Source organism: Aulostomus chinensis, chromosome 2, assembly GCF_037954235.1.
Source record: "Aulostomus chinensis isolate RoL2024-O1b breed Wild chromosome 2, RoL_Achi_v1.0, whole genome shotgun sequence".
Classification (NCBI taxonomy): Eukaryota; Metazoa; Chordata; class Actinopteri; order Syngnathiformes; family Aulostomidae; genus Aulostomus; species Aulostomus chinensis.
This window is the reverse complement of record NC_141321.1, coordinates 5,945,051-6,082,550: the sequence shown is the minus strand read 5'-3', so window position 1 is coordinate 6,082,550 and position 137,500 is coordinate 5,945,051. Positions and strand designations below refer to the sequence as shown.

At 47.8% G+C, this 137,500-nt stretch overlaps 7 protein-coding genes and 1 long non-coding RNA gene across 17 annotated transcripts in view; 4 read left to right on the top strand and 4 right to left on the bottom strand.

The window, feature by feature from the left end:
- The window catches only part of iqgap1 (IQ motif containing GTPase activating protein 1), a 58,114-nt gene extending 51,477 nt beyond the window's left edge, over window positions 1–6,637 (bottom strand). For both annotated transcript variants that reach the window (XM_086224511.1, XM_086224519.1), the window contains exons 1-2: window positions 6,357–6,637; window positions 5,290–5,392 (exon numbers count right to left, since the gene is read on the bottom strand). In XM_086224511.1, the coding sequence (XP_086080637.1) occupies window positions 5,290–5,392; window positions 6,357–6,402 (149 nt within the window). In that variant the 5' untranslated portion in view covers window positions 6,403–6,637. The remainder of the gene's footprint in view (window positions 1–5,289; window positions 5,393–6,356) is intronic.
- Window positions 6,638–20,064: 13,427 nt separating this feature from the next.
- cartl (cocaine- and amphetamine-regulated transcript-like) lies at window positions 20,065–22,300 on the top strand. Its single transcript, XM_086193330.1, has 3 exons — window positions 20,065–20,479; window positions 21,425–21,499; window positions 21,951–22,300. Exons 1-3 carry the CDS (start codon window positions 20,339–20,341, stop codon window positions 22,056–22,058), a joined length of 324 nt encoding a protein of 107 aa, XP_086049456.1. The 5' UTR covers window positions 20,065–20,338; the 3' UTR covers window positions 22,059–22,300.
- A 16,581-nt stretch (window positions 22,301–38,881) lies between these two features.
- LOC147268900 (uncharacterized) lies at window positions 38,882–41,806 on the bottom strand. The gene is made up of 3 exons (XR_015111210.1): window positions 41,649–41,806; window positions 40,540–40,714; window positions 38,882–38,926 (listed from the first exon to the last, which is right to left on the bottom strand). It is a non-coding gene; the product is annotated as an uncharacterized LOC147268900 (long non-coding RNA).
- A 3,576-nt stretch (window positions 41,807–45,382) lies between these two features.
- cart3 (cocaine- and amphetamine-regulated transcript 3) lies at window positions 45,383–46,783 on the top strand. Its single transcript, XM_086193314.1, has 3 exons — window positions 45,383–45,626; window positions 45,932–46,015; window positions 46,103–46,783. Exons 1-3 carry the CDS (start codon window positions 45,459–45,461, stop codon window positions 46,208–46,210), a joined length of 360 nt encoding a protein of 119 aa, XP_086049440.1. The 5' UTR covers window positions 45,383–45,458; the 3' UTR covers window positions 46,211–46,783.
- A 29,672-nt stretch (window positions 46,784–76,455) lies between these two features.
- cdkn2aip (CDKN2A interacting protein) lies at window positions 76,456–81,689 on the bottom strand. 3 transcript variants are annotated; one of them, XM_086224497.1, is made up of 4 exons: window positions 81,649–81,689; window positions 80,234–80,483; window positions 80,028–80,146; window positions 76,456–79,296 (listed from the first exon to the last, which is right to left on the bottom strand). In XM_086224497.1, exons 2-4 carry the CDS (start codon window positions 80,479–80,481, stop codon window positions 78,728–78,730), a joined length of 936 nt encoding a protein of 311 aa, XP_086080623.1. In that variant the 5' UTR covers window positions 80,482–80,483; window positions 81,649–81,689; the 3' UTR covers window positions 76,456–78,727. The 3 variants fall into 3 exon arrangements, with proteins under 3 accessions (XP_086080623.1, XP_086080615.1, XP_086080606.1); XM_086224489.1 differs by lacking the exon at window positions 81,649–81,689 and adding an exon at window positions 80,877–81,184; XM_086224480.1 differs by lacking the exon at window positions 81,649–81,689 and having other exon boundaries at window positions 80,234–80,834.
- tubgcp4 (tubulin gamma complex component 4) lies at window positions 80,568–96,168 on the top strand. 4 transcript variants are annotated; one of them, XM_086224466.1, is made up of 18 exons: window positions 80,568–80,696; window positions 82,410–82,538; window positions 83,407–83,628; window positions 86,958–87,080; window positions 87,159–87,212; window positions 87,307–87,363; window positions 88,100–88,179; window positions 88,339–88,540; window positions 88,647–88,812; window positions 88,894–89,018; window positions 89,108–89,158; window positions 89,231–89,336; window positions 92,713–92,820; window positions 92,965–93,109; window positions 93,194–93,371; window positions 93,761–93,895; window positions 93,958–94,074; window positions 94,195–95,839. In XM_086224466.1, exons 3-18 carry the CDS (start codon window positions 83,620–83,622, stop codon window positions 94,345–94,347), a joined length of 1,809 nt encoding a protein of 602 aa, XP_086080592.1. In that variant the 5' UTR covers window positions 80,568–80,696; window positions 82,410–82,538; window positions 83,407–83,619; the 3' UTR covers window positions 94,348–95,839. The 4 variants fall into 4 exon arrangements, 3 of the variants coding, with proteins under 3 accessions (XP_086080592.1, XP_086080573.1, XP_086080587.1); XR_015119255.1 differs by lacking the exons at window positions 80,568–80,696; window positions 83,407–83,628 and adding exons at window positions 81,150–81,393; window positions 95,914–96,168 and having other exon boundaries at window positions 94,195–95,152; XM_086224461.1 differs by lacking the exons at window positions 80,568–80,696; window positions 83,407–83,628 and adding exons at window positions 81,156–81,393; window positions 95,914–96,168 and having other exon boundaries at window positions 94,195–94,334.
- On the bottom strand, window positions 96,166–134,179 carry tp53bp1 (tumor protein p53 binding protein, 1). Of its 4 annotated transcripts, XM_086224414.1 has the most exons (29): window positions 126,996–134,176; window positions 124,272–124,488; window positions 123,644–123,725; window positions 123,471–123,552; window positions 123,307–123,374; window positions 123,078–123,206; window positions 122,412–122,466; window positions 122,155–122,324; window positions 121,393–121,510; window positions 121,214–121,308; window positions 120,954–121,141; window positions 114,683–115,625; window positions 113,617–113,733; window positions 113,327–113,518; window positions 113,147–113,213; window positions 108,767–108,859; window positions 106,524–106,773; window positions 105,366–105,434; window positions 105,129–105,281; window positions 104,461–104,681; window positions 104,004–104,174; window positions 101,842–102,239; window positions 101,570–101,761; window positions 98,759–98,938; window positions 97,762–97,950; window positions 97,563–97,657; window positions 97,160–97,356; window positions 96,567–96,703; window positions 96,166–96,482 (listed from the first exon to the last, which is right to left on the bottom strand). In XM_086224414.1, exons 2-29 carry the CDS (start codon window positions 124,449–124,451, stop codon window positions 96,298–96,300), a joined length of 5,016 nt encoding a protein of 1,671 aa, XP_086080540.1. In that variant the 5' UTR covers window positions 124,452–124,488; window positions 126,996–134,176; the 3' UTR covers window positions 96,166–96,297. The 4 variants fall into 4 exon arrangements, 3 of the variants coding, with proteins under 3 accessions (XP_086080540.1, XP_086080551.1, XP_086080561.1); XM_086224425.1 differs by lacking the exon at window positions 104,004–104,174 and having other exon boundaries at window positions 126,996–134,175; XM_086224435.1 differs by lacking the exon at window positions 104,004–104,174 and having other exon boundaries at window positions 108,767–108,856; window positions 126,996–134,175.
- Window positions 134,180–137,036: 2,857 nt separating this feature from the next.
- Window positions 137,037–137,500, top strand: part of map1aa (microtubule-associated protein 1Aa) — a 45,810-nt gene continuing 45,346 nt past the window's right edge. The window contains exon 1 of the mRNA XM_086224161.1: window positions 137,037–137,265. Within this exon, the coding sequence (XP_086080287.1) occupies window positions 137,037–137,265 (229 nt within the window). The remainder of the gene's footprint in view (window positions 137,266–137,500) is intronic.

The following is a 137,500-nucleotide window of genomic DNA, read 5'->3' as shown; positions in this document are numbered from 1 at the left end:
ACACACACACACACACACCTTCTCCTCTCCTCCCCAAAGCCAGATCAGACCGTCGTCTCACACTTTCACTCTGCTGGGTGGAATCTAGTTAACCTGAGGAATCAAAAACTTCCAGCTACGCCCAACAAACACCTTTATGAGCTGCTGAAGGATGAGTGACCAGCTGTTCGTCACCTGGTTAGGACACACCCACCGACACGAGACCAGCAGTGGCACAACGGTTCTCTAAACAAGAAGCCCTGACCTCCGACCTTTTTTATGTGTTGTTTATCAGGTGATGCATCAATCAGGATTGAAATTGTGTGTTGTGGTTGGCGTGCGTGACCAGCTGGGAATGTGCCGTTAGCGGCAGCAGCGTGCATGGATCAATAGGCAGACGTAACGTACAGCGAACATGTCTGACCGCATTCCCAGGAAGGCTGAAGGAAGAAGGAACGCTGCAGGTAAAGAAAAACAAGAGAAATGAAATGCACAGAAATGAAAACTATAATAAAAAGCATATGCAAAGTTGGGTTTCTTCACTAAAGATTCTGATGTTATTTCATATTTATACATCTTAATTAAATACTTTTAAGTTTCCAAATGGTGACTGAACAGTTTGTCACCGTGGACTTGAGCTGATTTGGGGAGTTTTGGGCTGTTATTTGGACAATTTTACATTCCGTTCTTAGTTATTTAGTTGTAAAAGAAAACTCAGTTACTGCTGAAAAGCTTGAAACGAGCAGGGAAGCGGGCATCAAACATGGTGTGCTCCAGCTCGCCACACATGAGGGATGATGTAATGCGTCATTTGCATCTCAAGCTCACATTCAACCCGAGGCCACCAAGGCTTTCCAGGCTCCAACACACACCTGCCAGCGTTAGTTATAAGAGCTGCGCCGCATTCCTGCAGCCTTCCCCACACACACTCACACGCCCTGCCGTGCACCTGTGAGAGGCGTTCCCCTCATACCACACCGCCATCGGCCCTCACTGCAGGCTCAGGTGTTCCCTGTATGGAGCTGCATCTGCAGAGACGGTCAGCGCTTCACACGTAGGCGTCAGTGGATTTGGCATCACCTTTGATGAGTCTTTGAGTGTGCGTTCATGACAAATTCCTCTGTCACCAAGGCAACAAATCCTAAATAAATTGCAGGGGTTATCAGCAGCAAAAAATAATTAGGGGAGGAGAGAACAGTCAGCAGCCCTGTTCAAGCAGGAGTACACTGATGCTCCTCCGGTACCTCAGAATGAACAACTAATAACCCACATGGCTGGGGGGTCACTCGATCACTGGGAGCTCCCTGTCTGTGCAGGGGAAGAGCTACATGAGAGAGCAGTGACGCCATGCTACAGAAACTAAACTAAAGATCAAGAATGACATCAAGGGAGCTTTTTCTTTATTTCCAGTTGTTAAAAACACTGAATCCTGCACGTGTGCTGGTCCATGAGGCTGAGGTCCTGAGATACGGTCCAGCAATCAGACAGCTGGCGTGGTGCTTCACCCCAAAGAAGGGAGCACCGGTCGCCCAGCCAGGGACCAGAGTCGGCCGGTTAACAGCGTGACCGCCCTGACCGGTGATCGGCTGGTCGCTTGCTGGCGCGCCACTACGCCAGGAACAGCGGTGAGTCTGGTGTTGGTGGACAACGCATGTCAGGACTGCACGTGCAGGCGATGGAAACAAGGACCAGATCGGCAGAATCTGAGCAGGTCAGCAGAGGTGGCAGCTGAGTGGAGGACCGACTGATCGGCATCTCAGATCCAGAACGCGGTGCAGCGGAGCCCGGTTGAAGCTCAGGATCATGCTTACGATTTTTAAAACTTGTAAGGCCAAAATATTCGATGGGGGCCACAACGAACACCAAACCTACTCAGACGCTTCAAACTCCACCAGCCCAGTTAGAGGAAGCTAACAAAGGCAAAGCAGCTAAAGCTGGGAGGCAGAGTTCCTTTGTTCCTGTCTGACGTCCACGTAGGAGAACACTTGTTGAGTTGATGATTGTTCAAGTCAGAAAGGATCCACTAACCTGCTGCAATCTGGGGGAAATAGAACAGTCATATTTCCTGTATTTATGAATATCAACATTTTCTATTTGAGAAAAGTTGACTTATGTGTTTTAACATTCTGTAAAGTGTAATTCTTAGACAGAGAATGGAATGGACCAAGATCAGTATCAGCAGGACCCACTAACAAAACAATTGAGTTCAAAATCAGCCAAGAAGCAGCAGGGTTGCATGTGGACCAGAACTGTCCTGCGCAGCAGGGTCAGGGTTTGTGATCCACAGAGCTGCCCAGCCCTCGGCTGCACTCCCACACCAGCAACGTTCACACCCCGTCAAGAGACGCTGGCTGGACAAATGAAGGATTCCAGCCACTGTGTGGAATATGTAGTACTACTACAAGTATCAGCTGAAGCCACTGCTGCAGTAGCAAAAGTCACACTGTGTGGTTTTGGTACCTGGTGCCTGTGTCAGCTGGATGGCGGGAAGACGAGTGTGAATATGATACCATCCATTAGGAGTAGACATACAGCAACATGCTGCTACACGCCTGGGGAGAGGAGGCGGGGGAGGAGTCAAGGAGGGGAGGCGGGGAGAGGAGCTCGAGTGAGGAGCTCGAGAGAGGGGGAGGAGCTAGAGAGAGGAGCAGGAACTAGAGAGGAGCTAGAGAGAGGGGTGGGGGAGAAGCTAGAGAGAGGGGCTCGAGAGGGGCGGGAGGAGCTACAGAGAGGGGAGGGGCTAGAGAGAGGGGAGGAGCTAGAGTGGGGCGGGGGAGGAGCTAGAGAGGCGGGGAGGAGCTAGAGAGAGGGAGTGGAGGAGGAGCTAGAGAGAGGGGTGGGGGAGGAGCTAGAGAGAGCAGCTTGAGAGAGGGGCGGGGAGGAGCTAGAGAGGGGGCGGGGGAGGAGCTAGAGGGGGAGGAGCTAGAGAGAGGAGCAGGAGCTAGAGGGGCGGGGGAGGAGCTAGAGAGGGAGGGGAGGAGCTAGAGAGCGGGAGGGGAGGAGCTAGTGAGCGGGGTGGGGGAGGAGCTAGGGATGGGAGGAGCTAGATAGAGGCGGGGAGGAGCAAGAGAGAGTAGCTAAATAGAGGGGCGGAGGAGGAACGAGAGAGGCGGGGGAGGAGCTAGATAGAGGGGGTGGAGGAGGAGCTAGAGAGAGGAGTGGGGGAGGAGCTAGAGAGAGGCGGGGGAGGAGCTAGATAGAGGGGTGGAGGAGGAGCTAGAGAGAGGGGTGGGGAGGAGCTAGAGATTGCAGCTAGAGAGAGGGGCGGGGAGGAGTTAGAGAGAGGGGCGGGGAGGAGCTAGAGAAAGGGCGGGGAGGAGCTAGAGAAAGGGGAGGAGCTAGAGAGAGGAGCTAGAGAGAGGAGGCAGGTTGGAAGTATTTCAGCCCTCATGGTCGTAGGAAGCAGTGAAATATTTGTTTCATGTCACTTGTTTTTTTTCCAGGTGCAGAAAAGTGGGCATACTAAGTTTTTTCTCCTTCATCCTGTTGATGTGGAAACCTGAGTGTGGTTACACAACAGCACTTCAACCTCCTCCACCACAGACCTGCACCAAGAGGACGTCAGTGCTGGTGGGAACGCCGCAGAAGGAAACCTTCAGGGAACAGCGTTCCTGGCCATCCCGGCCCGTGATAGCTCAGCAGGAGGAGGCGTGGTGGCTTGAGCATGAACTGCACCACACACATACAACCACTCAGCTTTTTTATCAAAGCATACACTCTCACAACCCCAGCGCTCACACCGGAACACGTTACCATGACAACTGCTGGGTTTCTGCAGCAACAGTGGGAGACACTAAAATCAACAGGGACTGAGTCACTTCCTGTCTCTCACAATCCTTCCTCTTTTGACGTCTTTTGACGATGAGAGTCTGTGCAGAGGTGAATGTAGGCATGTAAAGAAACACACACAGCAGTTAACAAGCTAAGGCCAGCCCCCTCACACACACACACACACACACACACACACACACACACGCGCGCGCACGCGCGCGCACGCATGGAAGTGTGAAGCAGACCTCACATGCAGTTGAGTTCTTCAGTCTCTCTCTGAAGACCAGCTCCCCTCTGCTGCTGCGTCTCTAGAGACGCAGCAGCAGAGGGGAGCTCCAGCTGTCCCTCCTCAGACCACACGACAAACTGAGCAAATCCAAACGACACAGAACCAAGTTGCAAGTACCAAAGGTGAACAGTGTGAAACAGAGGTTGTCCAAGCCTGAGACAAAGGGAGGCATACTTGAGTCGCCCCTCTATTCAGAGTCTTGTTTCCAGGTCATCATTTAGCCGAGCGAGCCTCAGTGCTGTTCTCCAGAACTACAGAGTCATAGAACACGTGAAGACGGTCCTGACGGTCCTCATTTATTCATTTCACAGTGAAAATTAAAGTCACAAATGCCTACAAACACGAGTCGCAGCTCAATATCTGCTAAAACAGAAACCAGGAAGGAGCATCAACTCACTGATCACTGATCCAGAACACGATCCAGACCACCTCCAGGAGCTTAATACTGTGTCGCCAGGATCTCGCTTCTGACTCACAATTCGCCTCCTGACAGATCGAATCTGATCAAAACCATCGTTTCAGAAAAATACCACAAAGAGCTGAATCCTACGTTTGGACCCCAACAGCCTTCCGGATCCAGATCTACATTGGGATCCAGATCTACATTGGGATCCAGATCTACATTTGGATCCAGATCTACATTCGGATCCAGATCTACATTCGGATCCAGATCTACATTGGGATCCAGATCTACATTTGGATCCAGATCTACATTCGGATCCAGATCTACATTCGGATCCAGATCTACATTTGGAATACGACCCCCCTCTCTACCACACTGCACCAAAGTCGGTTAATAGATTTGCAGAAAATCCTGCTGAAACGGTGCTACACACATGCTAGTGATCACATGACCTTATTGGCTGCGAACACTGTGAATACCAGGAAGTCAAACATCATGTGACATCATGTCAACTGGGTCTGAAAGACGGATGTCAGAATGAGAGATTTCCCTTCACCCACTCCACCGCTCACTCTGAGTGAAGCTTGCGAGGCCCCCGCTGCACACAAGATGGCCGACCTCCTTCCAAAATTGACAGGAAGTCATGTGACCTCTGTGGCGGAAGTTCATCTTCTTCGTGCTGCTACTTCCATGAACAGAGTTTGTGTTTGGTATTGTGTAAATAACCGTAGTCCTGACCCTAACCTTCGGAGGTCACGTGACTTCCTTTCAGAGGTGGGGGACTCTGACCCGTGTCATCACACACTCCTAACCCTCAGCTCCACCTGAGGCCACTCCCAGCTCGTACCTCTTGGCCTCCTCCAGGTGACACAGATACTCGTAGGCCATGTTCTGCTGCCGCCTCTCGTCCATCTCCTCCGCCGTGAGCCGCTCCACGCCATCCAGAACAGCTGCAAACAGATCAAAACGTCACTTCTCAACACAAACGAGAGAAAGCGTCTGCTGTTGAGCATCACAGCTTCCCCCAAACAGCCGCGTATCAAATGTGACGGCTCTCTGGTTGCGTAACTTTGCCCAGTTGGCAGCGCCGGCGTTCCACTGAGGTGCTCCTCAGAAGGAAAGCAGACTCCAGCACAATGTGGCTGGGGGGCTCGGACTGTACCTCCCGCTGCCTTTGTCTCTGAATGATGCTTATTTATACACAGAAAACAAGCAACAATGTGTGTGTGTGTGTGTGTGTGTGGGGGGGGGGGGGTTAGTGGTAGCTCCTGAGAGACCAGAGCTGAGCTGCAGCTCCACTGCAACGACCCTCTCCTGAATCATGAGAGGGGGATGGGGCAGGAGGGCGCAGTACAAAGACGCCCATTTTGAGCCTCCTGTCAATCCGAGGTGTTCTCTCTCTGTCTCTCTCTCTCCCTCCCCTCTCTCTCCCCCTCTCTCTCTCTCCTCTCTCTCTCCCTCCCTCGCTCTCTCTACCCCTCTCTCTCTCTCCCCCCTCTCTCTCTTACTGAAGACAGGTCAAATCTGTCTCCCCTCCACAGGACAATCAGCTTCTTCTGATTCGTGTTCGCTCGTTTGACGTGAATGAAAAAGAAGAAACTCCACTAAACTATTTTAAGCTGTGCAGATGTTTAAGGAACTTCAGAACTTCACTCTAAGAAAAACGTGTGGACGCACGGAGGGACAGGCTGGGGAATGTCTCTATCACTCCACACACACACGCACTATAAAACGCGGAAGTCCTCATCAGGCCGGCAGCGTGCTGCTGTCTAAAATCAACGACTGAAAGGGCTGGTGCAGGTCTGCTGGGCAGGACCGGAGGAGCACCGCCTGATCCCGGCTGCTGCCCAGCAGAAACGTGCGGGGAAGCCGCCTGGTTGGCATCTCCAGAGGAAGCAGAGAAAGAGAACTTACAGCCATATCTGGGCCGGGGCCCGTCCGTCTCGTCTGAAGTTGACATCCTCCTCTTGAGAAACTCGACTCGGAGCTCCGCTTCACTCGTAACTTTACGCGCACACTCGACACTTCGCTTTCCGAACTCAGGAGATGAAACCCGCTCAAAACCCTCAGTAACCCGGGAAGGACCTTCCGGCCCTCTTGTTCCTCCTCTGGAGAGTTTGACTTGAAACTTTTCTTCTTCTTCAAACGTCACTGATGTCACTGGGTGTGTTCTTCCTAATCCTGAAGTATGCGTTTCAGGAAACGAGCGCAGCAGCCTCCAGGCGGCAGAGCGCAAGACTAGCGCCTCCTGCCGGCTTGCAGGGCTCAAAGGTTTACAAGCCGCAGTCCTGGGAATGTGGGCGGCGTGGCTCATTGGCAGAGAGACTGTCCAGGAACCAAAGTGTTGCCGGTTCGACCCCCCTTCCCCCGGTGACCCTGTCTTTGAGCAACATTCTGATCCCCTTATTGCTCCTGACGCACTGGTGACCCGTCCAGGGCTCAGGCTCCACACTCACACACTTATTTTACACTTTTAAAAAATGTATTATTTATTATATAAAATATGGATTCCAAAATGAAACCCATTCAATATTCAAGCATGTAATAATAACAAAGCTGAGCTGAAGTGCACTTTGCTTAACACGAAGCATCTCTGTTTTTCTCAACTTCAAGAATCCACAAGCAATCAGGACAAAGCAGACGAATAATGACATCTATAATGACATCTCTGCAGGACTGATGCCTCTGGCTCTGTTAGGGGCAGCAGCCTGATGACAGTGTGAAGGAGCACTTCAGACATTGGTGTGCTGGGCAGCATAGTGACTGCAGGCCTCCACCAGTCAGCAGGAGCAGCTCTGGTGCCATGGATTCATGGTGAGTTTGGATTTGGAGAGGCACCGTCTCTGTGGCCTGCATTTTCTTTCATATCTTTAAATGACGTATTTTTATCACATGTTGAAAAAGCCAGTGGAACAGAGTAGACATGTATGATGTCACTTGCCATCCCTGGCTGGGTTTTTTGCTGTTGTTGTTGTTATTTTCGGTCCACCGCACTTTATGGAAAATCCTACCTTTTGGGGGCACTTGAACGCCACAGGCCCGTGCAGACTGGGGGTGTGTAACCTGTTCTCGCTCACTCTACTGTCGGGGGGGCCATGCGTTTATGGTGAGATGAGCTGGGCTCGTGGGATGACCTCAAAAGATTCTCTCTGTTACCGGCTGCAATAAAAGCGCATCGGTCTGCCTACAAATATCCTGGTCGTCTGTCCATGCAAAATACACAACGCAGAAGTCACCACTGCTTCACCAGCCCGGTGGAGCAGTGGTCCTCACTGTGGCCCCCCAGCAAGAAGGTTGTGGGTGGAGCCCCGGCTGCAGCACGGGGTCTTTCTGGGTGAGTCTCCATGTTCTCCCTGTTCCTGCTGGGTTCTCTCTGGTACTCCAGCTTCCTCCACAGTCCAAAGACATCAAGAGGGGACCAGGTTAATCCAGACTCCGTAGGCGTGACCGTAGGCGTGGCTGGGAGAGCTGAACTTAAGTTGGAAGTAGATGTAATCAAGATGGAGTTTTTTGGACACAGGTCTTTGAGTTTCAGATCAGTTTCCCATCAGTGCTCCTGTCATGCTGACCTCCACATCCTGGAGTCTACAACTAGCCCCATTAGCCTTTGTGATGTCCTGCTGCAGCTGCTAGCACCACCCCTCGTATCACTGCTCCTGTGCTCCACTGGGACCAGCAGCTGAGGTCAGAGGGTGGCGATCGCCCCAGAGCTGCTCTCTGAGGTCCCTGGGCTCCAGGAGGAGTCTGTCGGAGCTCTCCATCACCGAGGGATTATCTTCTAGACGAATGGCGACATGACATCAAGTCACGCTGGTGGAGACCGAGCTCCCCTCTTGTTAGCACACTGATATTCATCAGGTGGCTGCTGCGACACACATTCATCCCTGATGAGGCACTGCAGGGGATACGACTCATGAGCTTTGCTTGTTTGTTGGTTTGTCTTCAGTAAAGAACCTCTGGCTTCACGCACGCCTGACGCCATCACGCGGACTGACTTTACTTCCTGATTTTTGTACTTTGATCACTGGCCAGTTTTACTCCAACATTCAAAGTGGAATTTAGATCCCTCAGAGAGGGAGGCAAGACACTGGTGAGACTCAATGCATGACTAAACAAGGAAGCACACACACACACACACACACTCACATTGAAGTGAGGTACAGAAGACCTGGAGATATTTGGATTTTGCACGAAGGGTCTGACTTATGCTGCTTCTGATCACCAGGTGGAGACACACAACCCATCATGATGCTGAGAATCGCGACGCAACCACAACAACATTGTGATGTAAATCAGATGACGTTTGCAACATCTGGGTTTCTACCTGTAACCACTAGGTGGCGCCATGACTATGACTTACATCCAGCTTGTGGACTCATCAAATGTGTGAAGTTCCCGATATCAAACATGGCTACTTTGCCATGGTAACGCCATTTAACCAAAGTGCCCAGTTTTCACTGTAACCCATCACCAAGTTCTTGAGTGGTTCTGACCTCTTTAGACTGGGTAAAGTGTTGGCTCACCACCAGGTGGCACTATGACTGATCTGCTGGGTTCTTCCCGTTCTACATCCCTCCTCTAGGTTGGCCTTCTCAGGGTCCCCACACACGACTGCAGGTGGGACGGGTCTCCACGTTTGAATATTCAAATAATGGCGAATGTGAACGTGCTTGGCTGAAGCCATGCGGCCTCGTGTGGTTGTGTTGGGGCTCCTGACGTGTGCGTGTGCCTCAAGGACTCTCAGACCACCAGCCATGAAACGATGACTGACAAGTGAAAACCCTGCGTTCAGACTCTGAGTGATGGAAGAGCAACAGTCAGATGTCAGCACGCTGGGCGGGTTTTCGTGAGGGATCTGAAAAATGTGAATGTCGCAAAAATGTCCTGTCAGCAGAAACCGGAAGTTTCAGAGCAACGGAGAAATGAAATTCCTTTCATGAAAATGAAGCTTCAAAAAAATCACGAGAGTTTATTTTGGAGTAATTTTTGTTGTTTTAAAGTTTTTATTGTTAGTGGCTTTTGTTGTTATTTTCTTATACATAGAATTATTGATCCATCCATCATCCATCCCTCCATCCATCGCTCCATCAGCCATCCCTCCATCCATCATCCATCCCTTCATCCATCCCTCCATCCATCGCTCCATCATCCATCGATCCATCCATCATCCATCCCTCCATCCATCGCTCCATCATCCATCGATCCATCCATCATCCATCCCTCCATCCATCGCTCCATCATCCATCGATCCATCCATCATCCATCCCTTCATCCATCCCTCCATCCATCGCTCCATCATCCATCATCCATCCATCATCCATCCCTCCATCCATTGCTCCATCATCCATCGATCCATCCATCATCCATCCCTCCATCCATCACTCCATCATCCATCGATCCATCCATCATCCATCGATCCATCCCTCCATCCATCGCTCCATCATCCATCGATCCATCCATCATCCATCGATCCACCCATCATCCATCCCTCCATCCATCCATCCCTCCATCCATCATCCATCCCTCCATCCATCATCCATCCCTTCATCCATCCCTCCATCCATCGCTCCATCATCCATCGATCCATCCATCATCCATCCCTCCATCCATCATCCATCCCTCCATCCATCGCTCCATCATCCATCGATCCATCCATCATCCATCCCTCCATCCATCGATCCATCCATCATCCATCGATCCATCCATCATCCATCGATCCATCCATCATCCATCCCTCCATCCATCGCTCCATCATCCATCGATCCATCCATCATCCATCGATCCACCCATCATCCATCCCTCCATCCATCATCCATCCCTCCATCCATCGATCCATCCATCATCCATCCCTCCATCCATCATCCATCCCTCCATCCATCGCTCCATCATCCATCGATCCATCCATCATCCATCCATCATCCATCCCTCCATCCATTGCTCCATCATCCATCGATCCATCCATCATCCATCCCTCCATCCATCACTCCATCATCCATCGATCCATCCATCATCCATCGATCCATCCCTCCATCCATCGCTCCATCATCCATCGATCCATCCATCATCCATCGATCCACCCATCATCCATCCCTCCATCCATCCATCCCTCCATCCATCATCCATCCCTCCATCCATCATCCATCCCTCCATCCATCCCTCCATCCATCGCTCCATCATCCATCGATCCATCCATCATCCATCCCTCCATCCATCATCCATCCCTCCATCCATCGCTCCATCATCCATCGATCCATCCATCATCCATCCCTCCATCCATCGATCCATCCATCATCCATCGATCCATCCATCATCCATCGATCCATCCATCATCCATCCCTCCATCCATCGCTCCATCATCCATCGATCCATCCATCATCCATCGATCCACCCATCATCCATCCCTCCATCCATCATCCATCCCTCCATCCATCGATCCATCCATCATCCATCCCTCCATCCATCATCCATCCCTCCATCCATCGCTCCATCATCCATCGATCCATCCATCATCCATCCATCCATCCCTCCATCCATCATCCATCCCTCCATCCATCGCTCCATCATCCATCGCTCCATCCATCATCCATCTATCCATCGATCCATCATCCATCCCTCCATCCATCGCTCCATCATCCATCGCTCCATCCATCATCCATCTATCCATCCAGCCATCATCCATCCCTCCATCCATCATCCTCCATCCATCCATCGCTCCATCATCCATCGCTCCATCCATCATCCATCTATCCATCCAGCCATCATCCATCCCTCCATCCATCATCCTCCATCCATCCATCTATCCATCCATCCATCATCCATCCCTCCATCCATTGCTCCATCATCCATCGATCCATCCATCATCCATCCCTCCATCCATCATCCATCCCTTCATCCATCCCTCCATCCATCGCTCCATCATCCATCGATCCATCCATCATCCATCGATCCACCCATCATCCATCCCTCCATCCATCATCCATCCCTCCATCCATCATCCATCCCTTCATCCATCGATCCATCCATCATCCATCCCTCCATCCATCACTCCATCATCCATCCATCCATCCATCATCCATCCCTCCATCCATCCATCCCTCCATCCATCATCCATCCCTCCATCCATCGCTCCATCATCCATTGCTCCATCCATCATCCATCTATCCATCCATCCATCATCCATCCCTCCATCCATCATCCATCTATCCATCCAGCCATCATCCATCCCTTCATCCATCCCTCCATCCATCGCTCCATCATCCATCATCCATCCATCATCCATCCCTCCATCCATCACTCCATCATCCATCGATCCATCCATCATCCATCGATTCCATCCCTCCATCCATCGCTCCATCATCCATCGATCCATCCATCATCCATCGATCCACCCATCATCCATCCCTCCATCCATCCATCCCTCCATCCATCATCCATCCCTCCATCCATCATCCATCCCTTCATCCATCCCTCCATCCATCGCTCCATCATCCATCGATCCATCCATCATCCATCCCTCCATCCATCGCTCCATCATCCATCGATCCATCCATCATCCATCCCTCCATCCATCATCCATCCCTCCATCCATCGCTCCATCATCCATCGATCCATCCATCATCCATCCCTCCATCCATCGATCCATCCATCATCCATCGATCCATCCATCATCCATCGATCCATCCATCATCCATCCCTCCATCCATCGCTCCATCATCCATCGATCCATCCATCATCCATCGATCCATCCATCATCCATCGATCCACCCATCATCCATCCCTCCATCCATCATCCATCCCTCCATCCATCGATCCATCCATCATCCATCCCTCCATCCATCATCCATCCCTCCATCCATCGCTCCATCATCCATCGATCCATCCATCATCCATCCATCCATCCCTCCATCCATCATCCATCCCTCCATCCATCGCTCCATCCATCGCTCCATCATCCATCGATCCATCCATCATCCATCCCTCCATCCATCGATCCATCCATCATCCATCGATCCATCCATCATCCATCGATCCATCCATCATCCATCCCTCCATCCATCGCTCCATCATCCATCGATCCATCCATCATCCATCGATCCACCCATCATCCATCCCTCCATCCATCATCCATCCCTCCATCCATCGATCCATCCATCATCCATCCCTCCATCCATCATCCATCCCTCCATCCATCGCTCCATCATCCATCGATCCATCCATCATCCATCCATCCATCCCTCCATCCATCATCCATCCCTCCATCCATCGCTCCATCATCCATCGCTCCATCCATCATCCATCTATCCATCGATCCATCATCCATCCCTCCATCCATCGCTCCATCATCCATCGCTCCATCCATCATCCATCTATCCATCCAGCCATCATCCATCCCTCCATCCATCATCCTCCATCCATCCATCGCTCCATCATCCATCGCTCCATCCATCATCCATCTATCCATCCAGCCATCATCCATCCCTCCATCCATCATCCTCCATCCATCCATCTATCCATCCATCCATCATCCATCCCTCCATCCATTGCTCCATCATCCATCGATCCATCCATCATCCATCCCTCCATCCATCATCCATCCCTTCATCCATCCCTCCATCCATCGCTCCATCATCCATCGATCCATCCATCATCCATCGATCCACCCATCATCCATCCCTCCATCCATCATCCATCCCTCCATCCATCATCCATCCCTTCATCCATCGATCCATCCATCATCCATCCCTCCATCCATCACTCCATCATCCATCGATCCATCCATCATCCATCCCTCCATCCATCCATCCCTCCATCCATCATCCATCCCTCCATCCATCGCTCCATCATCCATTGCTCCATCCATCATCCATCTATCCATCCATCCATCATCCATCCCTCCATCCATCATCCATCTATCCATCCAGCCATCATCCATCCCTTCATCCATCCCTCCATCCATCGCTCCATCATCCATCATCCATCCATCATCCATCCCTCCATCCATCACTCCATCATCCATCGATCCATCCATCATCCATCGATTCCATCCCTCCATCCATCGCTCCATCATCCATCGATCCATCCATCATCCATCGATCCACCCATCATCCATCCCTCCATCCATCCATCCCTCCATCCATCATCCATCCCTCCATCCATCATCCATCCCTTCATCCATCCCTCCATCCATCGCTCCATCATCCATCGATCCATCCATCATCCATCCCTCCATCCATCGCTCCATCATCCATCGATCCATCCATCATCCATCCCTCCATCCATCATCCATCTCTCCATCCATCGCTCCATCATCCATCGATCCATCCATCATCCATCCCTCCATCCATCGATCCATCCATCATCCATTGATCCATCCATCATCCATCGATCCATCCATCATCCATCCCTCCATCCATCGCTCCATCATCCATCGATCCATCCATCATCCATCGATCCATCCATCATCCATCGATCCACCCATCATCCATCCCTCCATCCATCATCCATCCCTCCATCCATCGATCCATCCATCATCCATCCCTCCATCCATCATCCATCCCTCCATCCATCGCTCCATCATCCATCGATCCATCCATCATCCATCCATCCATCCCTCCATCCATCATCCATCCCTCCATCCATCGCTCCATCATCCATCGCTCCATCCATCATCCATCTATCCATCGATCCATCATCCATCCCTCCATCCATCGCTCCATCATCCATCGCTCCATCCATCATCCATCTATCCATCCAGCCATCATCCATCCCTCCATCCATCATCCTCCATCCATCCATCGCTCCATCATCCATCGCTCCATCCATCATCCATCTATCCATCCAGCCATCATCCATCCCTCCATCCATCATCCTCCATCCATCCATCTATCCATCCATCCATCATCCATCCCTCCATCCATTGCTCCATCATCCATCGATCCATCCATCATCCATCCCTCCATCCATCATCCATCCCTTCATCCATCCCTCCATCCATCGCTCCATCATCCATCGATCCATCCATCATCCATCGATCCACCCATCATCCATCCCTCCATCCATCATCCATCCCTCCATCCATCATCCATCCCTTCATCCATCGATCCATCCATCATCCATCCCTCCATCCATCATCCATCCCTCCATCCATCACTCCATCATCCATCGATCCATCCATCATCCATCCCTCCATCCATCCATCCCTCCATCCATCATCCATCCCTCCATCCATCGCTCCATCATCCATTGCTCCATCCATCATCCATCTATCCATCATCCATCTATCCATCCACCCATCATCCATCCCTCCATCCATCATCCATCCCTCCATCCATCATCCATCCCTCCATCCATCATCCATCCCTTCATCCATCGATCCATCCATCATCCATCCCTCCATCCATCATCCATCCCTCCATCCATCACTCCATCATCCATCGATCCATCCATCATCCATCCCTCCATCCATCCATCCCTCCATCCATCATCCATCCCTCCATCCATCGCTCCATCATCCATTGCTCCATCCATCATCCATCCATCCATCATCCATCTATCCATCCATCCATCATCCATCCCTCCATCCATCATCCATCTATCCATCCAGCCATCATCCATTCCTCCATCCATCATCCTCCATCCTTCCATCCCTCCATGATCCATCCATTTTCTTCTGCTTATATCTGTTAAGGGTGGCGGGGGCCGGATCCCATGAATTATTGCTCAGCACATCAATGGTGTATAATCTTGTAGCATTTTTGAAGATAACAAATTCATGACAATGACAAAGTCTTTCTCACTGCTCAAAAGCACAGTGTCGTCAGTCACCAGAGTGTCTGATCTCATACCAATGTTGAGTCCGACACCTGAACCTGGGCAGCAACCACCTGCAGCCATGACATCACTGAAGTGAGGGAAACACCTGTTTCTCTCTAAATTCGACAGGCTCAGTTTGATTGTCTGTGTGTCACGCGGGTTCCACTCCTCGCTCCTGCTCACTTCTCTCCTCCTCTCTCCTCTCTTCTCCTCAGGCTCCTGGGACGGGACCAGCGAGGAGCGTTGATGGAGCTGCAGCTGAGGCTGGTGCAGGGTGGAGAGTGCAGCTACTCGGCTGAGGGCTCTTTCACCTCCCTGCAGCAGCTGAGGGCAGAGACAGTCCAGCAGAGTCCAAACGCCACTGTAGAGGAGCATTTACTGGTTTCTATGCAGGTTAATGCTGGACCTGCAGTCCACCACGAGAGACCTTGGATGACCTTCCCTGAGTTCCACCTCTCAGTGTGGTTCGTTCCTCTGACCAGAGGTCACGTGGTGCATCCCACCTGCTCAGTGTTCCTGTACTTCTCCATTTATTTCATCACCAACATGACATGCAACCTTTCACTCATTTGTCGTGATGTGATGTTGTTTGGGGTCATCTGGTAAAACTAATGAGTGATTGGTAATTAATGATGGTGCTTTTCTGCTTCGGTTTAAACTTTTACTGACCTGCAGGGGAATCAGGGCTGCATGTTTGTCTCACAAGTAGTTCCTTGTTGGTGCTGAATCTCAGTAGCCGTGATTTTTATGGAGGAGAACATGGAGAAGAAAGTAAGAGTGTCTGCTGCACCCCTCCATCCAGTCAAGTCAAGTCAGTTCTATTTGTGTGTCACCAAACCCCCAACCAAAGTTCTGTCCTGACTCTGTCCAAGAAGAGCAGGTCCAGCACCTCCCTCCTTCAATGAACCTCCACCCAACAATTCTCCATCAGCAGCACATCCTGCAACAGCAGCCACCAGAACCTTCCTTTACCAGCAGGAAGGTGGAGCAGATCCAGGATCAGTGGGGACGGAGAGAGAGCAGGAGAGCAGGACAGAGACAAAGACAGAGAATGGAGGAGGACAGAGAGACAGAAGGAAAGAGAGGGACAGAGATAAAGAGGGAGAGAAAGGAGGAGAGACTGATGGACAGAGACAAAGACAGAGAATGGAGGAGGACAGAGAGACAGAAGGAGAGAGAGGGACAGAGATAAAGAGAGAGAGAAAGTAGGAGAGACTGATGGACGGATGGAAAGACAGAGAATGGAGGAAGACAGAGAGACAGAAGGAAAGAGAGGGACAGAGATAAAGAGAGAGAGACAGGAGGAGAGACTGATGGACAGAAACAAATACAGAGAATGGAGGAGGACAGAGACAGAAGGAGAGAGAGGGACAGAGATAAAGAGAGAGAAAGGAGGAGAGACTGATGGACAGAGACAAAGACAGAGAATGGAGGAAGACAGGGAGACAGAAGGAAATAGAGGGACAGAGATAAAGAGAGAGAGAAAGGAGGAGAGACTGATGGACAGATGGAAAGACAGAGAATGGAGGAAGAGAGAGACAGAAGGAAAGAGAGGGACAGATAAAGAGAGAGAAAGGAGGAGAGACTGATGGACAGAGATAAAGACAGAGAATGGAGGAAGACAGAGAGACAGAAGGAAAGAGAGGGACAGAGATAGAGAGAAAGGAGGAGAGACTGATGGACAGAGACAAAGACAGAGAATGGAGGAAGACAGAGAGACAGAAGGAAAGAGAGGGACAGAGATAAAGAGAGAGAGAAAGGAGGAGAGATTGATGGACAGAGACAAAGACAGAGAATGGAGGAAGACAGAGAGACAGAAGGAAAGAGAGGGACAGAGATAAAGAGAGAGAAAGGAGGAGAGACTGATGGACAGAGGCAAAGACAGACAATGGAGGAAGACAGAGAGAAAGATGGAAAGAGAGGGACAGATATAAAGAGAGAGAAAGGAGGAGAGACTGATGGACAGAGACAAAGACAGAGAATGGAGGAAGAGAGAGACAGAAGGAAAGAGGGACAGATAAAGAGAGAGAAAGGAGGAGAGACTGATGGACAGAGACAAAGACAGAGAATGGAGGAAGACAGAGAGACAGAAGGAAAGAGAGGGACAGAGATAAAGAGAGAGAAAGGAGGAGAGACTGATGGACAGATGGAAAGACAGAGAATGGAGGAAGACAGAGAGACAGAAGGAAAGAGAGGGACAGAGATGAAGAGAGAGAGAAAGGAGGAGAGACTGATGGACAGAGACAAAGACAGAGAATGGAGGAAGACAGAGAGACAGAAGGAAAGAGAGGGACAGAGATAAAGTGGGAGAGAAAGGAGGAGAGACTGACGGACAGAAACAAAGACAGAGAATGGAGGAAGACAGAGGGACAGAAGGAAAGAGAGGGACAGAGATAAAGAGGGAGAGAAAGGAGAAGAGACGGATGGACAGAGACAAAGACAGAATGGAGGAAGACAGAAGGAAAGAGAGGGACAGAGATAAAGAGGGAGAGAAAGGAGGAGAGACTGATGGACAGAGACAAAGACAGAGAATGGAGGAAGACAGAGGGACAGAAGGAAAGAGAGGGACAGAGATAAAGAGAGAGAGAAAGGAGGAGAGACTGACAGACAGAGACAAAGACAGAGAATGGAGGAAGACAGAGGGACAGAAGGAAAGAGAGGGACAGAGATAAAGAGGGAGAGAAAGGAGGAGAGACTGACGGACAGAGACAAAGACAGAGAATGGAGGAAGACAGAGAGACAGAAGGAAAGAGAGGGACAGAGATAAAGAGAGAGAGAAAGGAGGAGAGACTGATGGACAGAGACAAAGACAGAGAATGGAGGAAGACAGAGGGACAGAAGGAAAGAGAGGGACAGAGATAAAGAGAGAGAGAAAGGAGGAGAGACTGATGGACAGAGACAAAGACAGAGAATGGAGGAAGACAGAGGGACAGAAGGAAAGAGAGGGACAGAGATAATCATTAACTAGTACCAACTGAGATGACCTAGTAAATATGACCTGAACCAGTTCAGTGTGGTTCCTTTCATACCAGTGACAGGTTCCAGTCTCTGTAGAAGGATATGGTGGTCAATGGTATCAAAGCTGCACTGAGACCTAATCAGACCAGAATTTAGCACCAATGGAACCACTTCCTTAAATCCAGGTGTGGCCTGATCAGACAAACATCTGGAAACTACAGTTTTCCTGAGTGGAGTGTAGCTGATCAGTCCAAATTCCAAAGTGATTGATTGGTGGTCTGATAAAAGCGTTCTGTGGAAACACAACCAGATGTTCAGCTTCAGTTCCACATGTTAGGAGGAGGTGGAGGTGTGGTTGTGACAGTGAGGGGTTCATGGACAGACTGATGGACACCAGTTGAGTCTAGAAGAGAGAGAAATGCAGTACCAGACTGTGGTTATCAACATCCTCATGAATACTGAAGTCTCCTCCAATCATGACTTGATCTGATTTAGAACTAAACTGATAGAAACTCTGAGAATTCAGATCAGAATCCAGAGTCAGGACCAGGAGGACGGTCCTCAATCATCAATCAGAGAGGCTGGAGAGTTTCCAGGCTGGAGGAGACAAACTGAGAATCAGGCTTTCAGATGAATGGAAACTTCTTCTGGTTTGGGATTTATTACTAAACTGGTGTCAACAATGGCAGCAGCGCCACCTCCTGGGCCAGAGCCTGGAGGAATGTGAGTGTTCCTGTGACTGGAGGAGTGGATTCATTCAGACTAGCATCCTCATCGTCACCAGCCAGGTTTCAGTGAGACTCAGCTGGTCAACACAACTGTCAGGTATCACTTCATTCACTGGTTCAGTTTTCAGCATCAGAGGTCTGATATTTAATCGTCCTCTAATTCTGATATTCTGTTGAGTTAATTTAGTGGTTGTGTTAACTTTGATCAGGTTTTTCTGATTGACTCCTCTACAGTAGAACTGGAGTGAATAAACTGACGTGGTCGGGGGACAGACACAGTCTCTATGGGGTGTGGGTGGGTAACTGCCCCCTAGTGGACGCGCAGAGAAGCGTGTAAAATGGCAGCTCTGCTTCCTGGTCTGAACTCTGGGTTCTCAGGGTTCTGGTTCTATTATAAACTGGGCCATATTTCTGGAAATGAGAGCAGCTCTGTCCAACATGGGATGGATGCCGTCCCTCCTAATCAGACCAGGTCAATGATCTATGAAGCCCACTTGGTTTGATGGACGCCACCTCGACAGCCAGTGGATGAACGATGACATGCAGCTAAACATGTGGTCGCTGGTCCGATTAGGCAGGGGTCCAGAGACACTACGGAGTCTGACATCGTCTTCTCAAATGTACACGACTCAATATTAACTTTGGTGACCTCCTAGTCGGAGGTCATTACCGCCATCGTGAATAACGATTTTATCGTATTTAAGTTTACTTTTAGCCAGCAGTTTTAAATTTGACTCGACGGCGCCCCCTCTGGCTGCCGGAATACACTTGGCTGTGGTCGCCGGAGTCACCAATTTCACGTTTCAGGTTTCACGTCATCACCCTGCTGCACCCTCCATCCCTGCTGCACCCTCCGTCACTCTGCTGCACCCCTCCGTCACCCTGCTGCACCCCTCCATCCCTGCTGCACCCCTCCATCCCTGCTGCACCCTCCATCCTTGCTGCACCCCTCCATTCCTGCTGCACCCTCCGACACCCTGCTGCACCCTCCGTCACCCTGCTGCACCCTCCATCCTTGCTGCACTCCTCCATTCCTGCTGCACCCTCCGACACCCTGCTGCACCCTCCGTCACCCTGCTGCACCCTCCATCCTTGCTGCACTCCTCCATTCCTGCTGCACCCTCCGTCACCCTGCTGCACCCTCCATCCCTGCTGCACCCTACCAGCCTCCTCCTGCCCGGTGATCCCGCAGTGGCCTCCCGGGCGGGGCCATGACTTCTATAAGAGGGAGGAGAGGATCCGCAGCTGGAGGGAGACTCTTATGTGGACCTGCTGCCAAGCTCTTCTCCTCCTCCTCCTCTCTTCTCCTCCTCCTCCTCGTCTCTCGCCTTCTCTCAGGACGCCGCTGTCCCACCTCTTGCACCGGGACCTCCGCCCTCGTCTACCGGGACCAGCACTATGGAGAGCTCCAGCGTGATCATCCGCGGGCTGCTGCTCGTCGGCCTGTTGACCGTCCTTTGTCACGGCCAGGCGTCCCAGGAGGTGTCCGCCGAGGACCTCGGAGACGAGCGACCGGAAGCCGCAGCAGACAGAGACCTGGTCGGTATCCCTCAGCTGGACCAGGACAGTCGCGGGTCACTGTCCTCAATTTAGAAAATATTAAATTTTGACTTACAAAAGTTGACCTAAAAACTTACTCTTCCAAAGTCATTTTTTCTTTTGCTAATATTTTTCGAATTCTGTTCGTCTCTGGACGTAAGTTGATGCTGTACGCGTGGAGGAAGGAGAAAAACTTGAATGAGACCGAGTTTAAGTTTCATGTTGTATTTCAACACAAATGCATTTAAAAAAAAGCTTCAAATAACACCGATATTAAGACATTCTGCAAACATAAACATGTCAGATAAATTTGTCAAAATTATTGTCGCTGTAGTGAAGATGAACCTGGTTTTAAAATCATCTGGTGTGTCATGATTGAGGAGATGTCTGAGACTGCATGAGAACATGTGTTGTTGTTGTTGTTATTATTATTATTATCATTATTATTGAACAGGAGATCACGTGACCGTGGTCAGGGCAGAGTTCCATCATGCTGCGTTGATGAGCGCTGCTTTGCTCAGCTTCTGCCCCTCAGTTTACTTTGTATCGTTTGAGAATAATTCCACTTTTTATTGGACTAAATTTCTTTTGTAAATTCTTGGACAATTTTAAAATCCTACTTTGTATTAAATACTTGAATTCTTAAGTTCTTATTTTCATTATTTCTTCTGCAATATCAGGAATAATAGTCACTTTTTGTGTAGACAATCCATGTTGAAGCGCTTCACGCGTGTAGTCAGAGGCGTTTCAGGAGAGCCTCCAGGCTGCAGGACGTCTGGCTGCTGCGGCTGTGGTTTGGTTACAGTGAAGGACAGGCAGTGATGGTGTTACCATCCAGACATTCTTCTATATTTTATATTTTTGTCCACTTGAAAATGTAACATGTTTAAGAGATTTGAGTTGATGAATGTTTCTGTTATTTTTATCATCTTCTCTGCCGAGCAGATGGAGGCACTGGAGGCTTTGCTGGGCCGCATGCAGAACCGGATTTCTACTGAGAAAAGAGGGAGTATCCCACTGGTAACTCCATCTTATAGACACATTTCTAAATTCAGCCTCACTTGCCGTGATGCTCCAGCATTGAGACATGGCTCAGACATCAGTGTGTGTTTGTCCTTCATTCCCTGCTCTTGAATGGAACCAATGACCTTCCACCAATTAAAAGATAACAAGGAAATGACAACAGCAGCTTCTCCCGTGTATAATTACAGGCTAATCAGCATCACAGCGCAACCACAATTAATTGAAAGAAGGAAGTCAAAATGCTAGAGAGAGAAAGTAAATGCCTCAGAAAGACACTGCAGGGCCCCATGAGAGCTCAGAACAGAGTTGAGTCACTCCACTGGCCGACGCAGAAAGAACCCCCCCCCCACACACACACACATGCATACCTCACCATGTGTCAAAAAATATCTGCTGTTGTTAACACAATTGTGACAGCTGGACTCTATCTGCCCCCCCCCCCCCCCAGTGTGGCATGGGTGACCGGTGCGCCATGAAGTTCGGCCCTCGCATTGGGAAGCTGTGTGACTGCGGCAGAGGAGCCAACTGCAACTCCTACCTGCTCAAGTGCATCTAACCACCGATGAGGGCTTTTCTACAGGACCAACCCTCCACCTCCTCCTCCTCCTCCACCTCCTCCTCCTCCACCTCTTCCCCCTCCTCCACCTCCCCCTCCTCCTCCTCCACCTCTTTCTCCTCCTCCTCTCTCTGTTTCTATCTGTCTTGCATTGTTGTTGTTTGGTGGTAGCCTAGAGGCTAGCATGGAGTTTTCTAGTGGACAGTCCTGGCTATGTACTGCAGCATGTACATGTTTCACGTTCAATAAACAGATTTATCAACATACATGTTGCTGTTTTTACTTGTGCTTATTTGAAGCATTTATTCCTGCTGCTGCTGTGCAGGGATTTGTCAGGTTTTAATGGTACCATAATTTATCCAAATGCTTCACTGTCTCACCTGGAAAGGAGCTGGACGTGGGGACCGTGACATCCCCTCCTCACCCAGAAGGTGACAGCCAGGGACCAAGGCATTTTTTCTGCTTCTGCAATGGTTAATACACCAGCATGTAGAAGTGTTAATACTGACTTATAATTCTGGTTGTTGTACATGAATATTCAAATGTATATGTTACAAAAAAAAGCTGAAAAAATATCAAAGTACCCTTGAACAAGATAGGTGGCCTGGTGGTGCAGTGGTCCTCCCTGTGGCCCCCCAGCAAGAAGGTTGTGGGTGGAGCAGTGGTCCTCACTGCGGCCCCCATCAAGAAGGTTGTGGGTGGAGCCCTGGCTGCAGCACGGGGTCTTTCTGGGTGAGTCTCCATGTTCTCCCTGTTCCTGCTGGGTTCTCTCTGGTACTCCAGCTTCCTCCACAGTCCAAAGACATCAAGAGGGACCAGGTTAATCCAGACTCTAAATTGACCGTAGGCGTGGCTGGGAGAGCCAATGGTTGTCTGTCTCTATGTGTTGGCCCTGCCATGGACTGGTGACCTGTCCAGGGGGAAGGCTGCTGGGATAGGCTCCAGCCCCACCACCAGCCCCCCCCCCCCCCCCTTGACCCAGACAGATAAACAGTATAGAAAATGGATGGACTGGTGGCCCTCGGATTGGGCAGCTGTGTGACTGTGGCAACTCCTTCCTGCTCAAGAGCATCTAAACCAGTGACAGGACCAAGTTGGAATGGCGTTGTTCTCAGGGTTGATGAGCCAGTGTCCACGACTGTCTTTATTGTCCCTCCAACCTTCCATCCTGGATCCACAAAGCCCCTCTGGATGAAACGGACCCTCCGCTGGTGAAAACATTGTTTTCACAAAAAACGAGTCTTGCACTTGTCCACTGTCATGCCTGACTTCATATGCGAAGGTTGTGTGCATAATTAGCCTGCGAGGGCTGACAGCAGCACACAGGAAGTGTACTCAGCTGGACGGACAGAGTCCCACACATCAACACTCTTTGTTTCCAGCAGCAGAGATGAATGTTTGCTGACTACTTGTCATTTCTACAGACGTGATCTCTGAGGCTGAGGTTCTGTGTTTGGACCAGATGGAGCTCAGGTAGACAGCTGTAGCTGACCAGCACGTCATCACTTCGATGATGGAAACATTTGCAGTCACATGAAATTTTTCATCATCTTGATGTGTCCACAAGCTTCTTATTTCAATTCAGAGTTCTCGTGACTCAGACCCTGGAGCAGCGCTCACTGCTCTGCTTTTTCTCCCAGTGATTAGCATCCCTGCTGTTTGGGGCAGGGACGCTAATGTTCGGTCTCTTCCGTGGAAACAGCTGCTCTTGCAGAGGGAGGCGGCTGTGAGAGCGCAGGAAGTGAAAAGTCTCACGGTGATCTGTGGATGTACGCCTTTTAGATCAGCTTTTAGGCACTTAGCCTTCTGGTGTCATGGTAGACTGAAGAAAACATGTTCTTCTTTTGAGGTGGAGGAGTTTTCACCAGATAACACAGGAACAGGAAATCCTCAGTCCACTGCGACCCCCCAAAGTCGACCTGAGTACCAGCAGCAGCCACCGAGAGGCGAGGCGTGAAACAAATCTCTCAGTGACCTTTGAGTTCTGTAATATCTGCATCTTTTAAATTTAAAGATCAGCACCCTAAAAAAGTATCTATATTGACACAATATTAATTTGCTTAAAAACAAAAAGTCGTCTTGCCAGTGTGAAACATTTCTGGACAAACAGCTGAGCCTTGAATCTTTTCTTGCGAACATTTGCTCTCCTGCCTCTGTCTGTCGTAAACCATCAACTGAATATGCTGTGCTATCCACCTCAGGGGAAACTGTTGTGAGTGAAAGCTTTGGGCAAAGGCTCGCTCTCTCCAGAGAGAAAGCCAGCAGAGACGAGCGCTTCACGTGTCCCCAGGGTCTGAATCCACAGAGCCATAAAAGAGTGAAGAGCTCATTTAAAGGTCTTTTGGCTCCTTTGGGCTTTGGAGACAAACAGCAGTATAATGGTTCCCTGGTTCAATGCCTGAAGCAATTTAGCCTCCAATAAAAACAAGTCAATAGCAAATGAAGTGGCTCCTGCTCGGCCTTCGATTTCCCCCTCACATTTGCCTGTTGCATCTGTGATTCTGCTACAGAGCACAATCGCAGTCGCCAGGACATCAGATTCAACTGATGATTGCCGCTCCTCTCAGGAGCTGTGGATGTTACTTCTTACATCATGGAAAACACATCTCTATGTCAAGAAACATGAAGTGAGACATTCTCTTCACTGAAAGTAAAAAAGAGAGAAAAAATATTTTCTCCGTGACGCATTTCTAAGAACCGAAGCGTGATGGGTCACCAGCAGCCGGGACGCACAGTAGAGCAGGCAGGAAGCGCAACAGTTAGCATCTCAACATGAGCTCGCTGCACGTGGTCCCAAGACGCCAGAGGAGTTTCATCTCTGGATTTTAGATCATTGCTGAAAATCAGCCGGTGAACAAAAGTTGACGAGACTCATCAACTTTCAGCGACACTTTTCTGGGTTCGGAGCGGCATGATGAAGTAGGAAGTTCCCCTGCTGTCCACCAGGGACCCAACCCTGCTACGTCACCACAGCTCAGTATTTGCTCTGTTTGATGTGATGACGTCTCATGTCTGCGTTAACTTCTGTGGTCAGTTTTAACGATTTATCATCACTGTTTTTAAAAAAGTTGAATGAGTGTGATGTCATTTTGTTGTTGTTGAGCAGAACAAACATCAAATGTCTGACTTCAGCGTAAACCACAGGTCTCCTGTCAGGCACTTAGCCGAGGACTCCTTCAAAAACCCATTTGAGTTCCACACCAGAGAACCAGACACTCAACAACAGAAGCTCATTTCAGAGTTTAGGACTCATTCCTGCCCCGCTGCTGGCAGCTGGTCGTAGCTCTCTGATGCTCGCGTTAGACGGCGTTCATGTATCTGCTGACGCTGCCATGCTGCAGGAACATCTATCGGCTCCTCTGTAGTCTCAAATATACCCAAGTATACAGTGAAACCAGTCATTTATCAGAGGGTGAGTGACTCTCAGAAGAATTACGCAGCGTTTTCCAGCCAAAACGGAAACGAAGGAGTAGCGATGAGGCCTGTGACGTAGCGGATGGCAGAGCCGTGACACTACATTAAAGTAGTCCTCATCCAGAAGATTTTGTCCTTTGCTCATTTGACCGTTTCAACCCTGCAACAACGCAGTTCTTGAGTACACTCAATATCAGCATGGCTGACCTCTGCTGCTGCAAACAGTAGAAATGCTCACCTGAGCCTGTCGGTGAACACATCCTACCTACCAGGGCGGCGTCCTACCTGTGCCAGATTATCGCTCAAATGGAAAAACCAGAGGAAAGTTAGTCATCAAAGATATCAAATGTCTGATACCAATGGAGTGTGAACTGTGACGCCGGTGGCTTGATGTTGTTATGAGCTGGTTTTTATGTTTCCCTGGAGAGAGAGAGATGAATGGAGCAATCACTGGCTCACATGACATGGCTTCATTTACCGTCTGTCTGCCGTTCAGCCAGCACCCAGAGGGAGGCTCTGAACGGTCTGCTGTTAACCTTTGACCCTTGCCTGAAACCAACACTGCCACTCCTGCTGTTGTCCTCCAGTGTGACGACATTCCTTCACGCTTTCGGCTGATTGGAGATTCAAAAAATCCCAAAATAAAATGGAGACTTGTGTGCACCGCATATTGAAGTCTCTGCGTGGTCAGGAGTCGCACTCGGAGCTGAGAGCCTCCACGTGTGATGAGTCACCAGACTTTTCAAAGACAAAGATTGAGAGGAGATCGTGGGAATGGTAAACAGTAAAAGGACTCCATTTTATAGAGCGTTTTCTACCTTAGCGGCACTCCAAGCTCTTTACAGCGTCGCCTCATTCACACTCACACACACTCACACACTGAGGGTGGAGCTGCCATGCAAGGCACCAACCTGCTCATCAGGAGCAATTATGGGTTCAGTGTCTTGCTCAAGGACACTTGGACATGGTCACCAGGGGATCGAACCAGAGACCCTTGGGTTGGTAGACGGCCGCTCTCCCCTGAGCCACGCCGCCCGAATGGCGTGGGATGAAACAAAAAGAAGGGAAATGTGGGCAAAAGCGTGTTTTTCTTTTTTAATTACCTAAGAAACCCAATAAACCAAACAAACAGAGGTGAAGCTGGTAAATTTGATTTGCATGGATTGATTCCACTCCAATGAACACGAGGCGGTAAGACTGCATGTTTTCTTGTCCTGACAGGATTCGTGACACGCCGCTGCACCGCTGGCTACTAATTGTTTTACGCACTGCAACAAAAATTTTGGAGGGAAAGGAAGTGTGAAGATCATCCAATATTCGGGTTTCACTTGGACATTGGATGTTTTTATTGATTTATTTATGGTATTTGATGTTTGAGTCCTGCAGGCAGAGGAAGACAGGATTTGTCACTTGTGGATCACACAAGTCTGTCCTCTGGGTAATGGATGACAAACCCGGTAGGAGCGATCTGTCAGTAAATAAAGCTGCAAGTATGAGTGAGTGGATCCTTGTGATGCAAGGATCACTTCCTGAATCCACTAGGTGGTGCTATGGTCACATTTACCTTCTGTTGTAAGTCAACTTATGTTGGTTCCAGCTGTCATGTCCTGCTCTGTAACCTGGGATTTTTCTTCTTTCTCCTGCTTGTCTTGGTCTCACCTGTTGTCTCACCTGCCCTCGTGTGTTGCACCTGTGTCTCATTGCCCCCCCCCCCCAGCAAACCCTAGACCTCGCTGACTGATATTCTGTGTACAAACCTTTGATGAAGGCTTATGTTTTTCATCTGGTGCCTGCACCCTGTCTCTGCAGTGCCCCTGTTCACACGTCACTCTGCTGTCACAACATCAGAATCACACCCTGTAACCACCAGGTGGCGCTATGACTAAAATTCAGCCTGTTAATGTCTTCAGGTCGGGACTCTCATCAAACCTGTTACGTTTGGAAAAGATCTAATGGAAGTCCTGACACAACAGTTTCCTGTTCTGTTGTGACATTTCAAACATGGCCGTCTGTGATAACACCATTTAACCAAAACTCACGTGACCCGTCGCCAAGTTCTTGAGGTGGCCCTGATCACATTTGAGATGATCTGGCTGATCATCTGACAGCTCTGCGGGAGCAGCTCTAAAATGTATTGGCTTCCTCCTTGGCTCATTCTGCACCGTTCCACCAAATTTGATGACAATCAGCCTTTGAATAAAGCTGCTGACGGACAGAATGGTGACCTCCTTTGTGGAGGTGAAGGACCAAAATCTGTGGAGCTCTGAATGCTGATTCTTGTGTATTCCTGCTCAGAAGTTGACATGCCGCAAAGGCTTCTTTAAACACGGAACCTCTAAAATGTAATATTTGGATTTGACATCACAATGGATCATGCTAACGCAGCAGCCCACTCCGACTGTGACGATGAAGTTTATGAGACGGATCCATCATGCATATCTCAGGGCAAAACATGTTAGTGGGCTCTGAATTTTTAATATGAAAGCTTCAAGTACTGAGCCGACGCTGGGACCAAAAAGAAAATCCATTAGACTGCCATGTAATTCAAATAAACCTCCAGGCACAAAGCCTTCATTTTCATTTTAGGACCTTTTCCAACAACGTGGTCTTCACACCGGAGCTGTGAACAAGAATGGAGACGGGATTCCAAACTTGTCTGTGTACGGTTCAGATTGCAAAACATTTCAGAGGGATGCCAATGACCTGTGGGGAAGAAATTCAATCTGTGGCAGCCGCCAACATCAGAGTACGAGCTGGACGCGACTGAGATTCCTGTGACCTGGACTACTTGAGTCAGTGCCAGACAGACCAGGGATGGCCGTACGGTCTCTGTTTTCTAGGTTTGGCCTTTTTCTGAATTAAGCGTTTCCTGAGCCAGACGCGGGACATGTCGATGTTAGTCTGGTTTCAGGATTCTCTGGACTCTCACCTGGAGTCAGGTTTTTCTATCAGTTCATGACCTTGTGATGCACACACAGCCTGCTTGAGACCAGATGCATGAATGTGCTACAAGCTTCACGTCATCGTGTAGAAATCCTCCGACAGGAACGAGACAAAGACAGCCTGGAGAACATTTGTCCAAATAAAGCACCAACATCTACTGGGACGCCATGATGACCTGAAAATGTTGGTGGTCAAAGGTCAAATTCAGTGTGGCAGGTGCACATGGTGGAGACATTCCGCATGGATGCAGTGACTCTAGTCTATGATGAATGGTGCAGGTGCGCTGCTCGCCGTGGTTGGTGCTGCGCTCTGTCACTCCTTCACAGCCGTTTTTACCTTTGCTCCCGACAGGCTCGGACCATAAGGAGGGGTGTCAAGAGCTGCCACTGGCGTGAGCAGACTGTCCCTGTCTGAGGAGGACTGTGCCCGTGACACAGAAATGTTGTGTTTCCAGATGCCACTCAAGTTGAAATGGTTTCTGGGAGATCAGCGTGTCTCCTGACTGGACAATGAAAGTGTAAGGTGTTCAACACATGACACACTGCCCTCTCCTGGGCGTGTCTCAGCTTCCACTCCTACTTCTTTGGGTGTTATGGTTCATGTCATTCTTAAACCTGGATGAACATGTGACTGATGGCTGAAGAACACTGCTTTGCTCCACACTGCGGAGCTCAAAAGCTCCCTACAATGCTTGTTCTTCAGTCAGCTGAGTGTAGCAGACTGGAGACACCCTGCTGGCTTACCAGAAGATGGCAATGTTTCTTCACTGTGGCGTCCTGCTGGTTGTCCCCCCCATCAGTGTTGGACTGTCCTCTGCGCTGCAGGGAGAAAGAAGTCCTGCTCAAACAAGCATCCGTCAGTAGCTTCACTCCTGACTGTTAGGGAACTCCGATGATGAACTGTGGAATCAAATGTTCTGGCTGCGGCTGAGTTTGGCTGAGATGGACGACTGAAATCTGTGCCTCTTGTTTTCTTACAGATCCGATGACATGGAAAATACAAGTTCCTCCCTTTATCTTAGGGTAGATACCAAGTATGCTTCTTCAACCAAAACTCCCTGCCTTTTCTCCTCCTGTAAAATCAATCCAGCGCTCGGTGACTCATCCTGTGCTCAGGCGCGTGCGCCAGTGTTGTGTCCAGTGAGGTCTTTCTCGTCGTTGGATGTCCCTTCCCCTTCCACCTCTTGCTCTGTGGGCTCAAAACACTTTTTTTTTACATTAAGAAAAAAGCAGCCGATAAATGGTTGTTCAGGTGTTCAAAGCATCGCACAGAATGACCAAATACAAGCAGCGTTACAATGTGACTGGAGTCCCTCAGTCCCTGGATTGGTGCTTCAGTTGGAAACAAAAACATGAGGAACCAAACTCTTCACATGGCTACAGATGTGGTACACGGAGAAGCTCCCCATCACGACTGCAAGGAGTCTGGACCAAAGGTCTGCATCCCCACCTGCAGCTGTTCCAACCTTCATTCAGCAGCTCATGAGTTGAAAAGCTAATCTCATCTTTGTTTTCAAGCATGGAGGAGTTTGAGCCCTCATCGCATTCAGAAAAAACAGAATTTGACCATCTCCATCTATGAAATCTTTACAGGTCATGCCAAGGGCCCAGAGGGCGTGCGAAGCACATCGTACGACAGTCGCAATGTGAACAAAAACAAAAAAGAATGTGGAAATAAAAAGCTAATTCCTATTTCCTGTATTTTCATGTCATTTGCCTTCTCCAATGACATTGGGGGCATTTCAGAGCTCAAACGTTACTTTGACTCACGTGAATTCTCTGGCAAGAACTTTCGCTGAAGTGACTAAACTTTACTTTGAACAACCACAGACATTCAGTACAAGCATAAAGTGGACAGTTTGCGAATTAGACAATCCAACAAAAGTTAAAGTGAAGCTTAATGTCATCTTATGTTGACAACGTGAAAACACGTGCTACAAATATGCATTCATGAAGGAATTTCATACCTTTTTCCTCTCCAGTCCCAGTAGGCAGCCTACATTTTGACATTTAACGACAGCATTTCTCATATAAAGAGCGATGCTGCTCATCACCTCCAGCAGTTTTAATAATAAAATGCTCTTTTCCCTGTAAATGTTACCTGTTTATTTTTAAGTGTGGCCTTTCTCTTCTCTGTCCCGTGTTTCTTCCCACGTTGCTCAGGAAGCAGCAGTCGCACGTCTTGGATGTTTCATCAGTAAATAAAGCTGACCACCAACGGCCTTGGCGTCTGAGCTAATTCCCTTAAACAGGACATTACTCCAGTTTGACTGTCAAACAGGAGGACAATACATTAACCCGCCATCTCCGTGACTAATGTGAGTAATTACAACAACTCTAATAACAGCGGCCCGCCTCCATTAATTATTTAGCATCCCTAATTAGTTTTGGATGCTTGTTGGACAGCTGCTTTTTTGTGCAGCACTGTTACCTGCAAGTCTGGAATCTTCTATCTGTCACAGTGAATTTAGGGTCATTGCTCGCTGTTAGAAGTTGCTTCACCACGAACGTCCTGCTGGATGGACCTCATCAACCAGCTGGGTGACAAACACACCTTCCATCCCTCCATCCATCCATCCATCATCTGTCCATCCATCATCCCTCCATCTATCCCTCCATCCCGCCATCATTCTATCCACCCATCCATCCATCATCCATCCCTCCCTCCCTCTTCTCCTGTTGAGGGTGGTGGGGGTGGAGCCTATCCCAGCAGCCTTCCCCCTGGACAGGTCACCAGTCCATGGCAGGGCCAACACATAGAGACAGACAACCATTGGCTCTCCCAGCCACGCCTACGGTCAATTTAGAGTCTGGATTAACCTGGTCCCTCTTGATGTCTTTGGACTGTGGAGGAAGCCGGACTTCTTTTAAGACTTTTTTAAATCGCTTTTTTTGTACTACGTCTTACTTGTATGAAAAAAGCATAAAAAAAAAGTCTGACTGACTGACTGACTGACTGACTGACTGATTGATTGATTTTCGTTGCTCAGTGCGTGGAGCTGAACAGTGACCTCACCATTTCTCTTTGGTTTTTCTCTCTTGACCCGCCAAGCTAACAGAGTTATCCAGGATTCTTTGACCTCCACGTTGACAGCAGCGTGAAGGTGATGTGCATTGTGCTGGATTTCTGACACCCAAGTTATCCTGAAGGCAGAGAGAGACGATGCTGAGCCTCACCTGTTTACCTGTGTTGAACAAGTACAGACGGGCAAGTCAGCTCACTTCTCTGAGTTGATTACACTCTGGTAATTCGGGTTAGGGTTTAACCTAACTTAAATAAATCAAACCGTCCCTTTCAAATCTAACGCTTTCACAACACTAACCATGCATCAGCTGTGCTGTCTCCCCCTGCATAATCATCACCCACTTTCAGGAGGCCTCAGGTTCAACCTGTCTGGACTGAAGCAGCAGGTGCAGGTGAAATGCACGACCCTCTCTCTAATGAAGGAGAACTGCACCTTCGGAGGAGTGCGGGATTTGGCCTGAACACAGCCTAACAGGTGACTTGACCCTGAAACAAATGGAGCCTGGGTGCTGGTTGGACAACTGGGCCTGTCCACAGTTCTTAGCCGTCATACTTAGACGACTGTGACATCGAAGTATCTTCTGGTGACAGTTGGTGCACTGCTCTGGAAAATGATTTTACTTTTATCAATAATGACAGAGTGTTTTCTATTTGCGAATAAATGCTTCTTGCCCAGAACTGTGCAGTAGAATAATTTCATTTTGATACAGTGAGCAGTCTCACCACCCCACCCCTATGGTTTGTAGATGCTGGCAAAAAACAACAGACCGGTGCCGTCATGAATCACTACAGTGACTATGGCGTTTTTTCTTTATGAGGGATGAAGCTTGGAGAAAGGACCTTTGCCTGCTGATGTCATTTGTTACCAAGGGAAACAAAGGGACTGGTCAGGTGGGTGGAACAAGGTAGCAATGCAGCTCTAACAAGGGGAGGAACCTGTCGCTGAAGAAAGCTAAAGACGGGCACAGGAGCCAGAAATGCTTGGGAGCCACTGATCTAAATGATTTACTTTTTAATGTCATTGAGAAAGATCCTTCAAAAGGTTGATTTTGATTCGTAAAGTGAGCAATCTTTAATTTCTGTCTTCGACAATCGGGGTGATGCATGAGAGTTGGGAAACAATGAGCCTCATCAGTCTTGTATTTTAGTTTAAAAGAGATACTTCATCCAAAAAGTGTATGTTGCCTTTAAGTACTCACTAATAGGAGTCTTGAGCTCATGAAGGCATTTTCCCACTGCATCACTTCCTTGTGACTCTTGGATGCAGAAAGAACCAGCCACATATTTAGCTTGAAGCTAATGGAGACTGGCAGCAAAAAACAACAGCTAAACTGTACCAAGTTGGAAGTGTTATGGTTTTTTAAACTAAAATCAAAATTGTGTGGATTACTGAGCAAGATGTGGATTATACTGGATGATTGACAGTTAGTGAACTGACAGTTTTGCTGTTGTTAGCTGTCAGTCTCCATTAGCTTTGAGCTAAATCTGCCCCAGGACTGTAAATACTGACACTGTGCCAACGCCCTTGTTCAGCCCTGAATTTCATTTTGCATCTTTTCTGTTACACCTAGATTTTTGGTCCAATTTATTGCTCAAAGTACATGTTGCTTTCATCCAAACTTAAACATCACAACTTCATCAAAAAAAGGAATCTCAGTCGAGGTCAAAGGACCTCGCGTGCCAAACCTGATTCACTGGGTGTTACAGCTGTGAGCAAGCATGCTGTTTCTGACACGGAAGGGTGAGAGTGCGCTGATACGACTCTACATGTTTGTGGTTCCCTGCGTTGGCTGGCACAGACAACAAATGAATGTAATTTCAGCAGGATGACATGCCTTTGCAATTCCTGGGGAGACATTTTGTTTCAAAAATAAAACAACAACCTGGGAAATGTTCACGCTGGAGTCTTGAACAGTTAGTCTGAGCAACATCGTTCAGACCTGTCCTTCCATGCGACCTCACTTGTCACTTCAAGTTGCAACATTGTGGCTGTGAAAAGCCCCAAATAGTTCAGACAGCATTGATTTTTTTCCTCTCCTCACCTGGAGTAACAAGCAGTGACTTTCCATCCACCTCAGACAGTGACAGAAACTTCAGACTGGAATTGATTTGAATCCAAGTTGAGCTCAAGACAATCCAGAAGTGAACACGAGCTGATTTATACACGTCTCTCGCCACCCAGCGACGCCTCTGACAAAGACAGAAGTTGACCGTTGAAACATCTCAGGTATGATTGACAAAATACGTGTCCAGTAACAGAAGAAACTTTAAAAGTAATGCAGAGGTTTAATGAATCACCTGTTCAAAACGTAACACAACACTTGTCGTGACTCTCGTGGTCCTGAGTCAGCTGCTGATGACGAGGTGGTGGTGGTGGTGGTGGGCACTTGGATCTGCTACGCTGTGGGCTTCTTGCTCAGTCAACACCCAAACACACTGTGCCCTCAACAACGCCTCAACCCTCTTTAGTTTACTGAGTAAGAGACGTCACAGTCGCTGTGGACCGAACCTGAGCCACCGCAGCTGCAGGCCGATGCTCTTCCTGTTTACTAGCCAGACGTTGAGTTCTGAGACCTGAACCTAACACCACACATGACGCTCGCTGCGTGTACAGGGACAGCAAGTATCTGACTTTTGACCTTATTTTAAATAAAGACAACGTGTGAATATTTGGTTCCTAACATGAGGTAGTCAGAGAATATTCACTGTCCTGTTTACATGCTACAGAGCACAGTCCCACGAATGATTGAAGATAACCACCGCCCCTGCACATCCCTATGTTCTACGTTCTAGTTTTCTATCTGAAGTGAACCCAAAACCATTTCAGTCACGTTAGTTTTCAGTGTTATTTTGCTAATAATGCAGTCAGTGAGCTTAGCGCTGAGTTGGTAACACTCCCTGGAAGCTCTGATGCAAAGTATTTCCACTGCTGTACATGTGGCAAGATGCTGCCAGACCACTGATGGATGCTTCCTTCTACGATGCCACCAAGATTTGATGACATGTACGTATAAACAACACTCTGAATAACGGGCAACTGTGAAAACAGAGTTTACGAATGACCTCCACCTGAATAAATCAGCAGCAATCAGATCAAGACAGGTGGAGTGTTGAGTGTCTCTCACACACACACACACACACACACACACACACACACACACACGCACACGCACACACACACACACACACATACACACATTTGGAGGCCCTAACCAGGATAAGGTATATTATTGTCCTAATATCATTATTTCTGTTCTTATATTGTATGTTTGATTCAAAAATGTGAACAGATTCTTACAGGAAATGTGTGAATTCTTTCATGAAACAATTTAATTTTTAGAATTGCACAATTGAAAATAGTATTTCAATTGTTTTTAGCATCTTTTAACACATTTTAAACATGTTCAAGTTACTTAAAAAACATCGTTTAAACACAGGTGGCCCGGTGGAGCAGTGGTCCTCACTGTGGCCCCCAGCAAGAAGGTTGTGGGTGGAGCCCCGGCTGCAGCACGGGGTCTTTCTGGGTGAGTCTCCATGTTCTCCCTGTTCCTGCTGGGTTCTCTCTGGTACTCCAGCTTCCTCCACAGTCCAAAGACATCAAGAGGGGACCAGGTTAATCCAGACTCTAAATTGACCGTAGGCGTGGCTGGGAGAGCCAATGGTTGTCTGTCTCTATGTGTTGGCCCTGCCATGGACTGGTGACCTGTCCAGGGGGAAGGCTGCTGGGATAGGCTCCACCCCCACCACCCTCAACAGGAGGAGAGGGGGAACATGGAGGGAGGGAGGGATGGATGATGGATGGATGGATAGATAGATGATAGATGATAGATAGATAGATAGATAGATAGATAGATAGATAGATAGATAGATAGACAGACACCCCCAGAACACAGGGATCCCACACTCAACCGAGAGGCCGCCGATGAGCCGAAGGCACCCGCGTCCGGGACCACCTCCCTAGGACAAAAAAACAATGGCTGCAATCCTTTGAGAACAACCTCATAGCCTTGGGGGTCGACGGAGTGAGTGATGCTCGGAGGAAAAGCTCTGTTTGGGAGCTGAGGGACAGCGCGTGCTGGAGACGTTGGTGGGCACGACCGATGTTTTTTCCTCTTATGCTGTGATTGTGGGACGTCTGAAGGACCCCTTTTCTGCTCTGCAAAGTGCACTCCTGCGGCAATTTATTTTTGCCAGGGACGCCAGCTGCTGGGTGAGTGTCAGCAGTTTGTGGCTAACCTACGAGGGCTGGCCAGCTCATGCAAGTTCGGCGCGCTGCAGGACGAGATGATATCACATGATATATGACGAGAGACCAGCTGATCGAACACACAAGCAACACCAAAGTGCGTGAGACTTGGCTCTACAAAGAAAGAGTGCAGCTGAATTTTCTGCTATAGTGACGCAGCAGGTGGTTACCCCCAGTCAAGCTGCCCCTCCAAGCCTCTCGTTCCCCTCACTGCCACCAGCGCCTGAGTCCTCAGTCTCAGATGTGATGCAGCTGCACTGGCAGCGTTCTCAGGCCTGCGCACAACAACCCCGTGCCAACTGTGGGGCTCGCTCATCATCCACAATGCCTATCACGTGACATCTGGTCCAGTGACTTTCAAATCGCGCACTGTTGAAATCAATGAGGTATGCATTCCCCTGCTCTTGGACACTGGTGCCAGTGTTTCCCCACAGAACTTTGACACCTATAAGCAAGACAACAGTTGGCTACAGGACGAAGCTCCTCCCAAATGTCATTTTTCATGTTGCTCGCCGCGGGGCCAACCTGATGGGGCTTGACTTGTTTCTTCCTCTTGGACACAGAGGGGGCAGCAATCCTGACTGTCACCATGCCGTGGCAGCAAGGGTGGCCTTCATTGTTCGAGGGTCTAGGCTGCCTCTCTGCTTTCGCCAACCAGCCACTCCTCGACCCAACAGTGAAACCGGTCATTCAGCCCCTGCACCGCAGCCCACTAGCCCTCTGTGATGGGGTCACCATAGAACTGAAGAAACTGCTGGAAGCTGGAATTATTGAGCCAGTGGACGCGCTGCCCTGGGCTTCTAACCAGGTGGTGACAATGAAGAAGTCAGGGGGCCTCCGTCCCTGCGTCGATCTACAGGCAGTGAAGGCAGTGATCCCCGACAAGAAGCTACTGCCCACTGCTGAGGAGTTAACGGCTCAATTCTACGGCTCTGGCGTGTTTTTCAAGCTCGACTTCAGACAGGGACACCTAGAAGTTCCCCTCCACCAGAGCAGCAGGAACCTCACAGCCTTTGTGATGCATGCCGGAGTGTTTCGATACACCCAAATGCCTTTTGGTCTAAGCTCCGCCCCTACTTGGTTCCAGAAAGTCATGGCCTCAGTGGTGGCTGGCATACCAGGTGTCGCCATTTATCTGGATGACACTGTGGTGCATGGGCCTACGACTGATGTCCATGACTGGCGACTCACCATGGTCTTAACGGCCCTTTCCAAGCACAATGTTAAGATCTGCACACCTTGCTGGTGTAGTATCTGCTCTTTCCCCTAGATGGCGCCAACCTCAGGGGATGCCAGCCTGTGCTTCCACACCTGCACCTCATCACCGCTGTCACACCTGCTCCACATCACCATCAACAACCTTTGTAAGGATGGCATCTTACCTCCCCTGGCTGTCAGATTGTTGACCTTCCTGCCTGGTTTTGGATCTTTACTTGCTCGTCTTTTCGCTAATAGTGGTATTTTGCCTGTTTGTTTTTTTGGACTTTGTCAGGACCGTTCATTATTGACTAACCTTCGTTTCTGTTTTTCCCCCCGAGGTTTCCCGTTCCGTCACTTGTTGATGCGCCTTCTGTTCGCCAGCCAGACGTGGAGTTTGCGGCCTTATCATCTTCTTTCTTGGTTCCTCCCAGTGGAGAGTTTTTTGTTGTTTTTTTATCCTCTTCGTGAGCTCTTTCTGTTATACCCGTTGTTCTAATAAATCCTGAGTGACACCTTCCGCTGTCTGTCCGCGTTTGGGTCCCCCAACACGTAACCTAACACACAAGCTGACTCTCAATGATGAGAAATGCGTCCTCTCTGCCACATCTGTCAAGTTTGTGGGTTTTCCGCTGTCAGCAAGTGGCGTGACCCCACTCCAGTCCAACATGGATGGACTGGAGTGGTGACCAGGAATAGACAAGGAGATCGAGGCCCTAGTCAGGGACTGTTCCGCTGGCCAATGGTGGCGTGGAGCGCTTTCATCAATCCCTGAATAATGGCTTGAGGGTTCATACGGCCCAAGGTTTCTCCTTTGTACTGGCCATCTGTCACACCTTGCTGCACTACAGGGGCACGCAGAATTCCACTATGGGCATCTTCCCTTCTTCCCTCATGGTAGGCTGGGAGATAAACAAGCCTCTGGACAGGCTCCACCCTCCTAAACCCAGGGCACCTCCCCCCAGTGTCTGGGCTACAGTTGCCCGCTGGCAGGGGAGAATGAGGGAACATTACTGACCAGTCAAAAAGGGCCAGGGCCCCAGGCATCAAAACATCTGACTGGTTCAGAGTCCGTGGGCCTCACCGGAAAAATAAAATGGCCACTTACTGGTCTGGTCCCCTCCAGGTCACCCGCCAGCTGGGCCTGGCGACGTACCGTCTGAACAATGGCTCTCGTGGCACTCCAGCCGGCTTCGACGGGTGGCAGCTCCACAACACACAGCTGGTGTTGCACCCCAGGGTTTTCCCCTCAGCAGGACAGGAAGCCCCAGGACCTCAGACTGCCCCTGCGCCAACCCCAGGCATTCCAGGGGCCTGGGGGGCGGGCCCACAAGCTCCTGACGTTTGTGAGCCACAACTGTCTGTCCCCTCTCTGTCTCCACCTCAACCTGCCCAGCTGTGTCCCTCCTCCCTACCTGTTCGCATGCGTCACAACCTGGTCAAGTTGAGGACTTTGTTTCAACTTTCATGTGTGAAATCCTATGGGGGGGGGGGGGTGTCACATCTGTACACGGGTCATACATAGCTGTGTGACATGTTATAGATGTTGTTGTGTTATAGGTTGCTGCTGCTGTTATTTTCCGTCTGGCTGAGAGCTCGGTGATTGATTGGTTGAACCTGTTGGGTGTGGTTGTCGCGCCACAGTAAAGCGTGTGAATGCTACAGTGTTGTGTGGCATCTTCTTTGGACCCTTTTGTGGACATAATACTCAGGTCCTCAGGAAGTGCGCGCACACACACACACACACACACACACATAAAACATACAAGCATGTGCGCATGCAGAGATGAGGGTCTTATCTCTGTTGCAAAAGCTGTCAGTGGACTGTTTCTCTACACTGCAATTAGAGGAGAGAGAACAGCAGCGTTATTTAGGCACACATGTAAGCCGTGTAGGCAGACAGAAGCAGAAAGGTCCCGAACTCACAACCCTTAATTACCTCACAGTGACGCACTAGAGCATTTCTGAAGGATGCTGGCCTGACAGACTGAACTGTCCAAGGGTAGGTTATTTCCAGATCCAGTGAGCTGGGTGCAGCTTGGTCCTGAGGGCTCAAACGGAAAAGGAACAGTAAGGTCGTTTTAATCATGAAGTTTTTGGGTTTTTTTTATTCCATTTGATAGTTATTTTTCCTGTTCTCTCCCAGTGACTGTGTTTGATATTCTGGCCTTTAATATTCTTTTCTTCAGTTTAGAAAAGTTATGTGTTAATCCCAGAGAAGGAAGATCAAAGCTGCTTCATCATCCCTTTAATATGCTTGAAATGCTGGGCAACGTGACTGACAGGGTTTGACAGCCCACGCTGCAAACATCCTGTGTCTCGACTGCACTGGGCAGCGTGTGAGGGGCTTAGCTTTATGATTTAATGGCAGGTCTTTGCATTAATCATCTCCTCCACCCACACAGGTTTGTAACAGATGCTTTCCCTCCCTAAGATGCAGATAGTGTCAAATAAACTTGGAGATTTCAAAGGGGTGCATGAATGTGACAGCTGAGGTGAAGCGATTCTCTCTGACAGGAGCCAATCAGCAGCTGCACCAGTGCGTTAATTTCACCGAGGGGCTTCTGCGAAGCTGGTTAAAAGCAACAGAAAAAAAGTAAGGAAAAGGAAGAGAGCAGAGAATTTGTTTGGACATGTTATGAAATCTGAAATTAATCTTTAATTTTAGGGTGACCTGTAGCAGTGGCGCCAGGATGTGTTCTTTCAGGAACCGTTGTTAGCGCTCAAAGTCACTGATGGATGAAATAGAGACACTGTCGGTCAGTGAATCCACCTGATAATTATGACCACAGTGTGAGGAGAGAAGTTGACCCCTGCTGCGGTAAACGCACCTCGTCACACCTGCATGACCTCCTGATTGACTCCTGGCACCGTCTCAGGGGGGTTGGATTTCTCTGCAATCACCATCAACTCTGAAATCAGTTCTAGAACACTGGTCAGACTGCAGGCCTCCTGATCTCCCTGTTTGAGTTCTTCTCTATGTGTTAAGGCGACATCACACAAGTTTGTCTTCCAACACCTTCAGCGTGGTTGTGTTGGTACACACACTTGAACCACTCGTTCTTTTGAAATGTAACTTGAGTACAGTCACCTGTGAGGTGTGGCGCCCCTGCACTGGTGACCCAAACCACGCGTTCTCTCTGACCTTAACCTCAGCTTTTGCCTTTGCCAAAATATCCCTGTCGCAGTTCAGTTTGATTGGTCTGAGCATTTGCAGCTCGGCCACGACACCAAACGGTACAAAGCGTATGTTGTCATCAGACACAGTTATGGATCGATTCCAAATGTAATCAATTGTCCCTCAATCAAAGTTCGGTCCTCCTGCCAGTTCATTAGACAGCTGTGCAAATGCAGCAGATGAATAACTCCTTGACCACACGGAGGCAGCAGACTCAGCTTTTCCTTTTGCGTTAACGTGCTCATATTCCGCCTGCTAATGGCATTTAGCAACAGGCCTGCAAGCTGTACATCCGCAGTTGGCAAAACTGCCCCCCCCATGACATCTGGCCCTTGAATGTTTATTTTGATCATCTGACTTTTAAAATGTATTGTTTTATTTCTGAGATGATTGAAAGCTTCTCAAAAGTGCTGAATGAAACCTCTGTGTGTGTCTGGTTAGGAGTCATCCACCAGCGCGTCTGTGTGGCGGGTAGCGACCTGTTTCACTGAGGCGATGACATCATCCTGTCAGTTGCTGGATCCTCCACAACTGTCTCCAGTAGGCCCTTCGACCCTCTGTGTCAGTCTCTGGTGTGTCCTGGGACCTGGATGCTGGGACGGGGGTGTGTGTGGCTGCAGGCTTGACTGTCGCCCGCTGGTTCTCTGTCTCCTGCTGTGAATAAACGCAGGAAAGTAGCGCTGCTGCACCACTCGCTCTCTTATTAGGAGCTAATGTCTCTCGCCCATCAGCTGATCTCGCTCTCTTTCAAGCAGGTCGGTAGTTCATTAAGACTTTCAGATGTCACTGATGGACGAGTGGATGAGCTGATCAGCATTTCCCTAGAAACCAGCCAGGATGGAAAGACCCGTCTCTCCTTTCTTTGTTCCACTGATAAGTTAAAATAAAGGAGTGTATATTTCTAATAGGGCTCTCTCTGTAAGACCCTTAATGATGAACCATGAAAAAGAAGCTTAAATTTGAGGGCTGGCAGGTTGTGACCACCTACTGGCTAAATCTAATGATCTAACTTGTCCTGTGAAATTCACAAATATGGACAAAAATGTTTCTCGCCAAGCGTTGAGATTGTTTCGTAAATGGATGTGTAGCTGCATGAGCTCGGAAACTAGGAATCTGTGAAACTGGAAACCAAGCACTGAAGCATTCTCGGACCGATTACTGCCATTCATAAGAAAGTTGCAGGGATAATTGACAGCCTGGAGCTGCTGGAGCCTCATGATTGTGGAACTGCTCGTGCTGCAGGTTGGACGCAGGATTTCTATGAGATGAGAAGCAAAGGATGAAGACTCCTCGCCTCATCAGTGACTCACGCAGCTGAGAACTTGGTGTTTTCACAACATGACTTCACATCACTTGACACCAGTGCAGTAATGATGCTCATTAATCTGAGGTCTAATTTCACACACACTCAATATGAAGCAATTACTGATGAGTCATTGCTAGCGCTAAGGCTGCAGGAAATGCTATGCCATCCGATGACCAATCAAAAACCAGCACGGGAAAGACACAGTGTGTGTGTGTGTGTGTGTGTTTGTGTGTGTGTGCAACAGAGCATGAGGTGTGACGTGCTCCTCTCATGTCACCTCACCTTCCTTCCTTCCTTCCTTCCTTCCTTCACTCGTTCCCTCATCAGGTCTCCATCAGAAGGCGATGCTGTTGCGTGCAATTACAGTTGAGCTGTGCCTGTCGATGCTTCACTGAGTGGAGGTCTCCCTCTGCCATCAGCTCTCCTTTCCTCTCTCCCTCTCTACCTTTCTCTTGACATAAAACTCCTAATTTACTCAGAGCGAGTTGCTGAACCTCAGGCTGATTTTAAGGGACAAAAAAATAGAGTGAGACCAGGATCAGAGTCATGCTTCTGGGGTGTTCTGATGCTCTGTAGCAGAGGCGGCCATATTATATAATCAGATTATTCGTAAAAGTAAAAAATAATCACTCAAACTGGACTATAATCCTTGAATAGCCCCTGTGGTCGTTCTCTCACCCCCACAAACCACAGCTGTCAGGGGCTCATCTAATCATGAGGTCATGACTGGCTACATGGCTGGGGTCAGAGAATCACCCGCCATCAGACAGGAAGCACAGCAGCCAGGCAGAAAGCAGCAGCCAGCTATTTTTAGCCTCTGAAAACATTTTGCAGGTACGAGGATACGATGGGCGGAAGTTTTGAACTTGGCTGGAGGAAAGGGAGGGGCGCCCCAAGTGACCGAGCAGCAGGAGGAGGAGGTTACGAGAGCCCGGCGCTGTCGACACAAACTGACTCACACATGCACTCACCTTGATGAGCTTCCCCTTCAACGGACAGCTGTCGGACATGTTGGAGAAAGAAAGCTCAGGAGAGTGAGTGTCTCTTTACAAACTATGATAAATTCCCAGCTCAGATACTCACAGGCACCGGTGGAGACCCACGTGTCCCCCAGCTGAGCTCAACGTAGGCTGACGACCGTTACTGGGAATTTTGGCCACTTTCAAACAGCGTTGTGTCAGTAAAACGTGGGTGGAAGTGAGGAGTGGGTCAGGTTCTGGAGAGCTGTTCTGAGAGGCCCTCAGCACACACAGCTCCAAGCTGCATGACATGGAACCCTTGAAAGCACTCGAATTAGAAATTGTACACTGGCATAGTTTGTACCCCCCCCCCCCACGACACACACACACACACACACACACTCACACACACACACATACACACACTCAAAGCTGGGGGGGTCCTCTAGGAGCAAGGAGTAAGAGCACAGGCTGGGAGTGGCTCTGGGAGGCTTCCTTCTCTGTTTTCTCTGGTGGGAACATGTAGCTAAACAGCATGAACAGCCTCCAGGTGTGGTGACCTGCCTCTTGAACGAGAAATCGATGAACGAATGACAGCGGCGTCATGGTGCTGATGCTGAGACTGAGGCTGGTTGGTACCGTTGTGGCCCAGGAGGCCTTGGTGGTCTACCAGGGGATTCTGAGAAAAGAGATAGATTTAAACCTCAACTTTCTTATGCTTGTGACCGAAGGCGTTAAATGCATTCAACTAAAAGAAAATCTGTTACATCATCATTGATCTGACATTTTAACAAATTTGAAAAATGTCCTTGTAATATAGTTTTCTTAGAAGGTTTTGTTCCAGACCCCCTGGTTCTTTTCCTTTCTTGTTCTGAGCCTCGTGTCTCTGCCTGTGTCTCGTACACGTTGATTAGACTGGTGATTTCAAGTTACTTCTCATTCACTGGATATAACTTGTGGTATGTTCAGGGTATTTTAGTTGATGTATTTGGGCTTTTTTGTGTGATTTTGGTGAGAAAAATGGGAAATGGGTGAGACTGTGGTTTAATCTGTTAGCTATTTTGCCTCACAGCACAGTTAGATTGACTCTTGATTGCAGGGTTCTGTTGTTGGTGATGTCTTTGCACCCGCAGGTCGAATGGTCTGGATGGGTGTCTTTCTTCAGTCCAACTCAGGAATATCAAAGAAAACAGAAAAGTGAGCAATAAAAGAGAGAAGAGTTAAAAAACAGCAAACTCTCTCGAAATCATTTTCTTTGCTCAGATGCGCTCGAACAAATAAGAAAAGCATAACAAACCAGTGTGCAGTAAAAGGCCCACACACTTCTGAAGACAGAAAGAAAAGGTTCTGCATCTTGATTTGGACAAAGGGGAGCTTGGACGTCTTCTGCCCCCCTGAGCAGAACACTGCCATGCGATTGTTGCCATCAAGTTCTCATTTGAATGAGAAAGTAGGCGACAATCTGTGGCTCTCAACGCAGCTGAGTCACTCTGACTGCAGGCAACATGGAGGGATGTTAGCCATTGTTCCTTTGCATGCAGGCAACATTCACTGACACTAAGCTGGTTTCTCTGGTTCCTTTTTAGACCAGCAGTCAACACCTTTGTCTCCCTTCCATAAATGACAGAAACCTGTGTTTGTCCGCCTGGGGTTCAGTTTCCCCAGCAGATGTTCATTTGATCAGTGTGGTACATCGCTGGGGCTCCGAGGAGGTGACGTCTGGTGTTTGGGGTCTGACACGACAGCCAGACCCAAAGACCGCAGGAGGCGTGCTGCTGGTGTCATCGGGGATTCTTGTGTTTGTCAGGTGACTGTTCATGATCCATTTGTCACGCAGCTTTAGAACATGTGTGTGTTCTACATCTGCACCCGTCTGAAGACACGCGTGCGCCGGGCTGCTAATGACAGACACCTGTCCAGGTCTGTATGGACGTCTGAGGTGTTCCCACTAATATTCCTCGTTATCCAGCCTCTGATGCACTGATGCACCATCGTTGCTGAGGCCGCCACCTCTGGTGAGGATTCTTGTTCATGCTAGTACACCATCGGAGTGCAGAACGGGCCATCTCAAGGTTACGCCGCTAGTCTGACGAGGGGAGAGGCTCAGAACCGTGAGCCTGCAGCGGATGACTGCCAGGGACAAAATGAACCTCTGCTTGTGAATGAAACAGCTTTCCATTCACAAGCAGAGGTTCATTAATTTGGTCGCTGTGAATTAAATGTTAAATTGGCGGCTCTGAAAGATGTGAGTCATGCAGCCTGGAGCACCAGGTTTCCTGCTCCTCCAGCTCCTGGGCTGCACCAGCAAACGGCTCCACTGGAGGACGAAGGTTGAGGGGCTGCAGGACTGAGACAGGACACGAGCTACAGCTGAGGTCCGTGTGAAGACCGGCCCCTCACGAGTGGAGGTCTGTTTGTTTCCTGTCTCTCTTTCCACGAGAATGAGACCTGACATTGAGTTTGTTGTAATGACATTTGTATTGCAGACACAAAAGACAAGACTTCAAAATGTGCTTGTGTTCACATTTAGAGTGAAAAGTGATGAAAAGAAAGGAAGGCTTCAGCAAAGAAGCATTTTCCCTATAAGCTCGATTCCATCTTCAGGCGTCACGGTGAAGCTCTGAGTTTGCTCATCCCTGACAGCTCAAAGAAGCGACTGAGTCACCGCGTCTTATCCCTCAGAAGGAAGAATGGAAGCGTCCTAACTGAGAATAACTGCTGATCCCCTGAAAACTGAATAAAACACTTGCTGAGACTGGAACAAGTGAGTGGTGCAATTTAAGGTTCAGCTGATTCATGTGAATCCAATAAAGATTCAGACCCTCTGACATGTGCGTCTAAGCTCACGGGAATAGTTCATACCTCCAAGTAATCCATTACTTTTCAACAACAAACCCTACATTGCTGCTCTTGTTGTTGTTGTTGACTTTTCCAGCCCTACTTTGCCTAGCAACTTTTACGGGATGACTCACCCAAGGCAGCTGTTACGCATGACAAGAAGGGAAAGAGAAAAAAATCAAAGGATGAGGTGGAGCATCCAGATGGCGGTGGTCGGATAAAAAGGTGTTTGGCGCGGAGGAGCGACTATTTGAGACGGGGAAGGGCCACGCACACTCTGCCGCGCACCGGGACCATGCAGAGCTCCAGGCTGCTCCGTGGTGCGCTCCTCTGCTCGCTTCTGCTGCTCTCCAGCGCCTCCGAAGCCGAACTGATGAACACCGAGTCCGAAGAGGAGCTGAGCCCAAGAGCCCTGCGGGACTTTTATCCGAAAGGTCCGAACCTGACCAGTGAGAAGCAGCTGGTAAGATTTCACCTGCATCTGAGAATGTCCAGCAGCTTTGTGTCGTGTTGTGGTCCTCACCAGCTCAGCAGCCCTGGATGCGTCCTGGAATGTGCCAAACTCAGAAACTTCTGCTGATTCACTTCATCTCATTGGTTTGTGTCATTGCATATCAAAATGTGTTTTGCCTTCATATTTCTGGGCGTTTATTTCATCATGAAGTGCTGTTTATCAGGATACGCCCCCCGTGATGTTCCGTTTGGGTGTCGTTCTTGTGTCCCGCCTTCATGAATGAGTGTCTAAGAAGCGGCTGTGTGTCCCTGCAGCTCGGAGCTCTCCAGGAAGTTCTTGAGAAGCTGCAGGCTAAACGACTGCCTCTGTGGGAGAAGAAATTCGGCCAAGTCCCTACGGTAAGCTCCGTCAGTTGAGTCGGTTGCTGTCGCGGTGGCGGGAGTTCTCCGAGGGTGATCTGTTCTGCTGTCTTGTGCGTCTCTCAGTGTGACGTCGGGGAGCAGTGCGCGGTGAGGAAAGGTGCCCGCATCGGGAAGCTGTGCGACTGCCCCCGGGGAGCCTTCTGCAACTTTTACCTCCTGAAGTGCTTATGAGCCTCGTGGGATCCGAATGTAGAGCCTTGAGATGGGAAACTGTAACTACTCTCATATTTTTATGACGAACGACATCAGGTGACTTGACCCCAGAGAATCTATTTTAAAAGCATCTCACCAACTCTCTCTGGTGATGGAACATCTCTGTAAAATTAAAAAAACTTATCATGTCTGTAGTGAAACCTCATCTTTGTGAACGTAGTTAACAAAATGACTGTGCACCCCCCCCCCCCCGCTCCTCTCCATGTACAGCAGGAGATTCGTTAGCCCCCCCACACACACACCGCCCCAGCGCGGAGGGCCCCTTCACAGACCCCCCCCCCCTCCCCACACACACACACACACACACACACACATCCCAAACGGTCTCAGCAATATCGAGGGAACACAACACATCTTCACCATCAAACTCTGTCTTTTGAACGGTTGTGTGTCAGAATGTGTATGTATGTGTATTATTATTGTTATGAATATTGATATTATTAATAATAATTACTGCAACAATAATAATAAAACGGATCATCTTGTTTTGTAAAGCTGTAGCGTGGCTTCATTTTCTTCTGAGGAAAACCCACCACGGGCTCCACACAGGCCAACACGCGGGGTCCGTGACGTGGCAGACATTTTAGTTTGTTGTTTTCATGATCTCAGTCGATATTTGAACAAAGGCACGTCTGTGACGTCATCCCCCCCGGGGGGGGGGCTCCTCCTTTGACTCGACGGGGGATTCATCGGACGAAAATAAAGTGGAAGTGAATGAAGCAGCTTCAGGCTGACGTCATGCAAGGGACAGAAGCTAAACTCAGACCCAGAGAGAAACTACAATGTGACAACAACAACGTCACTGATCTCAGCAGGTCACATGGGAGCCGAGGGGAGGACTGGGAGGGATCTGCTGGCAGAAATGGAGTAGGATTTTACAAAAATGTTAGAATGAATACGTAAGCAGCACTGACGTAGAAACTTGTTATAAACTATTAAAGAAATAAACCGGCCTCATAAGAAAGAACAAAAAGTAATTAAAAATAATTTCATTTTATTTTTTGTTGAGATAAAGAAAGTTTTCATGGCGGCCCGGTGGAGCAGTGGTCCTCACTGCGGCCCCCCATCAAGAAGGTTGTGGGTGGAGCAGTGGTCCTCACTGCGGCCCCCCAGCAAGAAGGTTGTGGGTGGAGCAGTGGTCCTCACTGCGGCCCCCCAGCAAGAAGGTTGTGGGTGGAGCCCCGGCTGCAGCACGGGGTCTTTCTGGGTGAGTCTCCATGTTCCCCCTGTTCCTGCTGGGTTCTCTCTGGTACTCCAGCTTCCTCCACAGTCCAAAGACATCAAGAGGGACCAGGTTAATCCAGACTCTAAATTGACCGTAGGTGTGGCTGGGAGAGCCAATGGTTGTCTGTCTCTATGTGTTGGCCCTGCCATGGACTGGTGACCTGTCCAGGGGGAAGGCTGCTGGGATAGGCTCCACCCCCACCACCCTCAACAGGAGAAGAGGGGGAACATGGAGGGATGGATGGATGATGGATGGATGATGGATGATGGAGGGAGGGAGGGATGGATGATGATGGAGGATGGCGAGAGGGATGGATGATGGAGGGAGGGAGGGATGGATGGCGAGCAAAGTTTTCTTGAATACGCAGGATCCCTGATTATTCATGATTTTCCACCATGTGATCAGGCCGTTTGTGATGTTTGTTGGCGTCGGTCACAGACTGAAGGCCTTTCATCATCGCCCACCTAGAACTTGAAGTTTTGTTCTCAAAGGGAAAAAAGTTTTGACGCCCCTGCTTTCTTGTATTCATCTAATGATTAAAGAGCAGCCCTGTAGTTTCCCAGGCAATGAGTCACTTTAATATTGCTTCAACAGGGGGGTGTGGGTGGGGGTGAGGGTTGAGTTTGCAGCTTCACCACTAGGTGTCTCCAATGCTGCACATCTGGCCTTTAAAGCTCCCCAGCAGTGCAGGTGCAGTTTCTCTGCTCATCCATTAAAAAAATAGAATCAGAGAGCCGTTCGTCTCAGCAGAAACAGGAAGTGAGGGAGGGGCTTGTCGCTGATACGGATCGGCATGCCTCCTCCTCAGTAGAGCACTGCTGGAGCCTGGTCTGCTCTCTGCCAAGGAATGTGGATCGGTCACTTAAATAAGAACCAAACAGGTGTTCACTTAATCTTGGCCCTTTCAGACTTTCCAAACGTTATCAGACCAAACCGATGGTGAAATGAATCACAACGAGCAGAGCGGACCAAACTGTGACGGTGACGCCACTTATTTCACCAGTTATCTTGGAATCCTACCGACTTTCCTCTCTGTTCAGTTTGTTTTCCCCAAAAATCCAACAAAACCAAAAATAAGTCACTCCAAAGCAGTGAGTCTCAACTGGTCAGTTGGAGCGCCAGAGGAACCGCAGGAGGAAGAAGCCCCTCTGGTGGACCAGTGCACGCCTTTCCATATCTCCACTACGTTTTGGGTTATATTTCCACTTCATCTTTATTCCTGTGCTAGGTTTGCTACATTTAGTGAAATGTCCCAAGGTGTTTTGGGGTCTTGACTAGTCCCGTTACCTCTGTCCAGGTTAAACTCTAGCTCATACTCAAGCCCAGACCAGCTCCTGCCCCCAGCCAGCCAGCCACTCCCCCTCCTGCACCCCCCAGGAAAAACTAACTTTGACCCACCTCAGTCTCTGCCCGTGGGCCCCACTGTGTGACCGGTAACACGTCCTAGAGATGCAAGGTGCATCTGGTTACAGGAGTAACAGCCTCCCAAACCTTGTGGGGCCCACTGGGGCCTGAGCAGGTCTGAGGTCAGATCTCGTTCCTGCCTGCTTGTACCAGCTTGTCAACAGTGTCTCAGTGTGCTCGTTACTAACGAGGTAGATGTGAGAGCGCCATCCTTCAGGCTGCCTGAATCAAACTCTGGTGCAGGCAGAAACAAGCACCCCGGGGCCTCCGCCGCCCAGATGGGGCCTCCGCCGCCCAGATGGGGCCTCCGCCGCCCAGATGAGGCCTGATGGCTTCTTGGAAAGGGTGCAGGAACTTGATCCAACCGACAGGCTACGGCTCCAGTGGCCGTCCTGCAGTCAACAGGCCAGTGACTTGCTACCCAACATCTAGTGACATGTGAGGTGTCGCCGTGTCTCAGCTGCACGGCCGTCCTCTGAAGGGCCTCACCTGTCAGATTCTCACGGTGAAGGTGAGATGGGTTGAAACACCGTTTCGCTCATTGAGAAGTCTTACATCTTTTCACTGAACTTGTGAACAATGGAGCAAAGACAAGAGCTGCGTGTAGACAGAGGAGTGTAATGTTTAGCTCCTTCCTCAAAATATCACTGCTTCTACCAGAGTTAAACATCTCAATTCTTCCTCCTCCTCTGGTTGTCGAAAATAATACTTGGTGGCCCCTGACCAACAAAGGAGCACTGGAGTGGATTTAATCAGGGATTCAGCTCCCAAACCCTTCAAGAGATATTCAGCAGCTGAAGTGGTTCTCTGATGCTGCTGCTCTGGACCGCGTCTGAGCCACCTCTCATCAATAATGCAGGGAAGACAAGTACAAAATGTTGACTTGTTCCACTTTTCCGCGCCCACCTGTGCGCGTTGCCACTTGGGAAGTCAGCATGAATTTAAAGACAGGGTGTTCTGTCAATCAAACTCTTGTTTCCTCTAAAAGCTGCTAGCATGAATATTTCACTGACAGGTGGCGGGAGGGCAGAAGCTTCCCTGAGGTCGCTGAGATCATTCAGGTCTGGAAATAAAGTCTTTAGGTGAGCGTGGCCTGATCTCAGGTGACTGTGTGAGTCTGTGTGACCTCTGCACAGTTCCACACACAATGTGACATGTTTGCTGCTATTCAGACTCCACTAAGATTTTGTTAGGAGAGGAATCAGCCCTCGCTGGTCAGCTACATCTTTCAGACTGCCAGCAGGATGCATGAAGGAAACTACATGCAAAAACAATAAAGGGACACACAACCACGGATTTCAACCAGGAATCAACAATGATTGTGAATCTCTTCTCCTGCTGTTGTGTCAACGTCACAGACAGCAGGTAGGAAGGAGGGACAGTCAGCCAGGCCAGCCTTGTACAGGAAGGTTCAGAAGGTGGGGCCACAGACCTGTTCCCTCCTCGTCCTCTCTGGCTGATTCTTGGCTAGTTTACATTCTCCAGTCCTGCTGTAGGAGCAGGAGGAGGATCTGATGCCCACAGACCTTGATCACGTAGTGCAGCTCCTCCAGGAGCCACATCCATACGCCGGGGCCAGAAGGCTCCCTGTGTCTCCCTGCACAGTGTCAAGACCCAGGAGGAGGTTCCAGGAGAGAGAATAGTACCCCAGCAGGGGGAGGAGTAGGGGGCCGTAGGAGGGCGGCACCCCAGCAGCAGGACCGCTATCTGCTCCTTCGTGCAAGGAGGAGCACCGCCAGAGTCCTGCAAGACGACCTCCAGCAGATGAGAGCAGGTTCACACGGAGCACATGAGCGAGTCTGACATGCCGTGGAGAACCTTCTGCTGCCTGCTACGTCCTCCAGCTCGACCGCTCTGGTGGAAGGTCAGTGATGGTCAGGGGAGGTGGTTTCTTGGAGGGCTGCCACAGACCTTCAGGTGCTCACCAGAGGAACCCTGACTGCGGTTAGGTAGCAGGATGAGATCCTCAGAACCAGTCAGATCTGATGGTGCTGTGAGCCCTGGGTTCCTTCTGGTCCAGGACAGCTGGATGCTCAGCCTCACGTGGCTGGAGCGTGTCAGCTATCGACTGGACCACCCCGTTCTCCAGACCAGAATCCAGCACCTCTGGGACATCACATATCTTTGCATCCACAGCTGACTGATGTCCTGATCCAGGTCTAGGAGGAGACATCCGTGGTCTCGTCAGGAGCGTGTCCAGGGCTTCATGCAGGCACATGGGGGCCGAACACACGACTGAGCCGCACCAGGAGTCGTCTCAAGGAAGCTGAATCAGTCTGGGATCTAAGTAATCCTCTTTGACTTGGAGCATGGTTCTGAATCTAGTCCTCAGTGGGCTCATTAATCTGGTTGGTAATTCATGATTGATTTTGGTGATCAAGAAAGATTTTCAACTGGAATATTTCATTCATTGAGGTCTGGGATGTGTGAATTAGGTCTTCCTTTTGCTCTGAACAGTGTGCATGATTCCTGCCTGGTGATCATGAGTGGAGACTCGTGAGGACAGAATAATGCTCACTGCAGCACCACAGAAGGGCCAGCTCACCACAGTGGACTAAGGAGGGAGCAGAGGCTGAGTTCCCTCATGCAGCCCAGGACACAGTAGTCAGAGGTGGATCGCTGGAGAAGGCAGAGTTGGGATTTCCACTTTCAGTTAAAATGCATCTGATGCTTCTGCTTAGGAAAACTAGTGGCCTGCAGCAACCTGATGAGTATCACGTCTCTGACGCCTCAAGCATCTCCGAATTACCAGAGTGTAATCAACTCAGAGAAGTGAGCTGACTTGCCCGTCTGTACTTGTTCAACACAGGTAAACAGGTGAGGCTCAGCATCGTCTCTCTCTGCCTTCAGGATAACTTGGGTGTCAGAAATCCAGCACAATGCACATCACCTTCACGCTGCTGTCAACGTGGAGGTCAAAGAATCCTGGATAACTCTGTTAGCTTGGCGGGTCAAGAGAGAAAAACCAAAGAGAAATGGTGAGGTCACTGTTCAGCTCCACGCACTGAGCAACGAAAATCAATCAATCAATCAGTCAATCAATCAGTCAGTCAGTCAGTCAGACTTTTTATAATTGCTTTTTTCATACAAGTAAGACGTAGTACAAAGTACGAAGTACTTCATGACAGAGCCCTAACGCCCCCCCACACACACACTCACACACACCCTCGTTCCTGTCCTCAAACAATGAGACCTGCTAACACAGTCCTAGCTTTGTTACGAATGTAGACTATTGATGGGATCAAACTGAGGAAACACTGTCATGGTCAGAAACACCAGAGGCAGAATGAAACCTGACATTAAAGGGTTAAAATCAGCCTCCTATAAAAACAGACAGGACTTAAATTAAGAGAGACTTTAAGAGCTTAAGGTAGGGCAGGCTGTGGCCCCCATCAAGAGGGTTGTGGGTGGAGCCCCAGCTGCAGCACGGGGTCTTTCTGGGTGAGTCTCCATGTTCTCCCTGTTCCTGCTGGGTTCTCTCTGGTACTCCAGCTTCCTCCACAGTCCAAAGACATCAAGAGGGACCAGGTTAATCCAGACTCTAAATTGACCGTAGGCGTGGCTGGGAGAGCCAATGGTTGTCTGTCTCTATGTGTTGGCCCTGCCATGGACTGGTGACCTGTCCAGGGGGAAGGCTGCTGGGATAGGCTCCACCCCCACCACCCTCAACAGGAGGAGAGGGAGAACATGGAGGGATGGATGGATGGATGGATGGATGGAGGGATGGAGGGATGGATGGATGGGTGGATGGAGGGATGGATGGGTGGAGGGATGGATGGAGGGATGGAGGGTAATAAGCAGATATAATTCATTCAAATCCAGACTAAAGATGGAGGTTGTCAGTTTCTTTTTAAAGTGTCTTGCTGTGGTCAGGTCTTCAGGCAGGCGGATCTGCAGACCTGGACCCTGGTAATAGAAGGGTTCTTCACCGGAGGTTCATGTTCTCACTGTTGGGATGATTACAAGACCACTGCTAGAGGACCTGAGGGTTCTAGAGGGTTCATAGGATAAAAACAAATCTGAAAAATAGTTCAGACTAAAACTGTTGAAGGCTTTAAAACCCACTAAAAGGATCCTAAATCAGCTCTGAAGTGGATGGGAAACCAATCAGAGACTTTGAATTTGGAGCAACGTGTCTTTCTGGCAGCCGATTTTTGACGTTGTAGTTTTCTTAGGACCGTTGTCAACCCTGAGGTCCTGAGGGCATGCGCTTGTGTCCCCGGGGGAGAGAAACGAATGAACTCCAGCAAAATTCTTCTGATGGTGAAATGCTGTTCTGGTCATGTTTCTGATGTGTGGGTCAAAACTAAGAACCGAATCAAAGGTGACACGAGGTCCTTCACCTGCTGCCAGGACTTCAGTTCCAGTGGTTGTCGTCTGTCCAGTTTCTCTCTCTGAGCTTCAGGACCAGTAGTTGAGAGCTTACTTTCATCCTGGTGCTGTCCACGTTCTCTGCCACCCGTGACTGGATGCCTACAATGTAATTAAAAAGGCCAAATTTCACACAAACGTATTTCACATATGACAAAGCAGACATCAAACTCTGTGCTAGAATAAAAAATAAAGAAGAGTTCCATTCTCCAGAGCACTGTTTTGATGTCGTACGTGATGTCAAGATTCAGAAATCAAGGCTCTGAAAAAGGCACACAAGTGTTTTACTAATAATGTCAAGATGCAGGTGAACTCTTTGTTCCCAGCTCATCCTGCAGATTGTCAGTGCAATGTGTTACGACACTGAAGGACAGACGAAGGCAGGAAAGGATTGAAAGGGTTAAGACAACAGGCTCTCTCCATGGCAGCCATGTTGTTATGCTGCTGCAGGCCGAACAAAGGTGGAACTGAAGAAATGACGTCTGGCCAAACACAGACCTGCCTCACCTGATGGAGCAGGACTGAATTAATGGTGCGTGATTTATATCCCACCTGTGTTTCCCTGCAAGAGCATGTCGACATTAACGGAACACAGCTGAGACACACAAATGCAATAAAAATATTCAAAATAAAACAGGAACTAACAAAAACAGGGCTGAACCAACTAAAGACAGAAGAATACACAGGAAGATGTGAACAGAGCTGAAGTCCAAGACAGAAACTAGTCAGAGTTCCGACTGGAACAGTTAAAGGGTCATGAGCAGGACGACTCCTGACGACCTGCCCACCTCACTCTGCCTCTGTCCGGCTTCAGCGTGAGGGCTGGGATCCGTCAGAGGAAGAGTAGGAGCAGGTCTTAGCAAGAACAAAGCTGGCTATTATTGATGGAGGATTTTGAGAGGACACTACAATTTTTGTTGATGGACCTCCTGAAGTGAGTACCGCTGGGGGTACACGTGTCCCAGTTCGGGGATCCTGGGCTCAGAGGAGGACGATACATCAGACCTTTACATCAGGCCTGCTATCCAGTCAGCGCTTGTCAATCATCATTGTGGGCTGGCGTAGTTCACTGGGTTTGTTGTCTTGCCACAGACTGAAACTTTAAAACACACTGCCATGCAACAGCTCTCAGTAAACAGCTTTATTTCTCAGTACAGTGTATTTAGTGTCTGTACGAAGTTAATTGTGGGCGGCGTGGCTCAGGGGTAGAGTGGCCGTCTAGCAACCCAAGGGTCTCTGGTTCGATCCCCTGGTGACCATGTCCAAGTGTCCTTGAGCAAGACACTGAGCCCAAAATTGCTCCTGATGAGTAGGTTGGTGCCTTGCATGGCAGCTCCACCCTCAGTGGTGTGTGTGTGTGTGTGTGTGTGAGACGACACTGTAAAGAGCTTGGAGTGCTGCTAAGGTAGAGAAGTGCTCTATAAAATGGAGTCCATTTACTGTTTACCATTGTTATCTGAACAAGTGTCTGGAACACAAGCAGTGACTCCTGGATGTGTTCTGCAGGGATATATATTTGCTGCCACGTTCAGTTGTTAGCATCGCCATGGTAACCACAAACCAATCAGATGGTTACACGTCTTTGGTATTATCATTGGAAATCAGCTCTGTGGCAAAGAAACGTTTGAGACGCTCAGATGTTGGTCAGCAAAATCGTAGGTAAGATTTTTGAAGTGTAAATACAGTAATTATCGGTACTAAGTGTAACAGAGTTAGAAATGACCAAATATGAGTTTCTTTAAAATTGTTTTAATTGTGTTTTTGTACCGGTGTATGTAGTCTAAGAGCTACCTGGTGGGCAAACATTGTAATTACATGTAGAGTTCCTCCGCGCGCACCGCGCATGCACCAGCAAAGAAAGAATTCTCCGTGCGGAAGCATTTCCAGCTGTTATTGAGGACTCTGTGTGTTTATTTGCCCATCTTTGGTCCAGGTCCAGTAAAACAGCCCCAGTGAGAGCAACCTTGTGTGGTGTCCATTTCTTCCTGCACTGAACATCCTTCGGCATCCCGCATGAGAAGCACAGCCGTTACACTGGTGCCGTGACCCGGATCCCAGATCAGCTTGATGCAGATCGCCTGACCGAGGGTGCAGCGTGGATTGCGTGGAGGAAGTTCACAAGGGAAGTCATCTCTCCTGGACTTTGGGTTTTGGTCAGGTACTTGGGACTGTGAACGCCTTGCTCACTGGATTGGACTCTGCTCGAACTGTGGTTTTGCTTTTGAATTTGGGCTTCATTTTGTTGTTGTTTTTTATTTATTTATTTTTTCTCTCACTCTCAAATTTATTTATTTTTTGGTAAAATGGCTAGTAGGTTTCAGCCAAACGAGGAGTGTGATGATAGTCACTTCTCTTTTGGGAGGGGCAGAGGTCTAATGGGAGTTCATTTACAGTCTGCTGGGTCTGTTGGGAGAAGTGTGGGTGCCTCCCCTGTGTTGCATGCGAGGAATAGGGATTCAGGGTCATGTCAGGATCCGGTTGGGTTACCTATGGGGCAGATGTCGCAGGATGGGCCACGTCATTCAACGCCCAGTAGTGGGAGTGACACATTACACCAGTTAAGTGACATGTTTCTCCAGTTAGGCTCACAGATAGGGGAGTCTATTGCAGCTGCGCTTGTGTCCAGTGGTGCTGTTGGTAATGTCAGCCAAGCTAGTACTCCATCACACAACCAGACCAGTCTGAGTGGCAGCAATGTGAATACACTCAGTGAGAATGCACACATTAATGTTATTGTGAAATCTGACAGGGAACCTGTTATTTTTAGGGGTGACAATACTGATAAATACACAGTGACTGAATGGGTTGAGCTGATGAAATCATACATCAGGAAGCAGAACTATGATGTCTCGCTGCAGACTGAGGAGGTAATGGGGAGGTTAATGGGGAAAGCCAGGGATGTGGTTAAGATAGGCATGAGGAGCAACCCCTCACTTAACACTTCATGCACCCCAGACATAATATATAACATGCTGATACAGTATTTCAGTAACACATCCTCATGCCTGCCTCTACAAGACTTTTACTCAACTTTACCAAGTCGGACAGAGAATCCCGTTGACTACTGGATACGTCTCAACAAGGCTGCAGACATGGCTGAGGAGGGATTGAAGCATCAGGGCAGACACATGGAGGATATGGGAGGAGAAATCGCTAAGATGTTTGTGAAGCACTGCCCAGATCCAGAGCTGACGTCTGTGTTTAAATTCAAACAGATACATGAATGGACATCGAAAGAGATACAGGAGAGGTTGGACGAATATCAGCGGGAGCGTGTGTCTTCTGTGAAGGCGCACACGCCTAAGGCTGCAGCACTGTTTTGCAATGAAGCACATACAGCGCCTCACAATTCATGTGACATGGGAGCAAACGATGCTAACTCTCTCTCTCCCCCAGCTCTCTCTCATGGGACTGTGCCATCTCTCTCTCACTCACCTGTCTTGTCCCAGAACCAGCAGCTGTCTTTTCCTCCAGTGTCTCAGAGCCAGCAGCCATATCACTCCCCTCCGCCACAGTACCAGAGGCCCTCTCTCTCTCCTGTGCCGCAGAACCAGTCGCCTTCGAGTCATCACCAAGGCAATGATCCTATGCTCGGTGAGATGATGTCAATGCTCAGGGAGCTTTTAACTAAAGTACAGGCTGGAGATGGAAGGCCGGCCTTTCGCCACGGTGGCAGACAAAACAGGGACCAGGCCTTTCCGAGCCATGGTAGAAGCTGTGAGGTGTGTAATGATGGAAGCCATACTACAGAGTCCCACTGTCGTTCTGCTCGCCTCTGCTTCACGTGCTTCAAGCCTGGTCATGGAAGGCGCTCATGTCCCGGTAAGTCGTCAGCCTGCGACAATGTGCAGGGAAACTAAATGACCTGTGCTTTGAGGGAGGCTGTATGGGTCATAGTGAAAACTCCCACACACATGCTGCAGAGCTGTATGAAGATGTCAAGAATTCAGATGAATCAGAGACTGTTATTGTTCAGAACACTCAAAAAGTCAAGTGCAGTGACAGTTTATTTCACACTCCTGTTGTAGTTGGGAACAAAGTGACTCTTGGCGCCATGCTAGATAGCGGCTCTATGGCCTGCTCAATGAGTGAAGATGCACTGAAAAAGCTTGTTGAAGCTGGTGTTGTCAATCTGAGCAGCCAGGAAGCGACCAACATCATTTTCATTGGATGTGGTGGTGCACGTGTGAAACCTAAATCAGTGTTGAATCTTGAGATGGAAATCTATGGATGCAGAGTGTCAGTCCCCACTTTTGTTGTGGAAAATCAGCAGGATGATATTATCATTGGCTCTAATGTCATCAGGCATTTAGTCCGACGGTTCAAAAAGGATGCAAGTTACTGGGAAGCTGTGTCAATGTCCGGCTCAGGTAACCAAGAACTCGAACAGTTTCTCTCTCTGCTCGCTGGCCTGGAACGTTGGTCTGATGACGAGGTGCCAGACAAACTTGGAACAGTCAGATGTAACAGAGCTATCACCCTGCCGGCAGGTAGTGAGTATCTGGTGTGGGGGAGACTTCCTAAAAGTGTGAGGATCTCTCCAGGTGGCACAGTCATGACCGAGCCGACCTCTTCTCGCTCTGCGCCCAGGGGCATCATGGTTGCCAGGGTGGTGACACCGCTGTGGGGTGACAGGTGGGTCCCACTCAAGATCCTTAACATCTCTGACAGCCCTGTTACTCTGCGGAGGAACGCCAAGCTCGCTGATGTCTACACCTGTCTTGCACTGGAAGACATGGAGGTTCCTGAGCTCAGGATCTCTCATCAGGCTACGTCAGCTGGGCCTGCTGGAACGTCAGTTCCAACAAAGGATGCTGAGGCTGTGCAGGAGAGACTGGAGCGCGTTGGCCTAGGAGACCTGGACATCGATTCTTGCGATGTGTCAGCGGATTGGCAAAGAAAGCTGGCTGATCTTGTGATTGAATATGAGGACATCTTCTCGCGCCATCATCTGGACTGTGGTGAGGCTAAGGGGTTCGTGCATAGAATTCGACTCACGGATGAGAGGCCATTCCGCCTGCCCTACCGATGTGTGCCACCTGCTGAATACCAGAAGCTCCGCCAAGTCCTCAATGAGATGGAGGAGAAAGAAATAATCAGAAAGTCTACCAGCGAGTTTGCCTCACCTCTTGTCCTTGTGTGGAAGAAGAATGGCAATTTGCGGGTGTGCACTGACTTCCGATGGCTCAACAAAAGAACACTGAAGGATGCTCACCCCCTTCCTCACCAAGCTGACTGCCTGGCTGCCCTGGGTGGGAATGCGTTTTTCAGTACGATGGATCTGACATCTGGGTTTTATAACATGCCACTGCACCAAGAGGATCGCAAGTACTCTGCGTTCACAACACCCATGGGTTTGTATGAGTACAACCGTCTTCCTCAGGGTCTGTGCAACAGTCCGGCCAGCTTCATGAGAATGATGACCTGCATTTTCGGTGACCAGAACTTTCTCAGCCTGTTGTGTTACCTCGATGATTTGCTCATCTTTGCACCAACCCAGGTCTTGGCTCTGGAGTGGCTGGAGCTGGTTTTCAGACACCTTCGCCTGCACAACCTGAAATTGGCCCCGAAGAAGTGTTGGCTGCTCAGGAGGTCCGTGAAATTCCTTGGGCACATTGTTGATGAGTCTGGTGTGTCCACAGACCCTGCCAAAGTTGAGGCTGTCAGCAAAATGTCCACTGGCGATCTAATGGAGCCTGATGGAGTCACCCCATCTCAGTCTCGTGTCAGATCATTCCTGGGGATGGTGAACTATTACCAGCACTTTGTGCCAAATTACTCCACCATTGCAAGACCTCTCTTTGATCTCCTGGCTGGTCAGAAACAGAAGCGCAATGGGAGGCCGCGCACAAAACACACTGCTCAGTTCCGCAAGCTGACACCTGCTGATTGGACGCACGATCATCAACAGGCATTTGAGGATCTGAAAGCAGCTTTGGTGAGCTCAGTGGTTTTGGCACACCCAGACTTCTCTCGCCCATTTGTGCTGTCCACCGACGCCTCCTTGGATGGGTTGGGGGCGGTCCTGTCACAGGTTTAGGAGGGTGACTGTGTGGCCCGACCAGTGGCTTTCGCCAGTAAATCCCTTTCAAAAGCTCAGAAGAAATACCCCGCCCATCGCCTCGAGTTCCTTGCATTAAAGTGGTCCGTCTGTGACAAGTTTAGTCACTGGCTCAAAGGTCATGTCTTCACCGTTTGGACAGATAACAACCCCCTCACGCACATCATGACGAAACCACGACTAGACGCCTGTGAGCAACGGTGGGTGGCGAAGTTGGCGTCCTATGTATTCGACATCAAGTACATCCCCGGTTCCAAGAACATTGTTGCAGATGCACTGAGCCGCCGGCCATTTATACAGTCAGCTGTTGAAAGGATTTGCTTCAACACCCTTACAGTGAGCTCCTAGTGAAAGCGATCCCTGTCTCTTCTGACTCTGTCCAGGATGCCTTCAGGCAATCAAACACTAGTCGGAATGACTGCAACAGCAAAGCTGGGGAGGAACATTATGCGTCTGAATGTGTCAAGAACCGGTCCTTCTCCAAAGAGGAGGTCTCTGCAATCCTCGAAACGCACAGCCTGTGGGAGTCGGGTGCCAGGACGCGAGCTGTTGATGTTCTTCAGCAACTCCCACAGTTAATTCCTCCTGATGAGAGTCCCCTACCTGTGTTCTCTGAGACTGAATTGCGGGGAGGGCAGTTGAGTGATCCTGTCCTTTCCAGAGTGTTGTATTTTTTGGAACATGGCCGACGTCCGTCCAGGAGAGAGAAGCCTAAAGAATCTGTCATGGTTATCAGGTACCTCAAACATTGGAAGAAGTTGACAACTTGCAATGGTATCCTCTACAGAGTGTCCAAGGACCAGGTTTCTAAGAAGAAGAGATACCAATTTGTGGTCCCTGAGTCCTTAAAGTCAGAGGTCCTCAGAGGAATCCACGATGGTGCTGGTCACCAGGGACAGTTTAGGAGTTTGAGTTTGGCCCGTCAGAGATTCTTCTGGCCTCACATTGACCGAGACGTCAAAGAATATGTCTGCCAATGTCCAAGGTGTGTCATAAGCAAGACTGCTGACCCGGAGGGAAGAGCGCCCCTGGAAAGTATAAAGACCTCTGCACCTTTGGAGATTGTGTGCATCGACTTCTGGTCTGCGGAGGATTCTAACAACAAGTCGGTTGACGTGCTGGTGGTGACAGACCATTTTACCAGGCTCGCTCAGGCCTTCCCTTGTCGAGATCAGTCCGCTAAGCAGGTAGCGAAGCAACTCTGGGACAAGTACTTTTGCATTTATGGTTTTCCTGAGAGGATTCACTCGGATCAGGGTGCCTCGTTCGAAAGTCAACTGATAAGTGAGCTGTTGAAGGTTGCTGGTGTGAGGAAGTCCCGAACGACGCCGTACCATCCGATGGGCAATGGCAGAGTGGAACGCTTCAACAGAACGCTGGGTAACATGATTCGAGCCCTCCCGCCTGATGCAAAGCTTAACTGGCCCCGATACCTGCAGACTCTGACCTTCATATATAACTGTACTGTGCATGAGACCACGGGCTACCCCCCTTTCTACCTTATGTATGGTAGGGTTCCGCGTCTTCCTGTTGACGTCCTTTTCAAGAACATCCTGAGGGATCCAGAGATTGGCTGTTATGACAACTACGTGGTTTCTCTGACGAGGGACCTTCAGGAAGCTATGGATATTGCTCAGGGGCATGTTGACAAGGGGCAGAGTCGTCAGGCTCAACTCTATGACCGCCGTGTGAAAGGGAAGACCATCACTGAAGGTGACCGGGTCCTTGTTGCGAACAAACGCGACAGGGGAAAACGAAAGACAGCAGACCGTTGGGAGTCCACAATATACACTGTTGTGAGTGTGAACACCTCTACCCACACATATTGGATCAGGAATCCCATGACTGGACAAGAGAGAGTTGTGCACCGTAACTTGCTGATGCTAGTTAACTTCTTGCCTGTGGATGTGGACAGCTTCTCAGATCGCACCTTTGTGTCCTCCTGTGGGAATGAGTCAGATGATGTCACTGACGTGGATGGATCGATGCCTGCTGTGGAAGAGGAAGCTGCTGAGAGCAGAACTCAAGAGTGGGTCGGCAGTCTGATGGATGCTTGTGTGGATGGCCATGCAGGTGATGGATCACATGGGGATGAGTCTGAGCATGCTGCCAGCTCACGCCAGACAGGAATATGCTCTGGACAGAGTGACACGCTCACCTCCTCGGCTGACTGTCAGAGTGGGCACACACAATCCATACAATCTGTCCATTCGGACAATGCACAAAATGAAGAGACTTCCTCCATCCATTCTGATTTAAGCACTATACACAGTGTCAGAACTCGTGTTGGGCGTATAGTGAAGCCAGTTAACCGTCTGCTGTATCAGATGTCAAAACAAGATGTTGTTAGTGATGCCAGTCAGCTAATTGACAAAGTTTCTAGATCAATGTTTCAGTTATTCCAGTGAATCAATGGGTTTAAAGAGTTGCGAGGTTTCTATGTAGTTTCATTATTTTTCAGTGTTCTATTTTTACATGTCGTACCTTCACCATAACTAAGTTCAGGTCCAGATTTCAGGGTCTGATTCTGTGTATAGAACATGGTTTGTGTGGGGTGTAGACTGCATCCTGCTTCCAGAAGTTGGTTTAGAGTTAGGCGCCACTCTCTTTCCGCTTCATCCTTTTAGGGGATACTTTTCAAGTTGGAGTGTTTATGTGACCATGTTGAGTTGAGTTTTCTTTTGAGATGTTATGGTGAATGTGATGCTTTACGCTTCTAACAATTTTAGGCGAAATTCAGTGGGGGTGGGTGTAACAGAGTTAGAAATGACCAAATATGAGTTTCTTTAAAATTGTTTTAATTGTGTTTTTGTACCGGTGTATGTAGTCTAAGAGCCACCTGGTGGGCAAACGTTGTAATTACATGTAGAGTTCCTCCGCGCGCACCGCGCATGCACCAGCAAAGAAAGAATATTCCGTGCGGAAGCATTTCTAGCTGTTATTGAGGACTCTATGTGTGTTTATTTGCCCATCTTTGGTCCAGGTCCAGTAAAACAGCCCCAGTGAGAGCAACCTTGTGTGGTGTCCATTTCTTCCTGCACTGAACATCCTTCGGCATCCCGCATGAGAAGCACAGCCGTTACATAAGCTAACCTTAGCCTATGAGGGAACTACATTGCGGTCACATGACTTCACCTTCATCACTATTAACCTTCAGGCATTTTCTGTTCCCCCCTTATGACCTTTAATGACCTCCACAACCTCTGAAGTCTCCTTTATACCCTTTTCACACTGAAAAACACGTGTCAACGCAGGTTTTTGGACCCTCGTTTGCTCAGCATCAGGGCTCATTCCAGCTTCCAGCAGACCCGGGTCTGAACTCCCGTTGTGAGGCTGCGTGCCTGTGGTTTTCTCTCTCCACGTCATCGCGCTGACACGTCATCACTACACATGAACCTGCACCGGAACACTGAGGTAAACAAACGACAACACGGACGTCATCGAGTCGCACGTTAGCGTTGTCGTTGCGTGCATTGCTATGTTGTCTCTTTTACAAAGCAGACAAACTCGGCGCAGATGGAAAATGTCTGAGCGCCACTGCAGCGAAGGAGGATGACGTTTTTGGCTCGACTGGAAGGGAGCAGCAGAAGCTACAGGTGAAGCCTGACAGGTGGCAGAGAGACAAAATCAGGATGTGACAGGAAGGTCGCGAGAAGCCTGAGACGACGCGGGTTACATTTTTCACACTGCAGGCGAGCTGCGTCGCTAAACACCCGGGTCGCTTGGCGAGTCGGTCGACGCGGGTCGAATTGCCGAGTTGACCCTTTCAGAGTGCCAAAAAAGCCGTGCAGTCTGAAAGGGGCTTTAGACTCTTGTTAGCAACCCAGGGTTTAAGACCCATAAAAAGCCTTGAATTTCACGAGTGTTTCATTGAAGTATTTCATACAACAGAGAAAACCCTCCAAACTTCAGCCACTTTGAACCCCTGGCATGATTTCAGGCATCAACCAAAACCCATCCAACATTCCACAAGCAGCAGGCAGAGGGACCGTGTGATCAGCCACACTGATTTGTTTCTGCATTTTAGGACTCTTTTGGTTCCCAGCTGATGAGTGATACTAAAACAACAGAAGATCTGTTTATGAGAAGTTGCTGTGGAGCTTTGGGGTTCTCCATCATCTCCTGGTGCTAAGAGAACAGCATCAGTATCAGAGTGTTCCTTTCATATTTGAGGCAGTAATGAACATTTCCCTCCCCGGAGAACGCATGCTGAGCTTCTAGTCTTTGCTTTTTTATGTTTGACAGTCAGTGGTGCATTTCTTTGAATATTTTGTTCAAACTTCACCAGACTTTGCGGTTTATGACGTCTGCAAAGTTTCACAGCACGTGTGACCTCAGAAATGCATCCAATCAACTCTCTGTGTCTTTGCTTCCTGTTAGCGAGTCGTCCCTCGACACTCAGAGAAATGATTCTTGGCAGAGTTCATTTTTGTGCATTTACATCTATTTGATTTTATTTAAACACTCATATTTTTTAAATGTATGCATAAAAATTAATTATAATCTGCACAATTTAATCAATTTTAAAATGTATTCATAGAAGTAGTTAATACATACTAACATGGTTTAAATAATAAAAATTGTACAACAAACAAGATTCTGTCATTTAAAATCCATGTGATTGGTTTTCATAGAAGTTATGAGAGGTGAATTCGGTCCTTAAACCCTGACGTTTGCGCCCGTGTCAACATCACTTTCGGGTCCAAACATTCTCATTGGGGTACGCCTCAGTGTTGTGTCCCTCGCTGAGACCTCGGGTTGGAGATAAATCTACCGTCCTTCAAACGAAAAAGAGAAGATGAATTGGCTTGAGCTGACACGGTCAGTTAAAAGGCAAAATACATTATTTGAAACTTTTTAAGGCGCAGTGGTTCGTTGCTAAAAAAAATGTTGTGAGTGTAAAAAGATTGACGACCTCTGAAATTGTTTTTAAAATATGCGCGGACCGCGCTTAGTGGCTGTTTGACCCTCTAACATTCACTTCCGTTGGACGTAAGCAGTCAAGCTCTTGTGGGTATCAGCAGTTGTCCATGTGACGGTAAGCACTCCCATACATCCTGTGTCCTATCACTCCCCTATGTATCGCTCCTAATTGTGTCGTTCATATTAACTTGGTCACATGGCGTGTATCATGCTATTGGCTATGATGCCTGCTAGCATCATAGCTAACGGGCTAGCTATTTCACCGCATCTTAGCTAGCTTGGTCGTATGGCTTGTTGGCTTTTGTCGAAATTATGCGTTTTTAATACAAAAGATGGTATTTCTGTGATTCATGCAAATTTGCTCTTAAAGTGGTGAGTCATAGCGTCGGGAGGGGGATGTATGTTAGCTACGATGGCTGCTAGCATCAGCCTAGCATTGCCACCCTTAGCATTGTGTGGAACGGGCAAATTGCGCACCGGAACGCAACCTCCGTGAAGCTGGCACCCCACCCCACTCAAAATTAAGTGAAAATATAGACAATATTTTGTGCTGCATTTTATACACACACACACACACACACACACACACACACACACACACACACATATATATATATATGCATATTTCAATGGTCATTCTAAGTTTACGCAGCCCCTGACTTTGTCCATCAAAAGGGTGTCGTTAGTTTGTGCAGTAAAGAAATTGTTGGTGCTGCTTCTCTTTCTCGTTGTGTTTTCCAAACTAGTTTAGTTGACGCGTCTTTTTCCGCCTTTTTTCGTGATTGGCACTTTCCTGCTTGTTAAACGTCGCAGGTCATGCTGCCTTTTCTAGTGCCCTTAATTTCTCCTCATTCATCGGCTGACTGTCCGTAATCAGGAGTGTGCTGCTCATCTGTTAGTGTGTGTGTTACCATGGAGGCATGGATTCACTCCAGTCCATTGATCAATGAGCGAGATATTTCCTCTAATGTTTGTCGTTTGCAGGAAAAATAAATGTGGGTCAATGATGAAAGGATTTTCACATCGTAAATTGGGCTTTTCAACTGCGATTAAAAAAAACTTGAACTGAACAAGAATAAAATTGTCTGATCGCCGACAAATTAGCATGCATGAGTTATTCAGGGATTGTTGTGTACTGTAGTTTGTACGCACTGTGAAGAGGAGCTGGCTCTTTGAGTGCTTTTTGTGTAACATCATGAAAGCTGTTAAACCCCAACAAGAAAGTCAAGCTGAAGAGCAGCTGATTTTACAAAGAACCTCACTGATTTGTTCTCTGTCTTCATTCACAGGTGCTGTCTAAATGTGGCCCTGCTAATTGTGTGACAGTTCGTTATCTACCAGGTAGGAGTGATTAAAACGTATTAGGCTGAGACATCTTTACCACAGCCACACAGGCCAGTGTCCATGTGTGCATCGAGACTGTCCTTGAAAAAACTTTTGAGTCACAGTTATCGAACACACAGCAAGTTGGAAATAACAGGTGCTCAGTCCACTACGTTCTCATGTCCACTCCTCCAGTCACAGGAACACTCACATTCCTCTAGGCTCTGGTCCAGGAGGTGGCGCTGCTGCCATTGTTGACACCAGTTTAGTAATAAATCCCAAACCAGAAGAAGTTTCCATTCATCTGAAAGCCTGATTCTCAGTTTGTCTCCTCCAGCCTGGAAACTCTCCAGCCTCTGATTGATGATTGAGGACCGTCCTCCTGGTCCTGACTCTGGATTCTGATCGGAATTCGACTTTTAAGAGACAAATGAAGAATCAATTGTTCAGAGAGCACCGAGGCACTGAACCTGACTCTGCTTCTCTTTGGGGTAGAATCAGTCAGACGGTCCAAGACCCAGCACTCAGTCACTATGTAGCACTAACTGGGTTGTGTCATGTTGTATGTTTGTCAAAAAAAAAAAAAAAAAAAGGGAGGGGGGGCGACACTTCTTCTGCCACTAGATGGCAGTACCTGTGACCAAATCACAACTGAAGCACTTTTGCGCTTCCTATGGACTTTTCCTTAATCCATCCATCGTCATCTTCCGCTTATTCCTACACATTAAGGGTCGTGGGGGGTGGAGCCTATCCCAGCGTCAACGGGCGAGAGGCGGGGTTCACCCTGGACAGGTCGCCAGTCCATCACAGGGCCAACATAGAGAGACGAACAACCATTCACACTCACATTCACACCTACGGTCAATTTAGAGTATTCAATCAGCCTCGTCCCCAAATTGATGTCTTTGGACTGTGGGAGGAAGCTGGAGTACCAGAGAGAACCCACGCAGGAACGGGGAGAACATGGAGACTCCACACAGAAAGATCCCGTGACCGAGCCGGGACTCGAACCCGGAACCGTCTTGCTCTGAGGCCACAGTGCTGACCACTGCACCACCGTGCAGCCCCTTTTCCTTAATTAAGTCTAAATTCTTGCTTGTGTTGTACGTCGCTTTGGACAAAAGCGTCTGCTAAATGAAATTGTAGACTTGTAGAATTGTAGAATTGTAGGATTGTAGAATTGTAGAATTGTAGAATTGTAGGATTGTAGAATTGTAGAATTGTAGAATTGCAGAATTGCAGAATTCTCAGAGTTTCTATCAGTTTAGTTCTAAATCAGATCAAGTCATGATTGGAGGAGACTTCAGTATTCATGAGGATGTTGATAACCACAGTCTGGTACTGCATTTCTCTCTCTTCTAGACTCAACTGGTGTCCATCAGTCTGTCCATGAACCCCTCACTGTCACAACCACACCTCCACCTCCTCCTAACATGTGGAACTGAAGCTGAACATCTGGTTGTGTTTCCACAGAACGCTTTTATCAGACCACCAATCAATCACTTTGGAATTTGGACTGATCAGCTACACTCCACTCAGGAAACCTGTAGTTTCCAGATGTTTGTCTGATCAGGCCACACCTGGATTTAAGGAAGTGGTTCCATTGGTGCTAAATTCAGTGTCATGTCCCACTGTAACAGAGGGCACTGTTGTCCACCTTAGTCCCTCCCAAACTGATCATTTTATCCATAGAGCAGCAGGCACCTTAGCAACAACTCTGGACTCTACTGGCCCACTAAAACAGAAAACTATGAATCCAAGGAAACAAGCACCTTGGTACGGTTCTGGAACCTGACAGCTTCAACAAGAAACCAGAAACTGGAGAGAAGATGGTGCTGCTCCAAACTGGAGGAGTCACATGTAGTCTGGCAAGATGGCCTTAGAACCTAGAAGAAAGCCCTTGGTAGAACCAGAGCAGCCGACTACTCAGCACTAATAGAGGAACACAAGAACAACCCAGGTTCCTCTTCAGTCCTGGAGCCAGACTGACAGAGAGCCACAGCTCCACTGAACCAAGTAGTCCTGTTTCCCTGGGCAGCGAAGAGTTCATGGACTTCTTTAATGACAAAATTCTCCTGATTAGAGAGAAACTTCTTCTCCTGCTGCCATCAGCTGACAACATGGCCCCTAGAACCCAGAACCTTAGAGGCAGCTGGAGGACCAGACACACACTTGGATAGTTTTTCTGCCATCAGCCTTCATGAGCTCAGTTCAATAATGTCCTCCTCTAAACCTCCAGCTGTCTCCTAGACCCCATCCCAACTAAGCTGCTCCAAGACTCTCTCCCCTCGTTAGCCCCTCCCTCTTAGATATGATCAATGTGGCGCTGGTATCTGGTTCCGTCCCTCAGTCCTTTAAAGTAGCAGGAATTAGACCCTCCTCAAAAACAAGCCTGGATCCAGAAGTTCTACCAACTACAGACCAACATCACATCTTCCTTTTCTCTCCAAGGTTCTGGAGAAAGCAGCTGCTAAACAGCTCTGTGACCTCTCCACAGCAACAGCTGATTGGAGGATTCAGTCAGGTTCCAGGTTCATCCTAGCACAGAAACAGAACTAGTCAAAGGTACCAGTGACCTCCTACTGGAACCAGATGAAGCCAGGAGCCAGCAATTCCAGAGTTCCTAAACAGATGGCCAGCACTCTTTGATGTCAGTGAGGAACGTGTGAATCTGAAGTGTAGTAACCTGGTCTATCAGTGACCTTCTGTATGGACGGGTCAATCTGGATCCTCTCTGTGTAACAACGGTACCTCTGACCTCCACATTGCTTGGAGAACTGGACCGTCAGACTGTTGACCTGATCAAGGTTTTTAATGCCAAAGGTGGAGTTGCAGGAAGAAGATCCCCACCATAATGGCCCAGATGGATAATGTACGTTTTGTTTGTTGGTTTTTTCTGTCTCGTCTGATCATCCTATGGTTTGTGTGACCAGGTGAAATGTTTCAAATGTTCTTCTGGCCCTTTCAAAATGACAGTTCACTAAATGGGCTTAGACCTGTGTGAGCTTTACCTGAGTGGGGCAAAACAAGGCAAGGCAAGGCAAGGCAATTTTATTTGTATAGCCCGTTTTCACAAACAGTTTGTCTCAAAGGGCTTCACATGGCATCATAACAACATCCTCTGCCCTTAGACCCTCACATCGACTGAGGAAAAACTCCATAGAAAACCCTTTTAACAGGGAAAAATCTGAGAAACCTCAGGGTGAGCAACAGAGGAGGGATCCCTCACCCAGGACGGACAGACGTGCAGTAGATGTTGTTACAGACAAGAAAACAGTTTACAATGCAAAATGTGGGAAACACGGAAATGTTAATAACAGCTGAAGAAGGAAGCTTCTGGTAGGGGAGGCAGGGAGAGCAAGCCAGCTTGATGGGGGACTGGATGGCAGACTTGTTCATGGAAGGGGAGCGCAGGCCGGTGTAACAGTAGGGAATAAGGGGGGGGGGGGCGATGCAGGCGGCGGTTGGGGCTCCGGTGGATCTGTGGAAACACAGAGAGACTGCGAGACACCAAGGCCAAACTACAAAGTGCAACAAGTAAAATGTGCAGGGAGGAGAGGAGGAGAGAGGGGGAGAGGAGAGGAGAGGAGGGAAGGGCTCAATGTAACCTGATGTGTCCCCCAGCAGTCTAAGCCTATAGCAGCATAGCTATCAATGGTTCAGAGCTACCTGAACCAGTCCTAACTGAAGGCTCTGTCATAGAGGAAGGTCTTAAGCCTGGACTTAAACGTAGTTAAAGTGTCTGCCTCTCTGACCCATGGAGAGATGCTGGTTCCACAGTAAAGGAGCCCGGTAACTAAAAGCTCTACCTCCCAGTCTGTTTGTATTGATACTGGGAGTCACTAAAAGACCTGCATTCTGGGAGCGGAGTGCTCTGGTCGGACAGTAGGGACTAATGAGCTCTTTCAAATAGGATGGAGCTTTATCATTGAGAGCCTTATAAGTCAGCAGAAGGACTTTGAAGTGGATTCTAGATCCTACAGGAAGCCAGTGGAGAGAAGCTAAAGTGGGAGAGATGTGTTCTCTCTTCTTAACTCCCGTCAAAACCCTCGCTGCAGCGTTCTGGACCAGCTGGAGACTCTTTAGAGAGTATTTAGGACATCCTGACAAGAGAGAGTTGCAGTAGTCCAGCCGAGAAGTGATAAATGCATGCACCAGTTTTTCAGCATCACTCTGGGAAAGGATATTCCTAATCTTAGCGATACTTCGAAGATGGAAGAAGGCGGTCCTAGTCACATGCTTTATGTGGGAGCTGAAGGAAAGGTCCTGGTCAAAAATGACCCCAAGGTTCCTTGCAGTTGTCCTCTGGGTCAGGGTGATGCCATCTAGAGTAGAGATCCGATTCAAGAGTGTGTCCCTGTGGTGTTTAGGTCCAAAAATGATGACCTCAGTTTTATCTGAATTGAGCATTAAGAAGTTAGAAGACATCCAGGATTTAATGTCTTTCAGGCAGTCTTGCAGATGAGTAAACTGGCTTGTGTCGTCTGGCTCCATCGACAAGTAAAGTTGTGTGTCATCTGCATAACAGTGGAAGTTGATCGAGTGCTTCCGGATTATGTCACCTAATGGGAGCATGTAAAGGTGATGGGGTGGTCAAGTGAGGAAATGTCGGTGACTTGATTAGCCTCAGCACCTGTGTGTTGACGTGTTTCTGACACTGACAGACATGGAATCAATGTGGGGTTTTTGTTTGTTTGTTTTGTCAGTCCGTCCACCCAGAACAAGAGCACTACTTTAATGGGTAATTGTAAGATTTTGAATTGTCCCCTTGACAGAAAAGTGCACAATTTGAGGGTGGGCAGTGTAGAACCTCATGTTAGCAAGAACACCAAAGGCATCCTTATGACTTTGTCTGTTTTTTCCAGGCTTTTAGGAGGTGATCAAAGGTCTTAGGGTTATTGTTACCTTGACCTAGCATCCATCTCATTCTCATGAATGTGTATACCAGTGCCTTGAAGAAATACCTTCAAATTAATACTCAAGCCCCTTTCACACTCCACCAAAACGCGGCTTAACTCGGGTATTTGAGCACTCTGAAAGGGTCGACTTGGCATTTCGACACACGTTGACCGACTCGCCAAGCGACGCGGGTGTTTAGCGGCTCTGCTCGGCTTGCCTGCTGTGTGAAAAAGGCAGCCTGCGTTATCTCAGGTTTCATGTGACCTTCCTGTCTCATCCTGATTTTGTCACTTTGCTGCCTGTCAGGCTGCCATTGTGAGAGCTCTGGGGGGGGGGGGGGGGGGGGAATTGGGCTGTGCTGTGAGAGCTGCTGACTCACCTCTCAATAAAGTTTTGGCCTCTGTCATAAGATCAGTCTTCTGTTGATGCCCCCTGACAATGTTTCACTCCTTTTTGCTAACAACTTCCATGTGGATGATCTCAGGTGAATTCATCTCTGCTTGGGAACGCCCACCAACCAGAAACCTTAAGTTGAGCAGCAGACATCTTGTACAGCGATCTTGTTTATCTTGTTTAGCGATCATGGCAGCGCACTGGCAAGATGGTGAAGTCCACGAGCTGCTCGCCATCCATCGTGAAGAGACGGGCAGATTTCTGGAACCGTACGGGACATGGTGATTTATGGTAACATCACCGGCATGAGACACGGCGCACTTTTACATGTAATGATGGCGTCAGCATGATGACGTTGGAGAGAGAAAAACCCAGGCACGCAGCATCACAGCGGGAGTTCAGACCAGCGTCTGCTGGAAGCTTGAAGGAACCCTGATGCCGAGCAAACGTGGCACAAAAACATGCTTTGACCCGTGTTTCAGTGTGAAAGGGTATTAGTTTACTTAAGGATGAGCTGCTTAGATTCTGGTGGTCGAGGTGAGGGTTACACCGCCTCATTCTGTTCTCTTTATTCCAGGACATCGAATCCAGGGAGGCTGAGGCAGACATTTCAGAGAAGACCATGGGCACCTCCACAGTCCGAGCACAGGGTGATGTTGCCGATGGCCCAGGTGATGGACGCTTTGCTGATGTCGGTGCTGTGCTGGAAGGCGTGGAGTTTCTCCACAACTTCAGTGTGAGTGTCAGCCATGCATGCGTGATGCTAAATGGACTTATCTACACACTCAGTTTGAGTTATCCAAGAAGCCTGAAGTGTACATACATTTGAGGTGTACCAAAAAATCCGGATGGACCTGGACTCACCCAGGCTTTCGCCCAAAGTACAGGCACTGAAACTCAAACTGCTCCAGCAAAGCTCTTGCACAGCCCTACCTGAGGTGTCTTTTTTCTTTTTTTTCTTGGCAGGTCTTGTGTTTAAAGGATTCCTCGTTTTTGAAGGGTGCTTCAGGGAAATGCCTGTTGCTTCCGTGTGTTTGATAAATGTATCTGTAAAAAAATGTTTTCCAATTCTGCTCCATCCAAGCATTTGACAGCAGGGTGGTGTATGAGAGCAGCTGTGAAGGTGGGTTCATGGGTGGGTCGTTCCTGCAGTGTGTTTGCTGGCAGTGTTTTGGTGGCTCAGCTCAAGCCAGAGTTTTCTTGAATTGTTCCAGCCAGTGAACTAGTTATTCGAGCTAGTTACGTTTTTTTAAAGTTATTTCTTGTAAAACGGTGCTTCGTTTCCTGTCAAAGGAACTGTCATCAAAGTAAAATGGAGTGATGAGAAGTCCACGAGTCATCATGGAGGGTCTGTCTTGGACTGTAACTGAGAGGCTGTGTCAGTAACTCTGTAATCAGATTGTAACGTGTCATTAAGATTGTTTATACTAAATGGAAAAGAATTACATCTATGCGATGCATTTTGATTAATTTGGTTTATTACAAAAGCATAAATAACATGTAATTAAACAAATAAATTCTATTCATATTACATAGGTAACCTGATTATTATCCAATTCAAACAATATTTTTTATGTATTTTAAATAAACTAATTGCTATTAATTCAGAGTAATTATGCTTTATTAATACTAAATACACAAAGCTGAGGATTCTGCATTTCAAATGAATAGACTGGATTACACCGATGAACATGGATCATGCATTTTTTATCTGCTAGATTTGTTAAAATTATCTATAAAAAGTAAATGGGAATTTGTCATGTAATAAAATTACATAAATCTTAAAAGTCAGGGTTACATATTTCTGGGAGTGTTTGTCCTTTTACGCCTCAGAGCTTCTCAGTGGTTCGCGTGCTCTCAGATCATTTTAGGGATTCAGTGCTCGCCCTCATACTGAGGGAACCCCGACATTCATCAGATGGAAGCGTTTTCAGAAACACTGGTAAAACTAAATGTTACGAAGGCTTGTTCTTCACAAAGAGGCTCTTTGTCTAGGTGGCGCAGCAGCACCTGGCCCGACAGTGGGCCCAAGTTATTGTCTGGCCCACTGAGACAGCACCAACCTGCTGCTACATCCCCTCGGCACCAGCCGAGGTTTGCGCATGCTAATTTGACAGAAAGTTAAAGAAAGACAGATGCAGCTGGTGGCAGGGAGACAGAGAAAGTAGAAGATGGACCGAGGCAGAGAAGGACTGAGAGTGATGGATGAAGACAGGCAGCAGCTGATGGATGATGCTGTGTGGAAAAGAAATGGCCGTGTGAGATAGACGAGAACCTCTCAATACAGCTCTGGAGGGAGTGACGTGATTAATACCGAGAACACATGGACACCAAGACCCTGGTGATGTGTGTGGGCTACAACCTCACGTACAGGGATGCCTACTGGCGTCTTGGCAGGAGGGAACACGTGCCTCGTTAACAACGCGCCGCAGGGACGGCGTCCTCACAAATGTACACCACTTGTATGATTCTTGAGCCCACAAAAGAGACAGAATGTTAAGAAATATCACATGACCGGCAACTGTGTCATGAATTTTACATACCAAGAATAAAGTTCCAAATGTCTCACAAAGTCCAGCCACAAACTCGACCAGAACATTGTATGATAGCAGGTGTGCCGCCGAAACACACGCAATCAAATCACAACAACCACAAAGCCCAATGTCCAACATCACAAAGTACAAAAAAACATGCAAACACAGAAAACGCCTTGTTCGTACCACCACACATCACATGAAGTACGACAACGAGCGGTCAGAGCGAATCACCAGAGTCACAATGTGATGAACGGTGCGAAGCAGACCTGCAGTCTGAAATCTTCGTACTTCAGTTGATACTTCATTGTCATCAGTAGTCATTGATCTGCGTTTGTGTTGCGGTCGTTCTCGCGGTTCTGCTGCTCTGCTGCACTCCATGGAAGCTTTGGGTTTAGTCTTTTTGTGTAGATTGTGATAAAATGAAACTTTGTGTTACACTTCTTGTACTTATTATTTGTTGGGGTGTTTTACTTGGTTCTTGTGGTATTTTGATGTTTTTCTGATGTTGCTGCCCCGCAGTGGTTGGAGAAGGGGGCCAGAGCGGCTCTGTGGGGTCCTGGTGCCAAATGACAGTAATCACTGAGGAACCAGCCGATGGGAGATCAGTGGAAATGTTGCAGTTCTCCTAGTAAAGGACGAGTCCGCCCCTGTGTATGTGAATGATCTACACTTCTGCATCGGTCACGGCATTACTCTCAGTAACAGCCAGCACTGCTGCCCCCCGGTGGACACATCTGAGACCTACTCTACACCGTCAGGCACCAAAAGCCCACCTATTTGACATTTTTAAGCTGTCAGTCCTTGGTAACAAATGTTCTTGGTACATCATAGATGAGTGCATTTGTCATTAACGCCTCCTGTGGGCTGCTGCCACTGGGAGATGGTCCAGGGGCCTCATGGCATCAAAGGTCTTCCCTGGCCAGAGGAACAGGCTGCAGGCGTGGAAGTTCTAAAAGTTGCCAAGTCAAACGTGACAGTGACTCAATAAATAATAAATGTTTGGCTCAAAGGCCAATGAAAAAGTACTCATCCATTTAGCATCTTCCTCTACTTCAATATCACAAACCAAACTACTTGAAGTGTTGTGAAATATTTCGTTCCTCTCGGTTGGATGTGGCCTGCGCTCCCACAAGGACTTTTACTCATAGTTTTCTTCTACTTTTCTTTTCATTGAAGCCTCAGGCTCATCCTTTCAGTTGTGTCCTTCTGGCACAGAAAGCATCTGACTGAGACCTTTCATTGGATTTATAATACTCATATTTGACCAAATGGCATTTCTGCCATATGTTCATCTGCCAGAGTCCTCCAGCCAGTGGTTCCTGCTTCGGTGGCTGACTCTAGGACCAGGATCAGCCAGCTCTGGTTGCTCCTCCGGCGTGGAGCCTCCGGTGGAGCTTAACAGAACCAAACTTAATCAGTTTTGAGGATCTTTCCTGAAAAAGAGGATCTTATCATCTGAATTAAATGTTTTATAATGAATTTAATTATAAAGAACCACATGTATTTTTATGTCATCATACAATGGGACTTGCACGCCCCAGCTGTGCTGAGTTTTAGACTCTTCACCCTGAGTCTCAGCCCCCAGAGGGTCCCTGTGACGTGGAAGATGTCATGCCTGGTTCCGGTCCTAAAGGCGCCTCATCCCAGGAGCAATAAGGACTACAGACCAGTGGCTCTGATGTCCCACGTTATGAAGACCCTGGAGTGCCTGATTCTGGATCAGCTCTGTCCAATGGTCTCCGCATCCCTGGACCCCTCCAGTTCACCCACCAGCCCCACCTGGGAGTAGATAATGCCGTCATCTACCTGCTGAACCGTCTACACTCACCTGGAGGGTTGCTCTGTGAGGGTCGGGTTTTTAGATTCCTCCTGTGTTTGACACCATCAGGCCGGCTCTGCTGGGTGAGAAGCTGACGGAGATCCAAGCCCCTCTTGTGTCCTGAATTATTGACTACCTGACCAGCAGACCCCAGGATGTGCACCTGCAGAGCTGTGAGTCAGACAGAGTGGTCAGTAACACTGGGGCACCTCAGGGAACGGTTCTCACCCCCTTCCTCTTCACCCTTTACAACACGGACTTTAGCAATCAGTCAGAGTCCTGGCACCTTCAGAAGTTCTCTGATGACTCGGCCACAGTTGGACGTATCAGCAGGGGTGAGGAGACCCAGTACAGGGCTGTGGCGGAGGACTTTGTCTCATGGTGTGAGCTGAACCACCTGCAGCTCAATGTGGCAAAGTCTAAGGAACTGGTGGTGGACCTGAGGAGGACCAAGTCTCCTGTGACCCCTGTTTCCATCCAGGGGGTCAACGTGGACACTGTGGAGGACTACAAATATCTGGGTGTCCGCAAACTGGACGGGGCTCGGAACACTGAAGCCTTTATAAGAGAGGACAGAGGTGCCTCTACTTCCTGAGGAGGCTCAGGTCCTTCAACATCTGCAGGACGATGCCGAGGATGTTCTACGAGTCTCTGGTTTCTAGTGCGGTTCTGTTTGCTGTGGTGTGCTGGGCAGCAGACTGAGGACTGCAGACGCAAACAGACCCAATAGACTCATCCTCTAAGCTGGTGGTGTGGTGGGGGTGAAACTGGACTCCTTAGAGACAGTGATGGAGAGAAGGATGCTTCTGAAACTACGGAGCCTCCTGGACAACATCACCCACCCTTCCATCAGCTCCTGGTCCAACACAGGAGGACACGGACCACCAGCCTCAGACCCCCCACCTCAAAAACTGAGCGCCACAGAGGTCCTTTCTCCCAGTGGCAACAAAACTGTAGAACATGTCAGTGATTGGACTGTCGACCATCCACACCACTGCTCTGTCTCCATTCATGTCAGCGACCCTCTGATTGTTCTTTTGCTCTGTGTGCGTCGTCTTGTTCTGTCACGACGAGCTGAGCCTGGTTCTCTTCATCCCCTGTTTGTTGTTGTTGATTGGAGCTGTTAGGAACAGAACTTCCCTTGGAGAAGAATAAAGGGTTCTGATTCTGACTGTAGAAGCGCTTTAACTGCATGTTGGTAGAAAGTCAAAAACTGAGGAAGCAAGGAAGAAACCAACGGCAACATAACTTGGTTTAATTCAGTTTATTCCAAAATAGAGAAGCAGGATCACTGAAGGTAACAACATGGAACTGTGTGGATGCGCACACCTCGACGCAACCCTGCTCGGCTCAGACTGGAGAGGAGACACAAGCAGCAGCAGCACTTGACCCTGAACACATCCGAGTCCACTCGTCCTCTCGAACCGTGTTCAATGGAATCTCTTTGAACCACAACACCCCAGTATGCTCAACACGTGAGGGTTTTAATCAGTCAGTTTCAATCATGGAATAAATCAAAAGCAGTATTAGTATCCTTGTGTACAGCATCAAACACTCCGGAACAGGAAAGTGGTGTCTGCTCTCTGAACTGTGACCTTGACTGCTGAGCCTGAGTCAACAACCAGATCTCGTCATGCAAACTGTGAGTGCTGCAGTCCGTCTGAACAAAATGGTACGGAAGTTCGATCTGACTCAGTAACAAACGTGAAAATTAAACTCCGGTGGCAGCATCAGCCAGGCACATTCTTGCTCCCGCAGCTTTAAATGAATGCAACATTTAGAAAAATCCTCCCTAAAATGAAGGGTTGATGAGCACAATGAGACGAATGTTGCGTCACGTGTACAGGACATCCCTGCAGCGCCACCTGATATCTGATCGCCTTGTCAGCACTTTGTCAAACAAAAAGGCTCGAATGGTTCTTAGTCTTTCGCCAGAGTCGATGATTTAGTTTCAGCGTGAGTTCCAGGATATTGTGTGTTTTTCCTGTTTCACAGACAAAAGGGTTCACTACTCAAGGAGGAACACAATGACCAGTAAATGATTGTAATGACCAGCAGCAGCCCTGTGAGGCAGGACATGACTGACATTCCCTTTTTCTGCTCCTGAAATGGTTTCAGGTCCAAGGCCAGTGTTTGGAGAAGCTCGGTGGCTACTCTGGTCCCTCCAGGCAGCAGCGCAGCAACGCCAGTCATCCACATCGGTTTGCCTGAACACTGGAAGTCAACCAATCCACACGTGAAGAGGCGTGACTGCACCCCTGACACGTGGAACAACTCAAATTAAGCCAGTCATAAAGAGAAAGACCAAATGTGGAAACTATGCCCCTGATGGGGGCTGCTAGGTAGCCACTGGTTTGTGTTCTAGAAGGGACGATGACCACATCAATAAGACCAAAAAGTTCCACTCGAGAGCTCAGCAGTGTTGGTCCAGAAGCAAAAATCCTGCTCATGTTCTCCAAAGACGAGTTGATGATCAGCCATAATGTCGTGACCAAGAGGTCGCCGCCACAGCAGGAACGTGCTCCTGTACGAGCCTCCAGTTCAGGGATATCAAGAATTGTTGAAGAAAAGCAGGGTGGCTGCGTAGTCCTGGGGAGATTTACTGCACTACCACGACCCTCAGCGTCACAGCAACGTCTCTGATGGGTGGAGCCAGCTGCTACCATGGAAACAATGGCTTGAACTCTCCACAGTCAGAGTTCAAGCCATCAGTTGAACCTGATTTCCCTGTCAGGAGACTGAGGGGGTTTGTTTCCATCGACTTTATTCCACATCAGCAACAGGTCAGCTAGCAACAACAAAAATGATTTAAACAAAGTTGGGTCAAAAGAATCTATTCGTAAAGCCTTATGGGAGGAGTAGTTCCCTCACCCTGGAGATCCGTCCACACACTCCTCTACCTTCCTCTGCTTTCCATTTATCTTTTTGCACTGAATCAAACATTTTATGGTCGCCCGTTGTCTTTGTTCCTGGTAACAAACGCTTCATCTGAAGATCTGCTGGCGTGCCAGTGGAGGAATTGAGAGGGAAATTTACTTCCTGAACTGCTCCAAAAGTGGGCGGTCACTGTTGAGGTGGTCAATAGTGAGGCAGAAGTTAGTCTTGGTTATGTTTAACTGATAAAACGTTCAGCTTTCTGACATCTGACCAGTTTGATGACATCGACATTAAAATGATGGCACACAAGATTCGAGTCAAACTCGCACTTAGTTGCGCTGTTTGTTGTTATCAAAACCCTGTAAAACAGAAGGCGCCTGACACACTGGCGGGTTCATCCAGACTTTCTGCAGGTTTAGGAGTTTTAGTTTCCCTCCAATCACCCAAATGTGGGCGTGTATCCCAGATGTTTGTCTAAAAAGGTGTCCCCTGATCTGCAATTCCTTCCATGTTTAGCTGCATACCAGTCTGGTCCCGACACCGTCAGGAATGACTTCAGTAGCTGCACGCAGTAAATGTCAGTGTTCCAACAGGCATCATGGCGGGCAAACGTCTGTCTGCTCTACACACAAACTCCTTCCAGCTACTCGCCCTGAAAAGGGTAGCTGAGGGCGGGAGGGAAGCCCTGACTCCGAGGCTGCTCATCCAGCAGCATCAGATCCTCCACATCTTTCCCTTTGTACCTCCGTCTCGCGATCTTTACTGTGACTTTTCTTCCTTGAAACACCTTCAGGGCCTCTTTGGAAGCCATAGCTCTGGCAGCGGACTCGTCTCGCCCATACCCTGTGCCCATGTAGACAGTCTGACAGCGGATCTCACACACGTGGCCTTCCTTCTGCGTGCGACCAGCAGGGAGGCCCGTGATGTCCTTCAGTGGCACAAACACACAGGTCAGGGTCTGTTTACATGACTCCACGCAGCTACGCAGGATCTCAAAATGGTCCAAGTTGGGACCAAAGCCCCCCGCTGACACCAGCTTCCAGGCCACGGCCTTGTAGAGGCGGTTGAAGAAAGGCTGGTGCTCTGCTGGAGCCTGTGTAGGAGGCCCTGATTTCTGACTCACAGGCCATGTGGACGTCCTCCCAGCAGGTCGACTGTCAGGCTCATTAGGTCCACTTTTGGCTCTTTTCACACAGCTGTCAGCATCAGCCTCTGCAAACAAAGACACAACAAGCAGGAAGGGGATTTAATGAGGAAAGAAACGGCAGCCTCAGGTGTGGGCATATAAACACACACACACTGCTCTGTAACAAGCTCTGCAAACTGGGTTCGTCATCACACTGATTCATGGCCTGTTCACCCCACATAGCTGCTAAAAGCCTGTTAAGAAACTCCACTCCAGGAGATGTGTGGCGATGCAGACAGACATAGTTGGACTTGCTCTTGTCTGATTCAGAGCTGCTGTGAGCGACGGAGGCGGGGGATGAGAAGCTTCTTCTTGCTGCTTCTCAAACACATCCATCTGCTTCATGTTTGATTTAGCCTTAAGTTTTGTGGTCGGTCCTGTTCTGGTTGTTGTGATCTGGTAATGTTGATGTTTGAGACAAAATAAGAAGAAAGAAGAACAGAAGCAAGGACATCTTTTCCTAGATGAGGAGAAGATTTCTAAGGTGCCCGTTGGTGGTTTGAGGATCAGTAGAATATGGAGGTTGATTCTCGTCACAACTCAGTTACATAGTTAGGAGTCAGGATTTCAAAGGAGGGTCTTTTTGCTGAGTTCTGTTTCCATGCATCAGAGAGAACAACCTTCAAAAGACACCTTTGAACAAAATGGCACACATCACAACACAGTCGAGTCCCAACCCAGTCAGGACAGACCTCAGCTGCTCCTGGTCCAGTTTTAGTTTGAATAGGCACATTTATGGAAAAGGTGGTTGCATTACCAGACGAGGGGCTTTGCTTTCTTTTGGCTTCATCTTTTGTCGTCTTGTGAACGGGGGGATCTAGGACTTCTATCCCTTCACCCATCTCCTTGATCTTGTCCATGACAACCTGTGGATAGCTGAGGGAGAGAGGCAGAGAGGGTGGGGGTCTGAAGAAGGCTCAGCTTTGCTCTCTCTCTTTATTACTCTGTTGGAACGCATCCTACCTGCAGCCGAGGAACACGTGATTGGCCCAGACCATGGACAGGGACAGCAACCTGTCCAGACTGCTGTTGCAGACTCCGGGCTTCACGGAGGGGAAAGCCTCCATGTTCCTCAGGATGAATTCTCTCCGAGTGAACCACTGCTTGTTGCTCTCACAGTAACCCCTGAAAGTGTCGACCCACTGGGCTACCTGCGGGTTCTGGCCCAGGTACTCCGATACCACGTCCTCCTCGCTCCTCGCACCCGCCATCCCTGCAACAAGAACACCGCATCTGAGCGTGGAAACCGCACGCTTGCTCATTTCTTTCACACCTCTTGTAGTTTGTCGGCAGCGCAGCTAGCTAGCAGATCAGCGCTGGGTCCAGTAGCTCCGCTGAAGTTACAGCTTCGGTTGTGCTACTATTCCACCATTTGGACGCAGGGTTGAAAGAACTGGTTAATGTTCACTGCTACCAATTGATACTGGTGAGAAACTGACAGAGTTTAGCAAGTAAAGATGAGTTCAACCAAGCGGAGAGGCGAGTAACATTAGCAGCGCGTCCGACTACAAGGTGATGTCAAGCTTCGTGGTCATGTGAGGTGAAACAAACAGCTAGCACAGCACTGCGGTCGGTACAAGGACAAACTGGAACTCCTAATTATTACCAAGAAATAGCAGGCGCTCTCCGTTGCGGGGTGTTGCTAGCTACTACATGACAGAATGATGACGAAGGCGAGGGACCTTTCTTTTTGTTGTAGAACTACATTTCCCAAGTGCATGCAAAATGTTACGACGCTAATTAACGTTTATTTTCATCTTCACACCCGGCAATTTTTCTATAAACTCGGTGACAAAAAAACTTTGTACTTGTAAATACATTTACTGCAACGAAATCGGCGAACTACTTGTGAATGTGAAACTACGGAGGTCAAAATACAGTGCGGAACTACTAGCGGCTAACGAGCACTACCGTTATCCCGTCATGCACTGCGCCGTGTGTACGTATTGAAGCTGCGACAGCTCGGGCGGCAGTTTGTTTTGGTGGATAATTGGTGGGAATTCCGCCGCAACGTCTTCAACTTGAAATCGAGTAAAGGGGAGACGATGATTCACGAGCTGTTGCTGGCGCTAAGCGGATACCCGGGAACTATTTTCACATGGAACAAACGAACTGGTTTGCAGGTACAGATGAAACACTGTTCGTCATGTCACGCTAACGACTCGTTTTTAAATTTTATGTTTTACTTATTTAATCTTTATTTCACGAAGAAATAATTGCTTGTAAAATATCTCACGTAGAGTGCAGTATCAGTAGTTATTAATCATATTTATAGAACAATGTGAATTGTTGCATGGAATTTTTCCCATGCAGCCCAGCGACTAATATGATCTATTTGTCAGCAATAACTATCCATCCATCCACTTTCTACCTCTTACCCGGTTGAGGGTGGAGCCTATCCCAGCAGCCTTCCCCCTGGACAGGTCACCAGTCCATGGCAGGGTCAACACATAGAGACAGACAACCATTGGCTCTCCCAGCCACGCCTACGGTCAATTTAGAGTCTGGATTAACCTGGTCCCTCTTGATGTCTTTGGACTGTGGAGGAAGCTGGAGTACCAGAGAGAACCCAGCAGGAACAGGGAGAACATGGAGACTCACCCAGAAAGACCCCGTGCTGCAGCCAGGACTCTCAATCTGTTTGCAAACCTACTTACTTGCTTAATTGAGGGACAAAAATGTCTCTTAGTTTGAAAGTCAGTCGGAAGTTGTGTGGATGTATTAGACACAACACTGTAATATGAGAGTCCAACATAGCACTACAGCAAGACATCCGCTTGCTCTGTTGCTTCCTGTCACTGTGATGCACCTGTCGTGTTTTTTCTTGTAATTGATTAGGAGGTTTTTCTGTTCTTCCTCATCCTTCTCCAAATATGAAGATACTTCTAGAGTTCTGTAGTCCTCTGTAGTCACCCATGTCCTGTCAAACAATGGCAGAACCTTCTGAAAACCTCTGCAGATGACCAGGTGTTAGCAGAGAACACGTGAGGAGAGGGTGAATCAGCGCCGGAGCCCTGAAGCCACACGATCGAGGGCCATAATCTGTAACCTGAGAGATTCACCTGGAAGTCCGTAAACCAGACAGGAATGAGACATCTTCAACGCCACAATAACCACAAACTGCCCCCCTCCCCCACAGGTGTCCCAGGACCTGCCCTTCCTTCACCCCAGTGAGACCAGTGTGCTCAGCCGACTGTGTAAACTGGGCTCAGACTACATACGTTTTACAGAGTTCATAGAACAACACATCGGCCACGTGCACCAGCAGGTGAGTGGAGGCCCTGGACACCTTATTTAATGCACTTAGCCAGTTATTTCTGTTTACTGTCAATAAATCTAATATGTATCTATCTATTCGTAGCAGGGAAACTAAAGTTTACTGACAGTACTTGACACCATGAGTGTGATGGTGGAAGTCCAGTCTAAGTGTTTCTGCACTGGATCCACTGGACCTCCAGACAGAAGGAAAACTGTTCCCTTTTTCCTGAGCAAATAGTCGTGTAGTGTCACACAATGAAGTAACGACGACGGGTCACTCGGAGTGGACCGAGCTCAGTCTAGTAGTTCCTGATCAATCAATAATCAGTCCAGCACCCTTCAGACAAATCAAATAGAAATTCAAGGTGCTTCACAAGCTAAAAGACCCTAAAAAGGAAAAAATAGGTTATTGACGAACACTCACTGAAGGATCTCAGATCACAATATTAGAATGATTAACTGAGTTTATACGCTGAAGATGCATGGACAAATAAAACAGGGATTCTGATGATTACAAATCGTTTCATAAGACTGTTGATCAAAAGGTCATAACAGTAAAAATATAAATCATGAAAGGCACACTGAGTACTTTTTTCATTTAAGTTTATAAAGTAAACATTCTCAGATCCTCTGGAAGCCTTACAGTCATTTAATGCTGCAGCTTTGATACCATTGACCACCATATCCTTCTACAGAGACTGGAACCTGTCACTGGTATGAAAGGAACCACACTAAACTGGTTCAGGTCATATTTACTAGGTCATCTCAGTTGGTACTAGTTAATGATGGTTCCTCTGAGACCACTACAGTCAGTTCAGGTGTTCCACAAGGGTCTGTGCTTGGACCAGTCCTCTTCACCCTGTACCTGCTTCCTCTAGGTCACATGATCAGGAAACACTCCATTAATGTTCACTGCTATGCAGACGACACTCAGCTGAACTCATCAATGATCCACATGGAACAAACCAGCTGACTGAACTGGAGGCCTGTCTGAAGGACAGGAAACATGGAGGACCATCATTTCCTTTATTAAACTCTGATCAACTGAAGTTCTTGTGCTGGGCCCAAACACCTGAGGACCACCTGATCTGATGACACAGGTACCCTGGATGGCACCACCCTGGCCCGCAGCACCACCGTAGGAAAGTAGGAGTTCTCTTAGACCAGGACCCTTTAACTCCCACATTCAACAAACCTCCAGGACGCCTTCTTCCATCTACGTAACATCACTAAGATCAGACACATCCTGGCTCAAGAAGATGCAGAAAAACTAGTCCCTGCTTTTGTCACTTCCAGGCTGGATCACTGCACCTCCCTCCTACCAGGCTGGACTAACAGGTCCCTAAAGACTCTCCAGCTGGTCCAGAACGCTGCTGCCCCCCTGACTAGAACTGGTAGCAGAGACCAGGTCTCTCCTGGACTGCTTCTCTGCATGGCTCCCTGTCAGATTCAGAACAGAATTTAAAATTCTTCTTCTACCATCAAAGTCCTCAACAGTCAGGCTCCTTCATCCCTGACAGAGCTCCTAGTCCCCTATGATCCAGCTAGAACCCTTCACTCCCAGGATGCAGGGTTCCTGCTGGTTCCTAGAGTTCTAACAGTAGAAGGGAGCCAGAGCCTTCAGCTATCAGTCTCCTTCATCCCTGACAGAGCTCCTAGTCCCCTATGATCCAGCTAGAACCCTTCACTCCCAGGATGCAGGGTTCCTGCTGGTTCCTAGGGTTCTAACAGTAGAATGGAGCCAGAGCCTTCAGCTATCAGGCTCCCCTCCTGAGGAACCGTCTCCCAGTTTCAGTCCAGGACCCAGACCCCCTCTGTAGGTTTAAGAGCAGACTAAAGACCTTCCTTGTTGATCAAGCTTATAGTCAGGACTGCTTAGGCTGGCCCTTAGACCTGCCGCTATAGGCTCAGACTGCTGGGATCTCCCATGATGCACTGGGCTTCTCTCTACTCCTCTCTGTCCTCCTCTATCTGTCATACATAAATCATACTCATACTTATTACTAACTCGTATTCTTCTCCAGAGCCTTCGCGCTCCCCTCATCCCAGATCCTGGTGCTGCTGGAGGAGTCTCCAGACCTGAAGAGGCTCCAGCTGCCACCCGTAGCTCCACCTGCTCACGTCCCCGTCTGTCCATCAGTCTCTCCTCCTTTCTCTCTCTCTTTATCTCTGTCCCTCTCTTTCCTTCTGTCTCTCTGTCCTCCTCCATTCTCTGTCTTTGTCTCTGTCCATTAGTCTCTCCTCCTTTCTTTCTCTCTTTATCTCTGTACCTCTCTCCTTCTGTCTCTCTGTCCTCCTCCATTCTCTGTCTTTGTCTCTGTCCATTAGTCTCTCCTCCTTTCTTTCTCTCTTTATCTCTGTCCCTCTCTTTCCTTCTGTCTCTCTGTCCTCCTCCATTCTCTGTCTTTGTCTCTGTCCATTAGTCTCTCCTCCTTTCTTTCTCTCTTTATCTCTGTACCTCTCTCCTTCTGTCTCTCTGTCCTCCTCCATTCTCTGTCTTTGTCTCTGTCCATCAGTCTCTCCTCCTTTCTCTCCCTCTTTATCTCTGTACCTCTCTCCTTCTGTCTCTCTGTCCTCCTCCATTCTCTGTCTTTGTCTCTGTCCATTAGTCTCTCCTCCTTTCTTTCTCTCTTTATCTCTGTCCCTCTCTTTCCTTCTGTCTCTCTGTCCTCCTCCATTCTCTGTCTTTGTCTCTGTCCATCAGTCTCTCCTCCTTTCTTTCTCTCTTTATCTCTGTCCCTCTCTTTCCTTCTGTCTCTCTGTCTTCCTCCATTCTCTGTCTTTGTCTCTGTTCATCAGTCTCTCCTCCTTTCTCTCTCTCTTTATCTCTGTCCCTCTCTCTCCTTCTGTCTCTCTGTCTTCCTCCATTCTCTGTCTTTGTCTCTGTCCATCAGTCTCTCCTCCTTTCTCTCTCTCTTTATCTCTGTCCCTCTCTTTCCTTCTGTCTCTCTGTCTTCCTCCATTCTCTGTCTTTGTCTCTGTCCATCAGTCTCTCCTCCTTTCTCTCTCTCTTTATCTCTGTCCCTCTCTCTCCTTCTGTCTCTCTGTCTTCCTCCATTCTCTGTCTTTGTCTCTGTCCATCAGTCTCTCCTCCTTTCTCTCTCTCTTTATCTCTGTCCCTCTCTTTCCTTCTGTCTCTCTGTCTTCCTCCATTCTCTGTCTTTGTCTCTGTCCATCAGTCTCTCCTCCTTTCTCTCTCTCTTTATCTCTGTCCCTCTCTCTCCTTCTGTCTCTCTGTCCTCCTCCATTCTCTGTCTTTGTCTCTGTCCATCAGTCTCTCCTCCTTTCTCTCTCTCTTTATCTCTGTCCCTCTCTCTCCTTCTGTCTCTGTCCTCCTCCATTCTCTGTCTTTGTCTCTGTCCATCAGTCTCTCCTCCTTTCTCTCTCTCTTTATCTCTGTCCCTCTCTCTCCTTCTGTCTCTCTGTCTTCCTCCATTCTCTGTCTTTGTCTCTGTCCATCAGTCTCTCCTCCTTTCTCTCTCTCTCTGTCCCTCTCTGTTACCTTCTGTCTCTCTGTCCTCCTCCATTCTCTCTTTGTCTCTGTCCCTCTCTTTATCTCTGTCTCTCTTTCCTTCTCTCTCTGTCTTCCTCCATTCTCTGTCTTTGTCTCTGTCCGTCAGTCTCTCCTCCTTTCTCTCTCTCTTTATCTCTGTCCCTCTCTTTCCTTCTGTCTCTCTGTCTTCCTCCATTCTCTGTCTTTGTCTCTGTCCTGCTCTCCTTCTCTCTCTCCGTCCCCACTGATCCTGGATCTGCTCCACCTTCCTGCTGGTAAAGGAAGGTTCTGGTGGCTGCTGTTGCAGGATGTGCTGCTGATGGAGAATTGTTGGGTGGAGGTTCATTGAAGGAGGGAGGTGCTGGACCTGCTCTACTTGGACAGAGTCAGGACAGAACTTTGGTTGTGATTTGGCGCTCTACAAATAAAATGGACTTGACAAATTGACTTAATCTGCGTGAGGCTGTTAGGTGCGCACGGTGATGCCAGCATGCCACCGTATCGGCAGCACAGTCCTTCCATTACTGCATCTGCATCAGTCTGATGGCTGCTGGTTGTCCACTGAGCTTTGCTCAAGTCTTTTTGCTCACCATTATTAGTGAACATGTAATTTATGGGCTGTGTTTGGGACATGAAGACCAATTGTACTTTTTCAAATTGGCAGTCTAACATGTCTTCTTCAGTATTTACAAATTCTACAGATTATATTGACATTTGCGAATAAAAAAAGTATATGTTGGCTTTCAGACAAATCAGTTGCAAAATATGGCACAACATCAGAAAATGAAACATTCATCCCTAAGTCTTTGTAAGGAATGCCAAAGTACAGGCAGCAGCTTCTCTCACAAAGGTGCTAGAAGAACAAGTTGAAACCCACTCAACTCCCATTTGCTTGGACAGATATGGTGTCTGACTTTGGGTAACTTTGTTCCTCAGGAGCACCACACCAACCAGCCCAACCAAACTGGCCTCCACGGGATTTACCTGCGTGCATTCTGCACCGGCCTGGACTCCATGCTGCAGCCGTACCGACAGGCCCTGCTGGACCTGGAGCAGGAGGTGAGCAATCAGAAGCCACAGACACATGCATGCTAATCTGGCTGGAGGAGGCTGGCTAAACCTGTGTGTGTATTTCAGTTCCTGGGAGATCCACACCTGACAATATCCCACGTCAACTATAAGCTTGATCAGGTGAAGGAAATATCTGAAGTGATTTAATTAGCCTGATGATGCCATGGATGGAAATCCTCTCCAGCTGACACGTCTGTACTTTTTCTCTCTTCAGTTCCAGTTGCTGTTTCCCTCGGTGATGGTGGTGGTGGAGACCATAAAATCACAGAAGGTAAATGTTGTCATCAGGACAGTTCAAAGTCACACTCCCACAACTTAAAGGAAAACCCCAACTTTTTGGGAAAAACACTTATTGTCCATCTTTACCAGAGCCAGATAAGGAGGTCCGGACCCTTCTGTTCTCCGAAACCCTCGGAGACCTGCTGGCTGCTAGTTAGCTTAGCACACTGAATGGTAGTGGATGGGCTGTGTCGCACAGCTCTCATCAAACTGACTTTTCCCTGATGTGGTCTTAGCCTGCTTTAACAGAACTAAGTTGCTATGTAACATTCACTATGAAATCATATCAGAGTGTGAAACATTGTCCTTTTAGAGTCGGTCGTGATTCTAACTCTAGTCTGAAATACCTTCTCGATGGGCACAGGGATTTGATGCAGTGCCTCAAAACAATCTTCTTGTCTGGCTCTGGGGAAGATGGACAATAATCCCATCACTCCAAACCTTGGTGTGTTACTTCAACATGGCTGATAATGCATGTGATTGGAAGAAGATGTGGCACCAGGTTGTCAGTCAAAGTTTAATTTTAAATTCCTATTATCATAATATTATCCACTAAATGTTCTCCTGTAATCATATGTCCAAGTTGCCATAAATTGAATGTGAGATCTTTGAACCAAGCCTTGGCTCCGTCTAGTAACAAAATATTTTAATGACGTTGGTGGAACTCCTCTGAGAGGTGGCGCTGCACCTGAGCTGACGACCATCTGCTCTTGTCTGTGCCTCTTTAGATCCACGGCTGTCAGATCCTGGAGACTGTGTACAAGCACAGTTGTGGGGGGCTTCCTCCTGTACGCATGGCCCTGGAGAAGTAGGTCTAAGCCTTGTCACGGCTATCTTCAACCAGCTTCTATAAAACGTGACGGGTCATGTTTACTTGACACATGGATGATGTCATTCTGGCGGGTCACTCTTTTCACAGCTTACCAATCGTGTCGCGATTGTGTTTCTGTGCTCCTCCATGCTGCAGGATTTTGGCCGTGTGTCACGGGGTGATGTACAAGCAGCTGGCAGCATGGATGTTGCACGGCTTGCTGCTGGACCAGAGTGAGGAGTTTTTTGTGAAACAGGGTCCCAGTGCAGGAGGAGCTGCTGCCAACCAAGAGGAGGAGGAGGAGGACCTGGGTCTGGGAGGCTTGAGTGGAAAACAGCTCAGAGAACTACAGGACCTGGTGAGAACAGCCAGACCAGCAGGCCCACATCCAACACTGGACCTTTGTCTTAATTTGTGTGTGTGTGTGTGTGTGTGTGTGTGTGCGTGTGCGTGCGTGTGGGCAGAGGCTGATTGAGGAGGAGAACATGCTGGCTCCGTCCCTCCAGCAGTTCTCTCTGCGGACAGAGATGTTGCCATCTTACATCCCCATACGGGTGGCAGAGAAGATCCTGTTTGTGGGAGAATCCGTGCAGATGTTTGAAAACCACAACCATAGCCCATCTCAAGCTGGTAGCTAACATGCTGGCGTGACCTCTCATGTTAGCATGCTCACTGTTTAAACCATGCAATATGATTGTTTGTGTATTTGAGGCTCCATACTGAAGCACCAGGAGGACACATTCGCTTCCGAGCTGCACAGACTCAAGCAGCAGCCTCTCTTCAGCCTGTCAGACTTTGAGAACCTGATTGATCGCATCAGGAGCACCGTGGCAGAGGTGCGCTTGCATTGCAATATTTCTTTCTTTTAACTAACACTCGTTTACAGTCTACAAATGGTCATATGTGGATATGGATTGGCTTCCAGCATCTCTGGACACTGATGGTGGAAGAGTCGGACCTCCTTGAGCAGCTGAAGGTTGGTATTCTCATGCTTCTGGGCAGTAAATCGGACCCGAATGAACCAGGCTGATGTTTTCTTTTGTTCCAGATCATAAAGGACTTCTACTTGCTGGGTCGTGGGGAGCTCTACCAGGTTTTTATTGACCTTGCACAACACATGCTGAAGGCCCCCCCGACAGCTGTCACGGAGCACGGTGAGTATCTAAACTGCCCCCTAGGCGGTACTGAACCCGCAACCTCACTTAGATAAAAGGAGCTCATCAGCTCTTGTGTCAGGACCTGTGCTTTCATCCCTGAACGATTCCTTACAGTCCAAACTGTCTGGGTGTGGCCTCGCACCAGGACGTCTGGCTGTGCTAACATCTATGGATGTGTCATCACACCTGGATACGAGCAGAGCACTGGCTGCTGAGGCCAATTTTACCTGGTGGCCAAACCATGTCATTACAACGATGGCGTCCGTCATGTGACGCACTGCAGCCCAAAACTACTTTTGTCCATTGACTGACGTTAAAAAAGAAGAGTTGAATCCTTTTGTTTAACCTTCACAAACCCAGAAAATGACTCATTCAACCATCATCATGTGATGCCTTTGGTCCAGTAACTTCTGAAACTCTAGACGAGACGCAGCATTGAATAACTTTATCCCTAGTCCAGTTCACGGAGAGTTAAAGGGAATGTTAGCAAGCAGGCAGACTCTCTAGGGGGCCACTATGTTGATATTGATATTAGCAATTTCCAGGTCTGGAAAAGTTTTTATAAGAACCCTAACATTTCAGAAACGTCTTGAAAATGTGCTTTACAAATACCTGACTAGTCGGTTATTCAATTCTACAATTCTACAATTCTACAATTTCATTTAGCAGACGCTTTTGTCCAAAGCGACGTACAACACAAGCAAGAATTTAGACTTAATTAAGGAAAAGTCCATAGGAAGCGCAAAAGTGCTTCAGTTGTGATTTGGTCACAGGTACTGCCATCTAGTGGCAGAAGAAGTGTCGCCCCCCCCACCTTTTTTTTTTTTTTTTTTAATATAACAGACATACATCACACAACCCAGTTAGTGCTACATAGTCACTAAGTGCTGGGTCTTGGACCCTCTGACTGATTCTACCACAGGACAAAGAGGAGCAGAGTCAGGTTCAGTGCCTCGGTGCTCTCTGAACAATTGAGTCTTCAATTGACTCTTAAAAGTAGAAAGGGACTCAGCAGAACGCACAGAGTTCGGTAGTTCGTTCCACCATTTGGGAACAACAGAAGAGAAGAGTCTGGCTAGAGATTTGGAGCAGCGCTGGGCTGGAAGCACCAGGCGTCTTTGGCATGCAGAGCGTAGTGGACGAGGAGAGTAGACCTGGATCAGGGATTCCAGGTAGGCTGGAGCCGTTCTTGTGATTGTTTTGTAAGCCAAGAGAAGTGCCTTGAATTTGATCCTGGCTGCCACTGGAAGCCAGTGAAGAGAAACCAGCAGCGGGGTGACATGTGCCCTTTTGGGCTGGTTGAAGACCAGACGTGCTGCTGCATTCTGGATCATCTGCAGAGGCTTGAATGAGCCTGCAGGGAGGCCTGCCAGAAGAGAGTTGAAGTAGTCAATGCGTGAGATGACAAGAGCCTGAACCAGAATCTGTGTGGTCTGTTGGATCAGGAAGGGTCTGATCTTCCTGATGTTGTAGAGGGCATAACGGCAAGACCGAGAAACTGAGGCCACATGAACCTTAAAGGTCAGCTGGTCATCAATCATGACACCCAGGTTTCTGGCTGAGTTTGTGGGCACAAGTAGGCTCGAGTCAAGTTGGACAGTGACCTGAGGCTGAACAGATGGACAAGCTGGAAAGACCATGGTCTACAGGTGGTGTACAGAGAGAAGAGAAGGGCACCAAGCACTGACCCCTGAGGAACCCCAGTAGATAGGCCATGTGACCTAGACACCTTTCCTCGCCATGACACTCTGAAGGATCTGCCTGTGAGGTAGGACTTGAACCACAACAAGGCAGAACCTGATATGCCGAGCTCAGAGTGTGGAGAGGAGAATGTGATGGTTCACCGTGTCGAAGGCAGCAGACAGGTCCAGCAGAAGTAGGACAGAGCACTGACCAGCAGCTCGAGCTCGTCTCAGTGACTCAGGGACTGACAGGAGTGCGGTCTCAGTGGAGTGGTCACACCTGAAGCCAGACTGAAAAGAGTCAAGTAGGTTGTTGTTCCGCAGATGTTCAGAGACCTGGTTAAATACTGAGCGCTCCAGTATTTTTGACAGGAATGGCAGCAGTGATACTGGCCTGTAGTTTTCAACCTGGGCGGGGTTGAGATGAGGCTTTTTGAGCAGTGGGGTGACACGGGCCTGCTTAAAAGAAGCAGGAAAAATGCCAGTTTCCAGGGAGGAATGGACAATGTGTGTGACTGCAGGTTTGATAGTGGGCAAAATGGTCTGCAGGATGCTGGTGGGTATTGGATCGAGAGGAAAAGTTGTAGGTTTTGAGCTCAGGAGAAGTCTGGAGACTTCATCTTGGCTCAGGGGAGCAAAGGAGAAGAGTGAAGCAGCAGTGGCAGGTTGGTGCTGACTGGACTGGTCAGGCTCAGAGAACTGGTTGCTGATTGCAGCAACCTTTTCAGTAAAAAAGGAGGCAAACATGTCTGAAGTCAGCGCAGTGGAAGGCTGAGCAACTGGAGGAGAAAGCAAGGAGTTAAACGCCATAAACAGTTTTCTGGAATCAGAAGTGGCACAGATCTTGTTCTGATTCAGTATGCGGTTCAGTTCAGGATGGCTGGGGCCTTGTCCGGGAGCTTGTCTGAGGGCTTGTCCGAGAGCTTGTCTGAGGGCTTGTCCGGGAGCTTGTCTGAGGGCTTGTCCGGGAGCTTGTCTGAGGGCTTGTCCGGGAGCTTGTCTGAGGGCTTGTCTGGGAGCTTGTCCGGGAGCTTGTCTGAGGGCTTGTCTGGGAGCTTTTCCGGGAGCTTGTCCGGGAGCTTGTCCGAGAGCTTGTCTGGGAGCTTGTCCCGAGGGCTTGTCTGGGAGCTTGTCCGAGGGCTTGTCCTTGGCTGAGTTTGAGCTTGTTCACTTGAAGATGGACTTTGTTTATTTGTCATGTTTGACACATTTGACAGTGATCATGAAACCAGAGCCAGGTGGTCTGGAAACACAGGGACATGTCCTGGAAGTGTATTGGTAAAAATATGTATGAAGCCTGGACACCTCCTGCATCCGTGCTTTGAACCTGTAGCAAGAAACAAGGAAATGCTATCTTCCTTAGCATCAGTTGGAGGACCAAAGTTTCCATCTACACCCACTTGTGTAGCTTCATGTTTCCTGCAGTTGAACCTTTGAAATAAATATTTGTGGATTCTAGATTTCAAACCACAGATCAACATCCCGGCTCATCTCAAGCATGTCCGTCTGAAGGGATCTTTGAGTATGTTTCCACTGTGGACTTGTGTTCACTGAGGATTTGTTGTCTCCGTTTCTGGTGTTGGTGGTGAGATGCTGCTGAGCACCAGTGAACGGCAGCAGGTGTGTGCATCACTAAGCAGCTTCCACCTCTCAGGACCTGAATGCGTGTGAATGTGTCCTCTGTTTGCCAGACGTCAATGTGGCCTTTCAGCAGGCGGCTCACAAGGTGCTGCTGGACGATGACAACCTCCTGCCTCTGCTGCACCTCACTGTGGACTACCAGGGGAAGGACGGCAAAGGTGGGCTGCACCTGTACACTGTCTGTCAGAATGGCCAGTCAGGCCAGTTTAGTTTGAGATGACGCATCTGAGGTGAAGCCCCCTCTCCTCTGCACAGCTCAGTGTGTCATTCTTTTGCATTTATTGTGTGTTGTGGTGTTCCAGAGACGACAGGCCCCAGAGACGGGGCCACTCCTCCGCAGGACACGTCCCCCCGTGAGGTCCCTCCCACCGGCTGGGCGGCTCTGGGCCTCATCTACAAGGTCCAGTGGCCGTTGCACATCCTCTTCACGCCAGCTGTCCTGGAGAAGTCTGTAGCCGTTTCTCTCTTGGGTTATATTTGCTCAGGTGTAGCTGTAGCTGGTGAACATCCTCTCCTCCTCTCTGTGCACAGGTACAACGTTGTGTTCAGGTACCTGCTGAGTGTGCGGCGTGTGCAGTCACAGCTGCAGCACTGCTGGGCTCTGCAGATGCAGAGGAAACATCTCAAGTCCAGCCAGACGGATGCTGTGAAGTGGCGGCTGCGCAACCACATGGCTTTCTTAATCGACAACCTGCAGTACTACTTACAGGTAACTACACTAGCCAGAGAGGACACCAGGGGGCACACACAGCCTGCTGTTTGCTCTCTGGATTGTGTTGAGTCGTTTCAGCCTACAGACACTTTGTGAACTGTGACATTATCGCAAATGAGGCAATGGAGTATTGGTGATTACGGCTCTGAGGATGAATTTGTGATGTACCGGGATGCCTGCAGCTGGAAAACCAGAAGAAATAACCATCACGCTTGTCGAACCTCCCCGGTGTCACAGGACCTGTACCATTGAATGTCCATTGTACTGTATGCAAACTGGCATAGATGAAGGTGGAAAAATCTGCCATCGTGTGTATGACTTGTCGATGAATGTACAAATCATTTCAAAGCGGAGAGCAGCTCAGGATCATGGTGGGTTTTGTGCAGGTGGACGTGTTGGAGTCGCAGTTCTCTCAGCTGCTGCAGCAGATCAACTCCACCAGAGACTTCGAGAGCATCCGACTGGCTCATGACCACTTCCTGAGCAACCTGCTGGCTCAGTCCTTCATCCTCCTCAAGCCTGTAAGTTTTTAGATGGAGACAAGTCTGATGATCAACTCTGGCTGACCTGCTCTTGTCCTCAGGTCTTCCACTGCCTGAACGAGATCCTGGAGCTCTGTCATAGCTTTTGCTCGCTGGTCAGTCAGAGCATGGCTTCTCTGGACGAGAGGGGAACCGCTCAGCTGGACATCCTGGTCAAGGTGGGCTGATTTATGTCTTTTGCTCTCCATGAATGTTAATAGAAAACACATCTGTTCATGAATGTGAACGCTGAGTCAGCATTAATATTAGGGATATTTACGTCTTGTGTTCCATGTCAGGGCTTCAGACGTCAGTCCTCGTTACTGTTCAAAATCCTCTCCAGCGTGAGGAATCATCAGATCAACTCAGATCTGGCTCAGCTGTTACTGCGCCTGGACTACAACAAGTACTACACCCACGCTGGAGGCACCCTGGGCAGGTGGGACTGTTAGCAGTTTCCGTGATTAGAGGAGAGCGCCCCCCTCTGACTGACAGATGCTTCCTGTCAGGAAATCAAACCAACTAGAGTCCAGTTGGATGAGTGGTGGGTGCTCACGCTTCCTGCCTGGAGGCTTCATTTACACATCGAGGGAGGGACCTTTTAGCTACTGTTGGGACTCCTAATTTTTTAAACTGTGGTTTAGTCTCGGCAACTTGCTGGTTAAAGTATGGTCAACAGAAACAAACAAAACAAATGTTTCACAAGTTCAAGTGAAAGCTTGAAGTCCTGTTTGGACACCATTTTCTCGGCAAGTGATTCTCAAACTGTGGTACGTCAGCTCCCTCTAGTGGTATGGATGAGGAAACAAGTCTGAAACATTTTCAAACGAACACTGTCAAAACAGTACTTTTTTAACACATGAAATACATAAACAGAATTTTGACTCACAGCAAGTTTTGTCCTTTTGGAATTTGAGTCATGCTCGTTGAGTGCGAGCAGCCGGAACGTCCACAGCACCTTCTGCTGTTGATGTTAGCAACAAAGGCTACAAGATGGTGAGGGGCTGTGACTCCAGTGACCTCCAGGCTGGACTCAGGTGGACAGAGGAGGACCTGAGACCCCAGTGTGTGAATGTGGTGAAGTTCTCCGCAGTGGAACCTTTGACCCAAACACCCAGGACCAGCTGACCCACTGCAGCGGTCCAGGGATTGTAGATCCCAACACCGGTGATGGAGAAGACGATCCTGGTGGTGCTCAACCTGAGGGTTCTTCTTCTCTGCTCACCTCCACAGCAGAGCCAGCGCTTCTTCTGATTGGTCAGACACATTCTGATGCACCTGATTCTACAGTTTTCTGCTGCATGTCCATCACTTAGCGACTGTGTGTTTCAGCAGAGCTTGGTGCCACGTCGCCTTGCTTGACCTGAACCCTGCAGCAAGGGTTCTCTGTAGGAGTGTGTACTACTATTAAAAGGTACTCCAGCAGAGGTTCCAGCTGTAAGCTGATTTCACATATCTCTCCACCAGCTGGACAAGAGCGTTTATCAGAGGCTCCGCCCACTTATTTTCATATATTTATAAGATAATTCAGCGTGATTGATCAGTGATCAAGACACTAACATCAGTGATTGGTACCAAGTGGATCTTTCCATTGTAACCAAGTTCACCGGACTGTCACGCTCAGTTAATCCAGTTCAGGTTCATCTAGATACTCCAGCAGGTGTTTCATGCCTCCTTTTGATTGGCTGATGGGTGGCCCCTCCCTCACTGAGTATCCAAGCCAGTGGGGCCTCTGAGGACACGTTGGCCCCCTGCTGGAGCGGAAGAGTTGCTGCGCTGTTTTTATATTTTTAATATATTTTTATTTTAATATTATATATTAATATTTTAATATTTTTACTGAGACTCGTGAAAAATGGGAGCAAACAGGGTTGTTTCTGTTGAGTGCAGCAGCTTCCTCCAGGGTCGTCACGTCTCCTGGACCAACACGCTCGATTCTCCAAAGAACATTGAATGATGAGGAGAAGATGCTGAATAAAAATATGTATAAAAATAATATATTAAAATATATCTTTCAGCGTTTGAGACGAGCACACCGGATGAAGATCGGACGCGCTCCCATCAGCTTTTGCTTGTGAACATTTTCGGTTCCCTTCCGACTCCTCGTATCCAGGCGAAGAGCAGAAAACACGCCAGTGATCAGATGAGGACTGGCTGGGTCCAACGAGGAATAAATGTGACGTGTGACTGAACCCCCGCTTGTATAAACTGTAAATATCAAGTGTGTTGCACGTACCATCGTCTGTAGAGGAAATAAAATGGAATTTGTTAAAATGAAACCAGGCTCACAATTTATTATCCCATAAAAACAGACAGGGTTGAGTTATATACAGCAGCAGTGGCATGCAACCAGACGAATGCTGAACACTGAGCTTGGCTGAAGGCGAGGACAACATGGAGGATTAGGATGAGTAGTTGTGGGCGTACTGAGGCTTGCTGCGGAAACCCAGGCGCTCCCCACAGATCAGACTCTGGATCAGCCACTCAGCAGACACGAGTGGGATTTCCTGTGATGTCACACTTTTGTCTACCAATGGAGGACAGGTGTGATCTGCCACCACCACATCATACTTGCCAGCAGGAATGTCTACAGATGGAGGGAAAAGTAAGGGATGCTGGTAACTTCCTTCAAGGGTCATATCTGAACAGTTCACCGGGGGAAGGGTCTTACCCGACCCGTCCTTGTCTGCCTGGAAGTGTCGAACCGAGGAAGCCCCTCCCATGGTGATGAGCTGGGCCCAAAGCTCCACGGGCTTTTCAAACACTAGGAGGACCCGCAGGGCCTTGAATGGACTGCAGCGGGGATGCCTGAGAGGTGGAGGGAGCAAATATTCAATCCTACTCTAAGAAGGTGACTGAACATCAGTGTGTGTGTATCGTTCACACACACACACACACACACACACACCAGTGATCAACGGTGTTAGGTAGCAAAGTACACAGCAAATACACGAGTCATCAATTAAAAAGAAGCTGTCATCATCATCATCAAGTCCATCAGTTCAAGTCTTGGATCACGCGTGGAGCTGAAGCGAGGGAGTGATCTCTGTTAGCACCAAGCTACACCTGGCTAACGTCACGCAGACGGCGATGCCGGAGGCTGGAATCCACTTCACTCTGCAGCAAACATGGCACCTCCAGGCGTGGACGGTTCTGATAACAGCAGCAACTCTAATCATGTTCACGCCACGTTTGATGTTCTATGATTTTAGAATCAGACTTGAGGAACAAACTCGGCCCACCAGGCGAGAAGACACGACGTACCATTCTACGATGGCGTCGTCCGGCCCCACGCCAGCAGGCAGCAGGTAGTTCCTGTAGTTGAGCAGCTTGTTGTCTTTGCAGCAGTCTCGCACCCATATATGAGAGACACACGGCACGCCACTGGCCAAGCACAGCAGGTACTTCCTGGTACGGCAGTGCTGGTCAGCAATCAGCAGACTCTGGTAGGCAGCCTTGCACTGCAGACACAACCAAGGTGAGGAACATTTTAACAAGTAGAGAGAGACGACGGAGTAACAAACACTTGAACCCAATCTTGTGTGAGCGAACCGCCAGCCGCCAGCACGGCACTGGGAATGAACAAAGAACAGCAAGATTAATGACAAGGAATCATCGTACAGGCGGGAGGGGCTCATCCTGAACTGGACTCATTCCAGGACCTCACCTGCTCTTCATTGAAGTCAGGCAGCACGAAGCCTCCGCCCGTCTGCAGCTGGGACTCTGTGTAGGCTTTGTTATAAGGACCCGTCTCCACATAATCTGTGAGGGACAGGAAGTCAATCCAACATCCATTAACAGACACAGGAAGGGAAACTCCAGCTGATTCAGCAGCTACGGCGCAGACTGATGCCTTATCTGCTCACCCTCCTCATCGTCACTATGGAGCTTATTGGTCAGCCGGTCGATCTCAGACGAGGCCGTCAGCATGAAGGCGAAGCCCATGAAGAGAGACGTGTTCTGGGGCAGTGGGCCATGGGTCTCTGGCAGGTCACATGACTGAGCAGGGATGTCTGTGCCGCTGCCGGAGGTGTTACACACACCGACCCGCTGAGCTGCCCGCCCGCCCACGCGCACGCACGCACGCACACACACACACACGCACACACACACTCCAGTAAGACACACAAAGTGAGTGAGAATGTACAGTATGATGTTAAACATCAGTTCACCCTAATCTCTCCTTCTTCAGACCTTCTTTTGGGTCAACTGATGTATTCGTCTGATCCTCAAAACTTGACCCCCCCAGTGACTCCACATTAGCTCCGTTCATCAACCCCCCCTCCACCTGTGGACCCACACCATGACATCACCATGTTAGTTACCAGCTCGGCCTCAGCAGCAGCAGCCGGACGCCAACAGCAGAGGATGGACTCGGACCACACGGCTCAGCCCAAAAACACACATGACCAACTCCAACACACACATGACAACACACACCTGACAACTGACAGTCACATCATCAAGTCAGAGATTTTTGTCACAGTTCCCTGCAGTAAAAAGGAATAAAGATGTCACACACTCCATCTCTAGATGCTGAGGTTGCAATGGAGGGATGACGTTTGGGCCTCGGCCTTTGTTCAACTCTGCAGTGCCAAGTAAAACGTCATCAGCGTCACTACAAACAAGTTCAAACACCTCAAGATCAAGTGTGTTACTGCAGAACTCGGAGTAAAACTTCAAATATTTCCATTCACACTCCAGTGTTGATTATTTCTAAAATCCAATGCTCTGAAAAGATTTACATCAAATCAAGAAAATCAAATTAAAAATCAGCATGGCAGCACGTCAGAGCCCTGGATCGGACGACCAGAACCTCTTGCCACTAAAACACAGTCACGGTTTGATGGAAGGTTTCTGTACCGGCTCTGGCGCCAGGCCCCCTGCGGCCTCTCTTAGCTGGCGACCTCTCATCCTCTAGGGTCTTCAGCTTCCTCTTGCCGGAGGGGCCAAGGTTGCGGGGGCTGGCGGAGGAGCTGCGGTTAGGAGTGTCCTGACCACCGGGGGCTCCTCTGCGCCGCCGTTTCCCCTCCACCAGGTTATCTACGACAAGAAGGATCAGTCAGGGAGGAGCAGAGGGAAGAAAACACCGGACGACAGCAGAACAGTCGTGACGGCTGCGTCTTAAACTGCAGAACAATCCACTGAAGTCATCACCAACCAACTTTAATGCTTCTCTGTCTTTTCAGAGCAACAACGTGGAACATTCGATGATTCCAGAACGAATCATCAGGCTTTTTACTCTCATGACGGAACGATAATGACGAGTCTGAATTGCCATTGAGAGCTTCAGGGAGCTTCTCCACCCTTTATAAAGAACACTTGATTGATTTAATCATGAAATCTATTGACAGCTGCAGCGTGGTTGAGCTCATTCTGCACACCATTCGCGCAAGAGCGAGACTTTTTGGGGGAAACAGGGCGTTCTGTCTCTGAGCCAGCAGCAGAGCCACTCACAGCACCACATTCAACAGCTCACCCTGGAGTTTATAGTCACGCTTGTGGCACAGGACACGAGGCTGCACACGATCACAAGCTTCTGTGCAAACCAGCAAACTCCTCCTAGTGAGAGGGCTGCGCTCAACACACTCAACTGAGGTCAGGCTGAGCTGACAGTGCTGCAGCACCTGACGGGCCAGGAGATGCAGTCGGGCTCAAACTCCTCAGGAGGGGACCGCGCTGAACACAAGAGGGAAGAACCTCTGCTTCTGACCTCACACACCAGCAGCCTGCAGGCTGGGTGCAGCTAAACTCAATCCAAGACTCAGTCTGGGAGTCACCGCTGTCTCCTGGTGACCAGGGCCACCTGATGCTGACTGCCTTTCAGACATCCAGTCATGGGTGGCAGAGAACGTTCTCCTGCTCCACCTGGACTAAAGTGAGCTCTGAATTAATGGTCCTGAAGCTCGCGGCACGCCGCTTGAACAACCAGTGAGTTGAACTAGATGTTATTTGTATGTCATTTATCGTTTGTATTCTCTAGATGTTATTGAAAACATTTTTAAGGCTGTCATTTTGTCATCTCCCCCCATGGTATCGAGTATTGAGTTTTTTCCTTGGTATTGGTAGTGACAACCTCGCTGCTGGTCAGTGCCTTCCCACTGGATCAGGTGCCGGAGCCTTGGTGCTTCTCTTGGTTCGGCCCTATCTTCTCTGCTCACGGCTCAGCCTGTGAACCAACAATACAACTCTCACTGGGAACAAGTCCGACTTAGTGGCGTCAACACGGACCAGACTCTCACTCCTCCAGTAGACAGACGGAGCGGCCCTTTGTAAGGGGCCATTGACCCCATACTCCCAGAGTACCCCCCCCCCACCCCACAGGGTGCTCCTGGGAACACAGTCATAGGCCTTCTCCAGATCCACAAAACACATGTGGACTGGTTGGGCAAACTCCCATGCCCCCTCCAGCACCCTAGCGAGGGGGAAGAGCTGATCCATGGTTCCACAGCCAGGACGAAAACCACACTGCTCCTCCTCAATCTGAGGTTGGGATTGTCATCAGCTGGTATTTGTCCAAAGTGACATTTTGACTGGCATTTAATGAAAAGTTCAAGATGACCTGAGGGTGACCGGAATCTGCCTTTTATTTTGTAAAATGGACCAATGTGGCACTCCTGATCACCCAGGTGTTCAGCTTCTAGATGTCATCTCACGCATTGACTACTGCAACTCTCTTCTGGCAGGCCTCCCTGCAGGCTCATTCAAGCCTCTGCAGATGATCCAGAATGCAGCAGCAGTCTGGTCTTCAACCAGCCCAAAAGGGCACATGTCACCCCGCTGCTGGTTTCTCTTCACTGGCTTCCAGTGGCAGCCAGGATCAAATTCAAGGCACTTCTCTTGGCTCACAAAACAATCCCAAGAACGGCTCCAGCCTACCTGGAATCCCTGATCCAGGTCTACTCTCCTCGTCCACTACGCTCTGCATGCCAAAGACGCCTGGTGCTTCCAGCCCAGTGCTGCTCCAAATCTCTAGCCAGACTCTTCTCTTCTGTTGTTCCCAAATGGTGGAACCAACTACTGAACTCTGTGCGTTCTGCTGAGTCCCTTTCTACTTTTAAGAGTCAATTGAAGACTCAATTGTTCAGAGAGCACCGAGGCACTGAACCTGACTCTGCTCCTCTTTGTCCTGTGGTAGAATCAGTCAGAGGGTCCAAGACCCAGCACTTAGTGACTATGTAGCATTAACTGGGTTGGGTGATGTTGTATGTCTGTTATATATATAAAAAAAGGGAGGGGGGGGCGACACTTCTTCTGCCACTAGATGGCAGTACCTGTGACCAAATCACAACTGAAGCACTTTTGCGCTTCCTATGGACTTTTCCTTAATTAGGTCTAAATTCTTGCTTGTGTTGTACGTCGCTTAGGACAAAAGCGTCTGCTAAATGAAATTGTAGAATTGTAGAATTGTAGAATTGTAGAATTGTAGTAGTGGCTGGCTCTTGCAGCGGCTGTGTCGGAGTACAGCCTCAGAGGGCAGCTAGCGTCAACAGTGTGTGTAGTGTTGGTTATGTTTTTGCAAACAGTCTCTGAAGTACCAACCTTTAAATCGGATGAATCAACCCACTGCGATAGACTACTGGGGCCACGTCACCACCTACTTTCTTCCTGCTTGCCCATCGCTGCTATTCTATAACACTGATGCCGATGTCTGAGTCAGGTGGGTCAACTCACCGAGGCTGATGTCGGAGGCCTTGGTCAGAGGGGTGGAGGGCTCGTAGGGTCCCAGGCTGTGCTGCTCCCTCAGCTTGTTTCCCTGCTCCAGAGACAAGATGACTGACGTCCTGTTGTACCACTGCTGCTGGCCATCCTTCTCCACGCTGTAGAAGAGCTCTAGGCCCTCGGTTTTATAGCCCTTCACCACACCTACACACACACACACACACACACATCAGGGACGAGCCACATCCAGGCTTAGCTGAACCCGCTGCTACTCCCTCCCTCACCTATGCTGAAGTACTCGTCCTCCAGAAGGGCAGTGACCTCCGTCTCCATGGGAATGGGATCACAAAGCAGAATATCTTTCCCCGCCACCTCGCACTCATAGCCATCATCGAATCGCAGGCGGAATCGCCCCTCCCCGGCATCTCTGATGATGCGGCCGGAGTAGAAGTAGCCATTGGATGACCACTTTGCCACCACCCGTAGGCCCACAAAGCTGCTCCCAGCCGAGCTGGCCTCCTCTGAGGATGAGCGGAGGGAGTCAGAGTGGCTGGGGAGCTCTGGGTCTGTGGGGCTGACAGGAAGGCGGGGGGGCAGCATGCGGTTGAAGGGCTCATCCTCTGAGGACGACAGCAGCTGCCCGTGAGCACCAAGCCGTTGCAATGAGCCAGTGCCACCTCCCCTTTAAAAGAGAGAGGGTTTGTTCAGTGACACACGAGACCTCTGGAAACATCACCGCAGACAAGAGTTACTACGACCACTGGTGCGTTTGTCAGCTGGACATCTCTGTATGCACACCTCCACTGGTGGTGACTGCTGGTTCGTATATCCTGTGTGTTCTGTGTCTTTATCGAACATTATGATCAAGATTGTTGAGACCAAGGATTAAAACTACCCGTCGGCCCGGGACAGCATTAACTGTCACCGGGGGGATCAATCTTCTCTCTGGGGTCGACCTCAGGATGAAGAGAATTTTGTTGGCACTGACTTCATTTTCCTGTTTACGTTTTCAACACTTTCTGCAAACCAGAACGCGTTGGCGGTCGGTGGAAACGACTTATGTGAAAAGATGAATGGAAAAAGGGCTGAGCTTCGTTCACCTGGCTGGCGCACTCGCGTTTGTGTTGTTCAGTGAGACGCAGAGACTGCTCGCAACAATGCAGCCACCGCTTGCTGCTCAAGCTGAGACTGATACTGTCACCAAAGATTCTTCATTTATTGTCTCTACTCTCAACGATGCCGAAGCCTAAAGAGGGGCAGTCTGAGTGTACCCAACCCCAGCACATAGCCCAGCCAGGCCCAGCCCCCCAGTACGATATGGTGTCGACCCACCTTGTCCCACAGAGCCTGAGCTAAGCCAGTAACGTGAACTACACAATCACCGTCACCATTATCCACAAGGACACGATGTGTGCGAGTCTCAGCGCAGAAACTCAAAATGTAAAAAAGATTTTTGGGGAAATTCGGGACAGTTCGGAACGGTGCAAAATGTTTTTCAGAACGTTTCCAGGACGGTGGTGAAAAAAGTTAGTTCGAACCCCTGGTTGAGACCTTTTCACAACGTCTTATAGCAGCTGTTTATTGTGATCATTTATCTCTATCAGAGTAATCCTCCCCAGCATCCTGGGACTCAAGCATGTTCCTGTTCATTTTCTTACGTACAAGCAGCGAAGGAAGTGAACGAACATTTTTGCAGTTACTCTTCTCAGTGAGGTCAGCAGAAACTGGGAAATCTACAGGGTGATGATCTGCAGGTGACATGAACACGCCAGCATCGGCCCTGGTGCTGCCTCTGTGACAGTACAGCTACGCTACTGTCTGAGTATATCTGTTCAAGTATATTTCATACTTGTAGTTTCTTAGAAAACTCCCATTGTTCTACTCAGCACTCCTCCGTCTACTGAGCCGTCTCATGAGAACTTTGCTAAGGTGGTGTCAATAACGTTGACTTGATCATCTAATGGAATTTGTGAAGCTGCTGTAGATTTGTGTTATTGCTATGAAGCAATAATGACAATGGAATATTTGCCTTCACTTAATTTCTAAACATGCTTTAAAAAACAAAGAACCTAAAAGAGCAGTTTCATAAAAACGGATTTACCCCGATGATGACGTCAAACACACGTCTCATAGCAACCCTGAGGCCTGACAGCTCGTCTGCGCTCTGCATCAACACACGTGTAAGACTAGGAATACTTTGGGGCTGACGGCTTGCCAGCGTACAGCTGACAGATTTGGCTCTGCGAGGGTCAATGAACAAATCTGAGAAAAGAATAAATGCTTCTTACAGATATTAATTAGTAGTGGTGGTGGGTGTGAGTGAGGAGGAGGAGGAGGAATATTAGTGAAAAGAGGAAGAGCGTAGCGCTATCAGAGATGCTGCAGGTGTGTTTCTGCCTCGTCTGTTGTCTCGTTTAGTGCACGGCGAGCCTCTACGAGGACTCACCTGGACAGGGCGGAGCGGGACGGGGGCCGACCCCTTCTAGCCCTTCCTCTGGGGGTCAGCGGGACGAAGGCCCAGGACCCAAGTGTGCCATAGCCTCTGTCTTTAGTGACCACTGACCCTGCCCTTTGACCCCTGTGACCCCTCTGTTTCTGCCCGCCTCCCCTCCTGGGACTGCAGACACACAGAGGGGATGAATGGAGTCGGTCAGGTTGCACAGGCACTGATCTGGAGCTACTTTCTCAGCGTCAAACGCCTCCTCGTAGTGGGAGGGGCGTCTGGTGAGCCAGATCCATGCCTGGGAGCAACCTGCACCTGCAGCAGGCACGGATCAGTGATTCACCGAGAAATTAGGGTGTTAGTCAGAGAAGGTGAGCAGTGACACAGGAAAGGTCAAGCAGAGAGTTTGGACGGACAGAACTGAGGGGGACGAGGATGCAGTGTGGAGGCGGAGCAGTACCTGATGGATTTGGCCCCTCGGCCGGGCGGCATTATGAAGTCCGGTCTAGAGAGGCCTGTGGTGCTGCTGGTCCCTCCTGAGCTATGTTGGAGGCTGGAGGCTTTGGAGGACAGGGAACTGATGTCACCGAGGTCACCAGAAGTCATTGAGCTGCTGCCTGTGCGGCACGGGGAGATGTCGCCGTCCAGCACCTGACAGTCCACCACTGGCTCCTCGCTCTCCTGCAAACAACAGAGGAAGATCATTTCTTCTTACCTGCTGGAGGTCAGTTCAAGTTCACAGTGCCAGCTGGGGTCCACACTTTGAACTCCTTGAGTTTGTGGTTCACCAGCGCCCTTGAGGTCAGCTCAGAAGCTTGACTGTGGTTCGGAGGCAACCACAAGCGTGCCGTCGGACGTGTTGTGCGGTTTCTATGTAGCTTGCAACCACGATGCTTTCAAACCCCCCAAAACATCATATTTCTTGTTCAAAGCTACTGCAGTCAAGCACCACCAACCCGTAGGATCGGACAGCGCTTCACCTCTGAGACGATAATATTCCAGTTCTTTCCAATTTGATAGTTTTGTAAAACAACCATTTTAATATCTTTATAGGTTCCAGGTTGCAAAGGTAAGAAAGCTTGATTCAAAACCACATTTGCAGGCAAAAGCTAAGAACAAGGTGGTTACCTCTGTGACTTTGCGATCCACCTCTTTGCCATCCTCATAATACACATCCGTAATAATCCGTGTGATGGTGGTCCGCACTTCCTGGATGGTACGCACGTGTCTGCGGTGGGAGGGGCCTCCTGCTCTTCGAAAGGACGGAGTCTCCAGTTCGCCCTTTTAGACGAGATGAAAAGGTGTCAAATGGGCAGTACACACAAACACAAGCTCCACCCTCAAAAAAGAGCTGAATGTGCGTACCCTGGCAGCTGGGGAGCGCAGCCCCGGCGCATCAAAGGTGGTCTGCTGGGCAACTGTCCGCTGACGGAGCTGAGACACACAACACACACATCTGTAAATGCTGTGAAAGGTGTTTCAGCTCTTCTATAGATCACTACATTGAAGTGTTCCTTGTCACTTGTTATCACACAGGGAGGAAGACGAAGGTTTCAAAGGCCTTTAATATGCTGCTGGAGAACCGACCCACAGGTAAAAGCTCCTGATGACAGGAGCAAATATGCCAACAGACTCATGACCGATAAATCAAATCATAGCAGATTGTAGACGACTGCTTCACATATCTGGTAACAAAACTTAACTTGAGAATGAGGAAGTCTTCACAGATACAAATGTCAATTACATTTGTACTGAATGCGTCAGACGATATTCAGATCAGTGCTCAACTATTTCGTTAAGCGGATACAACAAAACTGATGGCGGCCTCAGTGCCGCTGACATCACGGAGACTGGTACTCAGCGGGGCCCGGTCGGCCCTCACTTAGCTTTAGCTTGAGTGAGTCGGGTGAGAATGGCTCCCTGGGACTGGAGGTGGAGGAGGGAAACAGAAGCCAGCCTGAGGGCAAATGGAACCCATGACTGAGGAGCTCTTGAGGGTTTCATGAGAGGCCCAACATCGTCGGAGAGATGTTTCTGAGAAGTTAGCGGTCCAAGCTGGACTCGTACTCGGGTCGGTGCGACTGGGAGGTGTTCCACGTTTATTATTTGGATCTAGTTTATGTTATAGCTTGAATAATGAAAACCATCCATCCATCCATTTTCCTCCTCTTATCCTGTTATGAGTGTGGGGGGGGGGGGGGTGGAGCCTATCCCAGCAGCCTTCAGGTGAGAGGCGGGGTTCACCCTGGACAGGTCACCAGTCCATCACAGGGCCAAACATGAAAGCCAATACGGCGAAAGAGAATCTGAATCGATGTGCAGAGGAACAGGATGTGAGGATCTCAAGGGGAAAACTCAGCTGTTGGTGATGATGTCACTCCACGTTTAACAGCATGATAAATCCAAAATATGAAACTCAAAAAACTTGACTCAGTCCTCTGATGTGTGTAGCCAGTGTTAGGCTTTCTCACACACACACACACACACACACACACACACACACACACACACACACACACACACCTTGTTGGATGGAGTGCAGGTGATGGTGTTGTCAAAGCTCTGCTGCTTCTGTCTGCTGTCCGTCCTGGTTGGTGTGGGCGGTCCTCGCCTGTCCTCGGGCTGCTCATGGAGGGCGGGCAGAACCTTCGTGGTGTCCTGCGAGGCTGCTGGTACTTCCTGTTGGGAGGGCTCTGATTGGCTGTTGGGGAGGCTGTTACATCCCAGCAATGAGGTCTGGGAGCTCCTCTGTGGAGAACCGAACAGCTCCCCCCTGCTCACCAAGGGACACAGCCAATAAAGTACTTCATCATGAAAATTCGCACATCATTGATCACTCCACTGATTATTTATGCAATTAATTGATTAATTACTCACGAAACACACTTTTCTTTCCCTTTTCCAACACAGTTACTTTTTTGAATTAGCACAATATGTCAACTTTTTGGAAGTATTAACATGACCTCTTCGTCTCTACAGTAGACCAAAACCCATGCGCCGCCTCATCGTCTGTCATGAATGGCACAAAAACAGCCAATCCTGAAACTGAGGACTCTGCAAATGTTTGACATTTTTACCTCAAAAAAGAAATGATTGATCATCAAAACATGGATTAATGATCACGTTGTTGCAGCTCCAGCTCAAAGTGACTTCCTGAACCCAAGAAATGATTATGAGGGTTTGAGAAGACGTCAGTGTTATCAGCCTCAGTGGATGAGTACATAGCAGGACCTCTACGTACTTTTTCCGTGTGTGTGTGTGTGTGTGTGTGTGTGTGTTTAGATCAGATTTTTGTAAAAGTGACCAAATCGACATTTATCAGATTCTGATCAGACGATACAACCAGCAAGCACCAGACCTTTGCAGGCGTCACTACTACTACTGATTGAGAAACACTTGGGTCCGACACGGAATTCCGTTGCAAACGACACAAGCAGGACAGCTTCACCTCCCTGCTCAGCACATCCCAGGAGACAAGGAGCAAAAATAAATGTCCATCCACCTCCAGGCTCCTGAATTAGGTCTGTCACACACATCGAGGCAGCCCAGAAGACGCACTTCTGTCTGCTAAAATACACTACAACAAGGGGAAGCTATTCATACATCGACAGGTCAATGAAGGCGCGGAGCTCTGGCATCTCACAAGAAGAACATTTACATTAAATTAACACTTCTGGTGAATTTGTTTAAGTCATTGTAGCTGTGAGGTATCCGAGTCAGACTTTTTCCACTTCTAACACGTGGTGGATCCAGGCAGCAGAGCGAACGCAGCAGCAGCAGCAAATGTCTGGCTTTATTCCCCCATGGTGCCTTGGTGTGATCGGTTACAGAGAGACACGGACGACATGCAACACAAACATGTTGGGACAGCAGATGGAAACCAAGTCAAGGTGGCTGCGCTCTTAGAAAAATCCAACTCAACCTTTTTTCACGACTTGTTGTAGCTTGCTTGAGGGAGAATACATTATCAGTAACTTTGCCACAGCAAACTGAATGCATGTGAGCACTGAGCTCCGTTTTAAATCAGGTGTGATCTCATGTTCATACAACCATCATCTGTAAAATCTCAAACGAATGAAATCAATGGAAAATTCCCACGCACCTCCCTTCCAATGAACCTCTTCTACAAAAGCATTTCAAACCAACACGCTGATCTTCGTCCCAGTTTGCTAGGAATTGTTCCTTGTGACGTCTTTGTGAAACATGAGGTCTGCTAAGGTCAACATGGCTCTCAGAGAAGCCACAATAAAGGTGGGTGGTGTAGAGATCCTGATGGGTTAAAGCTGTGGTGCTTCGTATTCTCTCTCCCTCTCTGACTGAGGTCACACTCGTGAAGGTCATCAGCACCAGGAAAATCTCCCCACATTTCACACTAGATGGCGTTTGAGTGGGGGGGTGCGCTGAGCAGGCCAGGCGGACACAGATCAAGTCTTGAATGGTGTGGAGACGGTTCTCATCCTGGCAGCAAACACTTTTGTGAGGGCAGAGTGACGCCCCACTGAATGAGCGCACATTTCATGTCAGCTAATCTCTATTTTGCATGAAAAAGATTCTCATCCAGATTCTAGCAACTATCAGAAATAATGTGTCTCGTCCCCAAGACATTGGAAGAGCTTTTATGACCCTCCAATCTAAGCCTTTTAAATGACTCACTGGAGCCAGCGACACTTCTGACCCAGCTCACTCTGGGTGAAGGGGCTGCAGCAGAGAGCTGGGCCGCTGGCACCTTCCAGCTCTGGCCTGGTGTGCACAGCTGCGTAACTCACCTGACAGGTGCACTGTTGCCTCCAGGCTGGCGCTCCTCCTCGGCCTCCTGCTGTCTGTGAACCTGCCTGACGCGACTGAACACCGACGGACTGCTGAGACAGAAAAACACCAACACCACGGTTGAGAATCATCAGTTTACCCAGCAGTGCCCCTGGTAACAGAGCCCATCAGGGCTGATGCAAGCCTTCTCAGCAAAATCATGAACGAGAATTACAATCATTTCAGATCATTTGTTCTGAAATTTGGATTCAAATTGGTACAAAGATGAACTTCAATTGATGATGTGGGTGAGGTGCAGAGGGTGAGCGCACAGTGAGAGGCGACATGTCGAGGCTCCAGACACCAATGAGTGACCAGAGTACAAGGCATCACATGACTGCCTGACATCGGAAAGACTTGAGGACCGAGTCACTGGCTAAACCAATGTTAGTTGCAGCCCCGATGCACAGGAACATAATTTGTACCTCCAAGTTGACTTAAAATAATTTTTCTTATCGTTAAAACTCGAGCAAAACACAGATTTGATTGGCGTCTTACTTGTGAACATAAGCCGCAGCTGCTCGGCGCCTCCCATCGTTCGACTGGTCGGCACCAATATGTTGATTTGTAGATTTCAAAGCTTAATTTGTCCAAAATCCTGGCTACACTGATTATGAAGACATGGATGGCAATAATGTGACTGCTGGTGTAAAGACAAGTGCTGAAGGAGGACACATTCTGAGTCATGAATGGAGACACGGCCACAGACACCCCAGCATTCCACATCTATGCTGTTGTCTCAGACCATTTCTGTCAGGTTAAACCAGTTAATTACAGCTGTCTGGAGCTTAAAGCTGAACCTGTAACACTGGAGGCTGAAGCACTGTTGTAGTTTGTGTGTGACTCAAAATTTCTTCAGTGTGACGAAGGTGTAAACATGTCGACAACGAACCACCAGAATACACCCCGTCTCCATCCAAATTTGGTTCAATCTGTCTGTGACCTCACTCAGGTTAAAGTCGTGAGCAAACACTGTTTACAAGACAGCATCTTATTCAGAGCAAAGTCTTAATCGGGTCAATACCAAAGACCTGCTATCAATGTAAACGTAGCCAGGATACAATTTAAATGATAAACTGCATACAAAAACACTGTAAATTGTCAAGATTGTTGGTCAAACCATGGAAGAGCAACACAGTTGAATAAATCCTGGCTTTCTTTTACGTGTCAGGCATCAGAGACAGAGACTTCAATGATAGCAATAGGAAAGGTTTCTGGTGACATATTGATAGTTTCATTTCATAAATAGGAGGCCCGGTGGAGCAGAGGTCCTCCCTGTGGCCCCCCAGCAAGAAGGTTGTGGGTGGAGCCCCGGCTGCAGCACGGGGTCTTTCTGGGTGAGTCTCCATGTTCTCCCTGTTCCTGCTGGGTTCTCTCTGGTACTCCAGCTTCCTCCACAGTCCAAAGACATCAAGAGGGACCAGGTTAATCCAGACTCTAAATTGACCGTAGGCGTGGCTGGGAGAGCCAATGGTTGTCTGTCTCTATGTGTTGGCCCTGCCATGGACTGGTGACCTGTCCAGGGGGAAGGCTGCTGGGATAGGCTCCACCCTCAACAGGAGGAGAGGAGGGAGGAAAGGATGGATGGAGGGATGATGGATGATGGAGGGATGGATGGATTTCCTAAATTGAATTCAAACCACCAGGAAAGCTCCAAAGATGGTAAAACTCAGCAGGACAGGTTTGTTCTGTGAAAGTGTGACGGGGAAACAAAGCGACTGAATGCAACATTTTAACTGATGAGCTTCATTTCAATATCCAGTGTCATTCAGAGTTGTCAACAACTGCTGATATCAATTTAAATTAAACTTATTACAATACATTTTTCAGCCGTATCACCCAAGCTGGTCTCTGACCAGCTGAAGTAATCAGATTAATTCTGTCACGTAGAACAACTGAGGATGATTGTACCCGTCGCTCCGGCAGCCCCGCCCTCCAACCTCCCCAGAGAGGAGGAGGGCTCCAGCGTCCCCGAGCAGAACATCACCAAGTTGCCAGCAGACAAGTGGAGATGCACAATGGTACTCAACACAGGCGAGTCCCACAACCAAGTCACCACCCTGCTGAGTGACGCCCCCACCCATGAGACACCGGGACAGGATCACAAGCAACTACAAGAGGAAGGTGATGAACTCTACTTCAAGTGGAAAAGTATCCAATCCTCACAGACACCCCGCTGAAGCATGTATGGCCTCCCCGAGATACACGAGGAGGAAGCATGACTCAGATCCATCAGCAGCAGCGGCGTTACCGACCACGTTTCCAAACATCTAGCCGAGGTCCTAGCACCTTCGGCAGGGAAAACTCCACACCACATTACAAACTCCCTGGATTTTGCTAACTAGAGTAGGAAGATGACAATGGACCCAGATGAAACCACAGTGCCACAGGTTGTCACTGAACTCTTCAGTACCTCCACCCTAGGAAGCAGCTTCATCCCAGGCCACCGACATTCCTTTGAGGACAGCGACGTCCACTCGTCCACAGACGGTTTGAAAGAGGAGTTAAGGTCGCTATCTACGTCAGACTGGAGCCACCACCCCTGAATACAGGAGGTGGTCCTTGGACATTACCTGCCCCCCACCTTTAATACAGCCCTGAGCACCCTCCCTCAGGAACTCAACACCCATTCACACTAGGACCCCCCTGGCCCTGACAACCTCAAACCCAGTGCTCGCATTCCACTACTGACTCACACACCCATGCAGTTAGAAAAGCCTGCAGCCCCCCACCAGTCACCGAGAACTGAAGAAGCTTCCTGGATGAGAGGAGAAACGTCTTCAAGGACATGACACAGTCCAGTTGACGAGGACACAGAACTGGAGAGACACCAGGACCTGGACGAATACGAGCGCTGAATCAAGTCATGAGAGTCATAAGTAAACTCTTTATTGCAGGGGGGTGTGAGAGTGCGCGCGCGCGTGTGTGTGTGTGTGTGTTTGGGGAGGGGGTGCACGTGTGTGTGCAGTGTGTGTTTGTTTGGGGAGGGGGGTGCACGTGTGTGTGTGTGTTTGGGGAAGGGGGTGCACCTGTGTGTGCAGTGTGTGTGTGTTTGTTTGGGGAGGGGGGTGCACGTGTGTGTGTGTGTTTGGGGAAGGGGGTGCACCTGTGTGTGCAGTGTGTGTGTGTTTGTTTGGGGAGGGGGGTGCACATGTGTGTGCAGTGTGTGTGTGTGTGTTTGGGGAGGGGGTGCACGTGTGTATGCGTGTTTGGGGAGGGGGTGCACGTGTGTGTGCAGTGTGTGTGTGTTTGTTTGGGGAGGGGGGTGCACGTGTGTGTGTGTGTTTGGGGAAGGGGGTGCACGTGTGTGTGCAGTGTGTGTGTGTTAGTTTGGGGAGGGGGGTGCACGTGTGTGTGCAGTGTGCGTGTGTGTGTTTGGGGAGGGGGGTGCACGTGTGTGTGCAGTGTGCGTGTGTGTGTGTTTGGGGAGGGGGTGCACGTGTGTGTGCAGTGTGCGTGTGTGTGTGTGTGTGTTTGGGGAGGGGGGTGCGCGTGTGTTTAGGGGGGGTGCGCGTGTGTGCAGTGTGCGTGCATGTGTGTGTGTGTTTGGGGAGGGGGGTGCATGTGTGTGTGTGTGTGTGCGCATGTTTGGGGAGGGGGTGCGTGTGTGTGTGCAGTGGGAGGGGGGTGCACGTGTGTGTGTGCAGTGTGCCTGTGTGTGTGTGTGTGTTTGGGGAGGGGGGGTGCGCGTGTGTGTGCAATGTGCGTGTGTGTGTTTGGGGAGGGGGGTGCGCGTGTGTGTGCAGTGTGCGTGTGTGTGTGCAGTGTGCGTGTGTGTTTGGGGAGGGAGTGTGCATGTGTGTGTGCAGTGTGCGTGTGTGTGTGTTTGGGGAGGGGGGTGCGCGTGTGTGTGCAGTGTGCGTGTGTGTGTGTTTGGGGAGGGGGTGTGCATGTGTGTGCAGTGTGCGTGTGTGTGTGTTTGGGGAGGGGGTGCGCGTGTGTGTGCAGTGTGCGTGTGTGTGTGTGTTTGGGGAGGGGGTGCGTGTGTGTGTGCAGTGTGCAGTGTGCGTGTGTGTGTGTTTGGGGAGGGGGTGTGCATGTGTGTGTGCAGTGTGCGTGTGTGTGTGTGTGTTTGGGGAGGGGGTGCGCGTGTGTGTGCAGTGTGCGTGTGTGTTTGGGGAGGGGGTGCGCGTGTGTGTGCAGTGTGCGTGTGTGTGTTTGGGGAGGGGGTGCGCGTGTGTGTGCAGTGTGTGTGTGTGTGTGTTTGGGGAGGGGGTGCGCGTGTGTGTGCAGTGTGCGTGTGTGTGTTTGCTGCTTCTATTCAGAAAGCATTTCATGTCCTCTTCACTCTGAAGAGACTAATGGGAGTCAAAACACACATTCGAAGGACTTCAGGTTACCTGGTTACAGCCTTGGCAACAGAGGTAACCTTGACAACAGATCCATCCTCCTCTGATAGTGCTGGCTCTGGAGGGGGAGAAATAGATTACTGAGAAGGTTATGAGTGCATGCTGCATTTCCATGGAAACCATGATGTCCCTCCCAGGAAGATGGAGGCAGGGAGGTTGAGCGGCTCTTACTCTGCAGGCTGAAGCGCTCCGAGCTGCCCTCCTCCACCGGGGTCACCAGCTTCATCCTCAAACTCAGCTTCCCATCCCCCTTCTCTGATGTGTCCTCCCCACTTTCCACAGAAACGATGTCACTTGCTGCCATTGCCACATCTGTAGAGACGTTACCCGCTACATTGGACTTCTCACAAAAAGACGTGATCTCTGCAGAAAGAGAGACACATAGAAGGAGCCCAGCATCAGACCAACGTATAGAAGGCAGGCTGCCCTGCACCTCCGGCATGTCAGTGACAAGAACCCACCAATGGGCGTGCTGTGCCTGAGCGTCCGCTTCAGCTGGTTGATGAGAGGGGGCGTGCTACCAACGGCAGGACCGATCAACTCCCCTTCTTTGGGAAGTGTGAAATGGAAGGAAATTTCTGGAGTCGAAAAACATCAAGATTCGCTGTAAACGGCAAACATTGGGTTTGTCTGAACATTCACATCCTGGCTGACAAGAAGGAAAAGCTGCATTCATTACTCTCACATGTCGGGGGACAGGCTGGCTGACCCGCCTCAGAAAAATAAGATCAGTTTGTTATGCGAAGATGAGACCATTGCCACCAGGTGATGTCTGGACATGAGCACCACCACAGTGTCGCTTGCTCCTCACATGCACCAGTTAACAAAGATGTAGTCAACAAAAACACTACATCTCCTATTTTTAGTATTTTTTCTCTTTGATACTGAAGCAACATTCTGCTGACAGTACACACGTGTTTCTCCTTAAAATATCAAGAATATTGATAGCAGGGATGTAAGCGCTCATTTAGAAGAGCCATGCTTGCCTTTGAATGTCATTTTTAAGCAGATTTTACAAATGCCGCGAAAGAGCAAATGTGAATCGTAGCCATTTGCATTCAGGGGTTTCGAGTGACTCAACCAAGCAGTGCTTTGCTCTCAGAAGATGGCGGGACAGGCACAAGCCCCGAGACACGACAGCCTGCCGGTGGTTTAGGACCTCTCCAACCATCTACCAGCAAAAAATGGAGAGAGGTGTTGAGGAGTTCCCTTCCACTCATCAAGCTGTAGCCGCTCAACATGACGCTGATGTCCAGGGATGAACACCCGTTACAGGATGGGGGCGGAAACAGCTGGTAGTCATGTGGGTTAATTTGAATAAACACTTCCCAAAAAGAACAAAACCTTCCAAGAGTGAGGAGATTTTTTTGAATTTCACTGTTTCCATTAACATTTCCTACTACTAAATACTTAAAAATGTGCATCAAAATACAAAGATGGAAGCCAGGTTCGTGGAGGGAAGTTTCAGTTCCTCTGAACTCAGTGCCGAGCAGGCTGGGAGGTGCAGCGGCCCTGTGGCTAGCTTACCTCCTGAACTATCGCTGAGGCTCTTGTCTTTGAGCCCCTCTGCTTCAGGAGCACCGTCCTTCGCCTTCGCCTGGGACTCGTGGCCGTTGGTGGGGGTAGACACCCGGCCTCTGGCCGGAGGGGGGCTGTTGGTCTTTGAGTCCTGCATCACACTTTTGTGTAGAAGCTGCAGGTCTCTCTGGCTGTCGGTGACCACGATTATGCTCTCCTCCTCTATGGGTTCAGGTGTTAACAGCTCACTCTGGGAAAGAACTAGAGCCACTCCTGAAGCCCCGCCCCCTTCCTCATCCATTACCACCTCCTCTTCTTCGACCTCATCTGTTATGTCTCTGTCTCTCTGACTGCTCTTGACTGTTCCACATCTCTGTGACGAGAACTGGGTCCGACTCTTTGCAGTTCCTCCTACATCAATGACAGAAGCCTGGGACGTGACAGACTGGGACGCCGGGCTGCCGGCTGTCAGGTCGCACAGCGTCTCCTTCACGCAGCTGTTAACAGACAAATCTGTGGAGTCAAGTTTGGATTGGGAGCAGGACACCATGTTGGCGGCATTTGCTTCTTTGACGCCAGTCTCACTGTCCTTTACATTCACATGAGGTACATTCATAGATGCTGCTCTCTTGCTACAAACTTTTGAACTGGTGGCGGTTTGTGATTGCTCAGAGAAGCCGTTGCTCTCGCTCCCCTGATGGTGGCGCGGGACCACAGAGTCACTAGTGTCAACATCAGACGGCTCATCTAGTTCTTCAATCTGTGTGGCCTGGCTGTCCTCCACCATGTCTATGGAGGGCTTGGGGGCTTGGCTGTTGCCCTCCATGTTCATGGAGAGCTGCAGAGGACACGTGAACGGAGCTGACTCCAGGCGAGACTGGGACTCCAGGGATACCGTGTTCTTCTCAGAATGTTGTGGAGCCTCCTGGCTCTGCGTGGGGACAAAGACATCCTGAGGAGGAGGTCAGACAAACATATGACCTCAACAAGTCACACAGAAAGAAATGATGGACTTGATTAGAAATCAATGAACTGTACTAATATTTTTCACTGCCTTTCTTTGTTCATATCACTGCAAATTATACAACAAGTAGTTCCGACCAAGCAACGTTTGAGTGCTGAAATCCACCAAGATGAACTTAATAAAAAAGCCTCATGAATATAAACATCACCCCTGAATCGACTGCAACAACTTTAGTTGTTTTGGATTTGATTCGGTCGGAGGACGAGACAGGACATCACTTTGTAATGTTGAGAATCTGGATCGAAGTGAAGGACTACAACCTAAACGGACTCTTTCCAGTGCCAGTTTATCTCTGACACTGTAGGCTGTTACCTAAAGACACAAACGTCAAGAGTCCAGGACCGTTCCCCAAGCCGACACCAGCTTCAGACCCATGTACTTGGCTAACTCTGTCACTGGAACCTTTTCTTTGGCATACATCTTCGTCATTGAACTAGCAAAGCGTTAAGTGCTTGTATGTGTGTTATTTTTCCACTTGGGAATGCCACAATCTCAATAAAAAACCCAGGCTGGACGTAGCTGGCTGGACAGACACTAGATCACACCCTTACTGCTGAATCCTTCCTGGTGATGGACCTGTTTGTTAGAGTGGGAAACGCTGGTGAGTAAAACCTCCTACAATGATCTCTGGGTTTGATTCAGCGGGATCTGATGATCAGATTCCAAAAGTCATGCTTTGATGGGCGATTTTGTCCATTGACTGACATTTTATAGACTCAAAAATGAATCCATCAGTTTATGCTGCAGTAAGGTAACTTGTTAACTGCCTGTTGCAGCCATTAAAAAGAAATCTCCTCGAGAGCCGACTCCTCAGACCAGGAGTCAAAATCCTGCCCTTAGACAAGGCTTGGAACGAGCGCCCTGAGGCCGGCCAGCAAAGATAGTGGTTTTGTTTCTGTACACCTAGAAAGGATCGTTGCTCTGTTGTCTGATGTCACAGACCGTCAACACCGCAGCCCAGCAAAGACACGGAAACGGTTGTGAGTTGGTTTCCCTTCAGGGAAGGCTTGCTGTGATACAGCTGATTAATTTATGTTCACGTTTGTTTTACTTTATCGACGTTCACACGTTTGTTTTACTTTATCGACGTTCACACGTTTGTTTTACTTTATCGATGTTCACATTTGTTTTACTTTATCGACGTTCACATGTTTTACTTTATCGACGTTCACACGTTTGTTTTACTTTATCGATGTTCACATGTTTTACTTTATCGATGTTCACATGTTTGTTTTACTTTATCGATGTTCACATGTTTTACTTTATCGATGTTCACACGTTTGTTTTACTTTATCGATGTTCACATGTTTTACTTTATCGATGTTCACATGTTTTACTTTATCGATGTTCACATGTTTTACTTTATCGATGTTCACATGTTTGTTTTACTTTATCGACGTTCACATGTTTGTTTTACTTTATCGATGTTCACGTTTGTTTTACTTTATCGATGTTCACATGTTTTACTTTATCCATGTTCACATGTTTTACTTTATCCATGTTCACATGTTTTACTTTATCGATGTTCACACGTTTGTTTTACTTTATCGATGTTCACACGTTTGTTTTACTTTATCGATGTTCACATGTTTGTTTTACTTTATCGATGTTCACGTTTGTTTTACTTTATCGATGTTCACATGTTTGTTTTACTTTATCGACGTTCACACGTTTGTTTTACTTTATCGATGTTCACGTTTGTTTTACTTTATCGATGTTCACGTTTGTTTTACTTTATCGATGTTCACGTTTGTTTTACTTTATCGACGTTCACATGTTTGTTTTACTTTATCGACGTTCACACGTTTGTTTTACTTTATCGATGTTCACGTTTGTTTTACTTTATCGATGTTCACGTTTGTTTTACTTTATCGACGTTCACACGTTTGTTTTACTTTATCGATGTTCACGTTTGTTTTACTTTATCGACGTTCACACGTTTGTTTTACTTTATCAATGTTCACATGTTTTACTTTATCGATGTTCACGTTTGTTTTACTTTATCGATGTTCACATGTTTTACTTTATCGATGTTCACATGTTTTACTTTATCGATGTTCACATGTTTTACTTTATCGATGTTCACACGTTTGTTTTACTTTATCGATGTTCACATGTTTTACTTTATCGATGTTCACACGTTTGTTTTACTTTGTTTTACTTTATCGATGTTCACATGTTTTACTTTATCGATGTTCACACGTTTGTTTTACTTTATCGATGTTCACACGTTTGTTTTACTTTATCGATGTTCACGTTTGTTTTACTTTATCGATGTTCACATGTTTGTTTTACTTTATCGACGTTCACATGTTTGTTTTACTTTATCGACGTTCACATGTTTGTTTTACTTTATCGACGTTCACACGTTTGTTTTACTTTATCGATGTTCACGTTTGTTTTACTTTATCGATGTTCACACGTTTGTTTTACTTTATCGATGTTCACGTTTGTTTTACTTTATCGACGTTCACACGTTTGTTTTACTTTATCGATGTTCACGTTTGTTTTACTTTATCGATGTTCACACGTTTGTTTTACTTTATCGATGTTCACGTTTGTTTTACTTTATCGATGTTCACACGTTTGTTTTACTTTATCGATGTTCACGTTTGTTTTACTTTATCGATGTTCACACGTTTGTTTTACTTTATCGACGTTCACACGTTTGTTTTACTTTATCGATGTTCACGTTTGTTTTACTTTATCGATGTTCACACGTTTGTTTTACTTTATCGACGTTCACACGTTTGTTTTACTTTATCGATGTTCACACGTTTGTTTTACTTTATCGATGTTCACACGTTTGTTTTACTTTGTTTTACTTTATCGATGTTCACATGTTTGTTTTACTTTATCGATGTTCACGTTTGTTTTACTTTATCGACGTTCACACGTTTGTTTTACTTTATCGATGTTCACGTTTGTTTTACTTTATCGATGTTCACGTTTGTTTTACTTTATCGATGTTCACACGTTTGTTTTACTTTATCGATGTTCACGTTTGTTTTACTTTATCGACGTTCACACGTTTGTTTTACTTTATCGATGTTCACGTTTGTTTTACTTTATCGATGTTCACACGTTTGTTTTACTTTATCGATGTTCACGTTTGTTTTACTTTATCGATGTTCACACGTTTGTTTTACTTTATCGATGTTCACGTTTGTTTTACTTTATCGATGTTCACACGTTTGTTTTACTTTATCGACGTTCACACGTTTGTTTTACTTTATCGATGTTCACGTTTGTTTTACTTTATCGATGTTCACACGTTTGTTTTACTTTATCGACGTTCACACGTTTGTTTTACTTTATCGATGTTCACACGTTTGTTTTACTTTATCGACGTTCACACGTTTGTTTTACTTTATCGATGTTCACACGTTTGTTTTACTTTATCGATGTTCACATGTTTGTTTTACTTTATCGACGTTCACATGTTTGTTTTACTTTATCGATGTTCACGTTTGTTTTACTTTATCGATGTTCACATGTTTTACTTTATCGATGTTCACATGTTTTACTTTATCGATGTTCACATGTTTTACTTTATCGATGTTCACACGTTTGTTTTACTTTATCGATGTTCACACGTTTGTTTTACTTTGTTTTACTTTATCGATGTTCACATGTTTGTTTTACTTTATCGATGTTCACGTTTGTTTTACTTTATCGACGTTCACACGTTTGTTTTACTTTATCGATGTTCACATGTTTGTTTTACTTTATCGACGTTCACATGTTTGTTTTACTTTATCGATGTTCACGTTTGTTTTACTTTATCGATGTTCACGTTTGTTTTACTTTATCGATGTTCACACGTTTGTTTTACTTTATCGATGTTCACGTTTGTTTTACTTTATCGACGTTCACACGTTTGTTTTACTTTATCGATGTTCACGTTTGTTTTACTTTATCGATGTTCACACGTTTGTTTTACTTTATCGATGTTCACGTTTGTTTTACTTTATCGATGTTCACACGTTTGTTTTACTTTATCGACGTTCACACGTTTGTTTTACTTTATCGATGTTCACGTTTGTTTTACTTTATCGATGTTCACACGTTTGTTTTACTTTATCGACGTTCACACGTTTGTTTTACTTTATCGATGTTCACACGTTTGTTTTACTTTATCGATGTTCACACGTTTGTTTTACTTTATCGACGTTCACACGTTTGTTTTACTTTATCGATGTTCACACGTTTGTTTTACTTTATCGATGTTCACATGTTTGTTTTACTTTATCGACGTTCACATGTTTGTTTTACTTTATCGATGTTCACGTTTGTTTTACTTTATCGATGTTCACATGTTTTACTTTATCGATGTTCACATGTTTTACTTTATCGATGTTCACATGTTTTACTTTATCGATGTTCACACGTTTGTTTTACTTTATCGATGTTCACACGTTTGTTTTACTTTGTTTTACTTTATCGATGTTCACATGTTTGTTTTACTTTATCGATGTTCACGTTTGTTTTACTTTATCGACGTTCACACGTTTGTTTTACTTTATCGATGTTCACGTTTGTTTTACTTTATCGATGTTCACGTTTGTTTTACTTTATCGATGTTCACACGTTTGTTTTACTTTATCGACGTTCACACGTTTGTTTTACTTTATCGATGTTCACATGTTTGTTTTACTTTATCGACGTTCACATGTTTGTTTTACTTTATCGATGTTCACGTTTGTTTTACTTTATCGATGTTCACATGTTTTACTTTATCGATGTTCACATGTTTTACTTTATCGATGTTCACATGTTTTACTTTATCGATGTTCACACGTTTGTTTTACTTTATCGATGTTCACACGTTTGTTTTACTTTGTTTTACTTTATCGATGTTCACATGTTTGTTTTACTTTATCGGTTATCGACGTTCACACGTTTGTTTTACTTCATCGATGTTTAAATGTTTGTATTATTTTATCGATGTTGACATGTTTGTATTATTTTATCGATTTTTAAATGTTTGTTTTACTTTATCGATGTTTAAATGTTTGTATTATTTTATTGATGTTTAAATGTTTGTATTTAGTTTATTTAAACTGCACTGCTCAATAAAGGTTCCTTGACCTGTAATATTTGTTATCATTGTGTCATTTTTTTATGTCGTTGAGGGGACAGAAGCAGTATCGGCTGAAGAAAATCGGCCATCGGCTCAAGGTGATGAAAAAACAAAAAATTAGAATCGGTATCGGCCCTAAAATCCAGATCGGTCCATCGCTGTTAAATACGCACATGAGAGAACTCTGGCTGAGAGGGGAAGGAGGGCGTTCGCTCCAACACAAGCCCAGGGGAATTCTTGGATATGGGAGTTGAGGCAGATGGGTGTGGCTTCGTAGCAGCCTCTGTTTCCATTGGCTCTTCTTCTTTCCCCCCTGATTGTTTCTCTGGGGGTTGTGAAGTATCCATCGGCTCGTCAGCACCTGACAAAGGACACGTTTAGCTCTATCTAGTGGACATCTGGGTTGCTCAATGTTAACTCAATTCATCAATACCATGTTCATTCTCTGGTCCAGTCGGGGAGCTGGGAACTATTAAAGGGGTGTTGGAGAAATGATCTGGGGTCGGAGCGACATAATCAACAGAGCTCCTGGAGACGTGGGCAAAGAGAGGAGAATATCAGGTGGTTTTGGGACTTGGGGATGTGAGGATGGAGTTAACTTGTGAAACTTACTGGGACAGACTCTCCTGCGCCAGCGTTCCCTGTCCAGACAGGTGCAGGAGCCTCAGGGTGTGGGCTGGGGTGGAGGTGGGGTGTCCCGGTTCTGACACTGTGCTGTCGACTGCAGCACCTGACCGTAGCACACAGAACACGTTAGACGCAGGAGAACACACTCGCTTCTGTTTCAAGCATCTCACACCATAACTTTATGGCTGAACCTGGACGCAAAATGAACCATCCAGACCTGGAGGTGCGCCGTGGGCAGCTGACTTCGGACTTGACTGTTACTTCACATGAACATGTCAGACAGCATTTATTATCTTTTGTCTTTTCATCATTCATGGATGAACAATCATGCTCCTGACAAATAGCACACAGCACTTCATAAGCAGTGAGGGTGAGTATTTGTATGTTTGGGTTTTATGTTTGGGGTGGGGTAGTTGTGTATTTGCTGATGTGAGGCATCTACAGACGTGCTCCAACAGGAGTTTGCGGTGCTTGTACAATGACAACAATGGCATCTCCATCTAAAACAAGGAGCAGACTTTGTTGATCTACGTGATCCTCAAGCTCTGGCTGATCTCCATGTATGGGCGCTGAATAACGTCCACACAGAGAAAGACTCAGCACACAAACCCTCCCTCCGCTCAGTGACTGCGACTCTGCATTCATCCAGAGGCCTACATGCTAGTAACTTAACAGGAACTCAGCAGAGGAGCTGTGATACCTCTCATCAAGATGATGATCTTCCGAGTGTCCTGTACATGGATGTACCTGTCTTGTCGGTGTCGAACATATCCTGCTGTGACGACAGTATCTCGCGGTCCTGCCGGTCCTGCTCACCGGTGCTCCGGAGACCCTGCGAGTGCAGCAGAGCCTGGACGCTCAGCTGCCTGCCTGACTGACGCGGCGTCACCAGCGAGCTGCTGGAGCTCACCTCCGATCTGTAGGAGCACATGGAGCCGTTAGAACTAGACCAGCACGTTAATGTCCGGTGACGGTAGCATCTCATATCCGCTGTGGAGCTGTACCTTACTGCTTTGTTGTCTTGACTGCCCGTCGGCCCAGAGCAGAGGTTCTGATCTGCTGTTGATGACAAGCATGTTTGTTGGTGAAGCATCTCAATCAGCTGTCACTCAGCGTCCAGTGGCACTGGTGATCCATTTCCATTCTCACATGGATCGTTTATTCACTCCACCCAAACATTGGGTTTCGCTTACAAAGTTAAAAAGGCGAGAGACGAGCTTGATGTTGCCTGACCCGTGAATGGAGGGTCAGGGTCACAGAGAGGCCCGCAGCTCATGACCCACACGTGAGCATCAGGTCAGTGTTCAGTTGGGACACAAAGCCCAGGTACCTGCAGCGCATCTAGGAATGTGATGCTTGAGATTCTTGGTCGATATCCAACAGGCCAAAATGTGTATAACTGAACTGAGCAGCGGCCAGCGTTTACCAGTGCTGATCTCCTCTCTTTAAGAACAAGTTGACGGATCTACCAACACTTCTCTAGTCCCCACACACGTTAACACAGCCTGTGAATCACCGCACTTTCCTCGCCTTCAGCAAAAATGGGCCGATACAAACACTGGCCATCGGGCTGCTGTCTGCTGGTGCTGAGCCACTATCACCGTGCCTCCCTCATCACGTCTGAACTCAGGCGGTGGGCTGGCGCGTCCTTCATGAATAAACAACCCTACCTGATTTGGAGTGCGTCTCTGTGACAGGCTGAGGGACGATCTCGTCATCCTCCCTCTGACTGTTCACTTGCTCACAGCCCAGATCCTGACTCTGGGAGAGCTCCAGGAAACCAAACTGCGAAGTTCCTTCTGAAACACACCAATGTGGTTAGACTCAGTGACACGTGCGGCTCTACTTCATACTTGACAAGAACGCCGCTGAGCCCCGATACGCGAGGCGAGCTCCTACCCTCAGCCTGATTGCAGTGAGTGGTGGAATCGGCTCCAGAATCCATTTCTGTATCCTCGGATGCACACCTGAAAGATGAGGAACCGGAGTGATGAGGAACCCTCTGACACCAACCGTCACCGACCAGCAAAAACTTGCTCCACCAACCGCTACAACCAACGTACTTCTTATTCAGACTAGAGCAGATGTTGAGAACTTGACTTTCCTCTTGGAACGCTGAGCTGGGGTCAGCTGCTGCAACAACACCTGGGTGTACGTACAAACAACAGCAGAAGCTTTGTTTTTGATACAAGACGAGTGAGGTGTTCATGCACATCATCGGTTCATTGCCACTGACCGGCCTGGCTGTTGCTCTGGGAGCTCTCTGATTGGCTGTCAGTCTGAGAGCATCGGCTTCCTAGTGGTGAGGATATCAGCTCCTGGACACAACAGGAAATTCAGTGGTTTAAACCAATACATGTGTCTTTTACCAACAATGTTTCAAAATCCCAGTACCTGCTTTGGACACTATACCACAATATATGAGAATGAATGTTGTCAGAAATAAATGGTGTGGCTCTCGCTAGTTTTCTGATGGCGTGACAGCAGCTTTGTTTCCATGTTTCTGTCCAGTGAGCAGCACAACTTGCATGCGCTCCATTACAACATAGTATCACAAATGAGTCCTATCATGTTCGAAGTTGTGTCGTGACCACCAGTGTGTGCGTCTACATCCGTTCAACACACGTGCAGGTCGGGTAAACAGGGACCTCCGTGTTACCACCACAAGACCCGCTGCGAGGCGGAGCGAAACCAGACCCACGCTGGTCCTGAGGGGGGTGCATCGAGACCATTGTTGTGCACCCCTCCATTATTTCAAACGCATGGTGAACATCGAACTCAAAGTAAACCAGGATCGTCAAGTCAGGAGATTCTTTAACAAGCCGTCGGCCTGGGCTCCGTCTTCAGGTCGCTCGGCAGCTTACCAGCACCGGGCTGCGGGAGGTGGGCTGCAGGCTGGACAGGCGGCGAGCCAGCAGAGCTCTGTAGCTGCTCTCGGGGTCGTCTTCCAGGGCGACGCTGTCCGGCTGGGAGTCCTCCACGATCAGACACGGGTTTTCGGGCTGCGGCAGGCTGGAGTCCAGTTCACTTCCACCGGGATCCATGAGGTCAGGCCGAGGACAGGAGAGGGGCTGGCGTCCGCTGCAAGGCAAGGGGAACGATGAAGCCGGGCATGAGAGCGAATCGCAGTCAGCGGCTGTTGCCTGGAGCTGGTTTTAGCCTGCTAGCTGAACCAGCTAAAGAGACCGGCAGGTTAGCTGGTTTAGCTAGCCCAGTAACAACACTGGTTCCCGGTGAGGAGGCGGCTCCTCCCTCTGCACATGCGCGGAGCCATACCCACGCGCTGATCGCTGACGTGTGTATTAGTACTACAGTAACGAACTAACCAGCAGTTTTCCTCTGAAAAACAAACACGATACACACCCGTTCCATCTCTGCTGCGGCGGTTAGCGCGGGAAAACTGAGTTACAAGCGACATCATTGGTCAGGAAGGACTCGTGGCGTCATGTGACGTCACAGGTTAGTTTTACGGTTACGGAACATTGCTCCAAATGCATTTAGTTTTTGGTTTGCAGACATAATTATCGAGCATGTACTAACAACATACTGTATGTAACTCGACCACACGGATTGTTACAGGCTGTGACGTCATGCTTTTCTTCATGAACTGACCTTGATCTTACTTGTCATTGTACATATTACATTTCTAAGCAACTGCTCTGACTCTCACGCTCACAGCCTGCCATTGAAAACAAACCATACCATTTTGTGGTTGGACTCAAGCGCCCAGTTTTGAAGTCGGTTTTATTTTGTCCCCAGTTCCACGTGTGTGTTTTGGAACGGTTCCGTGTCTTCTTAACCGTAATTGGATCATTTGTAAGTAGTGCTATGTCTTGATGTCCCTCGTTATACTGTCTTAATCAAGTATTGGTATATTTGGCATGTCTGGTCTGAAGGGTGCTTCAGCCTCTCCATGGTGCATTTTTGGGTTGATGCTACAGTTTGAGATGATAGATGGGAGAAGCCCGATGAATCTGGGCCATGGAGTCCCACAGGGGGACCTCAGAGACCTTCAGACTCCTTGAAGAGCTTCTGAGCCTCCAGCAGCGCGTGCTGTGTAGGTCAGCTCCCTCAGATAAGGGAGTTTGTCTGTGTGTCTCGTGTTCATACACAGATTTCTTTCTCTCTGCTGCTGCCCTGCGCCCCTGCATACACGTCACCAGGCAAAGAAACTCACAAGCAGAGGTAGACGACAAGAACAATCCCTCATTCATACCTCAGATGAATGTTCCCTCAAAGACAGCTCTTTTTTCACCTCAAAATGGTTACATTGGTCTTTAAGAGGCCAAAAGTGCACCACTGACTAACAGAAAGGTTACACAGTGAACTGAGAGGCGTACGCCTGTCTCTCAGAAGGCTACGACCTCCCTTGATGTGACGTTTCCACATCTCACGCAGGTTTCTGGCCTCTGGTCAGCCCTTACAGATTCAACGCTCCAGATTAGCCTCCGTCAGTGATTAGAATTAAAGGCATTTCACAGTTTTTGGTGGCGTGATGTCTGTTTGAGGATCAACAGCTTTTCAAATATCACTTTATCATGGTCTGACAGCCTCTGTTTCCATGGAGACATCCCATATCCTGTGACACCGCAGTCTATGCAAATCAGATCAGACGACGTGCTGTTAGAGGAGAAAGCATAAAGCTCCAATCATGGCTGGGACTGATTGAGGCTGCTGCTGTTGCCAGGTGCTGCACAGCAAGACTGCAACAGGACAACAAATCTGGCTGACCTGCTGGGAGACCCAGCAGGAGACCCTGCACTCTGAGGGTGTCTCCTCACCTCACAGGCGACCCAGTCTCCTCAAGTGCCATGCCAGAGTGACCTCAAGCTTTTCACCTCCACAGATCTGGAGTTCAGATATTCAGATATTCAGCAGCAGCAGCAGGCCTAGGCAGACATGGAACACCAATTAGGGCTTGTGTTCTCCTGATGACTGAATCTGGACGTGGCTGGTGTCACCTGATCTCAGGACAGCCTGCAAGTGCACCACATGCCTCTTTATCTAAGATGCTCCAGTCACATGCAGGTGCACCCTTCCACACAGGCCTGGCCGGGACCAGGGATCCTGACCGGGACCAGGGATCCTGACCCGGACCAGGGATCCTGACCGGGACCAGGGATCCTGACCCGGACCAGGGATCCTGACCGGGACCAGGGATCCTGACCCGGACCAGGGATCCTGACCGGCAGTCAACATGGGACACTCCCACCCGGCATGGCTGCACACAATGCAGTGGTAATGATGACCTGATTGTGCCAATCGCTGTCACAGAGCCTCATTCTGGAACATGGAACATGAGGAGATGCTCGTCCTCAGAGGGGAGGCTGCGGGTCACTGGGCTCCTGGAACCTGACAAAGTTCAGCCTCATGTCGTGTCCCTGCAGGTCGGGCTGACACCCACATTAAGAAATGCGCAGCCACCATCATCCAAAATGTCTAATCTGAGCCACCTCTGCTGGGGCTGACACACACACACACACACACACACACACACACGCACGCACTCACACGCACGCACGCACACACGCATGCCACCCATCTAGCGTTAATTCACCGCGGCGCACAAAGACAGAAAAGAGCCTGACCTTGGTGATCAATCGTCCGGTGTCTGGTTCGTCTCTCCGTCCCGTGGCTGGCAGCGGCAACGCGTCCAGCATCTCTCAGTCCCTCATCGCCTCTGTTTTGCCGGGAGTCCGGGGTGTGGAGTACACACGCATGGCACGTCAAGAAGCAACGGCATTTTTAATGTGGATTCCATGCTCCGGATCTGATGCCGTCTCTCCTCACATCATGACAGATTCGACAGGAAACGGGAACCAAAAAATAGATCAATAAATTTAAAAAACAGCCAGATCCTTTGCAGGATACTCTGCACTCGTGGTTAACGTTCATACGAAGCAGCTACGATGCCACCGGGGAGGATTTTCGAACCATGGCAGACAAAATAAAACAGGCTGGTTGTTGCAGCCAACAGATCCTTTTTTTGTTTTCATGAATCAGCCGTTATTATCGGCGACGTTCACCTGCATGCACCTTCTTCAGCGAACGTCTACTGGAGCTTAAGAAGACCCAATAAATCACTTTTGCATTTCCGTGTGTTCGACTCTCATTACTGCTGCCCTCATTTTTATCCTTTAAAGACAAAAATAGACGATACAGATGAAAGTTTAATTATAACAATGAAATTAAATTTAAATTTCCCTGAACTTTTTCAAACTAAGTGGCTTTAATTTGCCATGTACAAAAACGCTTCTCGAACATTTATAACATCTATTTGATATTCGAATGTAATTCTGATTGAAAAAAATATATAATGTGAATTAAATTCTAAATGATTCAAAACAGCGACTGCAGCATCCCTACCTCCCAGCAGAGGGCAGCAGACAACTTGCAGTGTGTGTGCAGCAACTGCTGACTCACTCCTCTCACACACCCACACACACACACCACACACACACACACAGACACACACACACACACACACTTTACTATGGAGAGATTTACACTACACCATCAAATACACACAACACCATCAAATACATACAGCACCATCAAATACACAATACAAAACCATCAAATACACACACCACATCAAATACACACAAAAACACCATCAATACACACAACACCATCAAATACACACACCACCATCAAATACACACAACACCATCTAATAAACACCACCATCAAATACACACAACAACACCATCAAATACACACAACACCATCAAATACATACAACACCATCAAATACACACAACAACACCATCAAATGCACACAACAACACCATCAAATAAACACACCGCCATCAAATACACACAACACCATCAAATACACACCTCCATCAAATACAAACATCAAATACACACACCACATCAAATACACACAACAACACCATCAAATACACACCACCATCAAATACACAAAACAACATCAAATACACAATCCACATCAAATACACACAACACCATCAAATACACACAACAACACCATCAAATACACAAAACACCATCAAATACATACGCCATCAAATACACACAAAACCATCAAATACACACACCACCATCAAATACACACAAAAACACCATCAAATACACACAACACCATCAAATACATACAACACCATCAAATACACACAACAACACCATCACATACAAACAACAACATCAAATACACACAACACCATCAAATACACACACCACCATCAAATACACACAACAACACCATCAAAACACACAACACCATCAAATACAAACAACACCATCAAATACACGCAACAACACCATCAAACACACACAACAACATCAAATACACAAAACACCATCAAATACACACAACACCATCAAATACACACAACAACACCATCAAATAAACACAAAACCATCAAATACATACAACACAATCAAATACACACAACAACACCATCAAATACACACACCACCATCAAATACACACAACAACACCATCAAATACACACACCACCATCAAATACATACAAGACCATCAAATACACACAACTACACCATCAAATACACACAACAACACCATCAAATACACACAACAACAACATCAAATACACACAACACCATCAAATACACACAAGAACACCATCAAATACACAAAACACCATCAAATACACACAACACCATCAAATACACACAACAACACCATCAAATACAAACCACCATCAAATACACAAAACAACATCAAATACACAATCCACATCAAATACACACAACAACACCATCAAATACACACAACACCATCAAATACACACCACCATCAAATGCACAAAACAACATCAAATACACAATCCACATCAAATACACACAACAACACCATCAAATACACACAACACCATCAAATACACACAACAACACCATCAAATACACACCACAACACCATCAAATACACACAACAACACCATCAAATACACACAACACCATCAAATACACACAACAACACCATCAAATACACAAAACACCATCAAATACACACCACCATCAAATACACACAACAACACTATCAAATACACACCACAACAACACCATCAAATACACACAACCACACCATCAAATACACAAACCACCATCAAATACACACAAAACCATCAAATACACACAAAAACAACATCAAATACACACACCACCATCAAATACATACAACACCATCAAATACACACAACAACACCATCAAATACACACCACAACACCATCAAATACACACAACAACACCATCAAATACACACAACACCCTCAAATACATACGCCATCAAATACACACAAAACCATCAAATACACACACCACCATCAAATACACACAAAACACCATCAAATACACACAACACCATCAAATACATACAACACCATCAAATACACACAACAACACCATCACATACAAACAACAACAACATCAAATACACACAACACCATCAAATACACACACCACCATCAAATACACACAACAACACCATCAAAACACACAACACCATCAAATACACATAACACCATCAAATACACACAACAACAACATCAAATATACACAACACCATCAAATACACACAACACCATCAAATACACACAACAACACCATCAAATACACACACCACCATGAAATACACACAACACCATGAAATACACACACCACAATCAAATACATACAACACCATCAAATACACACAACACCATCAAAAACACACAACAACACCATAAAATACACACAACATCAAATACACACAACACCATCAAGTACACACAACACCATCAAATACACACAACATCAAATAAACACACCACCATCAAATACACACAACAACACTATCAAATACACAAACCACCATCAAGTACACGCAACAACACCATCAAATACATACAACACTATCAAATACACACACCACAATCAAATACTTACAACACCATCAAATACACACAACAACACCATCAAATACACAACAACACCATCAAATACACACAACACCATCAAATACACACAACAACACCATCAAATACACACAACACCCTCAAATACATACGCCATCAAATACACACAAAACCATCAAATACACACACCACCATCAAATACACACAAAAACACCATCAAATACACACAACACCATCAAATACATACAACACCATCAAATACACACAACAACACCATCATATACAAACAACAACATCAAATACACACAACACCATCAAATACACAAAACACCATCAAATACACACCACCATCAAATACACACAACAACACTATCAAATACACAGCACAACAACACCATCAAATACACACAACCACACCATCAAATACACAAACCACCATCAAATACACACAAAACCATCAAATACACACAAAAACAACATCAAATACACACACCACCATCAAATACATACAACACCATCAAATACACACAACACCATCAAATACACACCACAACACCATCAAATACACACAACAACACCATCAAATACACACAACACCCTCAAATACATACGCCATCAAATACACACAAAACCATCAAATACACACACCACCATCAAATACACACAAAAACACCATCAAATACACACAACACCATCAAATACATACCACACCATCAAATACACACAACAACACCATCACATACAAACAACAACACCATCAAATACACACAACACCATCAAATACACACACCACCATCAAATACACACAACAACACTATCAAAACACACAACACCATCAAATACACACAACACCATCAAATACACACAACAACAACATCAAATATACACAACACCATCAAATACACACAACACCATCAAATACACACAACAACACCATCAAATACACACACCACCATGAAATACACACAACACCATGAAATACACACACCACAATCAAATACATACAACACCATCAAATACACACAACACCATCAAAAACACACAACAACACCATAAAATACACACAACATCAAATACACACAACACCATCAAGTACACACAACACCATCAAATACACACAACATCAAATAAACACACCACCATCAAATACACACAACAACACTATCAAATACACAAACCACCATCAAGTACACGCAACAACACCATCAAATACATACAACACTGTCAAATACACACACCACAATCAAATACTTACAACACCATCAAATACACACAACAACACCATCAAATACACAAAAAACACAATCAAATACAAACAACACCATCAAATACACACACCACCATCAAATACACACAATACCATCTAATACACACCACCATCAAATACACACAACAACACCATCAAATACACACAACACCATCAAATACTTACAACACCATCAAATACACACAACAACACCATCAAATACACACAACAACAACATCAAATACAGACAACACCATCTAATAAACACACCGCCATCAAATACACACAACACCATCAAATACACACCACCATCAAATACAAACAACAACATCAAATACACACAACACATCAAATACACACAACAACACCATCAAATACACACCACCATCAAATACACAAAACAACATCAAATACACACACCACATCAAATACACACAACACCATCAAATACACACAACACCATCAAATACATACAACACCATCAAATACACATCACAAAAACATCAAATACACACAACAACATCAAATACATACAACACCATCAAATACACACAACAACACCATCAAACACACACAACACCATCAAATACACACAACACCATCTAATACACACCACCATCAAATACACACAACAACAGCATCAAATACATACAACACCATCAAATACACACAACAACACCATCAAATACACACAACACCATCATATACAAAAAACAACATCAAATACACACACCACATTAAAAATACACACAACAACACCTTCAAATACACACAACAACAACATCAAATACAGACAACACCATCTAATAAACACACCGCCATCAAATACACACAACACCATCAAATACACACCACCATCAAATACAAACAACAACATCAAATACACACAACACATCAAATACACACAACAACACCATCAAATACACACCACCATCAAATACACAAAACAACATCAAATACACACACCACATCAAATACACACAACACCATCAAATACACACAACACCATCAAATACATACAACACCATCAAATACACATCACAAAAACATCAAATACACACAACAACATCAAATACATACAACACCATCAAATACACACAACAACACCATCAAACACACACAACAACATCAAATACACACAAAAACACTATCAAATACACACCACAACAACACCATCAAATACACACAACAACACCATCAAATACACAAAAAACACCATCAAATACACAAAAAACACCATCAAATACACACAACACCATCTAATACACACCACCATCAAATACACACAACAACAGCATCAAATACATACAACACCATCAAATACACACAACAACACCATCAAATACACACAACACCATCATATACAAAAAACAACATCAAATACACACACCACATTAAAAATACACACAACAACACCTTCAAATACACACCACCATCAAATACACAAAACAACATCAAATACAAACACCACATCAAATACACACAACAAAACCATCAAATACACACAACACCATCAAATACATACAACACCATCAAATACACTCAACAACACCATCAAATACACACAAAACACTATTAAATACACACCACAACACCATCAAATACACACAACAACACCAAATACACACAACACCATCAAAACACACAACACCATCACATACAAACAACAACAACATCAAATACACACAACACAATCAAATACACACCACCATCAAATACAAACAACAACATCAAATACACACACCACATCAAATACACACAACAACACCATCAAATACACACCACCATCAAATACACAAAACAACATCAAATACACACACCACATCAAATACACACAACAACACCATCAAATACTCACAACACCATCAAATACATACAACCCCATCAAATACACACAACAACACCATAAAATACACACAACCACACCATCAAATACACAAACCACCATCAAATACACACAACACCATCATATACAAAAAACAACATCAAATACACACACCACATTAAAAATACACACAACAACACCTTCAAATACACACCACCATCAAATACACAAAACAACATCAAATACAAACACCACATCAAATACACACAACAAAACCATCAAATACACACAACACCATCAAATACATACAACACCATCAAATACACTCAACAACACCATCAAATACACACAAAACACTATTAAATACACACCACAACACCATCAAATACACACAACAACACCAAATACACACAACACCATCAAAACACACAACACCATCACATACAAACAACAACAACATCAAATACACACAACACCATCAAATACACACACCACCATCAAATACACACAACAACACCATCAAATACACACAACATCATCAAATACACACAACAACACCATCAAATACACACACCACCATCAAATACACACAACAACACCATCAAATACACACAACAGCACCATCAAATACACAATACAACACTATCGAATACACACCACAAAACCATGAAATACACACAACAACACCATCAAATACACACAACAACACCATCAAATACACACAAAAAACACCATCAAATACACACAACACCATCAAATACACACACCACCATCAAATACACACAATACCATCTAATACACACCACCATCAAATACACACAACAACACCATCAAATACACACAACAACACCATCAAATACACACACCACCATCAAATACACACAACAACACCATCAAATACACAAAACACCATCAAATACACACAACACCATCAAATACACACAACAACACCATCAAATACACACACCACCATCAAATACACACAACAACACCATCAAATACACAAAACACCATCAAATACACACAACACCATCAAATACACACAACACCATCAAATACACACAAGAACACCATCAAATACACACACCACCATCAAATACACACAACAACACCATCAAATACACACCACAAAACCATCAAATACACACAACAACACCATCAAAACACACAACACCATCACATACAAAAAACAACAACATCAAATACACACAACACCATCAAATACACACAACACCATCAAATACACACACCACCATCAAATACACACAACATCACAATCAAATACACACAACAACACCATCAAATACACACAACAACCTGAAGAGGCTCCAGCTGCCACCTTTGTATCAGTTGTAGTACTAGAAGTATTGATATGGTATTCTTAACACTGTACTAGCATTAACATCAGCAGTGTGTTTGGTAGCACATAAATGCTGGTCTTGATCACTTGAGTAACCCGTAGATGTGATTATTGGTAGCTAGTTGTTGTTATTGTTTGCTGCGCTTCGCCCCCTCCCCCGCCCCCTGTCCCTCTGTCTTTCTCTCTGCTGGTCTTTTTCCTTCCATCTTGTTCACATCTCCGTCTGTCCATCAGACTCTCCTCCTTTCTCTCCCTCTTTATCTCTGTCCCTCTCTCTCCTTCTGTCTCTCTGTCTTCCTCCATTCTCTGTCTTTGTCTCTGTCCATCAGTCTCACCTCCTTTCTCTCCCTCTTTATCTCTGTCCCTCTCTTTCCTTCTGTCTCTCTGTCTTCCTCCATTCTCTGTCTTTGTCTCTGTCCATCAGTCTCTCCTCCTTTCTCTCCCTCTTTATCTCTGTCCCTCTCTTTCCTTCTTTCTCTCTGTCCTCCTCCATTCTCTGTCTTTGTCTCTGTCCTGCTCTCCTGCTCTCTCTCCGTCCAGCAGGTCAACACAGTGCTCCAGGCCACTAGGGGCAGTGCTGACTGGAGGTTTATGAACTGAGACAGAGATGAGAGCACTGGATTTATGAAGGGGGAAGACAAATTGAGTGAAAAGCTTCATTATGTGAAGTATAAGCAAATAGTGAGGAAATTAGCCTCTTTTTTTTAGCTTGATGTCATTTTACCTTTATCATCATGCCCTGGTCACAGAGACTGACGGCTAACAACAGCAAAACACTGCCCGGTAGGACCCACATCTTCACCCAGCCCTACGCTGGGCAGTCCACAAACTAACTCCTCCTGTTTCAAGGTTTTGGTTGAACTGAATGAACCAGCTGATCTTGCTCTGCACTATCGTGAGTGATTTGGTCTCCGTTAGCTTCAAGCTAAGTATACATGCATTCTGGAGTCACAAAGAAGTGATGCAGGAGGGAAGACTTCTTTCTGACCTCAAGAAACCTTATTTATGAGTACTTCAGGGGCAAAGCACACTTTTTGAGTGTGTCACTTTGTTTTAAACAAATATGAGTATTGCAATATATTGCAGTATCAATATATTTACCCTCCACTAGTCATGAAAACTGATACGAACAAGAGAGAAACAGAGAGGTGGATTAAGTGCATGTTTGCTCAGGAGATTAGAACGGCAATGCGCACGTGACGGTTGGAGCATGAAGGAGTCGTTTACCTCATTGGACTTCAGGCAATGTTGTGCTGCAGGTTGAATAAGAACCTTTCATAAAGGGTTGTTCTGTTCAAAGACTATAACATGTTGATGGGCGGCATGGCTCAGACATAGAGTGGCTGTCTAGCAAACGAAGGGTCGCTGGTTTGATCACCAGTGACCATGTCCAAGTGTCCTTGAGCAAGACACTGAACCCCTAATTGCTCCTGATGGACCTGCCATGGACTGGTGACCCGTCCAGGGTGAACCCCGCCTCTCACCCAATGTCAGCTGGGATAGGCTCCACCCCCCAGACCCTTAACAGGATAAGAGGTAGAAGATGGATGGATGGATGGACAACAGTTGGATGGTCTTGGTCCTGAACTTCATGAGATAAACGATTGTTAATAAATTCCATCAGACGTCACTGTTCTTAATATAATAGCAACTTGAGACTTCTGAGGTGCAGAATTAGCCGATTCGCAGGACCTGCGAAGCCCAAAATAACCATTTCTGTGTGCTGACTGTGCACCTCTGTTGTCACGGTTACGCTCCGCACAGATGAAGCCTTGTTTTGATCACAATGGGAACAAAGCTGCATCAGTTTAATGACTAAAGCACATTGCCTGGTACGCGCTGTGACACTGATATAAATAAAACCTTTGTGAGTCGCAGACGTCTTATTTTGAGCCCTGTTTGTCTGAGAGGGATTCATCCACAACAATGGACTGATTACACTCAGTAACCCTGAAATAAGCTGAATGGATATTTTGTCATGAGTTCTCACAGTGGCTCCAAAGGGTGGAAGTCCATGTTTGACCTTTGAGGGACATCACTACCATAGGAAATGACAAAGGATGTAATATCTCTGTCCCGGAGTCTCCTCCATCATCAGCGCCATCATCTTCATCCGTTTCAGCAGCCTCATGTATTAATTTCCTGAACATAAATCCTCATACCTCTGTTTCTGGCTTGTCCAATGACAAGCTGTAACATCAAATAGCCACATAACGTGGGATCCAATCAAGTATTCACCTCCCACTTGGACCACACCCACCAGCCCTCCCAACTCATCCTGCACTGTCATGGTGCTTGCTCCAGATGCAGTTGTCATGGAGATCGAAAAGGGCTCAGCGTCTCCCAGTGACACTGTTACCATGGAAATTCCTGTAGCTGCAGCTGCTTGTGTAGAGCAAGCAGAGCCGGAGGAGCCTGTTCAGCACCATGGACAGCACCGTGCTGGAGCTGCTCCTCAGCACAGAAACTATCGCATGCTGATTGTGATCGGAGAGATTTCCAGCAGCCATCACCTGGACGCTGCCAGGAAACAGATCACACACGGTAGGACGGCTGAGGAGCGGTCAGATGACCTGCTGCTGCGGGGGCTGGCCGGCAAAAGTCATTTCTGAGCTCTGAGAAAATATTCACTTCCACTAAGACATTGATATGATGTTGAATGCAACTTATATATTGTCAGAAAAAGATATTTAGGCAAAAAGGCCACTCGGTGTTTGAAAGATGCTGTATGTTTAGATTTAACTGTTGGCTCTTACTGCGCATTTTTGATGCATAAAAA

What these genes read in the sequence shown, in the direction of transcription:
- cartl (XM_086193330.1), top strand. Translation starts at nt 20,339, where the DNA reads ATGGAGAGCTCCAGCGTGATCATCCGCGGGCTGCTGCTCGTCGGCCTG. An exon ending in CCGCAGCAGACAGAGACCTG is followed by an intron (nt 20,480 to 21,424) that starts GTCGGTATCCCT and finishes TCTGCCGAGCAG; the next exon opens with ATGGAGGCACTGGAGGCTTT. An exon ending in AAAGAGGGAGTATCCCACTG is followed by an intron (nt 21,500 to 21,950) that starts GTAACTCCATCT and finishes CCCCCCCCCCAG; the next exon opens with TGTGGCATGGGTGACCGGTG.
- cart3 (XM_086193314.1), top strand. Translation starts at nt 45,459, where the DNA reads ATGCAGAGCTCCAGGCTGCTCCGTGGTGCGCTCCTCTGCTCGCTTCTG. An exon ending in TGACCAGTGAGAAGCAGCTG is followed by an intron (nt 45,627 to 45,931) that starts GTAAGATTTCAC and finishes GTGTCCCTGCAG; the next exon opens with CTCGGAGCTCTCCAGGAAGT. An exon ending in AATTCGGCCAAGTCCCTACG is followed by an intron (nt 46,016 to 46,102) that starts GTAAGCTCCGTC and finishes TGCGTCTCTCAG; the next exon opens with TGTGACGTCGGGGAGCAGTG.
- cdkn2aip (XM_086224480.1), bottom strand. Translation starts at nt 80,532, where the DNA reads ATGAGCAAGCGTGCGGTTTCCACGCTCAGATGCGGTGTTCTTGTTGCA. An exon ending in CACGTGTTCCTCGGCTGCAG is followed by an intron (nt 80,147 to 80,233) that starts GTAGGATGCGTT and finishes TCTCTCCCTCAG; the next exon opens with CTATCCACAGGTTGTCATGG. An exon ending in AAAGCAAAGCCCCTCGTCTG is followed by an intron (nt 79,297 to 80,027) that starts GTAATGCAACCA and finishes CTTTGTTTGCAG; the next exon opens with AGGCTGATGCTGACAGCTGT.
- tubgcp4 (XM_086224447.1), top strand. Translation starts at nt 81,316, where the DNA reads ATGATTCACGAGCTGTTGCTGGCGCTAAGCGGATACCCGGGAACTATT. An exon ending in GTACGCATGGCCCTGGAGAA is followed by an intron (nt 88,180 to 88,338) that starts GTAGGTCTAAGC and finishes TCCATGCTGCAG; the next exon opens with GATTTTGGCCGTGTGTCACG. An exon ending in CCAGGGGAAGGACGGCAAAG is followed by an intron (nt 92,821 to 92,964) that starts GTGGGCTGCACC and finishes GTGGTGTTCCAG; the next exon opens with AGACGACAGGCCCCAGAGAC.
- tp53bp1 (XM_086224414.1), bottom strand. Translation starts at nt 124,451, where the DNA reads ATGGATCCCGGTGGAAGTGAACTGGACTCCAGCCTGCCGCAGCCCGAA. An exon ending in TGCTCTAGTCTGAATAAGAA is followed by an intron (nt 123,375 to 123,470) that starts GTACGTTGGTTG and finishes CTCATCTTTCAG; the next exon opens with GTGTGCATCCGAGGATACAG. An exon ending in TCCCGCTCCGCCCTGTCCAG is followed by an intron (nt 102,240 to 104,003) that starts GTGAGTCCTCGT and finishes TCTCTTTTAAAG; the next exon opens with GGGAGGTGGCACTGGCTCAT.